We start from the raw sequence: 144,179 nt of genomic DNA on the forward strand, positions 1-144,179 counted from the left end.
ATGACTGCGAGATATTTAAGCAATCGTGCTGCACTGTTTCCACGTCGAGGCCGTAATGTAAAGGGAGATTTTTCTGATCTTGTGCTTTTCCCACCACTTCCTTTTTAGGTTGCACTTTTGTTAACACTTCTATCTGGTTTTGCATAGGCATGCAAATTTACATGAGAAATAAAAACAAAGGTTCAAAGAAACTAAGTACCTCGACGAAACTTTAGCTTTAGTTACTACTTACTTTGAAGATCACGATTATACATGCAAAGCACGCAATCGTCTCTTAAAATGATGAGATTAAACTATCCAGCATCACCTAAAGACATTCAAATCAGTTCCTTAGCAACACTGAGCGTAAAAAGTTGTGATTAGACAATATAATGTGACACTTCTTGGTGCCAATTTGTTTGTAGCTTTCTGATATTATTTACTTATATTATGTGCTTGTGATGGAGATGTCTTTTTTTATTGTGATAGAGCTACTTTTACATGATTTAAAGGTCTCAGTACTTCCTCAAACAGAGGAGAGAGGACAGAGAGACGACTCGGCTTCACTTCAAGTTAAAGGACAAAACTGTAGAAAGACTGTTTTCAGTGTGAGATGTAGGTGGCTACAAGACATCACGCTGACAGTTGAAAGTGACTTTTGATATCTTTTCTTTCTGTTGGATGAACCACCTTATCTCCCCATAACACACAGTAACATCCAAAACCACAGAAGATAAGGGCCAACAATGAAAACTACCATCTTATGTGTTAGTTATCATAGGAAGTCTGTGTAATTATGTTGTTTGATTTAATACATTTTGTTGTATAATTGTTGTAGCATGCTCAAACATGTATATTTTTCTTTTCATGGATTGTTTTGTTAATTCTTGTATAGTTTTTTGTGCAGCTTTGACCTCCTCGCCTGGTGTTTTCTGTTAAAACAGCATGTTCAGCCAAGGACCTGGTTAAAATATGTAAACAAATACATGCATGGGCTCGATTGTGAAACTTGGATCATCTGGAAACACGTTCAAATCTCAACCCTGTCTTTCTCCACGTGATGTGGACGATAGCATTTTGGAAAGTAACAGACGTGCGACTCAGGTGATTTGGTCCCAAGTCGTTTTTTTCTTGGGCAAGTCAAGTCGCAGGTTTTGTCCAGTCCAGCTGAAGAAATGCTCCTGTGGGGGAAAAAAATATCTAAATTATATTTGGTTACATGCAGGAAAAAAAAGTTTTGCTATAACAAGTTCCTAATTTTTTTTTTTCTCAGTCTTATTTAATGTTTTTTACTCTGTTTCCTGCAATCAATAAAAAACAGATTTTTCACAGATGGAAAAAAAAAAATAGGAAATTGTCGCAGCAAAACTTTAGTTCTTTCCCACCAGATAGAAAAGAAGATTCTCACTTGGCCCTCAGGGCCTCTGTAGCAAACAGACTGTGGCTGGAGGGTTTTTTATTCTAGGATCCTTTGGGCTCTGTACAGACATCTGACTTCAACGATATCACTGATGATATCATTTTGTTTAAACAGTGAAACACTGACAGCCGGACCACAAATAAAAGTAAGAAACCAAACAGAAAACGGAAAATGAAGTTGAACGTGGACAAGTCATTTGAGTTGTCATGACTCAAGTCAAGTCTTCGGCTTCCAGGTCCAAGTTGAGGCTCAAATCTTTTTTTGTGTGTGTGTGTGTTTTGTTGAGTGACTGTTTTGATTTCACATGTCTGAAAAAATAACTAAGAGACTAAATTTGAGCACACATTTTATCAGATGAGTAAACAGCCTGTCCTTGCAGAGAGTCATAAGTATTAAAACTGATGGGAAAATAGAAAAAGGAGCTGCATGGCTTTACAGGGCAACTGTGTTGTCATGGAGAAGACATTCAAACGCAAATGTGAATAATTACAACACAGTTAAAAGTACAAACCCAGGAATATTTATTTTTTCCATAACTGAATAAACAAGCTGTTCTCGGAGGAAAAAAGGATCAAGAACACTGTTTGAAGCTTGAAAGGTGGCAGGGTCCGCCACTTATAAACAAAGTTAAACAGTAGGAAACTGTGTTGTCTTTAAGTCAGTTTGTTTATTCAGTCATACAAACAAAGAGAGTGTGTTTATTTAGTTCGTGTAGGCACAAATAAACCCGTCAATAAAGGCATTTCTCTTCTGATTAATATGTCTCGCCACAGAATTACATAGTGCCCCTTTCAAAACAACCCCCTGAGGTCGGTTACATGCACCCCAGAGAGGTTTCATGATATAACTCAATTGCGAGCGTTAACACGGTTACACCTTTAAATGCCCCCTCCTCCCTCCTCCTGAGCGCTTTTACTATCTGCGATTGCGCGCCAGCCCTCATTGGCTGCTGGTGATAATCGGTCAACAATCGGTCCGGAGGGAGGCAGGAGGGAGGCAGGAGGGATCGGGACGGCAATGTTTACAGCCGCTCCATGCACGTAATTAGCTCGTCCTGAAGGATTCGCTCGCGTTGTTTGATTGTGTTTTGTTTTGTTTTCCTCTGACGGGTAGACGGTGAGCTCGCTCCGGGGCGGACCATGTTTTTGTGTCGCGCGGGCAGGCTGTCTGCAGCGACCCTGGATCAGGCTCTCAAGTCCGCGGGCTCGATTCTGGTGCAAGTTGAGGCGAACAGACTGAGGCACGTCACTTTGACATTACGCAAGCAGCACGCGCTTCAGGGACACCGGTGCTTCTGCGTGCCCGTCGGCGAAACCCGTGCGCACCTGCGGAAACAGCGACAGCCGGACCGGGACTCCTCGTCGGGTTTGGCGATCACGGGCTGGGCTCAGTTGGACCGGGTGGTCGCTGTGGCCGCGAGCCTCTCCAAGAGCGTGCGGAGCCAAGCCGGTAGCTCAGATCTTATCGGACAGACGCTGGTTCACAGGAACCTCAGAGGAGGAGGGCCGGGGGGTCATGTGTTGTTCACAGGTACCGGGGGGGTTTCCAGTCGACGCTGCTCCACCACCACCACCACCACCAGGACCATGCACACCAGAGCCGCGGCCGCGAAGAAGAGCAGCGACGCCGGCGAGGAGCAGGCGGCTGACGGCAACAAAGAGGTAAATTATACAACTCGAGTGTTTGTCTGACCCCGGAGCAGCACGCGTGTCCGAGTGTGTGTCCACGCAGCTCAACCGGTGTGTGTGTGTGTGTGTGTCTGTGTGAGTGGCGCCAGGACTGAACTAAAACCATGAAATATGCACGAAGCTGCCAGCCTGGGCCTCTTCTGTGTCATGTAAGCAGGCAGGCTCGTTATACAACACTGCGTGACGCGCGCAGCTGCCTGGGCAGGAGTACATGTGCAGGAAACTCATAGGATCCATGTTTTAAGCATGAGCACAGGGACAAGTGTCATGTACATGTAGCCGAGGGAGAACATGCTGACTCACTGTTCAACAGGCTCTCTCTCTCTCTCTCACACACACACACACACACACGTGGCTGTTCGACCTGCCAGGCCAACCAGAAACATGAGTCATTTTGTCCAAACTGATTTGAATAGGAGTGTGTTCAGTGAGTTCTTGGCACGAGCTGTGTGTTGGTGGGGAGGCAAAGCACAACAGCGTGGGTGAACCTGCAGCCACAAGGTCTTAGAGAACACGATTACACTGCCGTGTTCAGCTTGGTGTTGACTGTTATGAGGCTGACATGATTATTATGTTGGATAACTGTGAGAGTGAAGAGTCAACAGCCACGCTGGCAGATCTTTGACCCCGGAATAGACGCAGCGGTGCTTGGACACACTCGGCAACAAGCCCACAGGAAGAGACGCCATGTCACAGTGGTCAAACTGTGTAATTACATCATCACGTGATGTACTGGGGCCCAAAATATTCCCATAAGCTAACATTGTGAAGAAGCAGCTGTAAAATGGTGGAGACATTTATTGGAGCCACTCACTGCTGTTGAATGACTTGGTTTACTATCGCAACTGGAGCCATTTGGTTCAATAAAAGTGGGATTGTCTAGAAAAGCTGCAAGATTAAATCATTTTATCGCTGTTGAAGTTAGCTGGCAGTTGGACCGGAAGTTAGCCAGCTTGGTTAGCGGAAGTCTGGCACATGAAACCAAAATGGCCAGACTCTCCGGCTATAAAGTTACCCTGATCCGCCGTGTTGTAGGGCCTATAGAGCGTGGGCACCAGAGACTTCTGCTGTGGGGATGTGACACCACGTTTTGGGCCCCAGTGCATCACTTGATTAAATAAATTATCCACCATTATACAGCTGCTTCTTAACAATGTCAGCTTATGGAAAAAGGACCCAGTCCATCACTATATGTTGTAATTACACAGATTGGCCGCTATGAAAAATGCCATAAAACCGGGCGGTCTTTTGATTTTAATGTAAGGTCTTTGGCTCACAACGTCTGGACCAAAGTGGTGGAATGATTGATATGTACATCCAGCTGCTTCCAGTGCTCCAAAACATTGTCAGATCATTATTTTGTCAAAAGACTTGTCTTGCAAAAGATGGTCATTTTTATTTCAGACCACGAACAAATTCATTGATAAATATCTGCTTATTGCGGAAGTCCTACTGACGGAAATGTCGGCCCGACAAGTAACAGGAAACATCACTAGGGTTCTTTTTCAAGCTCTAAATCGTTCCAGAAAAACTAATTCATAGACACAGAATGTTTGAAGAGCAGGTCGTGAGTCTCACTGTCATCTAAAGACGAACCAGAGCTCTTCTTCTCGTTGTGCCCTTGTCATGTAAATATTGATAAAATCCTTTGCAAGCAGGCAGCTAATGGACGTAGGCTGCCATACTGTCATTTCTAGGATGTAGGCAAAGTGAATTCAGGTGGATTTTCTCTCCTGGGTCCCTTTTTAAAATAGAAGTCAATCGATCCAACAATACACTCCCCTAACATCGGGACATTGATGCAGCAGAACCAGACAGTACTTTTCCTACGTATTCTTCTTCCTTGTCATAACCTGCCGCCTACAGTTTGTTCTGATATCCAGGTGCCTTTTGGCTGAGATGTGGAGTAGCAAAGGTCTTGTGATGCTGCCTTAAGTGACATCACATGAGGCCTTGGACAGCTTTTTCCACAAATGCAGTATTAGACCGTTCTGTTGCTTTTTTCAGTTTAACTCTTAACTTTTTTTAAGACTGGACACTTTTTGTAGTCACTTCTTTTACTTTCCTGCTCTGGCCTCAGACATTTCCCTCCCCTTCTGTGTCTGTATTTGTGTGCGTCTTTGTGTCCGCATTGCCAGCGTGACTTTTGAATATCTGCATGTGTTTCCACGCCTCTGAAAAGCTGTTATCGGACACAGCAGCACCACTGTTCCCCTCCCATACACCCTCCCTGGCACAACTCCCTTTTGGCTGTTCACTCACATGACCCTCCCACGCTGCCGTCCGCCTTTTACTTTTAGCTTGCCCTGACTGGACGCTGAAAAGCAAAAAGGCCTGCTCCCTCGCCCACCCTGACACTTTTTCTATTGTCCATTGTTGGCAGGCCAATGAATACGTCACCAAGGCCGCGACTGCATCCAGGGGGCTCAGGCCAAAATTTAGCGAGACAAATTGCGGTGACGTGAAAAGATAGACTTGTTTTCTTCTTCTTTTTCTTCTTCTTAAGTGTAAAAGAAGATGAAAATAGTTGTTAAACTCAATAAATCTGTTGATTAAATGCATAAAAATCTTATAATCTAACAATAAACATGTTTATGCCACTTATTAATGTTAGTAAGCGACTTTAAAAGACCTTATTACTTATAATCTAAAACTTTAAAGATCTGAAAGATTTAATATGAACGGTTCCCCCCTCCAGTCCTAAATCTTACAGACTCACATAAACAACATTACTGTTGTTTTTATGACTTCTATAAAACAAAGTTACCCTACTAAGCATAATGTCACCATAACAGCTTCTTTTCTTTTTTCTCTCATCTGCTCATTTCTGCTGTTCTATGAGGAAAAATATGCTCCCAAACACATTTTTCCATCAGCCTTTTTTTTGTCCGCACCACTTTTAAAGTTGACCTTGGATGGATAGTCTGCTACAATAATACATTCCCTTTTGAATGAGGTCACTGCAGCCAGCATTCTTTACGCATTGTTGTCGAGTTGTCTCAGCTCTGTAGGGGCAAGGTCAATATTTTGTCTAAAAATAAAATCATTCCACGCAAGCCGGAACTACCTCCTGCTGCTCTACCAAAGAGGGACTTTTTTTTTCTCTTAACAGAAAATGAATTTGAATAACAGGATTCAAACAGAGGGGATTTCTCCAAATTTGTTATAAGTTGACTCCTTTTTGCTCATTACTCAGCAATTCAAATGTTGTGTTTATAATACTGGATTAAATGATGAAGTGATGCCAATTTATATCCTAAAAGTCGAAGGCCAGCTGCTTCAGCGTGGCATCATAATGTTCTGCAAAATGTTTGTATATGTTTATAAAGCACTGTGCTGCCCCATCATCTTAAATTCTGAAGACGCTTCGCATACTATTGTACCTGTTAAACTGGTTCTGTTGCATCAATCGTGACGACTGTTGTCAAACACAGCCCTTCAGTCAGAGTAGTATTACTGTTATATTAATGTACTGCAGGCTTTCTCTCTCGCTTTTCTAGATTCCTGCTTCTCTCGCTGCCCTGTGAGCCACGAGTGTGTTGTACTTCACTAATCTGTTTTACAGCCAACACACACACACACACTCACACTCACACTCACACTCACACACACACTCACACTCACACTCACCCACACAGTGGCGTGACCTGCCGGCTCCCTGCTGCTTCCAGCTCAGACAGCTGGATTGTGTCTGTTGCTTGTTCTTCTTGTGTCTTGAGTGGCGTGTCCGCAGGTCACAAACACAGAGTAATGTGTGTGTTTGTGAGAGAAAGTGACAGACTTTGTTCTCATGTGAATGTGTGTGAAAGGGCGAGTGATAAAGTGGTTTACCTTAAACAAACAACAGCAGTCTGTGTTTGGTCAGCTGACTCGGCAGAATGATGTATAGAGGAAGCTTGTAAAAAGTTTTGTTCGACCTCAGTTTTGAACCAGATGACGCACAGCGCACAGTGTCTTTATTTGGTTTTATATCATGATGATGCATCAATTCCTATAATTGTTGCTCAGCTTGAACTCTGACATACAACTTCTGTTTGCAAAACCAGGAGAAGGAACTTCTGCGCGTGTTTAAAAAAATAAAACATTGCTGCAACCTTGTTATTTGTTTTGATAAATTGTGTAATCGGATAACTTGCGGATAACTTGCAACCCTGACCGATTATGCATTTCCCTTATTTTCTGTCATACAAAAAATGTTACAGTGTCAGGTGTTTATATAAAACTTTGCCAAAGTTTCACATAGGAAAATACCTGTGAGCAAAACCTCAGGTCATCTGCCCCTTGGCATTGCACATCGACAGAACAGAAACGCTCCCATCCATCCTCTCACGCTGTACCGAGGTTTATCACGTTGGCTCTGACCAGGACTCTCAACTGGATCATATTTTATTAACAAAATGTTTTGTGTTTTCTTCCTTCTGATGTTCTCTGGCTGCTTTGCTTCAACTCTCTCTGATTTACAGAGTTTCCTGATGGATGGTTGGCTTTCCTTGTTGCTAGTAGTCACTGCTAACTGCTATTGGTTAGCTAGCTCATTAAGCTATGCATTGAGTGTTCGTATTAGCTGACTCTCTCCCCGCCCAGGGCCTGAAAACCTTCTCTCGATGGCCCGATGGGACGGTTATCTAAAGCTAGTATATAGCTAGCTGCATGGCTAACTAGCAGCAACAAGTAAAGCTGTCTGGAAACTCTTCAAATCACAGTTTGTTTCTCCTTAAAGTGTGATCTAGTCTCACCAGAATCATTGTATAAAGTGTGTAAGTTAGTGGACAACATGTGGTGGTTGTCATGTCACTATCCAATTTGTGGGTGCCGTAAAGATACAGGCATTACAGCTGAGTTACAGGCAGAGAATAAACAAAGGGGCTGCATACAAGGCCAGTTAAAGATGAATAAGGCAGCTTTTTGAACTGTGACTCATGCAAAGTTAATCTTGAATAGATCTTGAACTCCCAGAATAAAAGTGTAGAGCTGGAAATGAGCAAAACATGTCCCCTTCAAGGTTAAAAGATTATGATTAGAGATTTTTGTATACTTATTGCACCTATAAAAAGCTATAAAAGTCCCCTGAAATACTCATCAGCAAGTGCTTTGTTGAGAGAAGAGTAACACATTCATGTTATGCTTTGGTGTCGTCACTCATTCAGCTCTTTGTCTACTTGTAAAATTTACACCATACCAACAACTGACACACATCACATCACCATCTCATGTCATATGGGTTTTTAAAAAGATCACAATTGGTTGTTGGGGACAAAAACCGTGACATCCGCCAAACCTGAAGCGAAGCCTCCAGCTCGTAGCCAAGTGTGTGATGAATATGAATGTGAAAAAATGTCGACTTGTGAAAGATGTCACCACAATTTTCTTCCACTTCCTCCTCGCCAGCCACATCTACTCTCTGTTTTTGTCCAGATATGCAGAGTGTCTTCTTATGGACTCTCCAGGGAATGTTTTCTTATTTCCCCTATCTCACATTCTCCTGCTCACTTCCTGCTATTTTGCTGTCTTTCTTTTTCTGTCCAGGAGCCGCAGAGGCTGAAGGAGGACTCTACTGCTTCCTCATCGACTGTGAAAGCCGAGGACGAGCCGGAGCCAGAGGGAGGGAAACCCAGTAAAACCCAACAACTGAAGAAAGTCTTCAAGGAGTATGGAGCTGTGGGAGTTTCCTTTCACATCTGTATCTCCCTCATGTCCTTGGGAATGTTCTACCTCCTCATATCCAGGTAACACAACATCACATTATTGAGTTTTCTGCAGGTGAGGTGGGGGCAGGGCTGAAAAACAGGCACCTTAACCTTATTTGGTCTTGTATCCAGTATTCCCTAAATATAGATATACTCTCAGCAGAAGGAGGGGAAAAAAACTTTGAACAAGCAAAAGAAAGATTCCTGTTTTGACCCTAAAGGTCCACGGAGTATTTGTGGAAATGCAGGGATATCACATACTGGAAAGAAAAAGCAGATGGAACAAGCCGAGGAAAAATAACTCAGCAGTGCATCGAACATCACTTACTGACATTATCCAGCAGCAGTGTGAGGGCATCCAAGTGCAGCATTTCCTTCAAACCCAGAAAACGTCTACAGGAAGTCGCCGACCCGTGGGCTGCTTTTACACAGAGGAATGCATAATGTCTGCTGCAAATTGGCAGCAAATGGGAGCCGTTATATTAAGAGAAAAGCAGAGTACGCACTCAGATGTCCACTCAGTCAGTCACATTGTACCGGCTCTGCTGAAATCACACACAGACACTTAAACCAAGTTGAGCACTTGAATAAAACATAAGGATCTTTACAACAACACAAAATCTTTGACTTTAAATTCAGCTATCTTTTGCAGGTTTTTAACCTTCTGTAAGCACAACTTAAACCTTGGCAAAGGACAATTTTCCAGCCTTTGTCTTTTCTCTCTGGCCTCATGCCAGCTGCCCAAATACCAGAGAGGCTTGGCAGAGATTATCTGACAGCTCAGACATTTCCTCGTACAGCATGATAATGGCCCTTGAAGTGAAAACTGACTCTGTAGTCCACAACTATTGAGAATTATCACTGTGGGGCCTCTGTATTAGCAGGCCACATGCCCGGACTCAGAGCTGTGCGCTGGGTAAACAGTTGTCAGGGTGCAGATGGATCTCTATATTTAGCCGACTGACTAAAGTTTGCTGAGTGCAACAGAGCTGTTAAAGTGTGTGAGAGAGAGAGAGAGAGAGAGATTCTGTATTGATTGAAGCGGCTCTCAGCCTTGTGTTAGCGCACTCAATCACATAATCATCTCCCCGAGTAGCTCGCATTGGAAATGCCACGACTCCACAAAACCTCCTCACAAGGGCAGAGATACGTGTAGATGTTAAAGCTGCTTTGATTTGTGATTTCAAGCTGGCAGCGCTTCTTATGCTAATCAGTTTAAATGGGTCAAAAGGCCATAAAATAAACTATTATAAAACATCCAACACTGAACACAGCTCCCTCTGCTGGAGGTGGATGGGAGGTGCACTTCTAATCACATAAGCAGGACCATAGGGAGGAGCGGACTCTGCTTGTTTACTTTGTATCTAATCTCAGGAAATCCTGGACAATGTAACCAGCCCGGAGTAAGACAGAGGTTTGTCCCTGTGGTGCGAAGCTTTCAGGATTCATTCTCACCTGAAAGTTTGAACATTGATTTTTTTTTTCAGGAGATGTTTTTGTAAACACAGACGCCTTACTATTGATTTGTTGCAGACATGGTTTGCATGGCTGACATCGCTGAACATACAAATGTAGTTTACTATTATAAGTAGTGCCTTTTTATATTCTCAACATATTTTCAGATTAATTCTGTATTTTTTTGTAACAGTTATTCTTTATCTAATTTTATTAAATAGAAATTAGTTATTATTTTTGTTTAATTGCATCTTACTTCCAGTTTCTCTTATTAGTTTTAATTTTGTTTCATTTATTGTATTTGATATTTTCTTAGTTTATTTTTGCACATCATTTTATACTGGTGTTTGTATTAAATTAAGTTTGATTTAATCTTTTATTCATTCATTCATTTTTCTACATCAAATATATTTTATTTTATATAATTTAATATTCCATTGCGAATGTTATTTTATTTTGTTTAGTTTAATTCAATTTTATTTTCTTGAATGTAACTCTTAATTTATTTCATTTAATTTTTTTATTAGAATTTTTATAATAAAGAGTCCTATTATATCTCTCTTTTTTTTTTTTGTCCATTGTTTTGAAGAGTTGTGGTGATTGAAGGGTGATCAATATGATCAGTGACACCAGGCCCGGGACATCTTTATGTGTCGTGGACAACAATTTAAAACATTTAAAGAGATGAAAAACACCTGTGAGTGATCGTCTAATATGAATTCTGTACACTTGTGACGAGTTGTCTGTGTCATTTGTCTCCCCAGCGGGATCGATATGGCGGCCGTGCTGTGCAAACTGGGCTTCAGCGAGACGGTCGTTCGCTCTAAGATGGCAGCAGGGACGAGCACATTCGTCTTGGCCTACGCCATCCACAAGCTCTTCGCTCCGGTTCGCATCAGCATCACTCTGGTGTCGGTGCCTCTCATCGTGCGCTACTTCAGAAAGACTGGTCTCTTTAAACCGCCCACACCTGCACCCTGATGACCCCTCTCCACTCCTCCGCTGCCTCATGAAGCAACAAACATCCTGACTGTTAATGGCCATGATTAGAAACTCCTGTACATATCACTTACTCATTTGCCTTCATCTAGAAAAAAGAAAATGACTCATCTTTGTTGTTGTAAATTCAGGTAAAAAAATGTTTCTGCCATTAGTTTCAATTTGTAACAGAATCAAAGTTGTTGAATTGTGTTACTGTAGGATAAGTGTGTCTGGAGTCATGCCTTAATATATGTGCATTCCAAAAACCATAAACAAAAAGGCTGAGGAAGCTCAAATATTTATTTTACAATCAGAAGTTTGATCAGGGATTTTCAGTCCGAAGCACTTTCAGTAGGCAGGTTTGTCTCTTAATGCTGTGAAGGTTCCCCGAGGAAAGAATAAGCTGATCTCTGCTCTGCTGTTCACTGTTAGCTGACTCGGCGATGTTCTGGCGTTATGTGAATCAGCAGAATATTTCTGGCTCTGTCTGTTTCCTACCTCTCTCTGTCTCTTTCCTCTTTTCTCTCCTACACCCTCTTTTCTGCTGTTGATTTGCTTATTTTTTTCTTCTCAGTCTCTATCCTGGCATCTGTTTTCCTCTCCTGTCTTTTTCTGTCTCTTTGCAAATGCCACTGCCCAAGCGATAATTTGGAGCACATTAATCTAAGAGTAGAAGCCGATTATAGTTCATGTCAAGCTTTGGATGAAGAATGTTGGTTTGTTTTTTTTTTTCTTCTGATTGAATGGACTGTATTTAACTATTAAAAGGGATGTTCTCTTTTATATTTGTTATTTCTGTACCAAAATATCATCATCATCATCATCATTATCATTGCACAATGAGTCTATTAATTTTTATTTAATTACTTTATTTTGTGCCTTTTTTAATTTGTAGATGCTGTGACCAATATTTTTTACATTACAATAATGTAAACGAGATTAGTGACGAAACTACAGATAACACCTGAGATAACACTGCAGTTTCCCTCAGTTCTGTTCCTTCAGTCTGTGTTGTAAAAAGTATTCATGAGTCAGTCATGAAGTTTAAAGTTTAAGGTGGTGTGTATTATTTCTTTGGGGAGTAAAAGTCTTGAGTGTCATGGAGCATCCATCAAAAGCAAAAGTAAATGAGACATACAGTATCAACATGTATATATCATTAATGCTATCTGTCAGTGATTACTGGCCAATTATTGATATTCAGATATGTTTTGTTTTTTAAATCTGATTGCTGATAAAATGAATTAATCAAAAAATGCACTCCGAGGCAGCACGCAATCTGCAAAGCAACTTGTAAATAAAGCTATTAAATTGATGTAGTGAGCAAAAAGTAGTATCTAAAAACTGCAATTCAGTACAATACTTGAGTAAATGTACTAATTGCTTTGGTTTTACAGCTGGCATCTTAGCTGCTCTTGTTCGCTTTTATCACATTCAAAGGCTGTATTCAGCTAACGGCTCTATAAACTGACTGTACCTGCCGAGCATTAAACAACACTCGGGCGACGAGTTAGCAACCAGCTGAACAAAAGCAGAGCTAATCATCCAGACACACTAATGAGTACGCTGCTGCTCTGTATAGGTCATGAAAGGGAAATGAGCACCTGTTTGCCAACATCTCAGCCATATCCAAGGTGATGATATCTATCATCCCCTTGGGGGGGCAGCAGAAACAAGCTGCAAACACAAATCTGCCATCATTGTGGTCGATGAGAGCAACCTGTTTTGTTTCCCTTTCTGTTTATGTGTAAAGTAAAACTAGTTCCTCTGCATTGATAATTAATTATTGTACATCTCAGATTTCAGCTTTTTTGTTAAGCCCATTTTTTTTTCTAGGGAGGAAGCACGTTTAAAAGGTGCATTTTGTTGTTCTGGGGAAGAACATTTTACTCAGAAGAGAAAAATCTTCATTAACTGATTTTCCATTTTTGATTTTATCATGCCAAATCAAACTGAATAAAAAACAAAATCACAAACTGAACCTAAAGGACAACACAATTTGAAGCGAGAACAGTGCCAGGGTCCGCCACATGTGACCAGTGTTCTGGGGACCTTAAATTCCTATAATATTAAAATCCTGAGCTTGAATTTCTCCAAATCTACACAGTGCCCCTTTAAGATATCTAGCAAAGTATTATTGTTATTGTCGATTTATCAGACAATTATTTTCTCAATTAATCATTTTCTTGTTTGGTTAATGTCAGAAAATGTCAGGTTAGTTTAATTCATACAATATCAATTCACAACAAAGGTTTCTCATTAAAGGCTCATACTCTTCAAAAACATCGACTGGTGCTTCTTTCAGTCCAATGCAACATCCTAGAATGTCTTGTTTTTTCCACAACCCAAAGATATTCAGTTTACTGTCCTATGAGTAAAGCAACTGGAACAAATATTCCCATTTCAAAGGCTGAAATCAAAGAACTTTTCTTCAAAAAACACTAAAACCGAACCGAACAAATTTGATAGTTTACACCTAATCAAGATATTGTTGCAGCGCTAATAAAAAGGAAAGAAAATTATTTTCGTCAAGTTTCAAAGTTTTATTCTAACTGCGATTTTTATATTATCACCTTTATATTATATTTACAACTGACATAAGAAGAGGTGTATGGAAGCACCATCTTGCTGCACTTCCTCTTCGCCGCCACACTGGGGAGCTCCTGAACTACAAATACAGCGCCGCTGTCTCCTCATCACTCTGATGCAGCCGCATCACACTCTTACATCTCTCATAAGATTGAACGTCTTTGTACTCTTAATGTCCTCAAGATAGATACGAGCATCAAGAGCATCGCTCCTCGCACGCACCAAACTTCTTAAGAGTTGTTCAATGTGACAAATTGGCGTCTACAAAGCGTTGATAAAGTCTAGGTGCACAGTCTGTGAAATTACTCAAAACAGAAAAAAGCTCCTCTTCTTTTTCATTTTTTTTTCTTTTTTATCACAGATGCACGATATCCAGATAATGCTTGGACTTAAAACACAAGCCTTTGTACCGCACTATTGTTTTTTCAGGGGTTAAAGGTCATCACGCGCTGACCGCTGAGCACTTTTCATTATCTCTGGCTGCATATAATCACAGCAGGTCCAGCATGAGGCCATCTCTCTCTCTTTCCTTGAGGGTTCAGCTGAACAAGAAAGCTGGTGTGGTGTCCCTGAAGATCTGCAGTGTGGTGAATGGTAGCTGCCTTGAACAAGACCTTATCTCCTCTCCCTGTGTGTGTGTGTGTGTGTGTGTGTGTGTGTGTGTGTGTGTGTGTGTGTGTGTGTGTGTGTGTGCGTGTGTGTGTGTGTGCGTGCGCGCGTGCGTGTGCTTCCCGGCCCGGTAAATAATTCAGTCAGGAGAGTTGTATAAGGAGAACTAAGAGTGCACGGTGGTCTGTGCCAGATATCAACCTCGCTTTTTCAGGAATAAGGAGCTTTGTGCAGCGCTGTGACACCAACTGATACAAACCGATGTCTCACACACACATTCACACACAGTCACACACGGGAAGAGGAAGAAGCCTGGGCCTCATTAGCCATGATGAGGACAGGGAGCTGCCATCGCCTCTCCATCCCCTGCATGTCCCCCATGGCTAGGAACAAATTGGTGACAGCGCTCCCAGCCACTCTGTCGGGCTACCTGCGATGCACTGGGCTCTGTCAGGCTCCTCTCCTTTCATACTGCTGTGCATTTGCCTGTGTGTGTGTGTACACCCAAGAAAAAGAAGAGCGCCTCCTTGGTTACACTCCCCGTCACCTTTTGAACCAAGTCATGATTCGAGTGCAACACTTTATCTGGCCGGCCTCGGGTGTCACGAGGGGCCCCTCCCCCAGCACGAGGGGTTCAAGGGGGTTCACTGCTGCACCTCTTTTCTTATTGAGAGTCAGACACACCGTCGGCGTCACAACCGTCACAGCAGCATGCAGAGTGAATCTGTTATGGCTGCATTTCTGACAGTTGGGAGGCGTGTGTGTGTGTGTGTGTGTGTAAGGTAGTTGCAAACTGCTGATGCATGCAGCAATATATAAACATATGGCAACAGCACACACACCTTACACCATAAGCACACTCAAACTCTCTTCCCTGACAAGCTGCCTCTTGCACCTTCTTCTTACATTTTTTCGGCATTCATATTTTTTCCTGCCATTTCCTCTCCATCACTTTACTCAACCTGCTCATTATTTCCCCCTTATTACCCTCCCGCCCCCCAAACACACACATACACACACACTCGCCGTCTCCCCTTCTCCTGACCTGCTCTGTAAACTTGTTAGCCCTTCAGGAGTGTCAGTGTCTAGACGGAGAGGCACCTATTCAGTCAGGCTGGTGGGTTCAAAAGGCATCCTGTGAGTTTCTTCACAGGAAGGGGCTGGCAGAAAGTTTCAATCATGCACACTGCGCACACAAACACAGCTCCTCCACCTTCCTCTTCTCTTTTTTTTTTTTGCCTTCACCCTCTTTTCCTCATATTTTTTCTGGCCACTCCTCTCCCCCCCCCCCACTCTCTCTTCATTCCTATCTCTCCTCTCCTGTCTAGGAGTTAAGTTTAGCAGATGCACCTGATGGCAGCATCATCCTGGAGCACCTGTCAGCTGTCTGCCTTCATCACGGCTCCTCTGCTGCCACAGGGGCCACGGGGAAGTAAACCTGGAGACAGTCGCTACTATCAACAGCTGCATCTTATTATTTTAAACACCGGTGCCAGTCAATTTCCACCAGAGATGCGTGCATTTATTTATTTATTTTTTTCCCCCATTCCTTCTGCATGTCGCCTTCTCCTCCTCATTCGGCTGTTAAATGTGAGCAATTATAATCGAGTGGGGTTGGAGACGTGGAGGCAGAGAGTTTATCTAGCTGGTGACAGGGAGGAAGGGGAGGAGAGGAGGCAGCAGCAGCAGCAGCAGCCAAAAGTTGTCAAAGTGTTTCAAGCAGTTGTGGATTATGTTTTTGACTGTCTGTTACTGTAACTTAGCTGAAAGCCTGTCACCTGTCTAACAGGTAGCCGGGCCATTCAGCTTGTGCTTTTTTTCCTCTTTTTTTTTTTTTTTGAATGCAACATGTCAGAAAACTGGATGTAGCGTTCTGCAACGTGTAATGATACTGAGAGTTTGTCCACAGTAGATTCACAATTATGTTTAGTACAAAGACAAACTGGGCATAAAAGTATTGATTTGGCTGAAGGGCTACTGGCATTCCTCCCCAACCCCCCCAAAAATGTCAATTATCAGATTCACTTTATCTGAACCACTTGTTTGGATGTCAAAACAAAAGTGTGCTGCAGTAACAAATTGTCTTCACTCAATAATTGAGGCAACTCTGTTTGGTCAAGTGTAAATGAGAAAGTAGCTCTGTGGGATCTAATAGAAGTGCACCAGCTGTAGTGCACTCACTATGGATAAATCTATGTGTCTGCAAACCACAAATATGTCAGAACTTAACATTTTCTTATGTTCAATTTTATGATGTGACAACGAGGCTAGATGATCTGATTTAGGCACAAAAACACTTGGTTAGGTTCAGGAAAGTTTTGGCTTTAAATACTTTTTTTGGTTGCTGAAAACAAGGCTAGAGAAATCCTACCTCCCAATAAAATATCTGTTTTCTATCACCACAAACACGTCTGGAAATCTTCAGCTGGTGAGGTCCCTAAACAAATATTTTCCGAATGGTGTTACACTTACAAATGTTGGTACATATCCTATGACACATGAACGCATAAGTGGGTTGCAGAAACTTTAACGACCATCATCCTTATGCTGGTGACTGCCACTGTAGATCACAGAAGTTGAAATAAATTTATATATTGAGAGAGAGAAATGACATCTAAGTTGATGAAAAACTTGATTCTCTTTCATCTTTAATTTTTTTTTCTAGAAATTGTTACATTATCTTATATATTGACAGAGGTTCGGTAGTCACTGCGGTGCAAATCTTCTTCTCCAGATGTTAGAAAACGTGTTTGTTTGGTACAGACCCCACCAAATGAAACATCATCCCCTTCATTTTCAGAGAAAATGAAAATTGTGATGCAAAAACAATCATTCTTACAAACTGAAATCATTTTGCAATCATAATATCTTTCCAAATCACCCCATATTTAGAGTTTTTAATAAGATCATGCAGCGCTGTGAGGTAAACTCATAGCTTCTAGCTCAGATTTCAAGACAAAACACTATAATTATGTGAAGCACCTAAGTATAAACCTAATGACCTGCAGTCAAACCAGCTATCATCCCAAATCAACATTCACGAAAGATGCGAAACAAAATCTCAGACTCGCATGGCCGAGATGATCAGTCATAATCAGTGCACTTGCACTCTGGGAGCAAAGTGAACCAAAACTACAGCAAGTGCAGAAACAGCGCCGTAAACCACCGCTGAGCCGCCGTAACCGATCGAAGCCTGTTTGCCTGTACACACTTCATAATGAATGCATCTCATAAATCCTCCCTAAACGATTCCTCCTTAAATGATTCCCACAGCTCAGACTGTCTGCTCAGTGGAGAGCGCTCATGGATCAAACCATTAACGGGGAAAACCAGGCTCGGGCTGACGGGCGGAGGGCAACAAGCTCAGGCCCCCGGATCATCACCCCGCCCCAACCCACCACCCTCTGCAGACCTAATGGAAAGCAAACAGACAGACAATTTCTTTCAATTAGCCCGAACCAGCCGACCCAATAAATTTTAGTTTGTTCCTCAAGACGTAAGGGCCCTGTTGCATGTCCTGCTCAAAATGAAGACTAATGGGGTATTGTGGAGCTGCTGAGTGCTTGATTTTGTGCCACTACAGCTACCACTCGGCCCGCTCTTCTCTTCTCTCCCCCCCCCAATGGCCTTCCCTCCTTCCTTGAGCTAACTGGAATCAGTGCTGACCAGGCACAACACAAATGTTTAATACATTTATTCACGACTCGGATTCATTTTCTGTTTTAAGCATTATTCCTCAGTAGTTAGGCCGAGCTATTCATCACAGCTTGACAACAGCCGTGAACGTAACCATTGTTCAGCCTCGGTGTCAGCTGAAGTGATGGCCTGCAGAGCAAGAATCAGCCACTCAGCTGCCTGCTGAATTACTTTAAGTTTTTTTTTCTTTTTTCTTTTTTTAAAGGGAATTTAAAGCTGTAATTAAACTGGATTTTTTAGTTGGGGCTGTTCAAAATAACCCGTCGAGTAGTTTGATATCTTTAAGGCTGCTGTTTTTCTGTGTCACTGCCAAGTGGTGGAACAACTGTAAATGCAGTCCTGTATTCCTATATTTTACTTACAGGTCCCTGCCACGCATGTATGTAAAAATTCACTTGTGTGTGTCTGACATGGTTTTAACAGAGAAAGTTTCCACTTGCAGTAATGCATGTGAAAACAGCCTGTTTGTGTCAAACTCTGCACATTCACTTCTACACAGTGAAGCTCCAACGTATATCTGTAGGAAAAAGAAAAAAACACATTTATGACCGGAGGAAGACTTGAAATAAAACTACAGAATTATTAGTAGAAACATTTACACATTAAGTTCACGTATTTACCCTTTGCGACCAGAAGTGAAACATCCAATGAATGAGTTATAGCACACAGGAGAGGACATGTTTACATCCACCTCCACTCGTGGGAGCCAGTCGACTTCATAGATTCATAAGAACGTACCATCTCTGTTGGGTGGGGTTTCTGGGGCTTTTCAACGCAATCCTAATGATGGTTCTAGGCATGGGCAGTATATTCAAATATATAGTATTGTAATTTATTCCCATAAATGCTACGGCTCCTGTGCCAACAAAGCCCGGTCTCTCTCTAGAGATGCCACCTGTCCCATTTTTCCCAGAATTTTCTGTTTTTTCAACAGCTCCACAACAAACACAACATAATAAGATATTAGAAACATTTTCTTATATATGACTAATCAGAATATCATGTCACTGACCTCCCCATGCAATTCCCATGAGTGTGATTGATGCAGAATCAGAATCAGAATCAGAATCAGAATTCCTTTGTTGGACATTAAAAATGTACAAAATAAACAATATCTAATAAAAAGGTAAGAAATAGATTCTTACATACTGGGGCACTAGTACATACATAATATGTATCTCAGGTCCCAGAACTCCTCCTCTGCTGACAGAGATATACAACCTTGAAGGGTGACAGACCTCTCTGGTTGAAATGATGTAAACCACGTCAAATAAGTCCAGCCCACAGGCTTTCTGACGAATCCATGTGGTGCGCCAAAAGGGGCGGTCTCGCTCGTTTCCCGCGTGAAATTAGCGCATTTCCCTCCAAAAACTTAGATGTGTATATATGTAGCTGACTGATCTTCACTCTGGTCTCTTCTCTGAGGACGCAAACACCGTGAGTAAACTGTTCTGTACGAATCTGCTTTGTGTCGAGTTACCTGCTCAGTACAGGTGTATTCATGTCTGTGTGGGAGGTGTACAGATAGTTAATACTTATTGATCGCAGGTAATAAGCCCAAGTGATATTCCTTTACATATCAGCAGTTCCACATAGTAACTACGTTCATGTTGTCTCAGCCGAGTATGTGCTGGTTAAAATGGAGCCAGCCTCCCTGTCAGTGAGATTTGTTTCTACCTCAAACGTTTCTGAAATAACTGAACAGAAACTGCAGACGCCTCATTTAACTGTTCAGTGATGAGATGAATTCGGCTGGAACATAATCCTTTAATTACGGCCAGTTAAATGATGGACATTGTGTTTTGTTCAATGCACCAAACTCCATTGCGATTTTGGTCGTTTTTATCTCTGCCATGTTAATTACATGAATAATGCACAGTTAACTAAACTTTGGTCACTATCTAAAAACAAGGAGGTAGTTTCCGTAAAGTCGGCCTGAAGTATTTTTTAAATTTATTTATTATCTAGAAGAGCATGAAAGCTGTTTAGCTAATGCTATACTGGTCAGTGTAAGTGAGTGGTTATGTTAGCTAGCTGATTTTAAAGTTGTTGCAGATGCACTGCAGGTTTGGGAAACACGTTAGCAGCGCCTCAGCTGCCTTTATTAACGGGTACTGACGCTATAACGAGCTTATAAAGACATCTGAGTCATTTAATAGTCATGTTTTTGTAGACTGGTTAGCATGTTAGCTAACATGTGTGTCTCTTGGAGAGTGTTAGCTTGAAGGCATTATCCTGCTGTGTGACGTTAACTTGTTAAAACTAGCATCTTTACAGCTGAATAACTGAGTACAGCACAGTTAGCTAACAGGCTCCAAGTGTTGTGTATATAATGTCTGAGTATCTTACTATGTCAGCATCTAGAAGGTTATTTTGAGCAGCTAAAGTAGTTTATACACACAATATGCAGCCTCACTGTAGCCTGCACAGAATGTATTCAGTGTGTTTGTCTCAATTGTGGTTTAATGTGTTAATGAAATCACTACACTGACTCCCTGTCCGTCAAAAGATAAACTTTAAAATTATATTGCTTGTCTATAAAGCACTAAATGTTTTCAGGATTTAATACATTTGGTTTACTTTGGGTTTATCTTTAAAAAAACACATTTACTAAATCAGATTATAGCAGGTTTTATAGTGCAGAGTGATGTGAGACTCCTTAAGAGATGTCATGCTCATGGTTACAGACTGCTATACCATTCTTTATTATGAAATGATAATCCTGTAAGAAATCCCCTTTTTGCCGGATGTGTCTGTAATCTGATTACATCTTCTTTTTTACTGCTATAATCAGAATATATATACACAAACACACACTCACACATATGCATGTAGTCATCATGTTATACTAAAGTTCTTCCTCCTCTCTCCAGGTGGACAGTGGGACTTGTCTTCAGCTTCAGGTGGAACAGCTCTGACCTGTATGGTGATCAGCACCGGAGAGGAGAGACACCTGGTCCAGCAAGGTCAGTGCAGTGGATGTCCAAAAGTTAAAGGCAGAAAGTCTGAGATTTGTCAGTTGCTGTTCATTAATACTCTGGGATCAGTAAATGATTCTAGAGGGTAGTCGAGTCTCATTCACAGGTCGGTGAATACCAACAGTTTGGGTTGGTAGAAGCCACTGTAGTGTCTCTGTTAAGACGCTACTCTTTAAATTTAGTAGTATTTTAAATGGTTTTTGTTTACTAAGAGGAAATATAAACAGTCTGTTTAGAACGCCTGCATTTATTTGATCTCATCATATTTTATTTAACATGTATATCTACACTGTTCAGCCACAGCATTAAAACAACTGACAAGTGAAGTGAGCATTGATCATCTTGTTACAATCAAATGTTCTGCTGGGAAACTTTGACTTCTGTCATTTCTGTGGATCCTCTTTGACAAACACCACCCACCCAAACACCGTTCAGACCAACTGCACCCCCTCATGGCAAAGAACCCAAGGCCTCAAACTGGCCTCCTCATTCTCCAGATCCCAATCCAGTTGAGCATCTGCTGGATGCGCCAGAACCAACTCCCATCCATGTTGGGGCCCCCATGGATTGTTCTTGGCTCTGACTGCATCCAGTGGAAGCTCAGGTGGATTGAGATCTGGGGAATCTGGAGGCCAGGTTGACACCTTGAGCTCTTTCCCACGTTCCTCGGGTCGTTCCTGAGCAGTTTTTGCAGCGTTGCAGGCGCTTTGTCCTGCTGGGGGGCACTGCCATCAAGGAGTGCTGCTGCCATGAGGGGGTGTACTTGGTCTGCAGCTGTGTTTGGGTGACTGGTGTTTGTCAAAGAGACATCCACATGAATGCTAGGAGTCATGGTTTCACAGCCGAACATGACATTGGAACACAATGATCCATGTTATTTATTTCACCTGTTATTCGTTCTAATTTTGTCGCTCTCAGTGTCTACACATGTTAAATACTTTATGAATTAGATCAAATAAATGCATTTAGGCACTGTAACCAGACTTGTTTATATTTCCTCTCAGTAAAACAAAACCTGTTTAAATGACTTCCTCTTCCTTTGAACCCTGTGGGTTTTGTGCTACGACTTATGCATTTTAAATGGACAGCTTCATTTATGTAGATTCAACACTAACATAAGCCTCGGCCTATTTGACCAGCAGGCCACTAATAAGGATCATATTCAGTTTCTGATGTGCAACTGTGTGGTAGTGAAGTTTTTGGTTTAGAAGCGGTTCTTGTGTTCTCATTCATGATAGAGGTGCAGCAAACTGAGCTTCAAACACCAGCAGAATGACCAGAGACATGTTAATTTCTGTCAGCCTGTGTAAGGTTTTGCTCGAGCAGTTGTAAGATTGTCTAAGTCCTTCTGAGTGTATAAAGTATGATGAGCAGAGCCTGGTGTTAACATTGCTGTTCTTATTCGTGGTAGAAGTGCAATGAAGTGAGAGCTACAACACCAACAGAACTGATTGGAGACGTGTTGTTTTGGAGGCCTTGTGGTATAGAGCTGTTTAGGGACAAAAGTTCAGTGACAGTAATACAGATGTTAGTGGTCTGCCAGGCAAACTTGGTGTTATTGTAAGTTACAGGTTAACTTGACCGGACTTCAACTATCTTCAATGGCAAATGCCCGAGTGCTGTCCATCGGAGCTGTAAGCAGTGGTTTCCATGAATGGCAGTAGTCAGGCCTTTGATCAGCCGCTGGTATTGGTAATAGCGTATCTTACGAGCCCTTGTGCGATCCCGCCAACTTACAGGTCCCTCATGTTCAGACACCTATGGTATGGTAGAAGCGTGCACAAAGTGTGCGTGTTTAGTTTGGGCCTCGGCCTGGCTAGGGACATGCTCAGGGCCACGGTAGAAGCTAGCCTGACGCCACTAAAGCAGCTTGGATCTCTGCCCTCATCTGTCCATGACGATTCCACTCGCGAGTTCACTGTGCATGGACGCGATGCCTTTGCTTGAAGATAATGTTGAACTCTGTGATAAAACAAAATTTAAAAAAAAAAAATTTGCAGGAATTCAATTTCTTTGCAACTGTGTGTAACAGCATCCTGCTTGATAACACCATGCAGAGATCATTACAAAGCTGTTACAGGGCCCTCGGCCTCACTGCTCAGCAGGCCACTAATAACAATCTGATTGTGCTGTGGTAAAGTTTTTTGTTTGGAAGCAGTTGTTGAGGTCATGTTCATGGTACAAGTGCAGTGAACTGATAGCTACAAACAGCTTGAGCGGTTGTTAATTTGTCTGCATCCTTCTGATTGTATTGAAAGGTTGTTTTTAGTTCAGGTACATCTCCACTCGAGCGCACAAATTCAGAGAGTTCTTGATAAGCTTTATGAAGCCTTGGAAGTTGTTGTTTTGCTGGAGAAGCATCGTGGTATAAAGCTTTTCAGGCTAACAGTGTTAGCTAAACAATGTTGAGCGCAGTAAGCTACAATAACTAGTTCACCACCACAGAGTTCTAGGCACCAAAGTTCAATAAGAGCAATCCAGTTGTTAGTAGTCTGCTAGGCAAACCAGGCTTGTGTGAACTGACCAGCCAGAGCAGACTGAGGCCCCGCCTCAAAACCCACAGGATTCAAGGATTGTTTTTACAGCTACTGGATATAAAAAAAATATATATCTTGAAATAAAATGTCCTCCATATGCAACACACTGACTCTCAACTTTCTGCTTTTAATGCTGGATAACTTAATCTATAATAATACATCATGTTTGATCAGCAAATATTTAATATTGTTTATTTGAATCTGCAAAGTAACCTAGTGACTAAAGCTGTTAGACAAAGTGCAGTGAAATTATGAATAATACAGTTAAAAACTTAATTATGCAAAATATGAAACGTATTTAACATGTATATACACTGTTCAGCCACAACATTGAAACAACTGACAAGTGAAGTGAGCATCGATCATCTTGTTACAATCAAATGTTCTGCTGGGAAACTTTGACTTCTCTCATTTCTGTGGATCCTCTTTGACAAACACCACCCACCCAAACACTGTTCAGACCAACTGCACCCCCTCATGGCAAAGAACCCAAGGCCTCAAACTGGCCTCCTCATTCTCCAGATCCCAATCCAGTTGAGCATCTGCTGGATGCGCCAGAACCAACTCCCATCCATGTTGGGGCCCCCATGGATTGTTCTTGGCTCTGACTGCATCCAGTGGAAGCTCAGGTGGATTGAGATCTGGGGAATCTGGAGGCCAGGTTGACACCTTGAGCTCTTTCCCACGTTCCTCGGGTTGTTCCTGAGCAGTTTTTGCAGCGTTGCAGGCGCTTTGTCCTGCTGGGGGGGCACTGCCATCAAGGAGTGCTGCTGCCATGAGGAGGTGTACTTGGTCTGCAGCTGTGTTTGGGTGACTGGTGCTTGTCAAAGAGACATCCACATGAATGCGAGGAGTCATGGCTTCACAGCCGAACATGACATTGGAACACAATGATCCATGTTATTTATTTCACCTGTTATTCGTTCTAATTTTGTCACTCTCAGTGTCTACACATGTTAAATACTTTATGAATTAGATCAAATAAATGCATTTAGGCACTGTAACCAGACTTGTTTATATTTCCTCTTAGTAAAACAAAACCTGTAAATGTTCAAATTTACTTCCGAAATTAAATTAAATTAAAATTCCATGTAAATGAATTTAAAAAAGTGATTTCAGGTTAAATACAACGGAGTTAGAGACTCAAACCTCCACAAGGAGGCTCAACTCATCAAAAATAGACCCAGGTCTCTTTGTGGAGGACAAACAACTACCACAAAAACAAAACCTCGACACAAACAAAACCTCTAAAATCAATAAAAACCTGCACAGACACACAAAAGCTCTAAAAACCAACACACAAACCCCTAAAACAAACAAAAACATCTAAAATCCAACACACAAAACTCCTAAAAACAAACAAAAAACTCTAAAAACAAAAACACAAAACCCCTAAAAACAAACATCTAAAAGCAAACACACAAAATGTCTAAAACCAACACAAACCTCTAAAAACAAACACACAAAACTCTAAAAACAAACACACAAAACCTCTAAAAACAACACAAAAAAACTCTAAAAACAAACACACAAAACCTCTAAAAACAACACAAAACCTCTAAAAACAAGCATAAAACAACAAAAAACCTCCACAAAGAGACATCAAACTACCACTGCTCCTCTTTCTCTTCATGCAGGTGACGGACGAGCAGCTAAGACGAATAAGACGAGCCGCCACAGGACCTGAAGCAGGAAAACTGAGTATCTGTCTTTGTTGACTCTGGTTTCACCTGCTCAGACAGTGAGCATTGTTGTCTTTGCTTGTTATTTACACAATAAAACCTTTTTTTGAATTACACTCTATCGTGTTTTTTATAGATTTTTAAAGCACGTGTTGAGTCTTTTGATGGAGTCCACGGTCTCCTCTCACAGGCATTTTCAAAGCTTTAACTATATTTGATTTATACATTTTCTTTTTGTAATGGAGACCAGGGCTTCCATTACCTTCAGTATCTATTCCTATTCTGGGAATGACTGATTTAGAAACTATGTGTTGTTTAATAATGTCTGAGTAAGTTAGCCTCTCTCCATTTCTTATCACACAAATGGAGCTAACAGCAGCTCAGTGAGAGGTTTATAACGTTTTACCAGCAGCTGATATGAAATATACCTGAAGTGCTGCCTGTGATATCACCAAGCAGACAGATAAAGGGTCAATTTGAGCAGCTACAGTAGTTTATATGATCATTATGCAGCATCATTGTTGTCTGCACTTTAAAATCATATTACTGGTCTCTAGAGCACTAAATGTTCTCAGGACTGAACACATCTGGTTTACTTGTACAGGGTTATTTAAAATGTATGTTCTGATACAGTTACTTACTTAAAAGTAGTCAGTAACGTAATTTAAGTAAAACTGTCCGCTCATCTAATTCATAGTTGTTCACTGTGGCTTTTCAACATTAATATTTTTTTAATCTGTAGATTATTATATTAGCTTTTTTTTTCCGCTCTGCCTTTCAGATGCTGTTTTAATGTCTTAAGGTTTTAGTTTTGATTACTGTCTATGTCTCTGAATGGATCTCTGAATGAGGCTTGATTTGACTGAAAGTTTTTACATCTCAACCTTAAGATCTCTACACCTTGTTTTAAACCAAGTACTTATTAATATAAAATAGACTTGAAATAAATCCAAAAGGCCTTTTAGTCAGGATAGTTCACAGGCTCCTCAGCTGCAGTAGTAATGGTCAGATTTTTCTGTGAATGCTTTTTTTCCTCTCTCACTTCCCCTGTTTGTTTTCAGCTAATTCAGTCCGAGCCTAAATCTGCTCTCTGAATTTTAAATATTAATGTTTATGTTTTTAATATGATCACAGCAAAGGAAGAAGTGTGTGTGCGGCTTGTGGTTTTACTCATGAACAATTTGAACTTATAGAAACAATATGGTCCTCGCACAGATAGTGCTTGGGCCCTAATAATACAAAAAATATGTGAAAGTCTGTCAAGAATTTGATATTTTAATTTGGTCCTTGGATGTAGCAGCAGTACGAAGTCACTAACAAACTTACGTTACAGCTGATCAAGTGGAGAGCAGTCGGGGGAAGAGAAAATGACAATTGCAGCCAAAAGTTATCTGTGTTAGTTTGACAAACAGGAGATGAGGTCATTGGTAAGTTCTTGACTTGTGATCTGATTTCCAGGTTGTTTTTTGCTGTTTGTTTCTGATTTTCACATTTAGATGTGGATTTGTTTGACAAACAATGTCTACATCTTTTGTTTTCCTCACACAAAAACTCAGTTGGACTTTCAGAGAAAGGCAAATGTTCCCAGGCCAAAGAGCCTGGCAAAAAGGTTTTGTAGACTTGTAGACAGGTGGGGATGGACTGAACCATTTGTTGGGTGGGGGATTTTCCAACAGCCTCCTCCATGGATGGGTCTCTGACTTTATGGTCCTCCAAGGCTTTTCTGTCTCGGCAGCTGAAGGACACAAACAAGAACAGGGATGGTTGAAAATAAGCTGCTGATGTAAACGAACAGTTTTGGAAAAGTTGTTTAAATCCGTATGATTATAGCCTGACCAGAACTGGACTTTTGAGGCCAGTACCAATATTGGGAGTTGTTTGTTTATATCAGCCATAAGTACATTTTTTTAAAACATTAGTCTTCATACTTTATCCAGGCTAGTAGCAGGACTATGAATGGCAATATTAGTCTGTCTGCTAGTCGAGTGCCCTTTTTTTTTGGCAACCCTAACTCTCTCTCTTTCTCTTGCATTGTGCATACAGCAGCTTCTCTCAGTTAACATCACATTAGATACCACAGGCACTCCAGACAGTTGCAGGCAGGCTTGTTAGTTGTTAGCATGCCTGCTAGCAACTGCAAGTAGCAGCACAGTCCCATCGGCAGCAGCTGCGGAGTTTGTCTCTGTCCCGCTCCGCTGCATGGGAAGCCTCACACGGGCAGGCTAGCTACCGGTTGTGAAGCGGGTTTCAACTTTCAGTCATTGCTAGCCCCGCTGTTAGCCATGTTGGCCTGTGAACCCCCCACCCCGCCGACAGGATTAAACAACACGTGTAAGTGAGAGGGGACTCCATTACCCGTAACTTCAGGTTAGCGCCGCCGGGGCCAGAGCCTCCGACAGTGGCTAATCTGAGGGTGTTGGCATCAAGCAGGGAGAACCAGGGAACCCAGGCAGACACACACGAGTTTCCAAAGAGCGAGAAAGTGGTGCACAATAACATAGCATCAATCAGTCAGTCAAGATGTATTTATTTTTATAGCGCTGTTTACACAATTCCTTTGTCACAGACTATAAAGAAACTTTCATTTTGCCCCACCACCAAATTTCGACTTCCCTTCATACCTACCACGATCAATTTGGGAACCTTTCACATCGGCTGGCTGTGTAATTGTAAGGCTCAGTCTCTATATCACAGTCATGGTTACTCACTACAGTTACGAACTTTTACATCAGTCTTCTTTTGTAGCGAGATTTCCTATTTGGATGTTCAAAAACGTTCAAGGTTTGAAATAATACAAGTCAACCTCTATTTTTTATTTGTTTGCAAAAGGTAAAAATGAAGCATTGCCTTCTGGGAATTTCGGGACTGAATCGTAAGGCGCGTGTCTGCGTGTTTGTTGGAAGTTGGAGATTGGAAATTGGAAACTGACTGAGATTAAGCTAGCAAAAATAAAAATGAATCGAGGCATCAAGTGACACAAGCGGGGAGCGGAGAAAAAGAGAGAAATCTAAGAGAGCACTGTTGGCTGATGGTGAAAAATGCTGAAAACCGACTGATTTGTTTTTAAAATCAAGTGCAGCTTTAGCTAGAAGAGGCAGACATGGATAACGAATGATGGCAAGATGTTTTTATTATGGAACGGCTGGCTTTTTTTTGCATTGGGGTTGTTCATTGATATGTCCATGTTTTGGTGCAGTTGATTATAGCATCACTGGGGCTATCAAAAGTGTGTGTTGTTTCCATGCCTCAAAATTTCTGTTTGCCAGTTGTGCAATATTTAGGGTTAGATTCCATTTAATATTAGATAACTATCTATAATTGGGCATTGATGAAGTTGTCTTATAGGCTATTAAAGCTCATGTGTTTTGTGATTTTTGTGGTTGGTGTCTGTTCCAAACAATCACATTCCTCACACATGAAGAACATTTCTAGGACGGAAATCACCACAATGCATCATTTATCATAATATGCTGTTGCACATTTTACCTTTTTATTTAAAACTGCAGCTCCTGTGATTCTGATTTTGCCCTTGACCACATTGGAATTCATTACAATTTTGATAACCTGTGCCGCCCTAACGAGCAGTTTTAGTTAAAGCCAGATGAGGTAGCCATTAGAAAAATATACGAGTGAACACCTCTTTTCCCGTTTTCTCTTGACTTAACAGCAACGCCAATAACGACAATAAAGATGAATGATTCGATGTATACCTGCCATCGACAGCTGACGTATGGACGATCCCCGGGCCACCGCTGGTTGATAAGGGCAGAAACAACGTTGCTTTGTCATAGAGAGAAATATTAACTACAAGCAAACGGGGGGCAAGAGGACATTGATTTTACAATTCAGGACTCAATCAAAGAGAATTATGGATGGCGATACGACTGTGATTTGCCTGTGCTGCTCATTAAGCTTAACGTCCACAGTGTATGTCTCCCCCCGCGGCGATGCAGGCATAAGATTTACAGGAGCAGGTTAAATACAGTTCAGTACTTGAGAGAGGCGAATTCACACGGTGGCCATTAAAGGTGAGCCGGCTGCAAGAGGTACAAGACAGGAAAAGAGGAAGGAGAGGAAGAGGAACAGATACAAAAAAAGGAAAACAAGGATGTACACAAATAGAGCAGACGAAGCGGAAGAGGAAGAAAGAGAGCCGCCATTATTATAGCCCGAACAGATAAACTATGCATCAAAGTGTGGCGATTATTGAAAAACCATTTTTATGTGTGCTTTGAGGGCATGGATATGAGAGCCCTGTGTTCAAACACATCAATACAACGCTGCAGCAGCCAAAGTATTTTTTTTTTCTTCTTTCTTCTTCTTCTTCGTCTTCTTTTCCCTAAGATTCCCAATCAGATCTTGTGGCTCCCTGCAGGCTTTTATGCCAGCCGCAAATGGTGCGACTGCCAGACTGACAAACACGCAATCACTCAAAGTGGAGAGGGAGAAAAAAAAAAAAAAAAAAAAAAACAGAAGAGAAAGAAAAAAAAAAAAAACACCCTCTCTCACTCAGCCTCCTATCACAAAGGCCTTTTTAATAAGCCCATGAAAAAGAGCAAGTAATCCTTTGTAATGATTTCATTAAATGCCCCCATCACACCTGGAGATAATTCCATTATGATTGTGGCAATAAAATGAGGTTTTCATCAAGACCGGCAGACAGAAGGAGGAAAAGCTATTATTCCTCTCATATTCAGATATGACGTTGCCTCTAATATTATGATATTAGGCTATTTGGCAGAATTTATGACATTCAAGTCAATTCATAATGCGTGTGGAGAGTTTCCTCACCGAAAATGGCGGAGAGTTTTAACGTGCCTTCGTGCTGCATCCATCGATCATTTCTGGTGGACGTCCTGTATTTTTTTGTTTTTATCTTATACTATCGTATGATTTTCAATCTTCAGGATGCTAAGTAAGGAGAAAGTTTAAAAAAAAAAAAAATCTGATTAGTTTAGAAAAAAACTTCTTCACAAGTGTTTTTTGCCTAATAAACCCAAAGCAGGTGTTAAACAAATGCAGTACCTGTAAAACGAGAAGGTGTAAAAGTCTTTCACAGAGAGTGTGATGTCACCTTTTCTTTGCACTTCAGAATAATGGCAAATGGATGTAATCATGTGTTATCCTAATATTCTGATCAACTGGTTGGGTGAAAAGTTGCTAGTGAGCCCCATTTCAACTGATGAGGCAATTCACAGGTCTGGAAACAAACCAGTTCCATGCAGGAAGCCATACTGTGGGTTTATTAATGATTTTGTGAGTGCAGAATTTGAGCCACCTCACAGCAGGAAGGTTCCGGTTCAAACCCTCCGGCCAGACGGGGCTGTCCGTCAGGAGTTTACATGTTCTCCCCCGTGTGGGAGGTTTCTCTGGGTCCTTTGGCTTCCTCCCAGAGTACAAAAATGGTAAACAGCATCTCTAAATTGCCCGTAGGTGTGAATGTGAATGGTTATTTGTCTCTATAATGCCTTTCACACTGGACAAAACACACACACAAATCTGGATCTCTAACATCTGGATTTTGTTTTCATTCCCAACAGCGATGTCATCAAGACATTCAGGCGCACGTGAGCTAAGGATGTTGGTCCATAATTGTTTTCTGTCATCTGAACGTCCTTCCTTTTTAAGAGCAAATGCCAGACTGAAGGAAAGATATAGAAAAGTAAGCACCTTAACGCTGTCACTGGCCTCCAAGCTGCTTTCACTGGTCCCTGTTGTGTTCATGATGTAACACGTGACCACAGCTGGGTATCACCACTGACTCAGTATCAGTTTGGTTTGGGAAATTTCAGTTACATTGCCAATTTTGCTTGGAAATGAAAGACATTTTGAGAGAACCAACAATGTCACTTGTCTCACCCCGTGCATTACTAGAAACATTAATGTTTACTAATTCAAAGGTTTTGGAGATATATGGTTAAAATCAGCCTATGGAGATGAAGAGGATATGAAATAACAATATATAATGACAGAACAAGAAAATAAATCAGATGTAGACCTTTGTATTAAAACCAAGGAAAATAAGAAAAAAAAAACCCTTCATGGCTATTTGAGTTTGGAGTTCTGATTTTACAAGACAGTGAAGTCCTTCATGGCCCCAACACACTTTACTGTACAACACAAAGTAGATTTCAGAGTTATTAGGTGAACGCAGCAAGAAGTCCCTGTCTCTGTGCCATGTGTATGAAACTGAGTGCTGCTCACAACAGACTACAATACAGCTGCAAAAAAATCCCTCCGGCCCAAAAAGTTTTTTTTTGCATAGACCACCATAATAAAACACACGTCTGTTAAACTGTTGACAGGACCCCAAGAATTTAATACAAGGCCGATTATGACTCTTTCTATTGTACATTTTTGATCTGTAGAGGTTTTATATTTGCAAAACCTCAAGCTGAGAAAAGTGATTTTGAAGTCTTGGGCTTTTTTTTAAGAAACTTTAATTCAACGAGCTTCACAATCAGGAAATAAACACGGAAGGCAGAAAACTTTTTTGGCATATGCGCTGGGCAAGCAGCTCTCATTGGTTTGAATGGGCACCATCTTTGCATCTGGTATTATATAAAGACATCATTACATAAATGATGATGAAACTCCCTCACAGACAGACAGGCGAGCAAAAGACAAAATAATGCAGGAGGGTAAATGAAAGTAGCAGTATGTACAGAATTTGTTTTCCAAACAAAATAAATAATAAGTTTCAAAATCCTATAAAGCTCTGAAGTAGAAAACTCTCTTTTGGGTTTGTCTGTACAAGTGAACCATTGAATACTGATTAGTGCAGCTTTAAATGAAACCACCCAGCGACCGAGCAGTGATGGGAGATCAATTTCAAAGTGACATGAATTCACAAAAGAAAAACACGTCTATATAAATGAAAGTTGCAATGAGACAACTTCCAAGTATTCCACCTGTACGTTTGCCTCGGTCTATTGAAAAACAAACCTACAGAAAATCAGGTCGAACCTACAAAACATTACAGAGGAAGAGGAAGAGGAAGTGGAGAGGGTGGAGAGAGGGAGTTTCATTACAAAGTGTACCAAAACAGAACTTCAGCACTGCCACGATTCTGTCAGCTGGCAGTGTGGAGGTACATTATAGGGCTCTTTTTACAGAACTTATATTATTGTTACAGAAATTCCAGCGCGGCAAAGAAAATGTGACAAAGAAGAAATGGCGAGGATACTGTGTGCTTGTCTGGAGGAATTGGAAGCTATGCGTTTTTGGCATTCATGTCACAGCCCTTTTGAAAAATGCATCAAAGCAATCGCAGAACTCGTGGGACTGGGTTTGGGCACACAAAGTCGTGACCATCATCCAAACCTCAGTGGTGAGGATGGAAGGGATGCTGCTGCTGCTGCTTATAGTGGAGGGTTTGAAATGTGCTACTGTGCCACTTAATAATAAAAACTAGTGCCCTGCCAGGACCATGGTAACAGAGATTCCTGTAATTTCTGTGGGTGTGCCCATTTCAGATATGAAATGTGTGTGTGTGTGTGAGTGCGTGTGCGTGCGTGCGTGCGTGCTTGTGTACAGAAACAATTTGTCCACGGCGGTGATGGGTATTTTTCATGCCTTCTTGAAAAACTTGGAAACAGATTGTGTTGTTTTTCATGCTTACATTCACACAGGGCTATTAGCTGAAATGCCTTCTGCTTTAAGAACAACTCTGTCTGCTACCTTCTGTCAGAGGAATCGCAAAATAACGAAGGGCCACCGTCTAACTATGACTTTCTTACATGTGCACTGATGGCGAGGAATTGAAATGAGATCACTCACAGATGGATAATTCCCCACAGATGTCGTACTCTCCACTCATCTCCTGCTTTGTAATTTCCGGCCAAGACTTCTCTAAAAGAGGAAAAAAAAAAAATTAAGTTTGCATCTCTTAAAGCAGCAAAGCTCAGTCTGTTACTACTACAGTTACTATTATCACTTCTGCTCTGTGTCTGGTAAGTAGGCCTGCAGAATATGACGATTTCTGTGTAGAAGGTCATGAGTAAAGCCTGACTAAAACATGTGCTGATATTTGATTGATTTGGTTGTGAAGCATAATCATTATAGCCAATAACGCAGAGCAAGGGCGGCACAATTAATGGAAATATCATAGAAATGTCAATATGGCGATGTGCAACATCCAAATTGCAGCCGCAGTTTTATAACAAATGTATGATGTTGGAGAAAACGGCATTATAATGAAGTGCTGCAGTGTTGCAGAGATGTCCTGGCCCACAAATCCTCTTATCCAGGTGGGAGAAAACACAGTTGTTCGGTACAGACGGCAGCAATTTTAGAAGTTCTTTTGTTGAACCATTAAGTCAAACGATGGCCACATTTCTGTTCAACCAACTTTGTTTTTTTACAATAACACACGTACATCATTGTTTTTAAAGATATGAAGTGGTATCAATGTGGCATACAGAGAACAGACTGACTGGGTGGAGATATTACTGTGCTAATTTCTCAATACTCAATCTAATGAAATGTATGTATGTCATTTTTCTTTTTTAAAACATCATTTTCATGTTTGTCTTTAACTGGTAGTCTGCCTAAACTTATACAGTGTTGACTGGCTTTCGATCTGTATATTAATATATTTTTCATATTAATTTAAGCAATGTTATTCTATATAGATTCTAGTCAGCTTGAGAGGATCCCTTTTATACAATTTCTTTCAGGGGAAAATTAATTTCTGATGTAAAAGAAGGATGATTCACACTTAAGACTGGGTAAAATATCAATATGAGATTCATGATATGTCATGTATATGATATGCAACTGCATATCTTCTTTGATATCATGGTTATGGTTATTTCATCTGAGGAGCTGAAACAAGGGAAATGTTCATCATTTTGGATAAGAACAAGATGTTTATAACAGGAAACGATATTACAGTTGAAAAATATAAGAAGAAAAACCAAATTCCTATATTGTTTCAAACATTTTCTGTCTATGTTTTTTGAAAAGGCCCTCAACACGTCGGTCTGAATAAGTTGCTCTATATAATACAAGCGTTGCTGGAGCTTTTTCCACCTTTTCAGACTTTCGAACTGCTCCATGCACCTCGGAAGCAGGTGAAGTCCTGACAGAAACCCTTAATCTGCAGAGGATTTCCTCACAGCAAGTTTCTTTCTCTTCATATACTAGCTGACATATAAGCTGATAGCAAAGTATCTGTGACAAGCTAAAATCAGCTGATGTGTTGGTTGGCCCTCTAATTATAATGAACTAGTTCTGGCTGGACACGATGTCATGTCGGGCTCCTCGGCCCATCACTCCCTTGCCCCGGTCTGCTGGTCTATTTAAAGGCCCTCAGTCTGACTGCAGCTGTCCACAAGGCTCTGCTCTGTTTATACAAACCCTGCAGTCTTTGTTTCTCAGACAAGAGAACAATTATTTTCAATTCTTGCAATTATCTTTAAACATGATTCATCTTGTTGTTGTTCAGCATGTTGATTCATCCCAGTAAATGCGATGTAGCTCAGTGGAAGGTTCGTGTTCTTAGGTTTAGAGTGTAACGGCGGCCACCCCTCCCCTGGTCTAGTGTTCAATATCTGAAGCTGAAACACATGGAAAATAAACACAGTCACAGTCAATCTCTGTACAGTCAGGAGCCACAATCACACACAGAGACATCAGTAACACAGCTATCTATTATTCTGAGGCTATCCTACTGGGGTCACATCTCGGGGTCGCCACTTATTTGTACAGGGGGCCAGACTGAGTTTGGATAACAGCGTCATATCCCCCCTGTGTTTCAGAGTCGTGTCACTGAGGGGGCTCGCAGCCTCTCACCACTCTCCGAGGAATGAAAGAAAAACTTGTTGGAAATGTATAGGCCGACTGAGCCTGTGTGTCGGGTCATGTGGTGGATCTCTGGGATGCAGCAGGTTGCGGAACCTCACTAGTGAGGTGTGTATTTGTACAAGTGTGTATCTTTGTGAGTGTAGGTGTGAAGGAGAGAGCGAGAAAATGAGAAAAGAGAAGAGCTAAAAGGGTTTTTTAAGCATTTTTACACTTGCAGGAACTGACTTTTTGCTCACTCGGTGGCTTTTTGAGGAACATCTTTGATACCCTCTAAACTGATATGGTGAATGAGTTAGTAAGCAGTTGCTCAGTCGCCTTGTGACTGCAAGTCCTTTTTCATCACCAACTCCTGAGAAAAATATCTGCGTCATTTTTGTTATTTGCAAAAACAACATGATGAGAGCAGTGAAAGTGAACCAAAAACAGTGAAGATATGGAATGGAAAAAACAAAACAATGAGCTGAAATACAGGGACGTTTTATTACGTAAAGCTGAGGGAAACTGAAAAGTGGGGAGATCATTCTCTGAGTTCATCACCACAGGTAACATTACAAAGTCATCTGATCCTTTGAAAATATCAAAAACATTGTCGTTTGTATGCATGATATAAGATTTGCTAATACTTTCTGACCCATTTTGACTAAATCAGTACCAACATAACAGATTTAATGTTCAAACTGACCAAAGGTATTGCTTTTTTTTGTAAACGTACACCGATTCTGAATTTTATAACTTCATCTACAATTAAAAAATGTGAGGACAGCGGCGTGTTTACCAGTGTGTTTGAACAGCAGTCAGTCAGGGTTTGGTAACTGAGGACACTGATCATTAAAGTTGTGGAAGTGAAATTCTTTCATATTCTACATTCTTTCGTTCATGTCCTCCACAGCGTCCCAACCTGTCTGGGATCAGCGGGGGGTTGTGAACCAGTACAGCTACAAAGCGGTGATTGTGAAATGTATCTAAAAGAACAGCGAGGAAACACAAAAGCTGGAAATAAAGATATTGATCACACGTAACATGTCGTTTGTCTTCAGGTGTGTATGTTCGGTATGTAAGTGTATGAATGTGGTGGAGGTTTGATCGGGGAATCGGGAGGGTCTCGGCCTACCTGATCCATTCTTACACAGGAAATCTCATTAAGGCCACTCTTCCTCTTAACCACATCACCAGTGGGAAACAGATTTGGATATTGCACTCTGCCTCTTCTTTTAAACACCCGGCCTGCGATCTGTTAGGGGGGGAACAATGGAGGAGACTGATGAGGGACGGGGAGCATGTATTGACTTTTTCTCTCTCCTCTTTCGTCTTAATGCATCTCATTTCCCCCCCATCCTCTTTTGTTGAACACCTTTCCTTCCCCCATCAACCGTCATCAATCTCTCTATCCTTGCTGGGTGAAAAATTGCGCCCATTACCTTTGTCATGTGGTATACAGAAATAGCAGACTCTCCACTGACAAACGTGAGGTAAAACAACTCCGGGTGACTCACACGACTGCAGTGCCAAGGCAGCGTGGCATAAATCACTCATAATATCGGACAACTTTCACACAGTAAACAGAAGTTATAAGAAGAGGAGGCGGGTGCACATCCTGCAAAACAAGCCTCTACACAAGGGAGAAAGATTTGTTATCTCCCTTATACTTTATCCCACAGGCTGCTACTGCAGATAACAGTGTTTTTAGTATTTGGCCAGTTAAATGAGGTTTAGATTAAAAGTTACAACACTGTTTGTTGTATTTTTCACATCTTTAATTACTTTAAGGGCAACATTTGTTTTATAAAGTAGGACCAGTCACATCTTTAAATGACTTCGCGATGACTTTAGAAGAAGTTACAATTATAAAAACTAAGAGCTAAAGAGCTAACAGATTAGCTGACTGCCAATGTCAGCATGCTAACATGCTGATGCTGAGCATGTATAGTTGCTGCCCACAAAACTGGGTCTTGTTACCATGTTCAGATGAAGAGTCATTAACATTCCCTCCTTGTTATCTTCACGTCCTCAGGAGCAGAAATATTCGGAAAGCTGCAAGCTCATGAAATGCTGGAGGCCTTTGAAGAGGATTTTTCAGTGGATGGGAAGTCACTATAAAATAAATCTTATATAAATCTTTTGTCTGTCATTTAGCTTGCTCAGTTGTTTGCCACGGTGGCTTTTAAAAACCTTTGCCAGGCACTTTTATTAGACAGTAGACTACACAAGTGATATATAAATCTATATCATTTACCGTTTAAATAGCAGCAGTGTTCTCATGCCACGAGCAGCGAGCACATTGGCTACGCAACTCTCCATGTTCTTTCCACAGCAGTAATGTTGATTTGCAGGTGTTTCATCATAAAACAAAGTTTGAGCTGCACGATATTGGAAAAAACAAACATTACAAAATGTTGGTTTTCTGCAACAAATACTGTGATATGAAATTTTTTTAAGCGCCATTTGGAAATAATTTATCATTGTAGACATAATTGGGGTGATTTTGTTGGGGAGTGCAACAACCAATGTAGGCCATGCCTTGTTTGATAAACTGATCAAGGATGATGGTGATTGGTGGATTGCTCCCATCTATTGAAGAACACTTAAATCTGACTAAATGATCTAAATATTCTTCTCGTGTTGAGTTTTCATGGAAAATGATGATGATGAAAACAGATTTGCTTCAGGAAATTGGTTAATTTTCGAGACTTGACATTGGAAGTCCTGCAATTGCGCATGCACACTCTGCAATGTCAGTGGTGAAACTATCATGCAGCCCTAAAGGAAAGTGTTGGACGAAAAAGAAATTTGAAAAGATGACCAGATGATTGTGCTTGTCTAGATGAAAAATTCAGGGGCTCAGCAAACATTTGAGTCCATCATCTGGGAATCATAAATATCTGTTCAAAGATAGTCTTCCAGTCCATCTGGTGGATGTTGGAATACTTCCTGGAAAGTGACAAGTTTGACCTGCTGGTGGCGCTAGATGAAAAGTCAGTGGATCAAAGTTTCTATGGTTCATCCTCTGGGGACCTTGAATGTTACTGTATGAAATTTAATGACAGTCCGTCCAATAGCCGCGATGTGAGTGTGGCTTGAGAGAAAAAAAAAAATGCAACCACTTTGCCTCATCAGCTTAAGCATGATAAAACGGTGAGAACAACCTTAAGTAAGGAATAGTAATGACCTCTGCGTTTTGCACAGCTTAGCATTTTGGTGTTAATTACATTAGGTTGCAAAGTGCTGTTAAGGAACCTGAAAGGTCTGCGGGCGCTGCATCACCGACTAATCAATTGCCATTATCATGCCTGGTACAAAGGTCTCAACCCAAGGGACGTGTTAGACACTGCTATTACTTCTCTCCTCTTTGTACTGAACGAGACGCTCTATGAAAACAGCACAGTTTAATGGCCACTGGGGGGTTATTTCAAAGTTTCAGAGTGATGACTATCCATAAAAACAGTGGCTTGTCATTTTAGAAAAACAATAATATAACTTGAAACTATCCAACGTGATGGCTGCTCTCCGGGTGTGAGGTCTAAACACGGAGCCATTATTGGAGCAGGCTGCACCTCCAGGAGAAAATACCCGTCTGCATCTGTTGTGTCGGTGGAGTTTCAGTACCTGCAGTTTTGTTGTTGTATAACAAAAATTCGTTGGGACACAGAGTACCCAATGAGCCTCAGCGGAAACATACAGTGTCGTCAACAGATGTGATTATGAGGGATTAGGACTGCCTCACCCTCTCTTCCCCCCGTCCTCCTCTCCCCTCTGACCCTCTCATTCGTCCAATGGGAGGGACGGACAGAGGGAGGCAGGGAGGGAGAGGGACAGATTTGAGGGGGGAGATTGGCAACAGGTTTTGCTGCCCTGGCCAACACTGTACTTCAGCTAACAAACATTCATTCACATGGATACACTCGTCAGACTTTAACGTTAGTTTTGACGTTGCTTTCACATGGTTTAGTTTTCATCTGCCTCTTGTTTCGGGAGACCAAAAGATGATTAAGACTATGTTTCAGCATGCGAAGAAACATCCGGGGGTAGGTTGCATCATACTCATGTATCTGTTGAGCTGTGTGATTATTTCTATGGCTAACATGAAGCTCTTTTTGACATTATGTTGTGAAACACAAAGCCTAAAAATACAGACGGTAAAAGAAGGACGAAAGTGTGTTTCAAACTTCATGAATGTGTGTAGCTTTTCTGTCATGTAAGTTATTTTCAAATTGAACTTTTTTAGGTCATCAGTCTAAATTAACTGAAAACTGAGGCCTTACTGTATCTACCTTGAAAAAGGTATATACTTTTTATCCAAAAATGCAATTGCAAAATGTCGTCTGGGAACTTGTGATGAACATTTTTCAACCTTTTATGATATTTTATAGGTAAAAAGTATTGACATTGAAGGGGCACTATGCAGATTTGGACAAGAAATTCAAACTCGGAACACTGTTTATATTTGCCAGATCCTGCCACTTTCCTATTGTCAAACAAGGTAAAATAGTTTGAAATGATCCTTTAAGGTTGTTTATTCAGCTGTGACGACAAAGAAAGTTTGTTTGGGGGTAAAATTAATATTAATATAATAATTTATAATTAATATAATATAAACACTTCTGTGAGATGAAGCCTAAAGCTCTAAAAGCTCGTCAGTGGACCTTTGAGCTTAGATTCTTTAGTTACATAAGACATTAAAAGAATTATAATTACCGATGTGCTCACTTCACAATCTTTTAAAACAAGTACTGTGACTGTACATAATAAAATCTTCATTAGTATCATCGTACTATCATAATAAATGAAGAAAGAAAGATATTGAAAAGGCACAGAATCTCTGTGCTTGTGTTTTCTGTGTTGCCTCGCAGCTATGCTGAGGGTGACCCAAATTCATGGATTGACAGGGCTGGGTTGGCAGTGCACCAGAAAAGTAATAAGGGCAGCAACAGTATTGAACCCCAGCGAGTATAAAACACTTCCTATATCGGTCAGGCTGAATGGTAAAAGGTGAAACACTCTCTTGTGTGGCATGATATGAAGATCTCAGCACCGGGGAGTGGACAGCTCCCCACACACGCAGGCCTTGATTATTTGTGTGTGCGCGCGTGTGTGTGTGTGCATGCGTGTGTGCGTGCATGTCCGCATGTGAGTGATCAAAGCTGACCTGCTTCCATGTTTTTTTGTGTGCACGGCAGCGGTGCATGTCTACTTCAGTGATCGAAGCTGCGCGTCTGTAGTCAGTGCACAGCACGTGTTCAATGTGCACTTGTGTGTATGTTAGCGTGTGTGTGTGTGCAGTTTTTTTACAAGGTTATCCTGGAGAAGTTGAGAAATTTATAGTCCGAGAAGAATTCAGGCATGCTGGGTGAGCAGCACGATGTACACGAAAACAGACTGGTGCTGAAATACAGTACAGTAAAAAGTTAAAGCAACATTATGCAACATTTTTACAAGAAAATATCAGCTTCAAAACCAGTGAGAGGGTAAAACCGCACAGAATGCCAATTTCGACATAATGTTGCTTTAAACGTTTGGCTGAAGAAAGTTGAGTACAATTCCTCCAAAACACCAAACACTGACTGGTTCTGCTTGCTGTCAAACTGCACTCAAGTAAAGCCGATTCCTTCCCCTCAGTCGGAGCTGCGCCGAGTGTTTTTCAGCATGAAAACTGGGAGACGGATGTTTTCTTCATCTCTCTTGCTTTAAAGTAGTGAGTCAAAGTTTTATCACCAGACCTTCTCCTAATCAGCAACAAGAAAAGTGGCAACGCAATCAGACAGAAGACAGATGTCCAGATACAGCTGAGTAGAGACATCCTTCAGTTCAACCTGATCAAACTGTCATCTCGCTACAGCTTGACTGGATCTGTGTGTGCTGAGAACAGCTGTTCGCCAGCGGTGTGACTCTCTCCCCCCCCCCCATCTTACACACACACACACACACACACAGTATCACGTTGCAAAAGTAGACAGGAAATGTATGGTGGTGTAGTGTTGATGAATAGATGCGGCATGGTGAGAGGATTGACGCTAAGCTTTGGCTGTTTTAAGATGACATGTCACATTATCCCCCTGTCCCCCTAATGTGCTTTTATATTCTAATTCCTGTCATCATCACAGCTCAGAACATCAAATAAAAAAAATAAATAAAAAAAGTGTGTCCACGCACACACACTTTTATTTGCGCCTGTGTGTTGGAGGTGCTCAGCCTGTGAGTGTTAGCCGATCTACGTGCACGTGTGTGTGTGCGTCTGTTTACGCCCACAGTTTTTTTTGTGCGCGTTTGTGTGTGTGATGCTGTCGCTCAGTCTGACAGGTATAGTGTTGAGGAGGAGAGGCTGGCACACGCAGAGATGCGGCAGCTCTCTCTTCCACGGCGTCCTTGCCCATTCAACCCAGGCTGACAGTGAGCTGCCTCACACATGGCCCGGGCCTCATGCATATGGAGGAGGGCAGACGGAGGGAAAACAGGAATAACAACTACCTGTGTATGTGTGTGTATAACGTGTGTGTATCTCCCAAAAGGTGTACGTTCATGGTACATATCACAAGCCAACCACTTGATGGAATTGTGTTTGTTTGCCTTCACACGTCTCTGTGGACTGATGCACTCCTCCTCTCCTCAGTTAATCCCTCAGTTTGTCTTCCTGGCTGTGGGCCTCACAGGGGCCACCTTCTATCTGATTCGTCTGGCAAGAGGACCACATGTCACGTAAGCTCGCCATCTGTCTAAACATGTAGCCGTTGTCACAATATTCCAGATATTTTAAAAGGTTTCTTTTCAGTTTTTTTCGACTGAATCCAAATGTTGGGTACATCTAGAGAAACAGAGCTGGGATCTGATGGTCAACCCTCTTTTAGGATCTTCGTCCAGGTTGGCAAGAAAACTACATTTGGTTCAACAAGTTCAATTGGGTCAGATTTTAAAACCAGGAGACAGAGTTGGCCCAGACATTTTCAGCTGCCTTTTTAAAGCAAGTGTATTCTCCTGGACAAATATAGTTTCTATCGAGTCTCATCCCCAGGTTGTCATGCTTTGGGACGGCGTCTGCCAACCAAATGTGTGAGTACTTGACAATCTGGGGATGAGACTCAACAATCAAATTTCTTTTCTCCAGGAAGCAACATTTTGTTGACTTTAAAACAGTTTTCATTGTCAATTCTGTGTGTCAGGGTTGTCAGGGATATTTTCAGTCAAGCACTTGTCTACTTGTGATTGTCACAGACAGATGTTTTGAAAAAGCTACAAAGCCTTGTAACAACTGAATCACATGAGAAGACGTTGACGTCTTGCCTGATAGGTACTGTGCATGTGCAACTGTCAACAGGAGATGAGAGGGAAGTGAGATGGCTCACTCCTGAGCTACTTCCATCAACAGCCATGTAAAAAAACAAAAAAACAAACAATGTTTTTAATTCAGAATGTAATGCATGAATGCAACACTTCACATAGAAATCAGCATGTTGTGCAATTTGGCGCCCCCCACAATTTTTGAATGCAACACCGCCATCGTAAATACAAATCCTAGGTCTGTAACAATTTGTCAGGTGTAATGTAGGTGCTATCTACGAACCAGTCATCATGTCGAATCCAATATGGACATGATGTGAATAAATAAGGTTTAACAAGGAGATTCCACCCTCTTATACAACTCAGTTTAACAAACGTTTGTTTTGAGAGTTTGTAATACAGGCTTGCAGAGCACTCCTTAACTTGACGAGAGTTTTCTTTCCAGTCTTTCGGGCAGGTTACTTTCAAAAATCTATATTAATAAAGATACAGCTGATAATCTTCTGTTGGTGACATTTGTGATTTGACATTTGTTGAAAAAGACAGATAGCACTGACTCAAATTCAGAATCCTTCTACCTGAATGCTTTTTTCATTGCTCCTTGCTAATAAGAGCAAGCGAGCAGATCCTATAAGACTGGTGCACGTAGCTCAGATAAATGGCAAAACATGAGAGCATACATTTTCTCAGACATCCATCAAAGTGGGGAAGTGTCTCGGGGGACCTCCCCCCCATGTAGTTTAATACAGCCGTACAAATTTTAATCTTTACCAGGGTTTGTAACTATTTCACTCGTAATGTATCACGACTTTCTGCGCCTCAGTGAATACAGAGAATACAGAGATCAGGGATGCTAATGTGAATTAGATTCGATTTAGGATTTAATAAGCAGGTATGCATTCAGATTTGAAAAATTGCCATCAAACCATCACCCTAATGCCATCCATGTATGTGCACTGATTTTGATATCCTTATCAATAAAAAAAGCGCATTTGATAATGTGTAGTGAAGGTTTATAGCAGCTGACTGTATTCAATTTTGATATCTCCGAAGCTGCACAAGCCACACTGAACTCGGTGACTGCACACATACCGTGAATGTACCCTGTTCATGTCCTGTTTGAGGCCACACATAACCACTTGTTCTGAGGGTCAGCCATAACGCGTGACCTCATCATCAGCTGGTGGTGAGTGCTGTGGTCAGTGGCTTCCTCTCTCTCTCTGTCTCTCTCTCTCTCTCTCATCGTCTAGTGTTTGCGGTAATGGAGAGAGAGGGGGGGAGACATGCCCGCTCTGCCATCACGCTCTCGCTCTCTTTGTTTGTGCTTTGGCTGCGTGTCGTTCTGCCAGAGCGGGAGGAGGAAGGCTGGAGAGTCACAGTGGAGCGCTGTGAAATCCAGACTTTGGTTAATGAACAGAGGAGAACTGCCAAGTCACCGAGTTCACCTCATCTCATAATCCCACATAATCTTTTTCTTTTTTTTCCAACTTCATTGTCTTCATCTCCTTTTGTCCCAGTCCTTCTGTTCCCATGTTCTTTTTCCAGGTATTTGTTTACAACCTTGGTCTTCTCTTCTCCAAATCTTAATTTTCTCAATTTTAACTCCAAAATTAACATGTTTATATAGGTTGTAAAGACATGGATAATCCCACAAAAAAAAGGTGATTGACCACCTTCTCACTGCTGCTAGATGAATTTGCCTTTCTGTTTTGTTTCATTTGTGTCACGTTTGATGTCACAAATGTGCCGGAAAACAGGGAACAGTTCAAAACATCAGATCATGATCATCAGACTGCATTCAGAAGACCTTAATACTCATTTGTTAAAAGTTACTTTTTCATAGAATATCTTTTAATTCAGTCTCTTTTTGAAGCTGATGATCATGTTTCCATCATTGCCGATCAGAGCTGCTACCGATAAATATCTGTGTCTAATGCAGTTATTTGACCTGTGATTGAATGCTGACTTAAGTCCTTCCAACTAAAGACAAAAGCCACATATCACAACACATCCTCATACCAACACGATGGAAGGAGGTTGCTTGTCAGCATGACAGTGTACTGTACCATCACAGTTTGTTTGGGTTTAGCAAAGGAAACAACCTGATTAGGTTCAGGTAAGAAAACCATTTGGTTAGGTTTAACTAAGAAAAATTCTTGGTAAGGTTTAGGTAAGAAAACTACCTGGTTAGGTTCAGGTAACAATAGCTTCCTAGTTAGGTTTAGCTAAGAAAACTACTTGGTTAGGTTAAGGCAAGAAAGTGGTTAGGTTTAAGTAAGAAAACAAGTTGGTTAGGTTTAGGTAAGAAAACTACTTTGTTAGGTTCAGGTAAGAAAATTTATTGGTTAGGTTTAGGTAAGAAATGTTAAAAAGGTTTTTTTCCCTGTGTGAAAGGAGTATAAATTGCCCTCCATCATAGATAACTGTCTTCTCTCTACCTTCTTTTCCTCTCTGTTCTGCATGCCCTGTATCTTCCCCCATGTTCAGCCTCTGGGACAGGAAGAACAACCCAGAGCCCTGGAACAAGCTCGACCCGACCTACCAGTACAAGGTACCTACTCCCCTGTCACACCCTGACGGGCCACGCACCTGCCCACTCCAATCACACAGTTTTCAGTGAGTCATTGAAAATCTAACATTTGTCACCAGCTCCAAAAATCCCCTAAAATAAATCTGGACCAATCAATGCAGGCAAAATAATTCCTTGCTCTCTTCACATCTGTTCAGACCATAAGTACAATGAAGTGTCTTTCAAAAACAAATTAAGGCAGATGGAACCGGTAGCTTTTAGTAATCTGTAATGATTTGCCTTACCTCTTGGACAAGGCCAGAGTCACACAGAAACCATTGAAAATATTAACAATGCTGACCCAAAATAGAGCAGAAAAACAACCAACTGACGGGTCCCAGAAGAGGAGAGCTGGATGATGTGTTTTTGAGAGAAAAGAGCATTTTCTGAGGGTTTCAAGGCTCCGTTGCTTGCCAGTGGAATGAAAGTCGCTGCAGACAAAAGGTCAGGACACGGCATGTTTAATTCTCGATAGCGAGGCAAAGGTCTCGCATCGAAATTCCACTGAAGTCCAAACAATGATCGTAATGAGGAGGGGAAGTGGGAAAGAGGGGAGGGCGATGGTGGGAGGCGAGAGTCTTAATGGCAGACCAATCAAGACAAATACGGGGAGAAAATAATCACAGCAAGAATGTGAGTTTATCATGGTTGGAGGGCTGTGATGTATTTATATTACATGTAAAGTAGTCGCACAGCATACACATCATCCACGACAAACTCGGCGAGACAAGAATCTAGAAAATGAACGATATAGAAAGCATCACTGTGAATAAATGTGTGCGGGTGTGTGTGTTTGCACGAGAGGGATAAAATGTTCACCCCTGCCTCTTTTTTTTTCCACGCTAAAGACAGCACTGATGAATTTAATTTAAGCAAAACAGATTTAAATGTATTCCTCCTGCCTTCCACAGTTTGTGGCCGTCAACACAGACTACAAGAACCTGAAGAAAGATGGCCCTGACTTCTAAAGGTCCTCCAGGCAACTCCGGGGGCACCAAGTTTGGCGTGACCTCCTGCTGCCATGTCTTCCAGAACATTTCCTCTCAACCTGTGTGAACAAAAACTAATAAAAATCACATGCAACAGAACGCTGGTTCATTATATCATCATATACTATGGTATGCAAGATGCACTGTTTAGATGCTGCATATTCATCAAATATTCTACTTTGGGGGGGATATCGGAGATGAAAACGAATCTCTAACTTTTCCAGCTACAGAAATAAAAATCTCTCTTGTATGAATCCCTCAGTTAAAAGGTCAAAATCTGATGGATCACTACATTTATGTGAAATGTTGAGTTATTATTCAGCCAGATTTCAGTGTTCCCCACACATAGACTTCACTCGGTGACACATTTCAACATTTTATACTTTTATGTTTGTATCCATTTGTGAGAATACCGCTGTATGCGATCGATCAACTAGTGGACAGTCTGCTCTCACTTTACACCTGCTGTCTACTGACATTCTCTTATGATCTGCAGAGAAACAGAGAAGGGCGCTCCCATTTAATGGAGGCCAATATATGCCATTGTTTCGCATCTGGTTGTTTTGCAATGTCATTTGGTATCACGTTGGTCTCAATTAAGTTACGGCAGAATTAACGACAAGCTTCCTCCCCACATCACCTGCTGCTTTAAAAAACAGAATCTGGGCGGAAAAATCATGAGCTGTGTTTATTAGCCATCTTAGAAGAAAAATGCTACTGATGCAGAAAGTCAGAGCAGCAGGCACATACTGGGAGAGAGGAAGAGAAAGGAGAGGCAAGCCGGTGTGTGCGTGTATAAAGGTGGACAATTAAACATACCATCCAGACTCACTACGCCACCCTGCTGCTAAACTAAAGTCTTTGACCACATCATGGACGGCCAGTATCTGTGCTTAACTGTGCCGATGAACTCTGTGCCTGACCAAAACCTAAATCTTGCTTTCAATTTCCAAGGGGAACTAAAAAAAAAAACAAAAAAACACTATTCACTGTGCTCATCACACCACAGATCCAGCGCTGCTGGGACAAGTCACACATGCACACATGCTGAGATACGAAGTTGCAGATGAAGAGGACCAAAATAGAAATCAATCATGAGCGATGAATATTCGTGTGGGTCACGGAGCACTTTCAAACCAGTTTTCAGTCCCAGAAAGATGCAGTCCAAAGAGACAATCCAGCAAACTGTTTGATCACTGCTCGTCTGTAAAAAACAAAACATTATTTTCACTTAGGTTCGGAGCAGGGAAGTGACAAGACTGAGAATCAGTCGTTTCTGCGAATATGCCTCCTGCAGCCATAATTCTCCCATTTTGGAGAGTTTCATTGAATGATGAATGTTTGTGTCCGTGTGTACTCTCACTCAGTATCGCCGGCCACCAGACGACATAAAATCCCGCTCTAATGGCGCACAAACTGTCTCAATGTCGGACACCTGGGTTCTCCTAATACACTCCTTAATAGACAATCTATGTTCCAGACGCCGCGTGGGCCCATTTATGTGTGTGCGCTCCTTTTTAAACAGCAATATGCCTCCTGAAGCAGTGTGCTGACCTGCCCAGTGGGTATTGTCTGTTGCCAGGTGATGATTTGTGTGCGCGCGTGTGTGTTTGTGTGTGATGCACAAAAAACCTGCTGACAGGTAATCAGCCGGGCCAAAGCATCACACTGGGGCATAATCACAAGGTCACACACACAGAGGGGGGACAGTTATTATCCAACCCGAGCAGCCTCGCAGGCCGTTGTGATTGCATTGCCTCAGTTTGTTAGTATCAGTATAAAACTTTAAGGCCGGGGGGCAACGCAGAACTGCAGCTCGCCATCCAGCAATTTAACAATTAGGATAAGAGTTTGTAGAATATGGAGATTTTCTCTTTTTTTTTTCTTATGTCATTAACGCTCTCCCCATCTATTTTCCAACACTTCAAACGTGACACCTGAACACACCATCCCTTCTTCATGTTTCTTCTAAGCTTTTTTATTTTCTTTTACTCTGACACGTTTTGCCTGCCTGCTTTTAGTCACTTTTCCAACTCATGCCACAGATAAAATAGGCTTAAAGTAGAAGTAAAGCTTAATTATTATATTCGTACGGCTTCAACTGTTAGCGAATGTGTCAGCAAACCAACGCATGAAGGCAGATGCACAAACCCAATCAGGCCTCTGTAAGCAGTGAAGTATGGCGGTGTGTGATTAAGATCTCAGCTTTGCAAACACAGGTTGTGTTTGTCATTTTTCGTACCTCATCATTTAGTCGAAGTGAGAGCGCTTTCTCAACAGACACTTGAGCGCTCGTCAGCGACAGCGAGGCAGAAGGGGGGCGCGGCGATCGAGAGAGGCCATCTCCTCCTCGATTACATCCTCTCTGACGAGCCAGAGTAGATATTTTTAGATGAGGATTAATTTTAATGGGCGAGATAAGAAGTGAGTCGTGGGTGGAGGAGGGACGAATAAATAAGTAAATAGGACATGCTGCAAAACAGGAGGCAACAGTGGCAGGCAGCGCTGGGCTGGTGAGGCTGGCGAGGCCCTGGGCAGATCCACTGATCCAGTGGAGATAGCGAGGCCCTTTCATCCTCTAATGCTGTCTCCCAGGGGTGCAGCACGAGAATCAAAGAGCGGACCAGTGTTTGTCCTTAGCTTCAAATGGAGTGACCTTTCACAAAGCAGAGGTTGTTAGGTTAGACGGGGCTTTTGTTCCCACTTTTGATTGATGTAATTTCCAACAAAATATTCTGAACAAAACAAAAAGGTCAAAAGGTCCCTGTGCTGACCCGCCGATGGCAGAATCACAAAACACGACTTGGTTTTTGATACTAATGACTTTTTAATTTTTTTTTTTTTTTTTTTTCACTTTGATACTAAAAGCTGCTATCATAGTTTTAAATAGGACTGGAAAAAAAATCTTGGCCAACTTAGTTAATTGAAAGAGCATAGCAAGAATATCATGACATTTCCACGGCCGTGCACCAACAGATGGTTGAGTGTGAAGTTCTATCTTAGTGGAGTTTCATTTCCACACAAGAGGACTTCAATATTGACTTCATAAAACATTATAAACATCTAAAAGAAAAAAAAAAGGGGGGGGGGGGCATCCTGGTGTTTAGACATTGTCGATTTAATTGTAATGTCCCCTTTCCACTACTGAAAGAGCAAAAATGCCCCCAAATGAAATTTCAGGTCCATGTTTACAAGTGTCTGTCGGACAACAAGTCTAGATACTTGTTAAAGCTGAGTATTGCTTTGTTTGTTTGAGTCTTATTTTTTATAATATTTCTATTATGCCAACAACACACCATTATAAGCAGAGATAATACTGTTGATATCATGTCAATGGGACTCTGAAGTCTCAGTTCATATCTGAGACAGAAAAAGGCTTCATGTTGTTTTTTTGATCAACACCTACCAACAGATCCAATACAGGATCGGTTACCTGAAAGAAAAGCGGACGAAACGCCTTTCTGTAACTTTGAGAGATTTGTCGAACTTGGAGCAGTTGAATCGTCAAAGTAACTAGTTACTAAATTCATCAAATAGATGTAGTGGAGATGAAGTATAGAGTGGAAGAAAACGTCAGACCAAATATTGCTGCCAACAGGAGCCTTTCCCGAACGAAATGGAGGGATGAACACGTCGATAAAAAAAAAATTGTTAACCTGCTCTCTGAAGTGTGTTTTCTCATTTTCTGGGAAAAAAAAGGTTCCACATGCAGATTCTTGCAAAAGTATTCTATAAATAACTTGATATCTGATGTTCATCAGTGGGGGAGAAATTTTAATTTGAAAAGGGATTTTTGTTGCGTTGGTCTAAATAGAATTTGTTTCATCCAAATTCAACACGTCTTTAAAATGGGCTAACTCCAAGTGTAACGGGGTACAGTACAGTAAATCATTCCATTTATATAAAATCAATTTGATTTTTTTTTTTTTTTTTGTGCGTTGGTATAATGACACATTTTAGCTGCTGTAGCCACACACAGACACAGATTTGTGTTTGTGTGATGATAATGTCACCACGCCAGCAGTTTTGTTCAAACTTTACATAAGTACGCTGCGCTGACCAATACAGATCATGAAACCACAACTCGAGTGAGCCACTTGTGAACACAGCTGCAGAGAGAAAAGCAGACAGCACATCCCACTAAAAATATGACACTGTACAAAGAACCATCCTGCCTGTATGGATTCCTAAATATGCCGGCGGCATGTTTATAATACACAGCGTGAGAATAGCTCGCGCTGTGTGAGAGGCAGGACAAAGAATTCTGCTGCGTTGGCAGTCTTGTGTCTGAGAATCCCTCGTCGCTTCAGGAGCCGAGAGTTTCCATCGAGGTAGAGGAGGTGATAAAATAACAAACAAATAAAAAAAATGGTTTCAATTATTGGCTCCCTGCTGCAGGTGTGACAAAATGTTTGTTTACTAAAGGTGAGGCTAAAAAAAGGAAAATCTGTGTGTAAAATAGAACACAACCATGTAAAAAGAGTGTGGTTGCGCTTTAGGTTCAGCCCCAGATTAGTCTAGTACTGGCTGATTAAAACACCTCTTACATCATCTGTGCACAGACTGCAACTGAAGTAAATATTGATATCTTTTCTCCCTCGACAAGCTTTACCTTTCACAGTCTTATATGCACAAGGAGTCCTGTGACAACATGTAAATCCTGCCTTTATACTGCCCACCTTCAACAAAAAGCACCTGTGAGTGTGAGTGTGTGTGCAGGGCATTTAATATTGAGTGTTTTTCCTATTTTGGTTTATCAAATATTGCAAGTTGTCCCCACGCGCAGACTTGTCTTTATTTGACTGGCTGTTTTTACAGTAGGTACAGTGAAGTGTGACAGGAACAAAAGTTTAATCATTGTTATTAGCAGCAGCAGGTGTAGTAGTGAGGAGGGATTAGGAAGGGGATTAGGATTATTGACAAGACCACACACACACACACACACACACACACACACACACACACACACACACACACACACTGGAGTGATGCTTCTTACACTATGAAGAGCACTCATGTTTCATTACAGGATAATTGGGCTTACAGCGCATTAGTGTTGCTGCGGTTGTCTAAATATGATTTGGAACGTCACCACGTCCAGACAGCTCCTCCCGTCTATATTTAGATCTTTTTGCTATCATATCACCTCCTGTCAGGTTTAATCAAGGCAGGTACTGAAGTGACAGAGGTACATTCATGCGTACTGTATCTACACACACACACACACACACACACACACACACACACACACACACACACACACACACACACGACAGAACTGATTAATTGCTGACACTGTCATTTATCCCTCTCCTCATTAAACAGACATGATTTATTGTCAGATCAGCAACTGAGGGAACTGAATTTTATCATCTCTTCATTTCACATTTCATACATTTCTGTGTGTGTGTGTGTCTACAACAGCAGAGGGCAGATTAGAGGGGAGTTTTAAGGCTTTGAAATATGACCAGCATTATGAGGAAATGTACCAGATGGGTAATACTGTGTACAATTATGACAATTACAACTGAAGAGTACTTTTTCATGGGACTTTTTCCGCGCTTATGGACCTTTTCATTTTACGGAGTGATTTTTTACGATCCATCCCGCTCTTAAAAGAAATCGCTCATCTGCGTTGCTCCTCAGGAACGGAGAAATTGTGTTAACTCCTCCGCAGGGACGAGAGAGAGAGCCCCCATTATGTAAAATGGCCGACGAAAAATTACAAGGGGGCTTTAAAATTCCCCCAACAATGTACATATAATGCCGCCTGTGAGAGTTGCTCAGACGTTCATTCATATACGCAGTGTAGCTCCTCAAAGCGGTCCCTGAAATGAATTGCCAACTTTCGATAAACAAGTTATCAGTTCAAGTATCTCTTCAACAACAACAAAAAAAGTCAAAATCCTCTGACTCCGGCTTCTTAAAAGTGAATATTTTCTGGTTTCTTTACTTCTCTTTGACAGTTTATTGACTATTTTCAATAAAACCAGACATTGGAAGATGTTATCAATAACAAAAGGAGAGGTAATCCGATCCACTGTACGAAAGAAATCAACAAAGAATATGGAAGCAGCCGGCAGAAACCATGACAACAGCTACAAGAGCTATGAAAAGGTCTGTTAGCATGTTAGCACACTTACTTGGTGAAGCATCACATCTTGGTAGACTGTAAGTCCTGTAGACAACAAGAGAGGTGGCTGACTAGCTGCAGCAGCTAGCAACAGGAAGCACCTAAAACACAAATAACTCTTTCTCAAAGTCCCTACATCAACTGTACTGTCAAAATCTAGGCAGGTTAGCTTCTTTATAAAGTGCTACGTGAGCACCGATGGTGGCACGAGTGGGTTTACAGAAGAGCTTCAGTGCTCAACAGGTGAGTTGTGAGGCTGCAGGTGAGGGGCCACACATGGGCTGGATTAAATCGCCGCCCCCTCAGAGAGGGTGCGCTGGATTTGTGCCACATCAAGTCAAGGATGTCATGTCAACAATTGGCTCTGAGCTCGCCTGCTGGCCTCACCATTATCACCTTGCTTCCAAATTACTGTCACCTTCAAGGATAATGTATAATAATACCAATTATAATATAAATATCATAGCACTTATCCATACAAGGTTACAAAGTGCTTGACATAAAATACAGGTTAAAATAACATTCACAGAATACAGGAGAGTTCAACAAATAACTAAGAAGCAAGTTAAAAATGCTACACAGAATGCATGGGAGCCAGAACATGTTTGCCTTAAAAGTTGTTGGAAGAATCTTAAAATCAGCCTAAATCTTACAGCCGTGATGTGAAGGGACAAAATAAAAGGAACAACGTGTCTTTGTTGAAATACGGGGAGCAGCATTCTGAGGTGACCAGTGCAATGAAATCGCAGAGGTGTGCAAAAACACAGACATAAATAAGCCTGTGAAAGTCTTGTTTGGACGTCTGTTTCCCCCTCAGATAGTGCTTCCTGTTTGTCCAGCTGTCAGGTGTAGTGTAGCGTAGCACAGATGTCGAGCTTAGGCTAAGGCTGAGGACAGTTTAAAGCAGGGTACTCAAAATTTCTCAAGCCAAGGACCCCTTAACTGATAGAGAGATGGAGTGGGGACCCCCGACTAGACCAACTGCTTGTTTTGGGTAAACTCACTCTGTCATTTACTTTAGTCTCTGGCCGAATATGTAAATGAGGCACTCCACAATATCTGCTAAGAAGAATTTCTGTACAGTTTGGACATTCATACAGATAACTGGTTTTGGTTATGAGGAACTGTAGCTAGACTATCAATGCGGATTACTTAAAGATTTTTTTCTTCTTTTTATTAATATCTCTGTCAATATTTTGTATTCACGTTTTCGCACATTTCCAGAAACTTTAATATTTTTTGAAAACCAAATCTTGAAAATATTATTATTAGTTGGCATCCAAATTCTGAGGACCCGTTAGGAGTCGGGGACCCCCTGTTGAAGTATGGGGAAACACACCAACAGGGAGAGATGGGGGCACAACACTAGCATTGAAAGCTACAGCTGCAAACATAATTTGACCTAATTTGGCTAATTGCAGCCTAGCTAAAAATAGAAAGGACTGAGGATTGAAAAACATTTCCAATCAAAAATGTATTCTCAGTATTTTAAAAACATGTTTTGTGGGTTAAAATCTAATTTCTAAAGTGGCCTAACTTGTTACTAGACGTCAAGTTTATGTAGGAACTATTTCCATGCAATGAAGAAGATATATAAAGTTGTAGGAAATGAAAATGTGCTCAAGTACAATGAATATGGTAATGTGCTTCACTACAGTTCATGAATGCAAAATAAGTGGAAAGTAGGAGGACAATTGCAGCATTAGTTCAGTAAGAGGTGGTTAAAATGGCTCTTAACTGTACTCATTACCTCACAGTCTGATGGCACACATTTTCAAATCCAGTTCATGCCAGATAAACTACGTATGAAAGTATTACTAATCCAGTCACTCTCCTGATCGTATTCATTACAATATGTGGTTCAGGATCAGTCCACATTCTGTCAAACCCAAACCATTCAGATAAACATGATCGCATTTTGGCAAACATCAATGACACAACACAAACAGTTTGCAATACTTTATTAGGACCCAGCTAAAAACAATCAAGTGTGAATTAATAAAAAAAAGTTTTGGAAAAGACAGTTAGTTCAAGCTTATGTTGACGTACAGTGGCTGGCAACATATCAGATGAGCAGTTGACACTGTAGTAGAATACTTGTTGGTCTGTTTTGGCAGAAAGTCTAATCTACTGGCTGTGAGCGAGTTGTGAAGTAGATAAATCATGTTTTGGTTTTTAGGATATGTGTTTTGTGCAAAGCAAGACATTAACCATACTGTCTCTTAATTGTGCAGTAAGACCCTTTCACAAACAGAAATGCTTCCTCACTGATGCAGTGATAACGACAACAGTTCTGATCTGTGAACCAGTTAACAGACACGATACTCTGAAAGTGTTCAAATCAAACTGCTTCACAGTTTCCTTCAATGAGCACAGCGGTGAAACAAATGATATTTGAATCAAGCAGACTGTACTACAAATCCTCTGTCTTCTTGTACAACTAATCAGCTGGTATCAGAAACCTTAAGATGTATGTGAAGTGATGTCAGTTAGATAGGTAACTCTATTTAAATAACATATAGAAAAGTATATACTCTTTGTAAACGCACTTAAAAGGAGTAAGTATGGAAAAAATGTATGTTGGCGTATCCGTTATTTCATTTGGTTAACTGTCATAACAAAATATAAAGCAATTAAAATCTGACATTGATGAAATGCTGGAAGAAAAAAAAAAAAGACAAAGCAATCACAACATAAAAAGAAAAATTAACCTTGAGCTTTTTAAACTTTAAAACAGATTTTCATACAAGGTGGACTTTTTATGTTAAAGCAATCTAATACAAGTTCTTGTTAAATACTATGATATTTGATGTTTGTTTACACTGTGTGAGATGCGGTATTTAACGTTACTTGTGACCAAAGTTTGTAGTGTTACTGTAATTGACCATATAGTATTAATTATGTTTAAATTATTGAGTCCACCTCCTGTATAATCTTTCACCAGAGAGAAAAGTTAAAGGGCTAATTTCTGATTGAAACAAGAATTACCCAAAAAGCATTCAAAAGGCCAAAACAACATTTTTATGGCAGAGCACGCCCTCAAACTCATGAAGCTTTTCTCACGTACCTAGTTTCATAAACAGAAAATGACGGTACAAAACCACGCACCCATGTGACTAGAACAAGACATATCAGTGACATTAGTTAAGACTCTTTACAGCATTAAGACAAATTAACGTGTCTTATTATAATAACCAATTATAAACTGATCAAGTCACATAGTGTGTGACACTACGAGCTGCTGGTCGTTGGTTGAAATATTATTTTCCTCCCACACACCCACATTTAATAAAAGGAGTCAAGTCAACAGAGAGATCTTTACACTTGCGTTAGAAAATAGGTTGTTCGGCACTATAAAATCTGTCTAAGTTTATTGTTTCCTTACCTCGACATGGAGGTCACATTTTTACAAGAATAGACTGATGGATGACTTCAAAGAAGTATAAAAATGTGGTTTCCCAGATTTGATTGGAAAAAAGGGAACTCAAGAATCACCTGGTTCACAGACACCAACCACATTCCACCACCACAACATTTCTCCCCTCTCCACTCTCCTGCTGCCTGGCTGTTACAGCCCCCTGACTCTATACAGGCATGTCTAATGGTCGTGGAAGCCCGGCATAGGGAATGGCCTGGCGAAAGCTTCGACACGGTAGCGCAGATCGGCGATGCGAGCCACGGTCTCTGGATCCTGGAGAAGGAAGTTCTTGAAGTCCTGGAGCTTTCCTGGAGAACACAACAGGGACAAAAGGAGAAATGGCTCAGCTTTGTTTTATCACCACTAGGCTTTTCCCCCCCTCCTGCCTTAGCATCAAATAATTTATTATACAACATACATAGAATTTTGTAGCAATTCTAATAAAGACAGAGTTTCAAACTCTGTTTTTAAAATAAAAAAAAAAGATGACACCTGCAGGGTTAGAAACTGAACCAAAACCAGAACAGGTCCTCAATGCTACCTTTTAGTTTGGTACTTTACTGTCTCTGTCATTACAAAAATGAAAATATTCAGTTGTAAAAAAAAAGGCACCAATATGATCAGCACTGCTTCAACGGAGGAAGCTGTTTTCACTCTTAACTCGACCTGGATCCCTGGACTAAAATGAAGAACCTGGTGGAATATTAGTTCTGGATTAGATAATGGCTTGTATTTTGCATTACAAATGACTGACTCATTTTGACGTGTTGCAGGGGTGACATCATGCTCTCTTTCTTTCTATAACGTTACTCTAAAGATGCACTTTCATGTACTGAACAGTGGCACGATTGATTTAACATAAATAACTACTGAGTAGAACCACTGCAATTCGGCAGATACCCTTAGAGGGACTGAGTTTGTTGCCCAACCCCAGACACCAGGCTACAGTGTACTCCATCTCCCATCTCACAGCAGACCTACCTGTCTTTTTCTTGACATCCAAGGCGATCTTGAAGCCTTCATCCATGAACTCGACAACCTGCACAAAGTCAGCTTCTTTGAACTGTCTGGAGGTCAGGGCCGGAGCACCTAGGACACAACAGAACAGAACACAAATTCTGTAGCTTAGAATACAAAGTAATGATTCAGGAGCTGTCCACACCAGCCCGGTTAATTTTGCAACCGTTAAGTTATGTTCCCGGTTTTACTGTTCTGTCCACATGCAACCGTGCTTTTGGAACACTGAAAACGTGGTCGTTTGAAAGTCCAGGGTGAGGTTTTCGGCCGATTCGGGTTTCAGTGGTCGCGTGTGGATATGACAACTGCAAATATTGCATGCGCAGCAATGTAAACAGAGAGTAATGACAGTTAGAAGGTGGTTAGAGGTTGTTAACTAGCTTCGCTTGATAACTTGGCTAAAATGGACGTGACAAAGTTGTTGTTTATTGGCTTGCTGTCAGCTGTGTTTGGCTGTCATGTCTAGCTGCTCAACCTAATGCAACAATGGTGGCACCTGGATGAGCAACGAAGGGGACTGCTCCTCTTGCTAGCAAACAAACGATGCACCCTTGCGAGTCGCCATTGTTGTTTGTGTTTTGGAATTTGCCATGTTTCTCCTTTCTGGTTTCAAACTATTTTGATTGGTTCAAACAGCCTTTCTGTTTTACCTTACATGCCCACCTTTTGCTGTGGCATATGTATTACACATATATTGCATCACTTTGTGGCGGATTTTATGGTTGCCTGTGTACGGAGTTATTCTCTGTTATTTTTATTACACCAATCGCGTGGGCGAAATTTTATTTAACAAAACCTCGCTTACAAAATAACCTGGTCTGGTGTGGACAGGGGCTAACAATTAGTTTACCTTCTACAGGTTCAACTGTCTCAAATCATTTTTTTTTGCTTTTTCCCTCCATTTGGAAACCATATGGTCTTTGGAAAAAAAGAAACAGAACCCTGGAGCACCTTGAAATTTCAGTGACGAATCCACAGAGACTCAAGATGTGTCACACCTACACTAATCTCTCACTAGGCCAAATCTCAATATTATTAGGAATTGACAAGGTAATATGTGCAGCACATTGTACTGAAGGTGAAGTACCTTGCCTTAAGACAATGCTAAAAATGTGGCAGTGTAGATGTGGAGCCCCTGAACTTCCTGGAAGATGATTAAAAAGCCAAACACTCTTAATTAATCATGATCTGCTTCTGGCTTAATTGGTGGTGGACTAATTTCCATATGCAGACGTGCATTTTTAAAAAGTAAGTAAAACTGAAGAAGGTGTTAGTGCAACGTGTACATTTGGCAAAAACCTCACCAACATGGAGAGACTGATTATCTTGACAATAATTACGTACAGGTGTTTCAAGAATTGTCTTAAATGTACAAATCATCACTTAGTTCTTTTTTTAAATGGTTTCTGATCAAACCCATAGTAAGTATGACAGGACCTTGTCTGACTCTAGTTAAATATAGTCTAATGTGAGGTTGTTCCTTACCTAGCCTGAGGCCACCAGGAGTCAGGGCGCTCTTGTCCCCGGGGCAGGTGTTCTTATTGGCAGTAATTGACACAAGCTCCAGCACCCTCTCGGCCCGAGCACCATCGATGCCCTTAGGCCTCAGGTCCACCAGGACCAGGTGGTTTTCGGTCCCGCCTGAAAAATTCAGCAATCCCAGTGAGAACTTTTGAAAAGGAGGAAAGTCCGAGGCTTCATACATGTGGACTTCACTCTTTAATCCTTTGATCAGACCACCTCAACTTTAGTTTAATATGGATGAGGTAATGTTACAGCATGTGGATATTAATATTATTAATTATAGGACAACAAGAACAAAACACAACTTTACTTCCAGTCATACACGATATTGATTTTCTTGAAAATTATAACCTTTGTGACAAGAGGATTTATTACAGACTTGTAGCACTGCATTAGTTTTGGCTTGGTGTATCTAATAAGCAGGCAAAATAAGTGTATACAACTCTTAAGACTTAAATAATTGAAAATGTCAAAAATCCTTCTGTCACCAATGTTATAAACTAGCTTGAATATTATGCACTTCCTTTTCCAAGTCTTTTACTGACTGGAAAAGAAAGCGCTTTTCACTTTTTTTGAACACTAAGATCTACAAATGGATTTAAATGCACACAATGTAATGAAAGCAAAGGACAAGTGTGTGATTCTTCACAGTATCTTTTGAAGGCTATACATCAAAAAAGCGCTGAGGCCAGTGAATTAAATGCAGTACAAGATTTAAGCAGGAAGTGACCACTTTCATCTGGTTTTTTTTGTTGACTGGCAGGACAGCTACACGGACATTAGCCTATTTGCACATCATGAATTTAAATGCTTTTTGTTCGTCGCCTCATTTGCATTTTGTGACAGGACGTTTCTCTTGATTGACTGTGTTAGGGATTTTTCAGTGTTTCTCACTGCTGTTTGCTGAGCAAATGTTTTTTTACTGGGAATTAAAAAACAGATGCTTAAATAGAAGTTAAATTACCTGATACAAGTGTGTAGCCTTTGCTGAGGAGAGCTGCAGCCATGGTCTTCGAGTTCTTTAGTACCTGGGAGATGTAGTCCTTGAACATGGGAGACTGTGCCTGCACAACCGGACAAAACAACGGTAAAAAGGGGTCAAGAAATGATTCAAGAAAGCAATTTTCAACAATATAAACAAATGATGTTCAGTTTCATATTGTGCCGATCAAAAAATATCACGTAGTCATCTTTCTACGATAAAAACTTGAAATGTCTGTTCTATGGTGTGAAAGAAAGATATAGATACAGTAAATTAAGTGTACATAATGGTATACAGTATGTATATGTATGAACGGATCCTTTGTGGTTGTGAGTTTGTTTGTTTGGTTGTGTGGGTTTTTTGTATGATTTTGCTGTCTAAGGAAAGGCTGGCTTGGCCTCCGACCCATCTTTTAATATTTAAAACTTAGATAACTGAATCTAACGAATTATCTTCCAAGAAGTAAGTGTACATTTTTGTTACAACACATCCCCTTTATCAAAATATAAATATTTATTTGGAAGTTTGATAAGTACATACTGATTTAAAAAACAAAACAAAAACAAAAAAATCTATGTATCAATATCAGTCTACCACAGCATTAATATTCAAACCCCTGAGAGTTAAGGAGCAGATGCCCACAGCAGCCCAGAAAGCAACTGCCTGTGTCTTGTTGCACCAAAGTCTCTCTGCGGTAAGATTTAGTTTCACAGTACAGTTTGATTCACCCATCATCAACCTCTTATTAGGATGAATAGCAGACCAGGGGAATAAAGCGTTCCATCAATACAAACAAAGTCCGGCACTTTTTCATTGAAGTTTGTGAGCTGCGCTGACCTGTCTGAGTGCCACAGCCACACCAGCAATGGCGTGGTTATGAGGTCCACCCTGCAGCGAAGGGAAGACAGAGAAGTTGACCTTGTCCTCGAGATCGTACATGATCTCCTTCCCCTTCTTGTCCACTGAGCGAACACCCTTGCGGAAGAAGATGAGGCCAGCCCTGGACACAACAGAGATTAATTAACTGAAGAAGAATTCATTTTTCATTATATTCTTCTTGAAAACCCAACAAGATTTCTTCTTGAGTAACTTTATTTGTCCCTTCCCATAGGTCTTTTGATTAGGAGGAAGACACAACATCACAAAATACCATAACTACCATTAATAAGAAATAACTGATCATTTCCTTGATGCTCTAAAGGTCAGTGAGAGACAGAAACAAAAATGCACCTCCACCGAGCCTGTTAGCCTGCTCCCTAGCTTCAGTCACAACACTGCAGCAGTTCTAATGAGATTTTACTGGAATTTCTCTTGTTCTCACCTGGCTCCTCTGAGGGATTTGTGTGTGGTAGAGGTGACCAGGTCAGCATGATCAAAGGGAGAGGGGATGGCTTTGGCTGCCACCAGGCCACTGATATGGGCCATGTCAGCAAGCATGTAGGCCTTAATGTCAGTACAGAGCTGAGGTTGAAACAGGTGGATAAGAGGGAAAGAGAAACACAAAATTAGAATTGTAATTTATACCTCAGGACAGGACATTTTTAACTAAGTCATGACATTGACGACAAATCAAATGAGGTTATCAAACACTACATACAAATCAGGATTTGTATGCAATGGCGGCTGGAAATTTTAATATTTATTTAAATTTCTCCAAGAATCTTTTTTTATGCATCATGTTCAATAATAATAAATAAATATGTATACAACAATCTTGTCAGATTGATTGATCGGTCAGGCACTACAGGCCCATATACAAAGATCAGCCACAACATTAAAAGAACTAAAGGGTGAATCGAAGTCGATTGATCAGACTTGTTCCAGTAGATCCCACAGATGCTCAACTAAATTGGGATTTGAGAGTTTTTGGAGGCCAGGTTGATGTCTTGAGCTCTCTGTTAGGTTCAACTCGTAATTCAGGAACAATTTTGTGGTGTGGTAGGGCTGCTGTAAACAGGGGTTGTACCTCGTCTGCAAGGATACTTGTGTGGGTGGAGCGTGTCAAGTGGCATCCACATGAATACCAGCACCCAAGATGATGGTACAGCATGATAGGGATTTTTTTTCAGCCAATACAGATAATATAGTCAACAAATTCCCATCTTTTTATTAAAAAAGAAAAGCTGAGGTTAAGAAAGGCTAAGATGTCGAGAGCAAAGATGGATGATTTAATATCCTATAGCTTTAAAACATTTAAAACTCAACCTTTTTCCTCATCTAAACCCTTGTGGAAGATGTGTTGCATATTGCCGGGTTTCTTCTTCTTCTTTTTCTCCGTGTTTATTGGCAGATCACAAACTGACTTTAAAAAAGCATACCTATACCTACACCTACTGTATCCAAGTTTGTACTTGGACTTCTTAAGTCAATGAAAACAATTTGGTTGACTAGATATCGGGCTGATAATTAATTGTGCATTCATAATATTCACCTCACATAAACTCTTTTAATGTTCTGGCTGATTAGTGTAGATGTGGATACACTCCCATAAAGCTGAAAATCAGTCCTTCAGCCCCAGTCACTGTTTAATTTCAGTTGCAGTTTGCTGGAGACAGAGCAAAAATCTGCATTGTCCAAATATTTATGACATGCACTGCATTTGCATACATTATTCTTGATTTATAGAGTTCCACCAGAAATTGTAATAGTTCCCATAAAACTGAACTGCATGTTTAAACATCAGTGACCTGTGTTTTATTTGACTGTGCTATATATAAGTTGAAATGTGAGATAAAAAATGTGAGATAGACTCTCTCGGTGCAAAAACATTTACATCTTTTACCCCACGGTTAAGATTTGATGACCAACTCTACATCTGTTAGCAGCGCCTATCGTAAAGGGCAGATATTTCAAATCAGAGCTGCTGTTATAACACTCCTCTGCACTCTTCAGAGGCCTGAAATTCCACAGCGTAATTCAATAAATCTTTGCCGTCTCTTGCCAAAAAAGCAAAAACAATAAATAGCTTGCTAACATGCAAATGAGTTGCTGGCGAGTGATCAGAGCAGTAAGCAATCTTTTTAGTGCTCCAATTAATATGCATTATCATGACAATCTCCCTTCCTCTCATATCTAAACTGGATCAGCACATGTTTATTAGATTAAAAGGCAGGATAGATGGCAGGGTTACTTGAGGGGGTAAAGAACACAAGAGGGTGATGTGCGCTGGCTGATGAATGCTGATAGTGAAATAAATTACAGATTAAAAAATAAAAAAGGAGCCGGCTCCATTCTAGGTAACACAACACTGAAAAACTGGAAAGGAGCCCAGCCCGGCAGATTCTGCCATAAAACAGTGAACAGTTCCACAGAGACATGCCAGGGGGAAAATATGGCCCCCACTTCAGGCCTAGTGGCAAAGTAGTTATGGTGCTTAATAAAAACACAGCTCTGTAATGGCGGGACACTCCATCTGATGGTACAAGCTAAAGTGGAGCTCTGCAACAAAGGGAAGCAGTCATGGAGTGAATGAAGTGAATCAGCGGGTGGGTATAACAAAACAGATAAAGGGGCCTCTTGTGCACTGTCAAAGAGAGCAGTGAAGTGTGCGGTGAAAAGTTGCTGCTGTGTACGTTTGAGTCAGTGCGAGCATCCACGTTTAGTTCGGATGAGTAGGCAAGAGAGGAGGAAAGCACCGGTGTTTGAAATTCGGTTTGTGTTTAGAAATGTTGATGCTTGAAAGTGAATGCTCAGTATTTAGTCCCTTGTGTGGGACAGAAATTAGTGACGATGTGGTTGGAAGACGTGGTGGGGAAGCAGTTGTGTGTGTGTGTGTGACAGTTTAGAGGAAAGGTTGACCGAGTTTTAAATAAGAGAGCAAAGGCTGGTCTGACCTTCCTAATGCACGATAAGAGGTGGAGGAAACAGGTGAAGTGAAATACACGCATAGAGAGAAAGATGGGGTGAAAGCTGGGTGAGTTTTGAATAAAGAGAGTTCTCTGTGCACCTTCTTGATGCGGCCGTAGTCAATGAGGCGGGCATAAGCACTGGTGCCAGCAATGATGAGCTTGGGCCGGAACAGCTTGGCCGTCATCTCCATCTGGTCGTAGTCTATGAGTCCTGTTGCAGGCTGCAGAGAGATGGAGAGGGAGACAGATTAGAGCCGTGAATAAAAGAGAGACGCAAGACATGGAGGATGAATTTGACGATATTAGAAAGGAGAGTAAGGGTCAGGGGGAAAATAAAAAGCAACATGAGAGGATGAAGATAAATTGTCAGATATCTTGAAGATCAAGAGCAAACATATCAACACGGTAGAGATTTTTTCCATTTGAAGATCATTTGATGCAGCTGCATTTGAAGTACTTTGGCTACCTTAAAAGAGGGAGGAATTTATCTAAGGGAGACATTTCAACCTCACATATAAAGGAAGAAGATGGGGCAATTGCAGTAATGCACCCCTACTTATCCTAATTCAACCTTTTAGGGATCTACTCAACTGGTGTGATGAGGCTGAACAGATCAGAGCTTGGTTTGGAGGCTTTTTCCTGCTCTTTACATTGAGCAATTTGAGAAATGTGTTGGACAATCCATTGTGCAGGGGATGTACCTCAGAGTCACATGAAATGGAGTCAGACTGGACCAGTCAAATGACCAGTGTGTCCTGCGCCTGAATCTCCGGTTTTACCCGCTCTACTCCTCCTCCAGGCGTTTGAAAAGAGAGATGGTGCAGACGGGAGAAGGAGAGCAGCATGGAGCAGTGAGAGACAGAACGGATGGCAAATGAGGGAGACGCAGACAAGGAAAAGCAGAGAGAAGAGGAGGAGGGAGAGCTTTATTTAGACAACCTGATAATCTCCCATCTCCAGAGCACATCTATGGATGCCCTCTCACTCCATCAAGCTGCTCATTGTGAAGACAGAGCCAGTGGTGCTGGCCAGCCTGTCGATTTCCCATTATCTCTCTCGCAGAGGGGTCCTGCCTGCTCATACATCAGCATGTCTGGACATGCACACTCTCATGGCCATCCATCAGCTGCTACCCAACACTACCACACAACTATGACCCCTGGGATAAAATACTATACACTAATACACGACGTACTGATCATATCTACGCGCTAACTCAAGAAAATTACTTGTCACATGTGAGGGACCCTGGTAGGACAGATCTCAATGCTGTGGTGGACAGTGAATCCCTCAACACACAGCCTTGAGTCTTCCCTCGGGGGGCAAGAAATCAAATAGGATTTCCCCAAAAAAAGATGACTGTAATACCACAGTGTAATCACTATTTTGATGATTAGTAAATATGTGAGCAATCTTTTAAAGGAAAAAAAAGTCTGAATAATTTGATTGCAACTTTTTAAAGCAACATTATGTTACAGCTTCAGTATCATTTTGATGGTATAGTGTCTTGTCGTAGGGTGAAGGGTATCTCTCTCTCTCAGCCACTCCCGCCTGAAACAGGTACCCTGTTGTGGTACAGATAGACTGCATTCTACATAACATATTATTAGTATGAGGTGTCAATAAACACTGGTGCACTATCTTACTTCAACCAACTACAAGAACAAAACAAGACTGACAGAGTAAGTAGAAATGACCAGTGGCAGGACTTATACTGTACTGCAGCAGAACAAGTAATGCTTTGAACAGCTACGTTTCTGACACTTGAGAAGACTATAAACGTTGACAGACAGGTGGTGTGGGGGTCAGTTCATAAGTCAGTCATAGAGAACACCCGACTGTGAGAAATTGTCTTCACTTTATAAAGGACTAATTTATTGGAAATCATTTCATCTGACATTCAAAAATGATCATATATGAACCTGCACAAAATATATCTACTATTATTTCAAAAACCATTTAGCCTGCACCTGCCTCACAGCATTTATAACACTTCTAACTTCTTTAATGCTGTTCCTGTACTGTTAATACTGTGTCTCACCATTGCAAAAAGGCTGATAATTTAACATTATTATTAAACAGTCCACAACTTGTTAAATGATATCAGTAGTCAGGGTTTCTACTTACATTCAGCTTGTAGGGCATGGACTCAAAATAGATTGAGGTTGCCGAGATCCTCTTCACATCGGACATGTAGCCATGGGTCAGACTGTGGTGAGCAAAAGAAACAGGCAAGCACAAACTCTCAGTTACATTACCCTGGGTGAAAAAAGGACTTATAACAGAAATAAACTTTATATTGTAAACACATGTGCAGGAGAAAATTGCATGCTATTGATTCAGGTCCTGAAAATGACTATGGTAAGAAAAATGTGAGAAAAAGAGCAAATAGGTGACAGGCTGAAGATTAAGAACAAAGAGAAAGCAGAAGTGACTACTGACTGTCCTCCATCGGGCAGGTCCAGGCCCATGATGCGGTCATGGGGGTTGAGTACTGCAGTGTAGACGGCAAAGTTAGCGGGGGAGCCAGAGTATGGCTGGACGTTAACACCCCACAGAGCCGGGTCCAGGTCAAAGGCCTCCAGGGCTCGTTTCTGACACAGCAGCTCAATTTGGTCGACCATTTCTGCTCCACCATAGTACCTGAGAGTGAAGATGGACAAAAGATCACCATTAGGCAGTTTACTAACAGATTCATCACTCCTGACAATAACTTGTAGGAGAAAACCCTTTATATTAATGAATTTTAAAACTGCAACAACCGATGTTATTGCCAAATAAGTTACAGCTGTCACATCTACACCAAAAGAGCTGATATAGCGAACTAAGAATACAGCAGTTGTGTAACTACATTATCATACATAAATCGTTTTTTAGAAACAGCTTTCTGCTGAGGCTTAAAACAATAGTTGCAGTGAGAGTGAACCAAAACAAGTCACAAAAAAAAAAGGCAGTAAAGTCTGACTGTACAGTTTTGGGGGATAATCGCTGTAGGTTCATCATCAAGAACAACTCCTTTCACACGGTCATTTGATACTAGAGCTTTATTGATTGGTTTGATGCTTCAAAGCTTCAGCGCTACATTTATAACATTAAAAGTCTCAATTGATATTTCAATGATTTGCTGGTATTTTGTTTTTTTCCCACGATAGTTGATTGTTGAATCTAATTTCTGACAAATATGGTTGTCCTAATTTTAAGTATCTTCATTCACCTGGTAGTCCATTTTATCCTATGAATCACTTTATTCAAACTGAAGATTTTGTTAGAGGATCGTTTTTCAAAGGCGATCTGATGACAGACATTAAAAGCTTCATTACAAAACTCAGTACAGTCCTATCTAATGCATGGTTTTAATTCTATAAATAAACGTTACAGTCATTATAGGTCTGTAACAGCCACAAGTGGCGCCGTTTGTCACAAAAATCTAGAACAATGTTAACTCGGGACATCTCAGGTGAAAATGCTCATAAAATCCTTTCGGAGAAATTACAGATAAAAGGTGCAACAGATGGCTCCTGTACAAACCACTCATTCAATGAAATCATCTGCTAGTTTCATTAAAGTGTAAAACAGCAGATGAGTAGGATGTGGGGGGGATAAAAAAACTAAATAAAAATCTAAAACACATTCAGTGGGAGGGAGATTTATGGTAGGTTCGCAATCCAAAAATCAAAAGGCATTAAATAAGAAACATTTTAAAATATGTCAGCTCTCTGTTGCTGCTGATAAATGTGAATTATTGGAGGAAAAATAACAGAAAATAGGAAACTGAAAATAGAAAATATGCAACCATGAGCCTGGGCATTACATTCTTTCAGTGTATCCCCCCAGGAATCTTGTTTGGCAAGGCAGAGGCTGTGGATTATTTGCTGTGTGCTTGGCATGTACTATTTTAGGGCAAGCTCAAGAACACAGTATACATGAGTGTGTGTTTATGTGTGTCATGTCTGTAACAAATATCCTAAAGCAGTGAATATCACCAGTGTTAATAAGCTGGGTGTGACTGAACTCACCTTTTCCCTGGGTAGCCTTCAGAGTATTTGTTGTTGAGACAGGAGCCCTGAGCTTCCAGAGCTGCTCGACTGCAGAAATTCTGAGGTGGAGACACACACAAGCGCAAACACACACACACACACACACACACACACACACACACACACACACACACACACACACACACACACACACACACACACACACACACACACACACACACACACACACACACAGAGTCAGATCAATGGTGCGAGTGGACAGAAGGGACAAGGACGGCAAATTAAAGTCTGTTAAGTGATAGTGAGAAATCCCCCTCCAGCTAAAGGCAATCATTACAGTATTGAACCTCTGGACTTCCATAGACTAACTCTCTGCACTTCACAATGCTTATCGCCTTGCTGCTTCGGGATACAAGATAATGTAATAAACTTTTCTGCACATGCAGAGATACATTGGTGTGGCCTTTTTTAATCACTCTGCAATGCGTTTTCCAAGAAAAACAAATCTTACTCTGTAGGGTTTGCTGTGAAAGGGGTATAATTATCCACCAAAAGTTTCCTTCATATTTTTGCCTTGTGTGCTTGAGGATAAAAAATATAAAAATATTTCTGTTTAATCCAATACCAGCAACTGATATCAGACTCGTTCACTGACATATTCTAGTAGCCTGATTTCAGTAGACCTTCAATATTTTGAAATGATCATATTTTTGTTTTTTCACTATAGCTGTAATAATAAGTTGGTTAAAAACAATTTTGCTAAAATATTTTGTTGAGACTGACTTCTTTTTTTCAAAAATAAATAAATAAATATCACAAATTCCTTGTTCAAGCTTCCCATAAGTGAGGTTTTTCTGTTTGTCTTGTGATAGTAAACATGTATATATCTTTGGGTTTTAGACTGTTAGTCGAAAAGACCAGCAATTTCAAGGAGTCCTCTTACAGGCTAAAGGGAATTTTAAGAGTACTTGTCACATTATCCAACAATTTAAGAACTTAACAATTAACCAAGACAACAATTGGTAGATTAATAAATAATGAAAATAATCGTTAGTTATAGCGGTAATTCTTACAAATCGTTACAACTTTCTGATCATATTGTAGTCACTATTCCCAACCTACAGTTTCTATCACAGCTGTCTTTGAATTTCTTATTCTCCTTTTTTTTCTTCTATAAAGGGCACCAAACAAAACTTCTTTCTGTATGTTATCACACTGCCCAGTAATACGGTCTGACACACACAAAGTTAACTCTAGTCTCATTGGGGTGGTGCATGTCTGTGATGTGTGTGTTATGCTAATGCTTCACCTAGAAGCCAAGAGGAGATCAAGGAAGATAACTCCAGTAACAGCTATCTTCCACATCTGTCTGTCATGCAGACGACTGTGCATTTATTAGAAACGGAAATGCATTTGCTTCTCACTGTCTTAGTGTGTGTGAGTGCATGTGTGTTGACACGCGTGGGAGCATGTATGTTTTTTCAATCAAGAAATGCCCGCCTGAGCTGGAGTGTTGTGTTCCTTGCAGAGTGAAGTGGGGAGGAGGCAGAATGAAGATATCAGCTTTATCTCACACTAGAGCGGTCAGGCTTTGTGTACAGAGGGGGCCGATATACTCCACTGAACAACTACTGTGGTGAAGAAGAAACAGGAGGAGAGAGAAAGAACAATACAAGATAAAACCTTGTCCGCTCTTTTGAATAGTTAAATTTTCCATTTCACACCATAGAGCCTTGGAAAGAGAACAGACAAAGAGATACCCAAAGTTCTCCGTAACAACTGAGCTACTCTGGCTTACAGACAACAATACATCCTGTCTGTGTTTTCACTGTTAAAGATGTCAAGTTTGAATCAAATGATATGAATTTGTTCTTTTTAATAAACATGCTTGTCAAAGTTCATGATATCTGTTTTATTATTTGTACGTCTGAGCCAGGAGGTCACTAGCAAGACACTGACAACATTAAAAAAACAGCACATTCACTGCAATAAAATATTCAAACATACAACAGCAAGATGATTTAGGAGGAAATATGAGCAAAAAATAACTGGATATTTGCAGTGTATGATTTTAAAATGCTCATATCTTGTCTTACTTGATGTGCTGTATGTAATATATCTGTCTACAGTATGAGCCCTTATTAGCAAACCACTGATAAGAGCTTTTCTGTCAATGCAGTGTCTGTCAGCAATAACATGGGGAAAAAAAAAGATGCAACCAGAATAGATATACATGAGGCAAGCGAGTCTATTCATTCATCCATCCATTTAGCCAAAACATTAATCAGAGGTGATGAGGCTTTCTCAGCTGCCATCACTGCCAACATTTAGGAGAGGCGCTGCCAGCTCTTACAGGCATTGAGTAACTGTTTACACTGAATGTCTTTCTTTAAAAATGAGTCAATCAATACAAATTGGTATAAGATGGGTCGTTATAGTCTATTAAAGGCTGACTGAATGAAAAATCTTTTCCTTATTTAAAGTGTCTGCCAGTATGTCAATTCCATGCCAACATGCTTAAGGCAGTGGCCAAATGTTCCCTAATCAAGGGGTTCAAGGAAATGTATCACTGTGTCCAGGCTATCTGCTCATCATTTTCCATAAAACTCATTAAATTTTACAACATTTTGAAGGAAGCCAGTTCATCATTTCTACATTATCCTATGTGGATTTTAAAATCAGGCTTGAAAACTTTTCTTTTTTTTTTTTTTTTACATAATATACCTTTTAATTTCATCCCATTCTTCCAATCTCTCTCCACTGTAAAAATGTAAATTAGATTTAGAAATTACCACCACGTTTGTGTTCCACGTGTCACATGCATATAGGCACAATTGCAGCTAATTTAGATCAAATAAAAGATGCTCTGTGGCTGCACTTGAATATGACAACCTTTTGTTACTCCTAACCATCTCTGTCATCACTTTTAAATGTCAATATAGTCAGTCTCACAGAACAGCTTTTAACTGCTGCTCAACATATTAAGAGGTGCAATCAAATTCCTTAGAGGTTTAAAAAGAAATACAACCCCAAATCACCATCATGACGATTTGCAGGGGACTAACATTATCACATGACCTCTGTGTTTGGCAGTATTACGCAGAGGAATTTTAACTTTACGAATTATAGACATGGCAGATTTGCATGGGATTAAGATCATGGACGTCCTCTGCAATCATGACAAATCACCAGACATCCCCAGGTAATACTAGACCTGCGCAAATACGCCTTTAAACTGTCAAAAACAGAGGAGGTTCAAAAGTGGTCATATCTGTGAGTTTTTTATTTTATTTTTTTTGTACCTCAGATGCGATGAGCTCCAAGCCGCGGCACTGCCTGTCCTTCTCCTTTGTCAGCAGATCCCACATCTCAGGGTCGTCCTGAGCCAGGCTCTCCTGGCCTGTCCATGGACGATCTTCATCTACTACACGGGTGGCAGCGTGGGACTGCTGGCCACGTACGCTGAGACGAATTGGTGCTCGATGGCACAGTGGCTGTGGGAAGAAAGAAGTCGCAGGTTTAGGGTTTACAATAAAAGAGAGGGGGATTAAATGTGTCTTGTGACGGCTGAAATAAGCTATCGAAGCTATAAAATTAAACCTATTTTTCTGCAGAATGTAGGCCTATTTGATCATTTTACACATTTGATGTAACACTGTAATTTTTTTCCATATAAATAAAAGACATTTCAAGTCCTCCTCTGTTCATCATACTCTCAAATAAGTAGCCTGGTATAATTAGAAACTGGCGTGTTTGCATGTTATCAATAATCAGCATGGTTGTTCAATTATGCCTCTATCAGCACTTCTACAAACTGAGGGACTGACTTTTACAGCCTCAGTGTACCGAAGGAGGCATATAGAGAACAGATTCAGCACTTCCTGCTTATCTAATCTGAACTGGGGCTGGCGAGTCCTCCTGCTGCTGCTACTGCTGCAATGCCTGATCATATTAGTGTGCAGAGTCCATACAATTTTCACTCTCTCCGTGTATTTTTTCCTACTTTAACATTGTTCTTCTGTGAAACACTATGCCTACGATAGAATATTTAAACACTTGGTTTGGTGTTACATACAGCACCTCTATAAAATGATGATGTATTAAAGCTGTACATGTGCTATTCAGTGCTCAAGTTCTCTTTATAAACCCTAATCAACAGGGAGACTACACAGAAAAAAAATTCCTTGACATGTTGATTGCACTGAGAACAAATTTGCTCTCTCCCAACATTTAATCAACAATATGATGATGACTCTGTGTTGAGATCAATCCCACCACTGCCAACCTGTAGTTATCATCTGTACAGGTGTGCTGGAGTGTGAGGGACAACCTCCCTTTAATAGCACCATTAAAAAGCAATTAACATAATGCTCAGAACTGGTTGAGGACACCCATATGAAAAAACAACCTAAAAACGCAATTTACGCTTATTCCATGTGGTGCAAAATATTTGGGGGCACTTAATCTCCTGTAGTGGCTTCATTACATAGTAAATTTATAAAAGTATACAGTAATTTATTTCCTTTTTTTAAAAAAACACATTCGAATGTTAGTGTTGTGAATGCATGTTAAACTCTTGTCTGCAATGCTAAAACAGGGTTTAAGACACTTAAATGTAATGCTTTTTAAGCCCTTTTTGGACAAATCACCTCTATCTTTGTTAAGCATTACAGGTAAGTATGTAGGTAAGAATATGTTGCCCAGTACAGAGGTAGGTTTTATGAAGGAATATGGTATTTAAGTGAGTTAGGTAATGTCAGAAATGTGCATGCAGAAGAGCATGACTCATTTTGCCAAAGCAAATTAAAAGATGAATAAATAAATTAGATAAAATGTTTGTTGCACTACTGTATGAAACAATGTGAGTGGATTGTAAATGTGATGTGAAAAAAAGACTTCCCCCTTTTCTCTTGGTTGTCTATACAGGCATGTGGATGATTTGTTTTAATTTGTTTAATGCTGCTGGACTGCGGGACTCTTTGCGAAAGACTCGGATTTTATGCAGAAGTCCAAAGGATGTGCCTTTATGCATATGCTCGAGGGCCTCATCTCAGTCCCTCTCTCCACTCCACTAACAGAGAGCAACAGCTCTAGCAAACCTTAGTTTAGAAATTGATGACCAGCTTTCAGCACAGCACAGAAGTTCCATAGAGCCCCCATAGGACCTCACAAATTTAAATTCAAGACTATTTAATGAGGCCTATAATTTACAAAATTTAAGGACCAGCAGACAGCCTGAAAAATGACCAACCACAGACCCATAATGCAACTTTCTTTGTAAAAAAAAAAAAAAAACGTTAATAAGAAGCTTTATCCTTAAGAACAGCTTGCAGATAGTTTATCAACTCCATCGCTGTTCGGCCCACCCTCTCTTCTCCGCCTCTTCATCTGCTCCCCAGGGTGTCAGAGGGGACAGTGGTGACACACCAGGGGAGGCATCTGGCACATTAATGGCCGATTTCTAACTGGCTCTACTCTGGCCTTCTGTCACCGGTGGCAGCGGTGATGGTGGAAAAGGGGAGAGGGCCCCCCCTCTGGGTTCTGGTGGAGATGAGGGCCTGGGGAGACAGGTTGAGCTGCCTCAGAGGACACGTTTCTCACAGAGAAATCACACGGGTCATTAAATGTTGACGGGAACTGTCCTTCGCTGTCTGCGTTTCTGCTGGAACACACCAAGGCTAGGGAAAGCAGTGGCAGACAAACCCAGCGGAAGCCAGCAATGCAGCGGTTACATCGCTTCTGATGACGGCAGAATAGACAAGGGTGCCTCTCTTCCCTCCAACTCACCTCCACCTTCATCCCTGCTTTCCTTTTCATACCATCTTCCTGTCCAAATCATGTCCGTCCACACTGCTAAGTATGCTCACCATAGTCATGGCATTTTTATTAGTTTGTCTTGTCATGGATATCACTGCCACGGTGTCCACTGGGCTTACACAAACCATACACAGGTCAGTCCCTGTGGTGTGCCTCTCTGCTTTCCTGACTTGTTTGCCAGCCCTGATCATTACGGGAGATTAATTAATAAAAACAAGATGAGTTGTTCCAAGCAAAGTGAGAGCCAAGATACAAGCACCAAATATGTCACACAGTGGGACTATTTTTAGGCGACAGATGACGCTGTCCTTTGAAGGTGAACTTGATGAAAACTCTGCTGTGAGAAAAGAGGCGGCATAGGCCACATCAACCTGGGCGCCAAGCAAGAAATAATGGCAGACTCACAGATGCGCTGAATCTGTGTGACAATGATGCAGTAATTGTTGGCAGTTTAACTTCCCTGTCACACATCTGTGCCCAAAGACTAATGGCAGAGAAGAAGAAAGGGGATGGAAGGAAAATTATTTCATTAATCCTAGTTCTGTATTGTTTTTGCCCATTTCCTGAAGCTGCTCCTGAGGAGAGTCAATTTTACAGATGACCGCTGTCCATCAGTGGCTATACCAAACAACAATCAGGCTGGTAACAGAAGGAAAACAGAAGGGACTAGAGAGGAGAAAAGAAGAAAAAAAGATCTGTAAGGTTAGAGAGAAGAAGTGTCAACAGGGCAGCTGCATCCGTCAGTCTGACACGCAGTTGCCTCTTCCCCTGTCACTGACTAATAACAGGGCTGCCCGTTACAAATTGCCCTGTGATTCAGTCTGGATAACACTAGACTGAAAAATCTGGACGGGGTGAAGAGGCGTGAAGGGACGGAGGGTGACTCCACTCTATTCGGGTCAAAGGGTTGTCAGGGTGGCAATCTGAGTCTTAAGCGATGTCGGCAACAGAGGCAATCTTCAGGAAGTGCAGGCAGTGGAACAACAGGTTTGTGCTCTAATATTTCTGCAACTTGTGGTGAAGATGGTGGTGAAAATGCTCTACAGTAGGCATCATGGGGCCTGCTTAAATAGACTGAGCCAAGTCAGTCTCATGGCCTTCTCACTGTCCCTGTCAAGTTTTAAGTCTGTTTAACCAAAAAAAGACAAATTTGACTGTAAAAAAAACAATGTTGAGCCAGGGTGGCCCAGTAGTTCACCTGATAAACCACATGCATCATGAATTTAAAGATGAGTCCTAACTGCAGTGGCTTTGGTTCGATTCAATCCTGGGCCCTAAACTGCAAGTGATTCGCTCTCTGCCCCTCTTTCCGGTCTGTCTTCGGCTGTCACAGTCCAATAAAGAAGCAAAAAGCCCATCTCAAATTAAAAAAGCATTAAAAGGAGATAAATCAAATGTTGGTATGGAAAAGGATTGTGAACTTGACTAAACTACAGCTGCAACAAATGATTATTTTCATTCTTGATCAATAAGCGACTCATTTCGTCTATAACATGTCAGAAACTAATGAAAAAATGCCTTGGACAATCTCCCATAGCCAAATGTAATGTTTTAAATAGTTATATATTCAATTTACAATTATGTAAGACATAGAAATGGATGGAAGGCCTAAACCAGCATGTGTTTGGAGTTTATGATTTGGTAAAAGAAGTCATCCTTGATTGCAAAAATAGGAATGTAATGATAAAAAGTTATATTGCAGATGGGGATAAAAAACACATGGGCTACGTTAATTTTTCTGAATTTTCATGACTGATGACTGTGACTATCCTTGCAGTTATTTAAAAAAAAAAATGTCCAGCTTACTGGCGTATATTGGTCTTGATTAATGCCGAAGCCACACATGATGGCTGATGTCTTGCACAAAAACAAGTTAAATCAGATGTGTGTATATTTTATGTATTCCAAACTAAAAAAACAACAGGGACATAAGGTTTGCCAACATTTAGTTATGCTTTATTTTTGCTGTGGAATCTATTGATTTATGATTACTTGTTTAAGATTCTAGAAATATTCTTCTCCTTACAGTGCATCTATTCAAGTACAGAAGCATAGAGGCAATAGAAGAAGTAACAAGGCAACAGTGTTACATTAGTCTTTGTCAAAAAACTGATGTGTATAAACACGTTACATTTAAATTTTTGTGATTTCTGTGTGGGAAGTGATGAAGCCAGACAGGCTGCGTCCAGGGTGACAGAAAAAACTGTTTCTGAAACAACATAAAAAGTAGGTTAAAAACAAAACTGAAAACTTATGGGTGGGTGATACTGAATACACCAATAAGACTTTGTTGATTGATGTTGGCATCACATAGATTAAAACAAAAATGTTGCTGCCTCCTTTCAACGGAGTCGACCTCTGTTCAGACATCTGAGAAAAGTAGGACTACTGTAAATATTTCCCTCAGAACTTCAAACAAAAGTCTGTGGAGTGGAGTAAAAGTTATGCACTAAACACGACAGGGAAGCACATCTTCTCACCAAACAAAGCCAAAGCCCTGTAAAGGTTCTCTGTATTGTGACAAGAAAATAAAGATATACTGCAATTAAATTGTCTATGAGGGAACACTCAGTGTGAGCACTAATCACACCCATTTTCCACACACCCAATCAAAACCAACCATTAGTTAAACTGATAATTAAAGACTGATAAGACAAAACACATGTTTACTCTCATGGTTACCTGGCTACATCCCTGGCATGTTGATGTTGCTGTTTGTGTAGTTGTGGCGTGTCTAGACTTACGTCACATCCAGTTAACTAATATCAAGAAACAGCAGAGGGTTTCTTACTAGCTTTAGATACAAAAACATTAAATGTTTCTGCATGTTCACAGTAAAAAGGAAGGGATGATGATAAATATTTTTATATCATATTTTTAAGAAAGAAGAACAGGCCCTACAATTTAAAGATATTAAAATTTCTCAATTTTTACATGACCTCTGGTTGGAGGGTCTTACAAACATCATTCTGATGGATGTACAGAGAAGCAGCAGTCTGTGGACCTAGCAGCACCCAGTAAGTGCTACTGTGCCAAAGATATCTAAGACCAGAACCTGAACTGCCAAAAATAAAATCTTCGCACTCTGTTTGCTCTACTCGTGTACTCAATGACATAAAATGGATGTCCTTTTTAAATTAAAGGTTCTTTAAAAAGGTTCACAGTGTTAATATCTGGGTGCATCTCCCATCATTAAACATCATTACTGAAACTCCACATGAACAGCCCTTAGAGTGGTCTCTTTATATATTGAATTCAAAGATTTAAATTGATTAAGGCCAATATAAAAATCCATGCTATATAAACATCATATGCACAAGAACCAGTGACGGTATTTAACTTACATTCACTCAATTACTGTGCAAGTTTGCGGTACATTGTTTGATAGATTTAGTTACAAGCAGCTTTGCAGATTGCATCTGAGCCAGAGATTTATATTCTCAGATTACACTGATGACTCAGATGATAACATAATATCATAATTAATTAATATTGGATAAGATAACCTACATTCATGTAAATATATCTACAATTTACTTTTACTTGTACCTTTATTGCCAATAATACTTTTTATATAGCGTTAATAGCAGACATTAAGACTTTTACAATAACTTTTTGCATTGGTAATTCTCATTTTAATTAATAACTATTTTATCCAAATATCCTAACTTTCACTTTAGAATGACTTGTGTATATTTTTCATAATGCTGAAAGGAACCACATTCTCATTATGCACAGCCTTAAATGGTCAAACCAATGGAACATGAAGAAAAAAATCAGTTTAGATGATCAATAATAGAAAACATAATGTAATCAGAAGTAAAAGCTGACAGGAACTTTGCTTTTTTGGCTTCTTGTACTAAAGATTTTTCTTGATTCTCACACTGACAAACTAGAATCTCAAGAGTTTCCCTCATCGTCAATCATATTTAGACCAATCCTATAATTTAGGTCAAAAGCAAGAAGAAATGCTGCACAAGGACTGGAATCTTTCACACACACACATACACACAGAGATCCTGTGAGGACACTGCGTGCCTTCACCAATAAGTCTTGTGAGTTCTTTGGAAATTAAATGAAGGTGCATGCATATCCACTTAGCACCAATAGGAAAAGCATGCAAACATGTGAATCAGTAAGTGTGATAGGAAACTTGAAACATACTGACAGTCACTAATAAAACTAGGTCTGAATACATGCCACAAGATGTTGGCACAAACTTGGCATAGCCTAGTTGTTTGAGAGAAACTGCATGAAATTCGCACCATCTGCAAAATGGGTCACTGCCTAAAGTTCAAAATTAGGCTATTTATAGTCCTCAACTTTATTTTCCCCCAACATCACCTTCGACCAAATCTCTCATCTAATCAAAACAATTTATTAAATGAAAAAACTTTTACCAAATTGACTTTAATGTTGATCTAAATTGCTGAACAGACCTTTGTGAAGTGTATAAAGCGCTAAGGTCAATTATCAACACTACATTCAGAGGTGTACTCTGAATCATAAGGTTATTTATAGTGTTTCTGTATTGGTATTAGTTAAATATAGATTATTTTGGTTTGATTGTTATATATTGCATCTCCTGTATAATTGCACTGTATATGCTGTAGGGATGAGAATCAGTCTCTCAAGAAACAATACTGTTCACTCCAAGTCGCCCACAGTAATGATAAAATCACAATACAGCAGTTCTGTAATAATCAATACACTGCAAGACAATAATTTAACGATATACCACAATATCTTAGTTAAATGGATATGAAAGAATATGAAATACCCCAAATAAGGCAAAACACAGGAATTTTGAATTTCACTACATCATGGTGCCAATTTCACCCAATTTGACATGAACCAACGAAACAAATTATAAAACAGTGTATAGAGTCTTAGCTTGGTACCTCTTTACCACTGACACTGACTGCAACTTGTCCACATCCATGCGTGCTGTCATTACAACCTAAAATAGCCATAAATTGGCAAGAGGCCGAGCTAACAGAGAGCAGAACGTTTTTGGCATTAAAAACAAGCAGATACAACTATGGCTCATTGCATATTTTTTTATGATCTCTGTTAATTAAGTTACAGAAGTTACAACACAAGGAGCCATGGAGGGTGACTCTGGTAAATATTAGGATTTACACTCAGTTGCCAGTCTATCATGTTAGCTAAAACTAAAACAACAACACTTCAATGAACACAAGGTTATCATGTTCATTTTGAGGTTCATTGAACCATTTTCTGTTACACTAAAATATGTTTAAGGTATATTCCCCAATCCATTTGACCAAATCACAGCTAACTAAATATAAGCTTTAATATCAGTGTTTCGTGACAGTCCAATACATTATTGGAGCTGATGCCAACAAAGGTTTTAGGGGGTAATATATCAGCGGATCCACATTTTCTGCAAATACTGACAAATATATGATACAAAGATATTTCACAATTGAATAAAAACTTATTTAAAACTTATTTTACTGTACTGAAACAGTAAATACACCGGGAATTTAAAGATACTGATATGTTTGTGATAGCTGATAATGTCTACCAACCAATACACTGGTCGGTGGACCTTTGAGCTTACAGTAGATTCACCAGATATATTAGGAACCATATCTATTTCAGGTCAACTAAGCTTTACATTATCATTATAGCTATCCTAAAGTAATAAATATGTCTGCAGTCAAGAGTCTGCTGACGTTGCTGAAACACCGACTTTTACTTTCCCATGTTTAACAAAAATTACAGTCTTATCTGTTACAAAGTATGAGTATGAGGTTAATATGTGCTTGTTGTTCCCTCAGACTCACTCGCACTTTGGACTTTATTGGGGCCGGGACCCCTTATTTCTAGTTAACATATCATTATCAGACTACAGCCTTCTCTTGCTTTATCTGCAGCACTCTCCTAACTCCATACTCATTCAGGCTTTTTTTTTTTTTAAACTTTGGACCTCACTGAATCCCTTTAAGTTTAAACACGTAGTATGCTGTGCTGGGTAACTGCAAAATAACTGCATAAAGTTGTGCAAATCTATTGCATCAAGCTACTGTTAGTGAATAATGTGTGATATGTGAATAATGTAAGATGTTATTTTAATTTTTCTGATATGGTGACACACGGAGTCGTGTTGTTTCTTGCAGTTTCCTCCACACATGATGAAACTGAGCAGTAGCTGTTGCATCATTACGTGGACACACAGCCAGCTATGTAACAAACATGCACTAACACCTAGGTTAGCATGCTAGCTAATAGCCTAACTCAGTAGCGGTTAATGCAAACAAGACAGATAATACAGCTAGCAGTTAACGGCTATAAGAAAGTGTCCTCCATTTGGTAATAAAACTGCACACCTTGCTAAAGCGGAGGAGGGTCAACTTAAACCCCCACGACAGCGGCACCAACACACACTGTCGTTAAGCTAGCAAACAGGATAAAAACCACCTGGCTAACATGCCGGATTCACACACGCAGTGAATTAGAAAATGGCACAAAAACAGTGCTTCATCATCCTCTTACCCGTGCGAGTTGTCTCAGAGTGAAGGAGAGCATGTTTCCAGTTCTCAGGCCAGAGGAGGAAGAAGCAGCACAGCCGGCCGACACACACCGCTGACGGGCTCCGAAAGGGCTGTTTGAAGTTGTTAGCAACGGCTGGTCGCGTGTAACCTGCCGCAAGGGCTCATGGGAATCGTAGGCCTGTGTGAGGAACTTACGAAACGTCCATGTGCCTGTAGTCCACGTTAGTGTTAAAGCTGTCAGTCATTTACCATGCATCTTATTCAAGCTCACAGTTTAATGCTCAAAGGGTGACAGGCCCCCTTACCAGTCCTTTGTTATTTATTTTATGTATTATATATATTTTTTATTATTTTTTTTTTTATATATTAAAATACACAGGCCTGCCTTAAACCTCCTAACATCTCTGTCCACACTGTGAAAATGATATGCCACTGTACTTAAAGGTACGCTATGTAGTTTCATTTAAAAAAATAAAAAAATAAATAATCAAAATCAGTATTTAATTAATTGAAAAACAAGACGCTGCACCTAAGGTTTATAGCTTGAAAAACTGTTGCTTGCTGTGTGTGCAGGTTCTCTGGCTTCCAGCTCCGTCTGCCTCCCGTGTGACTTCTTATCTGACATGGTCATTTTCAAACCAATCACAAATGTGGGATCCTGAGAAAGGCACCACGTCCTCTTCACCCACAACAAAACCAAGTGGAGTACACTAACAGCCATGAACTGCATGCTTTGTTCCCCATCTCTCTCTGCCTCATTTCTTGTACCAAAAATGGCGATAAAGGCCCCCCCAAAAATACCTTCAAAAAAAAAAAATTAATCGTCCATACCACAAGGCAATCTTTATACTGTACCACGTGTTGGTGATCTTATCAACTATAATGTGCCGTACTGTTTCTTCGACTGAGAGCTACCTTAAGGAGAGAGAGTAATTTCGTAAATGGACTGTACTCATATTTACAGCACAAGTCAGCATTCATCCATTCACACACCGATGTAGGATGTAGGAGCCACAGGCGGCAATTTGGGTTCAGTTTTTTTTTTGCCTAAGGATGCTTTGACAGCTAGACGGTGAGGCTCAGGAGCCAAACCACTGACCTTCAACAGGTGGACTACCGCTCTACCACCTGACTTTTGACTAATGAAGATTATATACTCAGGAGACTACATTTTATATATTTTAGGAGACAGTCTAGGTTTAACTAAATGAGCTCACTGCGGGCACAGCCTCCTGTAGAAAATGGCTCGCTCGGTTAAATCTGTAACCCCAGCGACTGACATTACATACAGCACATATGTGAGTGGCATACTACATACTGTACTATTGTCTGCAGATTTACACATATTCACTAATTTCCAGCCAAAGTTTTTTTTAAAAGGCATCTGAAATCCAACATTTGTCCAAAACTATGTTTGACCTATTGTCACTTATTAGGGCCAGTATCTTCAAAGGGCTGCTTATGTGTAAGTTAAGTAAGTCCAAACATGGCAAATGTGTCAAATGAAACTTAATTGTAACTGTAACAAAAAATCTCTTTATTCATAGTTTAAAAGTTTAGCTGAGTTTAAAAAAATTATTTATTAAATCCTGAAAATGATGTTTTTATATATTCCTTTTCCTGTTGATGCAAATAAACATCCACCAAGCACCAAATGCAGGCGGAGTTTCCATTCACTGTGTAACTACAGCGCTTCTCCACATCTTTCATTATCTTCTTGTTCTTTCCTTCACAACTTTGAATTATTAGATGCTAAATTCATAACAATATCCAGTTAATTTCTAGTAAGCACATTCAAACCACAACTCTCCAAAACCATTTGATTAAATTCTTAATGTTAACAATACTATAGTTCATTGTACAATTGGCTGCATAAGTTCCTCTCAGAAACTTCATCATAACCAAGAAAAATTGGTTTTGTGACTGAAATATCCCTTACTGAATCATTATCAAATCGAAATTGAATCGAATTGGGAGCTTGTGAATCAGAGCTGAACCGGTTCAGGTTATCAGTGGTGAGAGCCGGCTCTATTTATTATATGTTTTTGTTGGAGTTCTTGTAAACAATCACAAACAAATAAAGGCATAAATAAAGATAATCGGAATCACACACCTACTTACACACACAAACGTGTACCGTCACACACAACCAATCCTGTGATCGTTCGTCAAACCACTGTAAAGAAAACTGTGTGAAAACGAGGGAAACTCCAGAGAATCTGGGTCGCTGCGACTCCATCAATCTGTGTCCCGACTGTCCACTGCAACTTGTGTAAGATACATGGACCTCCCTGGACCTCCATCTCAATGTAATTGATCAAGAGCATAATAGGGTATCGAGCCAGAGTGGGATGAAGATTCAATTAGCATCGGCTGCGTGTTTTCTAATGAAATTCTGAGCTCCATTATCGTCAGATCAAAAATGTGGCAAGAAAAGAGCCAACGACTCAGCTGAGAGAGAAAAAGGAAGGAAGGCAGAAGGTGTTTGAGGTGTGTTTGCTGAATAATGTCATCAAGGAAGAGGCGGGTGAGTTGATCTTTAATCTGGATGCATATTTTTTAAGCAATAGCGACGCTGGGATGCTTCATCTTTCCATAAGCTCGTATTTTTAGCACAAAGAGAGAAGTGAAAAAGTAAATATTATTAGGTAGCTGAGATTACAACCGTAATACAGCAGTCAATAAAATGTGATGAAGCCACCTGGAGGTTTAGGTGCAACTGAAAAATGTTTGCTCAGATGTGCAATACTTACTTTGCTCGCGCGATCAAACAAACAGAAATCTGTCAGTCATATTGCCTCCAAGACAATACTTATTTTTCTTGTTCAGTTTCAAGGTAAATGTGATCAGAAATCATATCAGACACCTGCTTTGGATTCTACCGCTGCAACGCACCAGCTCCCTTTAAACGGAGTCAAACACTATCATCATCTTAAGAATGTTTCACTGCTGGTTTTCATGTTATAATTGAATCCATAACTGTCTTTCCTTCAATATATTTTAGAAAATTAAAATTACATATCTTCACAGAGAGCTTGGGCATGAATTCCCAATCAGAGAGAAATGTAACTTAGTTCATTATAGCGAGCTAGATAGCATGAATGTGCTGCACAGCTTGTGCCCTGACACTGTGCTTCTAGCTGTGGACAAAGAAAAAAAATCATCGACACAGAGAAAGACAGATAGTTTAGGAGATTTTAATGTGCTTTTTCATACAGTATATTGTATGCATATCCAGCATAGCATTTCTCATACATATAACTCTCTTATATCCAGGGTTTGAAATGTAGAGCCGAGAGGATGATTAACAGTCAGTCTACCAGAACATCACGCCTGCCGCACGGTGACGGCACAGCACAGCCGCCTCGGAGGCTCCCGTTGTACTCGGAGGGCGTGATACTGATTCTAGCTGTTTTCAACCGAACTGTCCAAAGGCAAAAAAAGTAATAACACTGGGAAACAAATATCTAAAAACAGTAAGTGTGCTGCGGTTGAGTACATTATTTACAGAAAGGAAAGATCAAATAAAAACAGAAGTTAGCAAATACAAAGTTGGAAAATAAGTCAGAGAGATCAGCCATATCCTAACCATCCTTAACTCTGATTATACTTGATTTAAATCCACAAAATTCACAGCAGCATAGAGGCAAAAAACTGTCCCCTGCTTTCTCATAGTAATCAATATGACTATCATTTCCACCATTATAATCATCATCGTCGTAATTAATATTGTCTCTTTTTTTTTCTTCTTCTTTTCTTTTCAGTTTAGTCTCACTTACTTATCCAAAGTAAGGGTGCTCACTTTGGAAGTTGTAGTCCGGACACACTTTCTGAACCAGCTTGTAATCGATGCTAAAGAAAGAGATGAAGATGCAGATCACCTTGAAGGGTTTGGCACACAACCAGGCAGCGTGGGACTGGGTATGCTCTGTGAAGCAGGTCTGAGATGGATCGTACAGGCAGGGTTTGGGCTTCTTGGATCTGTTGGTTTTCTCGTACTCCACCCGACAGTTAAAGGTCTTTGCCTCTTTGGGGTCGATGGTGGTCTGGTGGGTCTCCTGAAGCTGGACTTCCTGCCGGGTGTGAGGGTGCAGCTGCTGCTGCTGCTGGAGAACCTCAAACTCCACCACCTTGGTCGGTGGCACGATACTGACCGACACGTTGCCAAGGCTGGACGAGTTGTGGCGGAAGTAGACAGTGAACGTCCCGTTGATGTGGTCCACAATCTTCCCCGTCACCAACAAGCTGAACTTCATGGTCTTGACGTTGAAGTAGAAGTCGCCCCAGCCGAATATCTTCTTGGTCTTCATGGCCGTCTTTAGTGACGGCTTGCGCTTCGAGCGGTAGCCTGTCTGGTCCAAGAGCAGGGACTGGTTCCGGGCCGTGTCGTATGGGTTAAAGAAACTGTAGTTGGGTGGCTTGGATTTCATGGGTGTCTGGTCAATCGAAGTGGAGAAGATACGTGTTTGGTAAGGAGGCTTCACCATGCCACCTGTCGTTCCTCCCACTGGGCCTCCACCCATGCCATATGGGAGAGTCTTCATCACAGACCCCACTGGGCCCAGGTCGGAGAAGTCCACTTGCTTCTCCAACCCTTGGACCTGGAGTGAAAAGAAACAAGATAGAAAGAAGAAGAAAAACTTTACTGATGGGTCAGAGGTTATTAAATTTGTATTTTCACATTTTCTCAAGGAAACTGTCGATGCCCATGAAAAACCAACACTCTTTTCAGGAAATTCCCCCAAACTATGTGACAGTTTCAAATAGATGTTTTGACAGCCACCCTGTGGAAAACAGTTAAAGAACTGCTCAAACTTTATGACAGCTGACCAAATTGTTTGACGTGCCATCAATCCATCTGAGGAGCCAAAGCTCAGATTGTTTGGAAAATTGATCAGGTGTCAGGATTTTGCTGAGAATTCAGTCCAATATGGTGCAACAAATTCGGGATTAAAATCCGGTTTAAAAATGTCAACCTGGCACATTGCCACAACTATGAAGCAGTTTTAGGGTTATGGACACTGACATATCTGAAGATGGCTGATGCATTTCAACATACCCTGCGCTCCAACACTCACACTACCATACTATTTAGTATGCCAGAAAAAGATTTAGTAAGTCCCAATATGAAGTATGTGCAACGCAGTATGCCAAAAATTGCAGCATGCTTCTCTGTTTTTTCTGATGCAATCCTCCGCACAGTGGCAGATACGTCACGGTGTGTCACAGAACTATAAACAAGGACGAGAGAGCACAAATTACCCAGCTCACTGACAGATGACAGCTCATGTGACAGAATGACAGACTCCGCAATGACGCACTCAAGTGTAAATACCTTTTCTTTGTACTCCAAAACTACACACTAGGCTATGATAGATAAGGGAGCAAGAGGGTCAAATTTCAAGGCACATTGTCAACAGAAGTAGTTAGTCCCAATTGTATGCCTACTGCATACAGAAGTATCTACTATGTAAGGGCAGCTGCAGTATACACTAAAAGTACAATTAATTGGCTGTTAATACCACTGTACAAATATGAAGCCAAAATATTCTGGATAAAAGCGGTGCCATATTGTGCTGATGCTGTCATTTGGAGCCAAAGTCTACGCAGGCTGATCGAGCTGATCGAGGCGCGGTATTGATTTAATGCACACATACCCGCCTGACTCAGTCTCAAGCAGGACTAGGCTGTCATCTACGGTTGTGCTTTTACCCTCAAATAACAAATTAAAACACACTTGTCAGAAAATTGAACACTGTCATGAGCGTGGTACAAATGATCTAAAATGACCGAGAGCATCTTTGCGAAACATTTTTGGACATTTTTTTATGCTTTTGCTTTTTAGTTCAGCCAGTGTTCTGCCACTGAGGTGCAGTGATCCTCCAGCTTCTACATCTACTATCTTCTACTTCTACATTTGCCAGATTGAAGCATTTTCAAGCATTTTCTTGTTGCATTTTTTCCGGCCACTTACATTTGTTTTAAATCACATATATACACCCCAAATTATTTCACTTCATAATTTTAAATCAGATGTTGTTGTGCTACAATCAACCAAAATTATGTTTTATGATATCTCTCCACAGAGAGCTGAAAAAGTGGAGAAAACCAAGAAAGTTTCAAAATGTGTCATCCGTCTGAAAGAAGACTTGTCATCCTATACATCGAACATGAAGGAGTTTCTAAACTCCAAGCATCTTTCAAACCTTGAAAATACTGCATTGAAATTTAAGTCTCTAAAAGGATTTCCAGCACCTGTACGACCCCTAAAGATGGCAGGATTTATGACGTGTGCTGCAGCCGGCCTCCAGGGGACCATCAAGATGTTTCAGCTTCACTCTTGAGGATTTGTCGTGTCGTCCATCTGTATAAATCTCAGTGTTTCTGGATCTTAATCAAGAGCACTAAACATAAAGTAGTGGGCAAAACATAACATATATAATACCAGTCCCCTGTCTGTTGTGCTGTTCACACTACTGAGGGTTGAACCATCAACCTCCTTCAACTAGCTCTTGATTGACCTCTTTACCTCTTTAGAAACCCGAGCAGCTAGGTTATCCAAAATTTGACAATAATTCCACTCCAATCTTGCAACAGTCTGGACACAACCTAATAAACAGAAAAGCCATTATGCGTCAGCTCATTTGATACACATTACCATAATTCTAAATGTTGTATAGGTCACTCTACTGCAGAGATCTTTTTCACGAGCATCCAGAGTGTTAGATCCTACTACGCTTCATCTCTTAAAATCCAAGAAAACAACACCATCTATTTTTGTTAACACACTTTAATTTTGTTGTCAGTGTTGCTCCAGAGAGAAAAACAACTCAGTGTGTAAGGTAATGGATGTGACTCTTTGTTAGTTCAGACAGCTTTTCTGCCTTTAATCCACATCCTGGGTGGTTATTCACAGGGCTGATTGACTGGAAATCTTCCTCTGCTCTCTTTCATGTCTCATCAATCACATCACTGCCATGCTCCCATCCATATGCATATATGTACGCACACACACACTTTAAAAACACACGCACCCACACATTCGCACACATGCACACTTCAAGCTCGGAGCTGTCATGAAGTGACAGCGAGAACTATTACAACTATTCGGAGAGGTTACATGTGCTTCCCCCGAGGATGTATTTGGATGGAGTTTAAAACTGTTCTCCTGGTGGATAAACAAACCAAAAAAATAAATGAAAAAATACACCATTTCAAAAAAGAGTACAGGATCAGATCTTTGTGTCTACTCGCACTCGTGCGAGGACAGTTTCTGTCTCCCTTCATTCGTATCCAGGGCAGTGGAACCGACAGGTTTGTGCTCGAGCTCTCCTTATCTTTCATCAATCACTGAACCTAATAATAACTCCATTTTGCTATTCGCAGAGGCAACAGTGCGGCACTCAGTGCAGCCCTTAATGTATTCAGTCATTCAATTAATGTATCTGTGTCTTTTGGCCACTCATTAACATGCCCGCAGAGCTGATTCCAAGCAGATTGATTGAGGGAAAAATAACTGAAAGTTTATTGACCACTCGAGGAATGAATGAAAGGTGTGATGAATGACCAGCGACCTGGATAATGATCCAGGGGAGACCTTTAACAGACCTCAACTCCCTTCGGTGCTACGACAGGAGGCCTCTGCAGTCCGCTTGCAATTCTGAAATGGTGAATTGGTGATGCGAGCTGACTTTGGCGTTGACGGGTAGGAGTAAGCTGCAGCTGATGGCAGAAAAACATCAGAATACGGACAGCAACAAACAGCGAGTACAGTGTATGCAAGATGGGGACTTCCTGTGAATGCGCTGTCAGCAGTGCTGTCAGCTAGCTCCATGTGTTGCCATCTGTCAGGGCCAACACTCTGCTGGTGCAGTCCTAATCATTTCTCTTGCTGATGGCACACAGCTCAAACTAGCACCATCATCATAATCCTTAACCGTCTTCAGCGGCAACATCACGCTATGAACCTCAACCTAACCTTCAGGGTCAACTGTATGAAGCCCAGAAATGATTTTATGATGAGGGCTGAGGATGGCGCGAGTCTTTCTGGGGGGCAACTGTACACAGTCAGCAACTTTAACAGAACATCGATTGAGTGGAGAACGATGGGCATGGAGAGAGGGCTTCTTCTTCTTTGGCACAAAAGTAATAAATGCCAACAGACACCGATAAATAGATGGACTTTCAATTAGCATAAATATGAATTTTCTTTGCGCCGGACAGTAAATCCATTTAAAAGGCGAGGATTTGTTAGAAGAAATATCAGATATTTTCTCTTGACACGAAATCCATAAGCTATGGACTTTTTGCAAAGCAGCGGATGTTTGCTATAAGGTCACATCAGACCGCTGCAAGTGGTGAAAGATAGACGGCTTGAAAAATACCGCTACGTGCTTTTTCACCCTCCTCAGCCTCTACTTGGTTAGATTACAATGAGTGAGGAGTAACTTTCAGAGCAGAAGCCAGAGGGATGTTGCTGCAGACACGAGCACATCCCTACACCTACACACTCGTGTGAACGCACGCACAAACACACAGTGGACACATTTTATTTACACACGGAGCCACTTAATTTGGGAGGCTTATATGTTACAGTTGAAAAGGGCTTGATCACTAACATGCATCAACTGTAATTCATCACATTTTGGTTATTTAGTGATTTTATTTTCACCCTACATCTATGGAAATCCTATATTGACAAGTAAATCTGTTCAAGTGGTGATCTTAACATCACATAGCTTTACATATTAGACATCAATTATGACAGCAGACAGACTAGATAGTAGCACTGGTAATGTTAACATGCTGATGTTGAGCAGGTGTGATATTGACTGTGTGCAGCATCCTTCTTTAGCACATTAGCAGGCTTAATTCGCGAATTCAAGATACAATTGTAAAACAGCTGATTCTTTATCTAATTCCCAACTCCTGGATCCTCTAAGGCTGATGGCAATGTAATTAATTAATGTGTCAGATAAGTAAAAATGAAAAGTTCTTTACGGCTATCAAGAACTTTATATTTGTCTGACACATTAGTTTATGATATGTTCATATTGCAAAATTAATTACATTTCCAATAACCTTAGAGTTTCAGGAGTTGGGAATGAGATAAAGAGTGAGGGAATCATGAAAGTTATTACAATTCAGCCCGAGAGGGGCTCAAGTGTTTGTACCGATTTTCATCCAATAGTTATCATTAATAGATAGCTTACTCAAAACAGCAAAAACGAGCCGTGTAGTGGCCCTGCAGGAAGTCAGGGGATCACAAAAGTCATTAGGATTTGTCCCCTGGGCACCATGAATGTGGCAATGAATTTCACAACTATCCATTGAATAGTTGTTATGATATTTCAGTCTGGACCAAAGTGCTGGACAGGAGGCACGTACGTTCTAATGCTGTAATACCTCAACAGCTTCTCACCCCCATTGAAGTGACCTCAAAATAAAAGTCTGAGAAGCCTTGACCTGTTTAATGCTATAGGTTCCCATAGCGTGGCTATTTCAGGCTCCCAACATGTGAAATCCCCCCACGTAGTGATGCTCCTCTCGTGTCAACACACAGCATTAGTGTTTCCTCCATTTAGGAAAGAGGTTCCTGTTTGGCTATGATGCTGTGGGAAATCGTAGCAGAAGGTGGAATAAGTATTGTGGTGGACTTATACATATGTATGACAGAGGCAACTCAATAACAGCACAATCATAGAAGGAACAATCAGATTACAGAGCTTGGGAGATAGAGGAGGATAGTGAAGAAAATGCTATTAGTGGAGAAGTGAGATGAGGAGGGGAGAGAGTAAGGAGATCTTGTACATTTTCTAGGAATGGCAAACATTAATCATCTTTAACTTCATTTGGAAGGTTTATATGAGCAAAGAGCATCTTTAGTCGTTGCTCAGATGGGACGCCTGTAACCTACCTGGAAGTGCAGGCGAGAATGAAATGTAGGGATTGTTCAATGAGGAGATTATGAGGGTCGCTCAGACTGTGAGAAACTGCGGGCGACAGAAAGAGAAGACGAGACACCGGCAGACAGAAAAAGGGTTCGTGGACGAGAGAGAAGGCTTCACATGAACTTATTAAATAAGAGAAGGTCAGATCAGCTCCAGAAACCTGATATATCACATGCCACCACAATTAAGATCTCTTTTCGTCATTAAAGAAGCCTCGGATCAATGTCTCTGCTCTCCCTTTGCTTTCACCCTCTCTCTCGTCTATCGGCTATCTGATCCTGTCGGCACTTCACGCACTCTCCCTTTCATCCATAACTTCCCCACCTCCTTGATAGCGAGAGCTTTCAGAGGAAATGGACCTCGCTCACCGGCTCCCCGGCACACATCCGACTCCCCTCTCCTGCCCTCCCCCCCACCGAGAAGTGATGAGAAGATGAGAGCTGCTTGTCTCCGAGCTCTCTCCCAGGCTTGTTCTTTTGTTTAATTGGAGTTTTATTGGTGACAATCAATTCATTTCTATCTCAGCTCCAGGCTGCATTGATCTGCTGTCACAGAGTCAAATGTACAGTTCCACTCCCACCGCACTATAAACCACAGGCTCTGATGCCTCATAGTTTCTTTCTTTCTTTTTTTTTTTCTTTTTTTACTTTCTGTTTCTGCTCCTTTATTGCTTGTTGTGATTAGAAGCAGAAATGGCTTTTGAGGTCTTTTCAGGTTTAACTCAGATTTTCTCTTGAAGGGAAGAGAACTTTGTGAGCAGTTTGAGGACACAAATTCAAGATAAGATGTTGTAAAAGCCTAACACGCATCAGCTTTTACTCTGAAGTCACTGTTTACCTTAAAATGCTCCATCTCCATTTCTGAAAATCATGTTTTAAGCAACTATCGATAGCGAGGTATGAGTTGCATTGTAGGACCCTGAATTTGAGTGACTATTCTATTGAGGTCCAGAATGCCTTTCCCTCCATGATGTTCTCTTTTGGCTTCACTGGGCTGTCGTCCGGTGCACGCTGGGTCAGTTTATTGCAGCTGAGTGTGAAGCGGATACAACGAGGGTCAGCACCTCCGAGTAAATGTACAGCGTTTGAAAACAGTGAATCGTCCTCTCTCTCCTGAGGGGAAAGGAGCTGCCCCGAGTGAAGGAAGTCAAGAATGTTGGCGTCTCAGTGACAACTGAAGGTAAGACAGACCATTCACAGTGATTTGGACTGTGGGACAAAGGACACAGAATAGATTAGAATAGAATAGAATAGAATAGAATAGAATAGAATAGAATAGAATAGAATAGAATAGAATAGAATCACTTTATTGATCCCAGACTGGTAAATTATTTATTATTTATTTAATTATTGAATCAGGGGGCTGAAGCTGAAGCTGAAGTTTGCCACTTAATCTTTGTTCCAGCTGCATGGGGCAATATGAAAATTACACATCATGATCATTCTGGCCAATATAATCTAAACTATCGGCATAATCATCAAGATTTAATGTACCATATGTACAGAGCTGACTAGAGTGTCTGGAGCTGACCCAGTGTCAGTCCAGTCGGACTCTTCTCTGATCTGGAGCTGCTTACCAACAGGAGGAGAGCTCAAAAGGTGTCTTTATTTTTTCTCTTATCTATCAGCCTGACTGCAACCAGAGAACTTAATTCATGTTCGTGTTTATTCACCTTAAATTTTGTCTTGTTTGCAGACTTCTGTATCCTGAAAGTAGAGTAGTTACCGTTACCTTGAGTAAACTTGTGGATATCTTTAGGTTTGAACATTGTCGGAAACATTTGGGATAACACACAACACAACAACTCAACAAAATAGGCTATATAACAAAGATCTAGTCTTTGATACAGAATTCCTTCGTGCTATATCTTTTCTAAACATTTTTTTTTGGGGCGGCTGTAGCTCAGCGGGTAGAGCAGGTCGACTAGTGATCGAAAGGTCGCTAGTTCAAATCCCGGCTCTTTGAGCAAGATACTGAACCCCACATTGCTCATCAGTGAGGGCCCTGCGATGAGCTGGCGACTTGTCCAGGGAGTACCCTGCCCTCGCCCTGAGACAAGGCTGGGATTGGCTCCAGCAGCAACACCCCGTGACCCCATGGAAAGGGATAAGCGGTTACGGATAATGACATGACATTTTTTTTGTTTAGTGAAAACTGTTTCTTTGGGAAACAAATCAAACTGTTTCATGAACAGAACTAAATGTTTGTCATAGAGACAGATGGAAGAGCAAATTGAAGGTGCTGGTTCTTGGGACAGAAATGTATCCCAGTAATGGAAAATCACAACAAACAACTAATCCTGAGTATTCGCATCGTGATCAGCATTAAAATCTTAAATTATCCCACCCCTAACTTCGACCCCTCCCTGTTCACAAGTTCTAAGACCTCATTTACACTCTTTAGTCTTTAGTCACTTTAGTAGTGTAACTTAATCCAGAAAGCATTTGCGGCGGATTAAAATCAGATTGCTGGAACCAGTTTGTGAAGTGGTTGATCATCTGTGTGGGTGACTGAAAGTCTGCGAAGAAGAAAAACTGAAGTCTCAGGCTCTTAATCCATAAATGTGATTCATCTCCTGTGTTTGAGTTAGCTGATGGATAGTTGTTGCAGTGACTCATTTGCTAAAATTTACAAGTTGCTCTCCTTCTGGAGTTTTTGGCAGTTACCAAACAGCTTATCTGGGCGCTGGAGTCAGGCCAACCTGCACTTGCACGTAGTCCAGGAATATCAAACAGGATTACAATCAGATTTGTGATCTTGCCAAAGGAAATGCATATATGTTGCTAAGTGTGAACAAAAAATGGTAGTGAGCAGCAGATGCATTTTGTGGTAGACAAAGTAGGGAACCAAAAGCAGACTCTGAGATCTGTAATTGGCAACAGACAAGCAGGTTTGGAACAGGTAAACACAGAAAATCAAGCAGCAGGAAAATCTGCAGTAATAAGTCAGATTAAGAAAAAATGTTGTGGGTCGATAGCACGTAATGGGTACAAGCAGCAAGTAGGCAGAAATTACTTGAAAAGATATAATATATACACTTCTGCATTAAAATGTATAAAATGAGGAGACCTTTGATATATATTTTATCAAGCTGTGTTCTTAGATTTTATCAAACGTTTGCAACAATGTTCAAACCAAAAGAAATCATTAATTTTATTCAAGGCAACAGTGCGATTCATTTGGTCACCTGTCGAGATAACTTCCAAAGAAACACCAGGTGACATGTCAGAGAGTGAGGAAGGAAGTTTGTGAATGTGACAAAACAGAAATGGAATAAAACATGTCAGATGGATGGTGCACTGGTGGTTGTGTAACAATAAAGACAACAACTCCCACAATCCCAAACTACTTTCAAACATCATCAATCCATCGCAATCATTTTCTTGCTTTTGGTGGAGAGACCTCTCGCAGCAAAAATCACGTATTTTGCGGTAGGGCTTCTTGTTCTCATTTCAGCATTGACATTGTGCTCAGAATGTCTGATGACAAGTAATGAAAATCAACTCAACCACGTCCTGCTTCAACCTTTTTTGCTGCTTGATGAAAAAAAGGAAAACTACCACAGTTCTTATTTTCCATGACTAATGACAAAAGATGCATGATATAATTCATTATTCAGGAGCATTTGGATACACAGCTCTGCATGCAAATTGATTACGTCTCAGGGCCGTCAGTGGAGAAAAGATACGGCAGGTTTACCCTCAGTATCAGATCATCTTGTAAAGTCCATGTATTCGTAGGCAGCTTGTGGTAAAACATAAGCTTTGTCTCTGGAGGCTGGCTCAGAAGGTGGAATAATCAGATGGATGTGTGGTTTTGTGTGTCGGAGCTTCTTCAGGAGCTACCGGGAGCAGAGTTGACTTGTCTTTTTTTGTGTGTTCATGAACTGGATTGTAACTCAACTGTTTTGGGTTAAGGATCATTTATGCTCAACATGAGATGAACATATGCATAGTTAAGGTAGTTGTGGGGAGCAGTGTAGCGTGTGGCCAAAAGAGGAAGAAATACTATAAATGGGAGGAGACTGTACAGTGGCGATGGACAAAGTGGTTGTGTTGCTTAACGTCTATGCCAATGTGAAGCATTCACGGACATATGTGGGCAGAGACGCTTATATTGTATGAAACTGTCACGCCTATTTTCATATGTGAATGGAGCATAAATTGGCGTTTAGTGGGGCAAACAAAACTGACTACTGACCAGGTGGACTGACCTGTGGGACGAAACCTTCACACTATCACACCCACACCAATATTGAATTTGGTTGTTGTATATTTGCCGTTTCAGTTCTGGTTTTTAGAGATGTTTATTAGATTGCTAATTGCTACTTACGTGACTGTTTTGTGTGGTTTGTGGGCACTTTTTTTTTAAATTTCAAAACGCAAAACATCACGCAAAACATCACGCAGAAAAGAAAAATACTGCAGTCTTTTTATTTTTCAATATTGTGTGGACACAAAGACAAAAACGAAAGACAGAAAATATGGCCTTAAGCGAAATGAAGAGCATGCTGCACTTGAGATAAACTGAGAATGCTGCTTGGCAGGTGATCTAAAGGGGGGGGGCATTCACTGAGGCTGACTTGTGGGCAGGTGAGAAAAACACACAAAGCAAGTGGGACTTTAAGACTTGAGTATCTGAGAGTTGAGTGTGAAACAATGCTGGAGTTGTCAGAACTTCACAGGGTGTCTGGGCCTTGCCTTTGGGTTGAGGGGTAAGATATCCGGAAGGAGCTTGGAGCACAGACACAGCTACATGTATTGAAGGGGGGTCAGTTGAGGTGCTCTGGGCATTTCCAGTCTCCCTGTTGCACCTCAGGCAGATACACGGGTCTCCTCCCAGGGATTACAAAATCCCACCTTTATGAATGCGGCAGGACCCCCTGGAAATGTTTTAGGGCGGGACTGAAAAGAAGAATGTCTTGGTTTCTTTGCCTGAAGCCGAATAAGGGTTGAAAATGGACAGATAGATTCCTTTAGACAGACAGACGGACACGGATATGATAGAAGTTGAAACTATACCCATTTTGGTTGAAGGAAATTTCATAATTTTTAAAGTACTCACTGCTGCTGGAGCTGAACAGAATATGCACTGGTGGTTCTGGCTAAGACATGTTCAATTTTACCAGCAGTGACTCCTCTCTATTTTGACAACGATCACATATTAAAAAAAAAGGGAAACTTTTCTCCCTTATTCACCCTCAAAATGGGAGAACTGAAAATGACATTTAATTACAAAAAGCAAAATAAAGCCAGGAGGAAGAAAGATAAAGGGAGAGAGAGGGGAGATGGAGAGAGAGAGAGAGAGAGAGAGAGAGAGAGAGAGAGAGAGAGAGAGAGAGAGAGAGAGAGAGAGAGAGAAAGAAGGAGAAAAGGAAAAGGCAGTAAAAGCGATTTCGCAGTCCAGTGGTGTCGCTGGATTATCATGAAAATGAAAGCTACTGAGTCAGGGAGTATCAGGGAGCAAGGAAATGGAGCCGAGACAGATAACACAGTAAGGGAGAAGGAGAAAACGAATAAGAGAACTAGTGTAGAGAAGGCAGAGAGAGGTCTGTAAGACAATATGAAAAGAAAGTGCAAAGAACGAGAGACAAGGTAAAAAGACAATATATATACGACAAGCAGTGAGATTATGAGTGCAATAAGCCAAAAATGAGAATCACTTCACCCCATAGAGAATAATCAGAGGTTTCTTGAGAAGTAATATCTGTAATATTGTTTCCAAGAAGACCGGCTCAGCTCCGAGATAATTTTAGTTAAAGAAGGGATGAAGTATTTTTCCCCATGTATCAGGCAAAATATAAAAAGTGTTCTGGTTGATCATGAACAAAAGTTTCATATGTACCGCATATGCAGTTCTACCATAGTGTTGTTCGGATGAGGTATCAAAAGAAAGATAGAAAGAAAGAAAGAAAAAAAAAGATGTGAGACAGTGTTCTCTGCCATTTGATGTCTACATAAGAGGATTTATGAAGGTATTGTGTGCTAGATTAAGTGTTATACACTGACAATATTGCAAAATGTTGCAGATGGCGCTACGATTGGACTGAGGGGGAAATGTGGAAATCCCACACTGTGGCACACGAGGTAACTAAAGATGTGCAGCAGAAAAAACCTTCGTGGCAGTTTTCAGTTTCTGCTGCCCTGCTTTGGCACTTGGAAAACATTTTAAGGTCCTTCAGGGTTATATGTCTTGCTGTATTTTACTGAACAGTTAATGTTTCATTAATTAGCATCTTAAATTAACCTTAAGCACTAGATAGATGACTATCTCTATAATAGCGATTGTGTTTTGGCAGAAGGTTTGCAACTGGGATCCAGTGGAGGCAGAGGGGTCAGTAGAAGTTAGACAGTGCTGTGCAGAGTTGTTCTGCCTTCTTTTACTGTTTAAAAAACCACCTTGATAATAGTCAAATAGATCACTATAACATTGTGCAGTGGTCCAATCAAGCACCAAGACATTTTGTCATGAATTTTAAGCAACAGTTTTCTCTTTTGAGAAATATGCACATTTACTCTCTGGCAGAGAGCAAGATGAGAAGATGGATACCACTCTCAAACGGTGCCAGTAAATATAAAACAGCAGCCATCAGCTGGTTAGCTTATCACAACAACTAGCGTGGCTCTGTCCGAAGGTCACAAAAACAACCTATTGTTAGATTGTATTGTTAGGGGGGTTGTGTGCTGGACTATTTCTTGATTTGGCACTTTAAATTCCTGAAGTCTCCAGCCCTAGTCTTTATGCTCATCTGTTGACCGTATCTGTACAAAGAAGTATGACATTTGGCAGTTAGTTTCACATTAGTATGTGTCAAACGTTTCTATGTTTTAGCATTTGTTAGTGTGACACCACTGGATTTATTCAAGGAGACCTCGTGGCAATTCCAGCTGGAATATCCACCTGGATATTTTTTACAAGTTGGGACCTCCAAAACAGTGTAGTGGCAACGAAACAGGTATTTTAAGCTGAAACATGATCTTCTCCTAACCCTAACTAAGTGATTTTTGACTACATTTTAAGCACACGACATATCCGTCATCTGCAGAAAAGTACATTGCCAACATTTACTCTTGCTTACAGTTGAAGTACAATGCTTGGAAACACATTGCAATAAATTGATAACCGCTTTTACTATAACTCTCAGCCACTCTCAACTCTCTGCTGTAAAATACTCGGGTGAACCTAAGGTCACAATGAATTACAAATTTGAAAAGAACAACACAAGCGAAAACTCGAGGTATGATGAAATCAATTGGTTTTCCACAGTTACTGACAGCCTCCATAGCGCAAAGAAATAAGGTTATGTACTCACATAACAGCCCTAAATAGACCAGAACGTCCCTGCTAACGTCATCTTTTGTAAAAACAAGGAGGATTATGGGACTATGTAAGATATTATCCCAGAGGACTGTACAATCACCCAATGAGTGTTGCCAGATCATACAATAAACATTGGGTATCAATGCAAGCAATGTGTGTGGGAGTTTTCTTTCATGTATGTTTAAACAATGCCTCACAGCCTAATCAGTGAAAACAGTTGACTCTCAAATGTACCAGCCTGGACAAAACAATAGGATGGCTATATTCACCCCAAGAAAGGAAATGTAGCAACAGCCTTTAAATGGATCAGGCAGGTTGTGTTGTATTTATACCTTCACATGGTTAATATTAGTCGATATGTGGAATAATGATGGCAGCAGAGCAAAAGCCGACACCTTGTGACTGGATTGGCGTCCTCCAGGCACACAGTAAAGCCTGTAGCAAGGTAGGCTATGTTCGTGTCACAAAATATAAAACCTCATTACTGTTAAAACCAGGTTCTGTGATACAACAAGAATACAAATATGTAGCACATACCACTGCATAAAACAGTCGGTGCTCGAAGCAGCTGTGACACCAGGACATGTTGCTGGTGCCACCACTTTTCTCTCTGCTCATTGAAAATCTTAGAGAGGCGGGCCTATGTGTCCAGCAGTGACACGTGCAAATATATATTAGTGTTTCCCACACATAGACTTTACTTTCTTTTATTAAAAAGAAAATATATAAATAATCTAGAAAAGCACTCATTAGATCCCATACCTCCCCCAAGGCCCCTGGATCCGTCCCTTTATGCGGATCTTCACCAAGGTTCGTGTGGTCTGTTTTGGGCCGAGAGCCATCCCCCACCCAAGTTTTGTGGAAAACCCTTCATTAGATTTTGAGTAATCCTGCTGGCAAACCAAATAAATTTTGCCCAGGTGAACTAAATTCTTGTCAACTGCAGTCTCACAGCTTGAATGGAAAGTACTTGACACCTGCCCTAACCCAAAAACTACAAAATTCTTCAAACAGGACCATGAAAATACAGCTAAACTCTCATATCCTGCATCCCTAACATCTCCCTACGCCATCTGCTGAAAGGCAGACAAAGAAAGGGGTGAATATAAACCTCACCATGCTTTATCTTTAAAGTCATTAGAAGATTTTGCACTCAGGAGCCCGACTTCAGTGGCCATAGATCAACTGCGTGCAGTAGTCCTCCCTTGTTTCTCCTATCTTACTGATCACATCAGATCAGCATGCCGGAGTGTTTGCGCCTGGCTGGCTGGGTGGGCAGACTTCCCACATGTCTCCAGTGATGCCCTGGCACCTGATCAATCACCCGAGGCAACTCTTTGGGGACCCATCGGAGAAGAAGGGAGGGACGACGGAGCCGGGAGGAAACCGGTGGAGTGAGGGTGTCTCGTTTGCATGCCGGATGGCGGGCAATGCATCAAAAGATGACAGCTATCCCATTCTTCTTTAAATAAGAGTGGTGAGACTCAGGCTGGCTGTGCCTTAACTTTAATCATTCATCTAAATAACTGTTTCAGAAGTCTGCTACCAGAGGGGGCCGCAGCTCCAGGCAGGCTGCCATGGGCGTGGGTGAATATGAAAACTGACGTTGCGCTTCTGGATTTCTCATTTGTAAACGTGTAAACATATATTTGACTCAGATTGCAAAAGCACAAAGGCGCTTGTCCTCATCACCCACATCTACTCCCCTCTTCTCCCTCTCTGTCTCTCATAGATTTATGTATTGAAAGACTTTGAAATTCACTGAGGTTAGACTAAGCAAGAGAGGTTCGGCGGAGGTGCAGGGTACTCAGGCTCTGGCAGCATGAGCGACGTGTTGAGCAGCTAAGTGACAGTGATTGATGCCCTCTGTGTTTCACGACTTATCAAGCGCATATACACAGCGACTCGTCAAACAGATAAACAGCAGAAAGATAAATAAAGAATCAAATAAACACGAGGGACTGGCAAGGAAGGGGGGTGGGGGTGGGGGGGCAACAAACTATCTGCATAATGAATAGACGAGATGGAAAGGAGGAGGGAGAAGAGAGGCAGAGATTCCCAGCGGGTGAAACTGAGCCTGGGAGACGTCAGTCTGGGAGGGATGCAGGGACACATGGGTCTGTGACGACTCCGACAAGTCAACCAGGCGGCAAAATAAAGCCCCGCTTCCTCAGATTTGTTTCCAGTGCTCATCAGTAGGAGAGCTGGATGACGGATGGACTGGCGCTGGGCGCAACACGAGCGTGTCAAAGTTAGTCACCATAATAAAGACCTGTTCTTTTTCTTTCCACTCGCTTCCCTTCTTTCCAACCACCTGCAGTCCCAATGACTACCACCCATTTCATTTCTGTTTAATCCGCCTTTGTTTGTGCCTTCCTTCACCCCTCAATTCCTCCATGCATCCCTAATTCCATATCCCTTTTCATCCCTTTATTTTTCTCATTTCTTCCCCCATTAGCTGTTTCTTTTACTCTTCTGTGTCTTAATCGATCTACCCATAACGTGACAAGAATTACGACCAGATCTGGATTTTTCCTTCCTTACCTCCTCATTCCTTCTTCATCCATCTCTCAAGCCTATCTTTATTTCCTACGTCTGTCTTTGTCCATCCTTTCATCCATCCATCTGACATGACATTGATGGAATAACTGGACCTCATCCTGGTGCTTAATTCCCTCTTCCCTTCCCAAATTTTCATATGTCTCATATGAAGAACATCCCCATGTTCTGGCTTCATCCCTTCCTTTTTTCCTCCCCAAATCTGTCCATCCGCCCATCCAACGTGACCACGTCCTAAATCATGACATGTTTCTTTATTCCTTCCGGAGTTTTTCATCCTTAATCCAGTACCTCCAGTATTTTTTTCATTTCCTCATTTTTCTTCCCTTCATGCCATTTCTCCATCCTTCAATCCATCAACATCCATCACCTTTTTTTCCTACTTCCTTTTCTCTCCTGTTTCTTTCTTCCCTCCTTAAGTCCTTCCATGTCTTCATATCTCTATCCATCCACCAATCCATGATTCCAGGACTTAAATAGTGACTGGGTCCTGATGCCTCTTTCTCTACTTCATTAAATTTTTTTCGGTCTGTCCATGCATTCTTCCTTTATTTCCTTCTTTTTTATCATTTCATTTATCCATGACAAGAAAACATTTCTCCGATATTTTCTTTCTTAATACCCTCCATTTATCATTTCTGCCTAATTTTTCAAACTAACTTTAATTCCCTCCTGTCTTGTATCCTTTCACATTCCCATCCTTGAATGGATTCTAGCTCCCTTTATTCATCCCCCAGACTTCTTAAATCTCTCCTCCCTTCCTCCTTTTTTCCTTCATCCCTACATTCATTTGCCAACCCATCCACGAAACCAAGACCAAAGTGTAACTACCTCCTGATCCTTCCTTCTTTCCATAATTTCTTAAATCCATCTTCTTTAATTCATCCCTCATTTATTTCTCTCTTCATTCAAGTTCATCCCTGACTAAGAATTACAACTTGTCTCTGATCGTTTCTTCCTTAACTTCCCTCATCCTTTGACCTTTCTTACATCTTTCATTTCTTCCTTTATTTTCTCACCTCTCCATCCTTCTTGCTTCATTTCCTCTCTCCAAGTGTCCTTTTATTTCTTCACAGTTCCATGATTATGACATGACCACTGTTAAGGCTACCTCCGGATACCTTCCGCTGTTTTTCTGTCTGACACTTTTTCATCCTTTTTCCTTTCCCATCACTTTCTCTCTTCATTCCCTCATCTTCCCCTTTTCCCCCCACTCCCTTAGTTTCCAACATGCATCCATCCATTTGTCCCTCCAACCATCCATGTCCTCATGACCAGAACTGCAACCAGCTCCAGATACTTTTCTCCTTTATTTCCTCAATCCTTCGTCCTTAATTCCATCCCCCCATTCATCCGTCCTCTCCACTTTCTTTTCATCCTGCTGCCAGAGCCCAAGCCTCCCACTCTCTCTCACTGGTTTGGGAGTCGGTCCACTTTTGGGATGTAATAACGTGATTAGACAAAGATGAAAAGCCTAAGCGATTCCATGTCTGCTCCCCCCCCTGCTGTTAAGGATGCTCTCGTGCATTTGGGGTGTAAGCCATGTGGGGCTGAGCAGGGCTTGGCGGGGGCAAAGCCCAAACCTGCGAGGGGATACGTGGCCCTCTGGCTTGGGGCAGACCTGTCTTCACCGGGGCTGATGGCAGAGTTAATTGGAGAGAAAACAGTGGGAGGTTCTGATGAATAAAACCCCTCAGAGATGCTGGCAGCAGGGCACGGCGACATTCCCCTGTTCATTTCAAGGTTATGCACACACACACACACACACACACACACACACACAGAAACACACACCTGCTGCTGAGGCTGAAGGCTCCTCTGGTATTATTTGCATAGAACGCACAAGATTAGCTCCAGCACAGCTTTTTTCTGGATGAGTAATTTGATTAAAAGGAACTGAAAATGAAACGTTAGATACAATAGATAGGACAACATGCACACATTCCAGCACACAATGTATAGCACATTTTCTCCTCTACTGCCTTTTGGATGCCTTTGCCAGTGTATAAATCACCCGGCTTCAAGGACACAGCGTTGGGACCCCTAACTGGGATCTTTCACATCCACCATCTGGACGCAGAAAACCAGAGTGCTGACCAGCGGCCCTGCTCTCATTCTGCTCCTCAGGACGAGCCGCAAGATGGGGGTCGTGTGTATACGGTAGATAGAAACCTAATCAATCCAACGACTGCTTAGTGCGTACTGTACTTCATAGAAAATCCTCTCTGGAGACTGAAGGAGTGGAATAAAGCAGTAATGATAGTTTGAGAGGGAAAATGAGCGAGAGAGGCGAAGGCCGGTGTGGACAAAAACGAAGAAAGAGAAGCTGTCAGTGTCTCTGCTCATCCAGAACTGTCCGAAGTATTCATTCACACGCTCCCTCCCTCTGTCTTTCCTCTCTGCTCGCCCTCCTCCAGAGATGGTGTCCTTCCTTCATTCGACTTGGTTTCACACTCCGAGACCCAATATCGAGTAGATATGAAGAGAAATGAGAAACACGGGATTGTCTTTCCACAGACAGTCGTGTCCGCTGAAGTTATTTGTGTCATGCTCTCCACCGCTCTAAGTAGGCCTGTATCACTCTGTGCCTGCCTGCCTGCCTGCCTGCCTGCCGTCTTTCCATCAGCCTGCACACATTACTGAGGACGGCCGTATTCCTCTTTTTCCTCTTCCCGCTCTACCAAATCGTTTTGCTTTAGCTCAGGTCATCTCATCTGCAGGGTGCTGCCTGGTGGCTGAACACTTGGTCACTGTCAACACCCAGATGTGCGCACACACACACACACACACGCACACACACACACGGAGGCACGCACACATCATCTCTGACCACAGCTGCCCACATGCATGCATAAAAACGGACACACCTGTGTGTGCACCCTATTGAGAGATGCTTACAAGACTCACATCTGGTGTTTATGCTGATGTCAAGTTTATGCAAATAAAGCAGCAACTAATTATTGTTTTCATAAGTAAAAGACATCATGAAGTAATTAAAAATAGCGTTTTACAATCTCCTCAAGCACAAGATGGTGTCATCAATGTCATGTTTTGTCTGACCAAAACTTAAAAATATATTTGCTTTATTATCACCTAAGACAAACAGAATGCTGCAGCTCTTCAAAACTGGAGGCTGGAATGAGTAAAAAAAAAATCACAAAAATGACAAATCGATTGTCAACCGATTGCTGATTATTGATCTAGCAATCAACTATTTTTTTCAGCGTGAGATTCAAATCCAATAGTGCTTGCTAATTGAATGCAGAGAGATGTTAAATTACATTTGGTTATGAAAAAAATGTTATCGTGTGTACCAGGTAGTATATTTTTACACTTACAAATAAATGTGTCATTGTTCCTGTTTGACAAAGAGAGAGACACTCCCACGGGAGAACCCACACATGTGCACAATGAATGGGCTGTGCATTGTCCATTTCAGACCATTGCTGTACGAACAGTCTGAAACGCTCTTGAGGAAGGTCCAGAGGGACCGAAACAGCAGTAAAATTAATAAATTATAATGCTGAGCAACAGCAGTGTGATGGATTTTCTTTTTTCAAGACTGACGTGACACTTTCCAACACACCTCCATTTACAGACAAGCAGTTTCTAAGTTACGTCATATTTATAAACAGCATCCCCTTCATACTCATCAGCCATATAGATATGCACATATCTAAGCTAATATTCACTAGAATACTGGCCAGCACTGTGAAAATATGTGAAAACAGCTAACTTGTTTAGTTCTTTTATTTTCAGCCATAACTGGAACTGACATTAGTGAAAGTGTTTTTCATCAGTGAAGCATCAAACACGCATTGAAGATGAATTAGATGTATATACTTTGAAATAACATTGCGAGAATAGACAATTAAATTATATGTAGGCTGATGCAGAGGTTTTCTACCTGGAGGCAAACAAACATTGTGTTTTCAGTAAATTTGAGTTTAAAAGTCCAATCATCTGAGTGTTTGCTTCTTGCCTCATCTTACTTATTTATCTTTTTATTTATTTTTTGCAAAGAAAGCAATCAGCTAGGAAAGTACAATGTTCTCAAAAACACGGACAAACCTTAAAAAAAAACAGCATGTAGGAATACACTGGATTTATCCTTTAAACAGACTGCCTGGTAAGATGACGCTTGATCAATCCTCATCTCTCATTTACAATAAAGTCTGATTGTCACATTAGCCGACTTAAGCTTCTGCAAAAAAGAAAACCTCTTGCAGTGTTTCTCGGGCACAAGCAACCTGTAGCAGAAGATTTGTTTAAAGGAAAATTGTGGCACTGCTGCGATAGCTACATTTGTATTACTGACCCGCTCTCGTTCACACAGCTTGTGTTGATTCAACGGCGATAAAAAGCTCTGGACAGACCGAGACTTGTGACTAATAGTCCAGCAGGATCTGTGGTTCAATTACGGCGTGGGGCAGCTCTCCTCTGTCCCTGGGCTAGATGCTTTACTGGAATAGCTTCAGTTAACACACACACACAGACACACACACACACACAAACATAGCCTTTATAAATGTGATGTCACTGACCAGAGGATATCAACACTGATACATTTCTCTGCCTCGTTTTTTTTCCTTAAAGATATGTCCAGAAGAAATGTATCGGAAGATTGGATATTGGCACTATCTAAATGAATGTTTGCAGGCCCGGGGGGAGGCGAGGCTCACTGCACCGTCTGGGTCTTTAAAAAAATCAGAGGACAGCTGATGAAAAGCTTGGCTGAAGCAGTTTAGCCACAATGAGCACGAAAACACAGGAAATGAATAGTGACCTATGAAGTCAGTCCCAGCACTTTCACAGAACTCTTCTGACAGTCAGTGGGTGGAAAGCTTAACCATTTTCAGCTGAACACACAGTTTTGCTCGGACGGCACACTGGTCTTTTTGTAAGTTTTGAATCCACAAACTCGTAATGTGCATCTTAAGCAAACAAACTTGGTTTACAGAGAGATGTCAAAGATACTCTGGTCTGTGCAGCACAGCTTCAGTTTGGACAATATGCACTTAAAAGGCGAAACAGCTTATATCAACAGAACCAGCTCGGCCTTGGCATTCAAAGTAGCAAAAAAAAAAAAAAAAAAAAAAATAGATAGATGCAACAAAAGCGGGACTAGAAATCTCTTCAGCTCCCCCACTGGTCCTACCAGACCTACGGTGACAAAACTGAACTGACTGGCGCGCGCACGCACACACAAACGCCCACACGGCGTAAACACAAGACGGGTCTAAGGATCTGGCGTGTTTCCAGAGCAGATGGGTGGGTTGGGTAGAGGAATGGGGTGGGCCTGGTGGGTGGGGGGTGCAGGAGAGCGCCAATCTGTCATTTCTAACAAGCCAGGAGACTTGGAGCCAGGGCAGGTCACAGACACGACACACACACACACACACACACAGACACACACACACTCCTCGTCCTTACGCAGGCTTCACATTCCAACTGTGGCATTCCTGCTAATTAGAACACAAATTAATGATCCAAGCAAGTGAGACAGGCTGACTCTCCCTCCCTCCAGGACAACATTTAGCCTTCCTACCGGTCGCATCTTCCTCTGCGTTGGCTTCTCATTCTTATTCCTCTTCTCCTTCGTTTTGTCTTTATTTTCAATACTTTTTCCATGTGTCTCTTTCGCCCTTCACCTCCTCCAAACAATACCAGACTTCCACCGAGGAAACCGGCGTTTGTGTCATCTGTGTAACCAAAAGTCAACATTGACTTGTTTTGACGTATGTAATCTATTAGTGTTGTTACCTAAACCTAACCAAACCTTGTTATGGGATTCTATGATGACGGAGGTCACCTGTGAAAATGTACTCTTCACAGAAGTTAATGTAGAGGACTGGCATGTACTCTCTGTATTTAGCTGATCCGACAACAGACTGAGACTTCGGGAAAAAAAAGGTGAAGTAAAAGTCAAAAGCCTCTCTTTTATCATATCAGTTTTTTTTAAAAATCTTTTTATTAAACCGTTGCCATGCTGATAAAGGACCAACCAGGGACACACTCATCTGTGTAATGACTTAACCGTCTGCTTACATGAAGTTGGCAGTGAACAGTCACTCTGCATCTCTTATCTCTTTCAACGAGCTACTCGACTTAGTCTCATCGTTTAGTGACGTTATTTGCACACAGACTGAGGCAACTAGGCTCAGCTGCTCTAAATAGCACTTAGACAGGGATTGTCAGACAGATGCGATAACGTCAGGGTTGTTATTTTGTTATCCCCCCACAAAAACTGCAAAATAATCAACCGCAGATACGTGTTCGGATGGGGCGACTGTCGACTGTGACCCAAACGTCTCTGCTTTCACTTTCAATGCAAATGTGTTCAATTTAATGTGCCTGCTGCTGCGTGAACACCACGAGTAAAGCTCGCTCCGCATCCTTTGTCTGTCTTACATTATTTTCCTCTCAGCATTAGTGCGAAATTATCAGTGCATAGCTCGAAGAAACAGTGAAAAATGGGGAGTGTAACTTGCAGAACAAGTTCCGGTAGTTCCCTTCAGAGCAGCACTGCTGAATAAATTGCTTGTTCTGTGATTGTATCTGTTATTCTTTCAGTGAGAACAGTGATAAATTCTGGGGCAGAGTCACAGAACAACCACAACAACAACAACAATAACAACAAACTCAATCTGGCAGTGCTCTTCAGCGGTCCAGGACACCTTGCCCACAATGCATCAGTGGTAGGGACTGACCTTGAGTGCTAGGCATTAAGGTCAGGAGGCATCATTAGTCCTGCTTCCCCACTGCAAGGCTAAGAATAGGAACACCAGCACAATCACTCACTCATCATCTCCATATATCTTTCCCTCCCTGCTGTTTTTTTTTTTGTCCTTGAGTTCATTATTTTTGGTCGGGGTTTTCAAACAGTATCCAACTGGAGCACATGTGGGATTAAGTGTGCAGAAGAGCAGCTCTGAATTAAACTCTGAACGCCATCGCCACTTCCAAATATAAGTGAGACGTGTATCTAATGTCTCTCTTTGCTTTAAGAATTAAACTAACCAAAAATTACAATACAAATGATTTTCCATTTACTGTCTCTCTGGCACATGATATTACATGTAAAGGTGTATCTTTCTAGCATTGCTGCATGCACCGTACACCAGCTGTTACAATTAGTCTCCACATGCCACAAAAAAAGGTGCCCGAGGTAGTTTTGTCAGGGACTGAAGTATGACTGCTTTGATTTAATGAAATAAATAAATAAATAAATAAATAAATAAATAAATAAATAAATAAATAAATAAATAAATAAATAAATAAATAAATAAATGCACCCCGCTCGTTTGAGTAAAGTGTGTTGGAAAATAACACCTTCCATGACGGGGTAAGAACATGTTTTTTTTAAACACGCACAAATCACCTGCTGCTAACAGTCCACACCCTCCATCACTGCTTCCTTCACTTCAGTCTCAGTTGGGGCTCTGGCTCACAATCAATACCTTTCACCGCTAAGCCAATCTGCAATAATAAAGGCATTACAGACAGGGGAAAATAACACCAAATCTTATTAAATATAGAAGATGGTTTCTTCCCATCAATGTCTTCCTGTCTGTTGTTGCCTAGGCGAGCAAGGAGGCTCACCATTGGACAGATCGCAGCGGTTGGCTTGATCCCTAAATGTTCTGGGATGATGAGCAGGCTCAGTATCAGGCCCGCTATTGTGGGTTACAGGTAGAGTTTGGAGCTTAGCATTCTGCTCAACTCTCCCACCAGCCATGTATATTTCACAGGATTGTCTTTTATATTCAGTCTGTGGCTCAGTGGAGCACTCATCTTTATTTCATTTTGTGGCATTTTTTAATTTTAGCTGAGATTTTTTCTTTTTTTCTTTTTTGCACCCTCCTCCTCCTCCTCCTCCTTCCTCACTCCCTCCATCCTTCCTGACAACACCCTCTGCTGACTGAATCAGTAATGACATTATGCATCTTGCGCTCTGAAGCTCTTGGCAAAGCAAACACTAACTTCTAGCAATCTGATTTGTGCCCTAACCACACCAGGGCTGAAAATAGCGATATGACACCTTTGTCCTTCTCTGTAAATGACCAATCCAGCCACATTCACAGTCACAAATGCAAGTTAGAAATGACACTCAATTTGGTAAACTGTAGAAAAAGGTGATGTGGGGTTGGTTTCCAATGCAATTTAATCTGGTAAATAGTTTGGGGTGTATTTGCTGAGTTCTACATCTCTCCTCTCACCAACATAGTGGAGCTAAATGGAGGTTAGTTTATATTCTCAATACAGCTGAAAACATTTCTTTGGCTTACAGAAAAATACAGCAACAACTTTGCATTACTTATACCAACATGGGCAACTGGGAAAATATCTTGTGGAAGAAAGATAATTTGAAATAAGTGTTAACGGTTCTCTTAAAAGCTGAAAATCTGGAGTGTTGAGACCAGCGATGGAATAAATGTAAATCGTTGAAAGAAGACATCTAAAACAATAAGAGAACGATCAACAAAACTGACAATAAAGGCACCAAATGGCCTTCTTCACACTGCAAACACTACATATTAGAACATTTTGTGATTATTTTTGGTGCATTAATAAAGCATTTTGATCCTGAAGAACAGATTGCTGTCTCTGAACCTCAAACATATGAAGCGAAAAAACCTTTCCAGCTGTGTCAGAGTGACGAGGAAGAGACAAAGTTGATCACGACAGTTGACTACTTTGGCAACAGGGTTTGTTTGTTTGCTGATAATTGAAAACTAAACTGAAATGGAGCCTTCTCGGTCGTGCCAGAATGAATAGATATCAACACAAAGTCACTACTGTGCGTGTAAGCTGCTGTATTTATTTATCGTGCCAAAACGGAGTTTGTGGAATTCTGCTAAATTAAATGCAGAAATCTGGACCTTTTCCTTTGATGCTGAGAAGAAACTAACTAACTAACTAACTTCTGTCTGCTGGCTCCTTCTAAACCTTTAAGTTAAGTATGAATCAACATCCATTAGGGTTCAACTGATATGTTTTTTAGGTTTTTTTTGGAATGGCTGACTCCAAAACCGATACGTGTAACAGATACCAATTTGTTACTCAAGTACTGCACTTAAATACAATTTCAAAGTTCTTTACTTGAGTATTTACATTTTCTGTTACTTTATACTTCCCCTCCACTACATTTATTCAACAACTTCAGTCACTAGTCACTTTGTAGATGCGGGTAATTCAGTGTTGATAGGCTCATTGAAACCACTTATTGACAAGCTTATTCACAGACCTCAAAGAATACTTTCTCTCATGTCTTCTTTTACTACATTAATTGGTGAGCTGGTTCTTAAATAAAAAAACAAACAAAACAAAAACAAATGAAAAAGTGATGAGTCAAATTCAAAAGTATCACTTTTACAGAAGGCAATGAGGAATTTGAACATCAGGTATTTGAAAATCCTGAATATAAAGTGGGTTGCCAACATTAAAAAAAACAAAAACGCATGTAGCTCAAAATCAATCAAAACAAAACCGAGGGTCAGGATCGTTCACGGACAAGTAGAACTTATCTCTTAGCAGCCTTAATCACTCAATATCACTGTCTTTTTAACAGTTACTCATGAAACATTTTTTAATGGTTTCCAAACTGATCCCAACCATCACACCTACCCCTTCACTGACTTCATGATGAGCTTGTATTGCAGATTTATCATACTGCGTTATATCACTCAGTGAGCTGCCTGCCAAATAACTCTCCGGCTCTTTCTGACGGCTAAAAATATATAAAAATTCAAGCTGTAGATCAAATCCACCACTGCCATGTACGTGTAGAAAAACATCTGAGCCTTAAAGGATTGACAACTATTTATCGCGCATGACATTCAGTCTCATCTACAAAAACAAGTGTGAAATTATTTGGCAACAGACCCGTAATCTCCTTTTCTACAACGAAAAAGAAGACACTGGGGTTTGACATCTCAATGAAGAACAGGAATGAAATCATTAACTGAACCATTTGGCAACAGAATCCAATCTTTGCTAACATCAGATGTGGTAAATGAAAATGGGAGGGTGTGTTGATATCGCAACAAAGAACATTTGTTATCGCAGATGAAAATCAGTTCTTACCAAAATAGAAATCATTGTCGATGCAATGTGCATAAAGACACCAAGAGGTGTTTGGTGCAGCAGTTTTTTCGCTGGTGGGAGGGGTTCAGAAAAAAAACCACATTAAATCTAAAGCTTTTTTTTGTGTGATCTATGTGCTGTAAAAGATAATAACTGGAGCAGGTAGAGCATCTGATATAAAAATGCAGAAAATGGCGGGGGTGGAATGTGAATTACAGAATTGATATGGGTGACACGGGGAGGGCTCGTGGGAAGCACTGACCTCGTGGATTAAACATCGGAGAAAATTACAACAAACATTTATCAGCAACACTCATTTGTAAATCTCATTTTAATCTCTGTGTGGCAATCTCCAAATAATGCACATCCAGTTAAATACAAATTGCTTTGGCCTGATGAGATTTTGTAAGACGTGATAAACCTTGAGGCACACAATAATGTGCGGGCAAAATTTGTGGACACATCATTTTTGATATTACTCTAAGGTTAAGTCGTCAAGTCGATCTCAAGAATGATGTTCTGCTGGTGAACTATGCCATAAATTCTGCCTCTCCAAGTGAGGATTTACTCATTCAAGGTCCACACGGGGTATTTGATACCGGACTACTGCACAGGTACTTATATAATGTTGTATGTTTTTTTTTTTTTTTTTTTTAACCTTTGGGCAGTTCTATTTTACAAGGCAACAGGGTAGTCAATCTCTCACAGATATCTTTTTAATCTTTTTCTTTCTGTCCTTGTGTCCGCATGTGTTTGATTTATGCAGCTCGGTGGGCCATCAGGACGCGTCGCTGGCCTCTCAATACTCTGCTGTCTGATGCTGCACGACATGAGAGCACGCCGGCCACCTTATCTCAACTACAAGAAAACACCCGACTGCAGAGCGATAGAGAAAGAAATCTAAAGGAAATTAATACCTGGAGAGCAGGAAGAGTTGGGTTAACACTTAAGAGTAGAACTGGCAGAAGTAGCAGTGGTGAGGGACGGTAGGGAGAACTAAACCAGACCATAGTGGCCCAATGAGGCTGTGGTGCCAATAATGTTTACCACTGTCACCATCTTTAAGATATTAGCATGCAATCATTCGCTAAACAGTAACAACAAACAGTAACAACAACCAGATTGATCTTGAGTGAGGATCGTGTGTACTAAATCTTATAGTAACCCATTCAGTCATTGTTGATATATTCAGTGTAAACAGATGGTTCTCAATTTTCCTCACCATGCGCCACCTCAAAAACTACTGTGCTCCAAGTACTACCATTATGACTGATGTGGACTCATACATCCCTACTGTTTTGTGACGTTTGCTGGTGCTTTGAATGCTTCAGCCCTGAGTACTCAAGCTCATTTCACTGTTGTCAACGTCCGTTTTCAATGGCGCTGCATGAAATGTTCTCCTGCTATGCAATTCTCACTCTAATAGTTCCTGTTTGGAGCCACAGTTGTTGTGATTTTGAAACTTGCATTTTACCTCACCCCTAAATCTTTTGCCATCACTGTTTGTTGTCAGTTTCAAAAGATACTTGGCAGGTAATTGGATGACCCATCTGTCAATCACCGTCTATCCCTGGCTAACTTCAACCAATCAGATCAACAGTGGGAGAGCACTATCACCAGCAGGACCGTTGGCAAATCAAACTCCTACCAGCCTGCCAGTCGTGAGCTGAGTTTCCAGAGTTTTCCACTGAGAAAGGCTCTCAGTTGCCATTTTTCGTTAGTTCGTTCTTTCTATTCAAACTCTTCAGTTCTGACTTAACAGCCACTAAAGCAGCTATGTTGTTTCTCTCGTTGGTTGTCACACCTAAGCCAAACATGTAGCTGCCTGTAGTTCCATAAAGGACACTGATTGGTTGAACACCTGCACGTTCGGCCCACATCATCACATATTCATGTGAATCGAGCTGTCTCTGATGGTAACACAACCCACATACTACATACACTTTCCACACAGCTGTCACCGCAAACTCGGCACAACCCACAGCCAGATTCAAGGGGCATGTGCACAGCTGCTCTCTGCACAGGCAGATGTTTGTGGGTACGTTTTTATTTTAGCGGCACATTTTCTCGTCTTGTCTGGTTGCTCATTTGGCTACCTGAAATGTAACACAAGACTTGTCTCCATGAAACATAATCCTCAAGGGAACAAGGAGACATAAGCTCGAAGGTTATTGTAGCTTGTGGTTCAAAGCTTTTCTGGTAAGTTGACATCATCCATCAATCATATTTAAACTGTTCTAGTCAAATACCGAATACATAAATTCTTCAGAGCAGATCTGTATCCTGTTGCAGGGAGACCCCACACAATTTAATTTCAGTTGGACTTAAAATTCAGTAGACATAAATATAGGACTTTAAAGTTTGATACAAAAAAAGAAAATGAAAGAAATACAGACGTCTGAAGTCCTGGGGTGTGTACAGGATGAGTCACATGGATCACAGAGTTCGGAAATTAACTTGATTCATTCAAGCGATTACTGTCTTTTCATCCCTAAACTGTAGTTAGCTGAACTTCATGCAGCCACTCATGCAGCGTATTTCACTACAGCAGACATGCACCGAGAGTTTAAGGTTGTACCGTTGCCAAGCTCTCTGGCCAAAGTCATGAGGAGAGGAAGAAGAGTTTGATCAGCACTCCTCGGCGGGTCCTTCAGGGGTTACACTGTTCTGCTGTTGTCCTGCTTGTTTATGCTGCATTACATTGTTCACACTCTCCTCAGCTGAACATACAGAAGCGCAGCGCTCTGCAGCGAGGTGTCCGGCCTCTCGCTGGTGGAACATATGTGTCTGTTCCCCCGTCTGTCCCTCTGTCTGTCACTTCCTAGCACTCATTCTCTGCCCGTTTCTGGTTAACACATTATGTCACTATCATGTCGCAACATGCAAGGTTGGGGTCTGGTCCAAGTGTCTGCCGAGGGGAGGGTGACATCTGGTGAGCGAAGTGAACTGAGGCTTCCGCAAACTGGTTCCATCTGAAGTCTTCGGACCGGGAAACATAGAGAGAAAGCACATTTTTGGGAGGATATGGATGTGTTTAATTTAGCTGTGATTCAGGGTGAGCGAGTGGATGGCAGTGCTAGCTATCTTTATTAAGGCCAGAGTCTGAGTCTGAGTCATAACCTGTTCCATCCAGTGGATTTAATTCAAAAGTGTGGAGTTTTTGTTGGATTGCCAGGGATTTAAAAACACTTTTTAAACATCTATATACTGATACTGAATATTTAAATGGTTTGAATACTGATTTTCTGCAGAGTCCACACACTCGAGCGAGTTGAATTGCACACATTACTTTTTAAAGGCCTAATCAAAAGAGAAAAAGTGTGACATTTAATGTTTACTACAGAGCAGCTGTTCTCAGATATTTGCCAAGAAAATTTTGATTACGTTCTCATGTTATCTTTTACTAAACATCCAAAGATATGACACCCTCAATGTCAAAATGTCAAAGTAAGAAATATCACCATCCTCGAGGTCAATAAGGTCTTCAAGGAGAAAAAGAAGAGATATTTCAATCTGCCTTAAAACTGTGATTCAGGCTTTTGCCGATTAGAAAAAAATATGGTGTTAAATCTTATTCTAGCCTAAACCTCACAATCTCCATTTGAAGTCTGGACCCCAGATATCTTTGCTGGCACCACATATCAATAGTTTTACTTAAAACATGTGGCACATTGGAATGATGGCACATATAAACATGAGCAGTGAGTGTGTGTGTGTGTGTGTGTGTGTGTGTGTGTGTGTGTGTGTGTGTGTGTGTGTGTTAGACTTTGTGCACTTTTTGTCCAATTTTTTTTTCATCTCAGCTGGTTTCAAATTCTGTGAAACTGACACCACAATGCAGTAAATAATTACATTGTTCCCGCTCTTGCCATGTATCGGTAATCTTAAAAACGCTGTATCATAAAATTATCATCACTGTGAATTGTATTGTATCACATTGTATCGCATCATATTGTGAGTTACTCTGTGATTTGCACCTTATTCTCAGTGCTGGCTTAAAGGTTGAGACAGAAAGTTTATTTATACTGAAAACAAACAAAGAAAAAGTTGTCATTTGTCTGATGAGGAAAGTCTCACACGACAAGACCACTAATCATTTTAAAGTAAATTAAAGGTTGTCACAATGCATTTAAGAGCAGCAGAAAAATCTTTTTTTGGAGAATATAATTATATGCATTGCATAACTACATTTTTTTCTTTCAGAAAATGTATTCCATGTATCTCCATTTAAACCAGAAACTAGCTGAAAAACAAATTCAAGATGTCTTCAATTAAGTTCTGACTAGTTGAACACCAACAGCCAATTAATTGTTGTTGCTGATTGATAGGCTTGTAAATGATCCCTCCACCGATCATTAGCTGAAGGTTTTAGGGCCACACCGGCTCCTCTAACAAACACAAACACACAGCGAGCCGTGTCAGACTGCAGTGAGTGAACAAAACGTACTCCTGCGAGGCTGCTCACATATTAGTAACTTCCTCACAGACAGCTACAGCCCCTCAATATGTAATTCCCTTGTCCAGACTCTGTAATAACATCAAAGGCATAAAGTGGTAACATACATGTCAAGGTCCACTAACACACGCCGACAGTTGAGCTCTGCATGAGAAACTATAATGAAATTTGCCAATGTGAGGGCAGTCGAGATGTGAGATGATTTTCTGATGTTGCCCACACAGCCTCGAGTTCAGTCTGCTCCACTCTCCTCTTCTTCCTTAGCCCTGACCTAGACTCCCTCCCCAGCAACCTCCTTTGGGCCAATTTGGACCAAGTTAAAGGAGGGAAAGTCTACCCTCGCCGCCTCCGCACGCACCAGTCCTTCCCTCTTGCCATCAATCTCCCCATCCCCCTTGCTTCTCTGTTGCTCAGGCTAATTAACTAAAAACCAAGCAGAGATTTTATATAATTCAGCAGTGAGAACTGCCATGTCTTGATCCAGAAACACCCGGAGAGAAACATGGTGACTGGAGCCAGAAAAGCACCAGCAAAAGAAAAAGGGAAAATAAAACGCAAATCTTGTCTCCACACAAGCGCGAGCTATCAGAGCACAAGGAAGCTGAGACTATGAAATTCTCCTCACATATTTTATTTCTTCCAGGGCTACATTTTAATCAGACACACTGGCAAAGTAGTTGCAGCCCGGGCATGACCGGTATCTAGCAGGGAGGGAGCAGGGGAGAGGAGAAAGGGTGGAAAGAGCATGCAATAGGAGAAATGGGGTGATGGAGCAAAAAGATAGAGGCTCGATTGTGAAGGTTTTGACAGACAGGTGGCAGGTGAGAGGGGTGTAAGATGAAAGACAGCGAGGGGGAGAAAGACAAAGAAATGGGCCAAGAGCAGTGTGAGGGATCTGTGACCAAATGGTTCTGCCGAGTGCTCGCTTCGCCACTGAAAATCTCCAGAACACTCTCCATTAAGCTCCAGTCCAGGAAACAATATATAAAGAAAAAGTTTCGACATGGGAAAACAGTCTGCGTGGAACAAATCCAAAAAAATAACAGCTTGTGCAAGCACACTGTCCTGCTTTCATCTCAATAATGCATCCCATGTAGCTGCTGGAATCCTGAAAGGACGGACACGGAAGCAAACAAGACGCCTTTATTACATGTCTTCTTTAAAAACAACAACATCACATCCCTGGGATTCTTCTATGTCGAGTGGATTTCTGCAGGATCTTTTATTTATTAAGATTGCCGAGGGTTCAGTGCACACCGAGGCTTAGCAAAGGGGTCACCATTCTCGCTGGGTTACCTACGTCTTTTTCCTCCCCTCTCACCCTGCCTCAGTTCTCCAATAAATTCAATGCATGTCTGAATTAATGCATTACAAGCCATGGTGGAGATATTAAAAAATGATAAAAACCAATCCCTCCTCCGCAATCCTGTCCGTGGCAGGGTCCTCACACCGAGCTGACCCTGAGCATTCCCTGCCGTCTGTGCCATGAGTTATGATATTTGGTGTCGCTTGGATTACACTTTAATATTTCATTACATGCACAAATCCTATTCTATATATCTCCCCCAGGTGTGTCACTATTAATCATAAGACGTTGTGAAAAACCCAAGGCTATCTAATACCTTCTTAACCAATGTGCGCTACTCTCATACACAAACACTGTGTACAGAGCAAATCATACAAGTGCGAGTGGAGAATATATAGACGTACACAAACCAACACAACCTGGCGTTTTTTCTTAGGATTCTGCAACAATTCAGTGCTCTGTGTGAGCCCGTGCTCAGTTCACATGCCTGTCTCTCGCATCGGTAAACACACGTGAACGCATCAGAATACACACTGCTAGATCAGATAGCAAAAGTATGAAGCCCAGCGTGCGGCTTCTCCCGGGGGGTGCTGAGACGAGGCAACACATTGACCACGGACAGCGGCGTTATGCCATAACTGGTGGCCCCCGCCGAGAGCTGAGCTCCTCATCATGCATGTATGAAACAAACACAGTGCCCATCATCAGGAGCCAAGCGTCCATTCTGATGTGATATATTTCCAAAGCTCGACTCTGCTCCTCGCAGCCAGGAAAAAGAGAGCGAGTGAGAGACGGCGAGAGAGAGATTAACACACTGCTCACATCACGAAGATGACTGGGGACCCCTCAAAGTGGAGCAACACCAGTAGAGCAATCCAAAGTAGGGCTGACCACTTCACACCCAGAGTCTCCCTCGCTGCTTTATTTATTAAGTCATGCAAAAGAGGACAACAACAACAAAACCCCAGTAGAGGTTCAGGCAAACCAACAGTCGAAATAATTACTGAAGGAAGAAAAAACAAAAAAACCACAGCTCAGAAAAAGCAGGGATTTCATTAAGAATAACTTGCAACTTTGATTTTTTCAGTGTGATTTTTTTCCCTGTGCCAATATGAGACCAAAGTTTCATTACTAAAGCAAAAAAACAATACTTTTTTAAGACAGCTTGATTTTCTGCAAAATATTTTTTTTTCTTTCAATGTACAAGACTTAAGTTCTCAAACATTAAATGCAATCTAACAAGACTGTAGATCTGCCGCCATGCTGGTGGCTCTGTGAGGCTGTTCCATGGATCAAAGAAGGGAAATCTGGATACAGCATTGGAGGTGGAGCCCAGTTCATGCCTATGAAAGCTCGTCAGTGATGCATGAAGCCAAAAGAGACTTGGTGCATCATAATATTTGCTTAAAGCACTTAACACTAAGTACAGATCAGGCTGACGGTAATGTGATTAGTTTCGTATTTGTTCATAAAGCAAAATGCTGTAAACTATTTCGAACTGATGAAGGCGCTAGATGAAAAGTGAAGGGATCACCAAAATTATCAAAATTCCTCCTGAGCAGGGGCATGAATGTCTGAGCCAACAACAATGCTGCTGCCATGCTACAAGTGTGCCCTGACATTTAAGAACTTTGACTGAATAAAATACAGTAGATCCCAGAAGCTGATTAAATTATTAATCTACAAATCTAAAAAGACTCTCAATCCTAATTTGAGTAAATTCAGATCAACAACACAGAACTGCTGAGGTTCTTTACCCTCCTGACTACAGTATCTCCTGCAAGGCACGTCAAATATTTTAAACAAAGAACACAAACATTTTGGTCTCGCACAGTTAGAGTCAACATTTAAATAGCGAGATGATGGATGAAGTTGTAGAGCTCCCCCCTTGCCCTTCTCTGTTCAGAGCATGGCGCAGTGATGGATGCCTGCACACTTAGCAGTCAGCATTACAGGGCCGTGATACACCCAGCTGTAATGTCCCTTTATCGGCTTCAACTAAGTGTTCATTTTCTCCGCTTTGCCATCACGGCTGCAGTACCTCCGCAGTAATTGCAGCGTACCAGATAAGCTCTTTGTCTATCCCTGAAACTAACTGATTAAATTATTAATCTACAAATCTAAAAAGACACTCAATGCTAATTTGAGTAAATTCAAGTCAGCAACACAGAACTGCTGAGGTTCAATACGCAGCCCTACTGACTACGGTATCTCCTGCAAGGCACGTCAAACATTTTAAACCAAGAACACAAACATTTTGATCTCACACAGTTAGAGTCAACATTTGAACAGTGAGATGATGAAGTTGTGGAGCTCCCCCCTTGCCCTTCTGTGTTCAGAACATGGCACAGTGATGGATGTCTGCACACTTAGCAGTCGGCATTACAGGGCCGTGACACACCCAGCTGTAATGTCCCTTTATCGGCTTCAGCTAAGTGTTCATTTTCTCCGCTGTGCCATCACGGCTGTAATACCTCCATGGTAATTGCAGCGTAATAGATAAGCTCTTTGTCTATCACACCTTGTTCGCGACAACATGAGCAATCAGGCACTTGTGTACGCCGCATTCCTTAATTTTACCTCCCGGCTGTATGTGAGTGTTGATGCCTGTGCTCAGGGACATTTCATTTTATCACTGCTCCATTCTTTGCGTGCACGTCTGTGTCACATATCTATGCAGCAAACAGATTACGAGTAATATTTTTGAATTGATTCCTTTTCAGGCGTTATCGTCTCCTCAGACATTCCCCCCCCCCTTTTTTTTTGCCCCGCACAACTCCTCTCAGGGAGCAATTTTCCATAAGGCTCGGTGAGTCACACACAGTATTGTTGTAATAATGGTAGCGCATCTATTGAGGTAGCTGAGGATGCATTAAAATGCTGTGTGAGTGTGTGTTCTGCAGTGTGGGCAGAGCTCAGTTCAAGACAGATCAGGTGTGGTTATCTTGACCTGGACCTCCATATGTGCTTTGCCCTTATCCTCCTTCCCTTCCCTTAACTCAGGTGGAGAGGAGAGAGAGAAAGGTAGAGGATACAGAGAAGCGCAGTGCAGGTAAGCAACGGATAATGATGCAAAAACTACAACAATGACATCCATGGAGTTTCACACACTTGCTTTCTACAGCCCAACAATCTCCACCATCACCACTTCCTCCGTCACCGTGTGAGCTGGCAAAGTCATAGAAAGCTGTGTCGGAGCCTGGACAGTGGATCAGGCCGTGAGATGTAAGACCCTCTTGGGGCTGAGGCAACAGCTGTGCACAGGCCCTCTTCCCCAGATTATCCTGGCAGTGAAACCCAGGCAGCATGGTCTGATGTGGAGCCCAGTGTTCTGCCTCTTTCTCTGTCAGGCGGTGTGTTCGCTGGAGCTCAAGAGCTAATTTTTCCAACAACAGGTCAGAGATATTTTCCACCTATGTTAAAGCTTGCATAGCGACTGGTGAAAGTCTATTCCCCCCCCTTACTCGGAGGCATCAGGGCGCGTTTTCTCACCATGAACTCACATTCAATTTCAGCGTTTGTCTGCAGAAAAGACGGCTGTCTTGTGCGGCCTCGCTTCGCGATGGTGCGCATTGCCGTAATGCAGAGAACAGCGTGGTTATGTGAGTCAGGCGTCACGTCGGTTAAATTCAGATGGACTGACCTCATACTGTACTCTACATGCCTTTTCACACATCATCTCAGCTGCTGCCTGAGGCGCGTTCATTCATTCTGTGGCAGAGATAACTGCTTTATATTTGTAGCTCTTTACTCAAATATAAAGTGCAGAGGGACTATTCACTATATTTTGACATAAATTTGGAGCCTAACAATCAATGATGAGTGCTTATTATGCCTCAATTAAAAGGTTTAATGTGAAGTACACCATCATAAACTCGTCAGCGGTGGAAAGTAACTATGTTCATTTAATCAAGCTCTACACTTGATGCACAGATGCACCTCACATTACTGTGTATGCTATATTTGTGCTCATTGCTTCATTACTCCTACATTCTACGGCATGTGTTGTACTTTTTACTTCACTATGTTTAATTGACAGCCATAGTTACTGGCTATGTTTCTGATTAAGTAATCATATACAGTAAACCAAATATGATGAACTGGGAATTCCAGCTATTCATACACCCTTTATAGGAAGTTTGTGAGCTTCCAATAAACAAAGAAGAAGGAGAAGAGTAAGAAGAAGAAGAAAGAGAAGAAGGAGGAGAAGAAGAAGAAGAAAAGAAGAAAAAGGAGATCCAAAAACCTTTTCCTCTGCTGTCTTTTAGTAAATTATTTTTTGTTAGATGAGTTATACAACATAATGTTATAATATAATGACATGCTGGGGAGGTTGTGGCAGATCGTTTTCTGAGTCAAGGGAACAGTCAGGGTTGGAGTCATAATCTGTGTTTCGTTGGGGACCCAGAAATAACCAACATTAGGGGCCGTCGCCAGCAGCGCCATTTTTTTTGCCGGTATGGTAGCTTGTCCATTTGTGATGCATGTTTGCGTATTATTCTACTGCACCAGTGTGGCTCGGATTCGACGTGTAGCCATTGTGACAGTCATTCACAAGAGAATATTTCTCGTAGTTCTTTTGGAATTTTTCTTTTCATTCATTATTAATGTAAATAACACTCATTGCATTGTGAAATTCATTATTTGTGATTTTACTGCTCTCATAGGAGCTCAGACTCATCCTAAAGTGCTACATATCAGCTTTATATTCATCAGCTCTGAGAGTTACACAGTCCCCACATCATGATATGACAGCCTTGACATTAGGCAGCACAGTTGGTGGCTTTAAAGCAAGTTTGGATACTAATTTGTCTTTCTAATAAAATGTGAGAAAAAAAAATAATTTGACGTTAAATTATTTTGATTATGCTTTGTATGTCTGGATTTTTAAAGTAACTACACAACTGTCAACTGTGCAAGCACAATCTGTGCTGCCACTTAAGTGCTCCAGTTTCCAGCATGTGTTCTGTTTCTTTCTTTCTTTTTTTTTTTTTCTTGCATATTTTTTTCACATTTTCCTCCCGTCACAGTTGAATGGGACTTGTTTTGATATGCAGGCACCGTGATTAGCTACAACCCTTATTTGGTTCCTCTGATTTCCAAATGACACACAGAACAAATCCACAGAGTTTTAATTCAGCCACGAAAGGTAGTAAATCACTTAACATGGAAACACATTTTGTTGTATCTGCCATCATGCTTTGAACTGTTACTATATGAAAGACATTCTGTTTACCATTTTATATTAACTTGTGCTTTCTGGAGCAGCAACGCAGCCCAGACGAGACAGGAGGGGACGCTTTTATTCAAGTTGTTTGCTTCTGCTTCTCTGATTTCCATATTTTTCTTTCCAACATTAAAGCTTTCTACCAATCGCCAACGTTATTTGCAGTTATGTGAAAAGCCCACCATCTGGCATTCACAACCTAGGCGATCCAAACCGAAGCAACACTCTTCTGACAGCTGGAGGCTAGTTTGTAAAATTAAACAGAAAAATTGACTTTATTTTTCACGCAATCCTCTGTTTTTACTGGGAATACCTTGTCCTGTTTAAAAAGCATTTATTTCAAAATAACTACGAAAAACAGCTAAGACCTCAGATAAATGGAGAGCAAATACCTCCGAAGACTGACAGACTGAAGAAAATTAGCAATGACATCAGTCATTCTACTGCACAGCTATGCAGAACAGGAGGTGATGCTACCAGAGTGAAGCCAATAGATCATTTAGTTACTTGTGAGTTTACCAGAAGCCCCATGTTTGTGTACACTGGGCCTCAATTACAGACCCGTGCCACTGTGGACATCATGATTTTGGTAATTATCTGCCTTTCCCTTAGCACCACCAGCTAGTTAAAATCTTATTTTTTTCTGATACTGTTATCAAAAGCTGTAAAACTAATTAACTCCTTAAATAATTTGTTCAATTTCCACCAAATCTACTGTGCCAGACATGTTTGATGACTGAAAAGTCTTCTGTCACTTTTCCTTGCATATCTCCGACAACGTTTGTCTAATAATGGACATTTTATTTAAAGGTCCAGTTCGTAGGATTGAGGAGGATCTATTGGCAGCAAGGGAATAAAATATTCATGATCAGATTTTTATTAGCGTGGAATCATCTGAAACTTCATATTTTTTTTCTACCTTAGAATCACACTTTAAATCTACAGAGGGACCAGATCCTCTTCCAGTCCACCATGTTGCACCACGGTGTTTCTACAGAAGTCCAGAACAGACAAATCAAACACTGCAGAGAGGGCCTTTCTCGTTTTTAGAGGCTAAGGTGACCAAAATTTTAAATTTTATCCTGATTCCATACTCGACATGATTCATGGTTGAGAACTGCTTTCAATATATCTTACTTCACATGAAGTAGTCTTTTTATAATATCTGTTTTTTGACCAGCCCATTCTCACTACCAACACATCAATACAGCTGCCTGGTCAGTGGCCCTGCTGTAGGTCGCTGTAGGTCCTTTCTTGAAGCACTCCTCTCATTCGGGAGAGAGAAGAAAACAAAGAAAAAACAAAAGAAAGAGAAAAGCCATTAGGCAGTTCGGGTGGTACGATGGTGCAAGTGATTTGTTTAAAACATTTTTTGAGGATGAATGTAAGCAAACCATGACTGTTTGACAATGTCAATAATGGTAAAAAGGTCACAATGTCATAATATGTGAACTATAAACAGCAAGCTTTATTTAGGAAATCTAAGCGCATTGGCATATTATACATTTTTAGGAACTTGACCACAGAGTTCTCTGTGTGCAAAACTGACGCATTTCATGAGTTTGGAGTGAGAACCTGTTTCTTTTGACACAAAAAAGTTAGGTTAGCTGATTCAGTGTGCTTCATAATGATACAAACTACATTGTGAAAATAATTTCCAGATGGCAGCACAACAAAAACTAACAAAATTAATCATACTTGTTCACTTCACGACTAAATTGTGCCACAGGAGCACTCATTGTTTCTGTCATTCGTATAAACAAAAGATACCAAACAGCCAGAATAATCTCAGATTAACAGGAAAAGCTCATTTTGCATATCACTTCCTGTGTAATTCAATAATCTGAGTTGATCTAAATGGCAATGACCTGATATCAATATGTGAAGGACCACTTTTCATTATCTAAAAACGATTACAGAAAAGGGTGATTCATTACATCTGTGATGCTTGTGAAAATCAGGAGTGAAGCTCTAGATCGAATCTCTCACACTGACATGATTAACATCCAGAATGCAGCACAGGCAGCCTTGTTTTTGACGGGTCAGTGGGCCCAGATTGGGAATAACTTCTCATTTGTGTCCTGTTTTTAAGAAGTTTAAGGACCCAACCCTCAAATTAGTTCTGAGGTCGGCTGCATGTGTGACAGTGAAAGCAGCGCAGCCTCTCTTCCCAGCTGTTTCCTGTCTGCCTGAAGAAGTGTGATGTGCCTCAGCATTTAAACCTGAGACACATCTGTTCTGCTCCAGAATGTCTTCAAAGGAGCTAACTGTAGAAGCTGAACTGTGAAGAAGCTGTGGATTTTAGTAAATGTGGCAATAAATCTAACATTCACTTTTAAGTAGCTGGGTATAAAAAAGTCCAATAATCCTTGTATGTTTTCTGTGCTTTTTGAACATTTCTGACACCACGATGAGTTATACTTGAATGTAACATACTTTATTGTAAACTCCTGATTCACTCTCCACTTGTCTTTCTCCCAACAACGACCTATTACCCAATTACCAACGAAGCTCCGTATGCTGCCATCTTGTGAAGAAGTGTTGAGCTCTGTTGTTTCCTCTGCACCGAAAGTGTCGAAAAATACATATTCCTGGAAACTAATTAAGCCTGAGAAGTGTTGCGTTACACACAATGCAAATTCCCATGCTGCGAGGATGCTACAAGGCCATCAACTGAAACACAAGCACAGAAATATAACTTATGCAATAAAATGTGTAAGTACTGGGTAAAACCCTGCTGTTGCTCATTTTCTGATGAAATAGTGATATAATGTAATTCAGTACATTTACTTTAATATTAAGCTTTAGTCCAATTTCTAAAATACCTAGGTCAGCAAAAATGAGTTGACAAATCGAGTAGTTGATTTAAAGAAAAGTAACTGGCAAAGATTCTGATAATTGATCTATCATTAAGTCATTTTTGTGAAAAATGTCAGAAAATGCTGTTTTCGGATGTCAAATATGGAGATTTCCTGCTTTACTCCACCGCATCAGGGATAGACTTTCAGCACTTTCAGCACTTTTCTGCTCATTTGTATAAGTGTTCTCTTTGCCCGTTTGCAGAGAAAATAAATTAATTTGAAACTTGCAATACTTTTGCTCTGGTGCAGCATTCTCTCTCTGTCTATAGTCCCAACTGTGTGGTTGCACTTAAAAACTCGGATTGGTTACATGTTACGAGTAACAGCCTATCAGCACTGTATAATCTGAATCTGTTTAAAGGTCAAATATATATTAATAGGGGCATTACATAGTTTGGAGAGGAAATTAAACAACAGAATTAATATTTATTTTTTACATCACTGAATAAACAAGCTGTTCTCAGAGGAAAATAAGGTCCTCGGAGCACTGTTTGAAGCTAGAAAGGTGGGAGGGTCCGCCACACATAAACAAAGTAAAACAGTATCAAAATGTTTTGTCCTTTAAGGTCAGTTTGTTTATTCAGTTTAATCAGTGATGAAAAAAAAGATAGTTTGTCTTTTTTAGTTTATTTTTTATTTAGTCTCTTCTGATTCAATTTCTGCCCTCAAACTACACAGTGCACATTTAAAGTTATCATATAAGCAAGATGAAGTGGAAGTCTAATGTAAGTGAAAATAGATACTTAAGTGACATTTTGTGCGATTCAGCGCCACCTACAGTTTCTAAGTGCAGCACCACTGACGGAAACACAAATCCCAGCTCTGTAAAAATTACACCATAACAATGTTGTGTGTTCAAAACTTGTATCTTACATGTATGTAACGCTGTGATCTGACCCTCTCGCTGAGACACCATTCATCCCCTTACAAGACTCTGTACCATCAACATTTGAAGCTGTTACTTTAAGGTGAAGAAGTTACATTATGTTCCTCAACGTGCACTACTTGAGTGAATTGTACTTCATAGCTGTCCATCACGGGCTATTCTAAATTTTGACAAGATGATTGACATTTTTAATGTAAATGTGTATCGTTTCCAGATGTCATTTATGGGTCAGCTCGACTCGTAATCGTTGTTGGTATGAAAGGAAAAAAAAAACACGAAACACTGGTCGATCCCTGAACTGTTTCATGTTAAACCGAATACCTTTAGGTTTTAGACGGACCAAACAAGACATTTACAGGCATCACCTTGGACTTGACATTTGTTGCATTGACATTTTATAGACCACACAATCAATGAAGAAAATAATCATCAAACTATTCAAATAACAAAGATCATTGTAAGTTGCAGACCCACTTGTACTTTCTTTTTTATATGCTGCTTTATACATCATTGATGTTCCCCTCAGGTATGTATGTTGCTGTAGCATCAACATACATACCTGAGGGAAACACTGGCCTTTTTAAACATCAAGTTCAGATTTAACGTACAAAATATATGATCAGTTTACTGAATATGATAGATTGTTCTGCCACCGGTTATGATTCATTCTAATACCACGACTGAGATTAACAAACATTATAACAATGATGAAATGCATTCCCTATGCATCCATAGTATCTGCATCTCTGACCCAGGAGCCACCTTTACCATCAACATATCAAAACATGAACAGTTGGCTCCAGCAGGAAAGAAACGAAACCCTCACCACAGGCCTGTTCAGCAGTGAGAGCAGCAGCAGTGCTCACGCTCCTGAATTCGTTCTGGGTTTCTCTTCCTTTGTGCTTTAAAAATAATACAATCGCCTTATCAATAATTTGAGACATAATGCTCCCTTTCTCAGAACTTCAGGTGTGGTTGAGCTGTCAGTCAAACGGAGGGTGCGCACATTGTTTGTAATTGAGTTTGGGGCGCCACAGTTTTCATTTTTGTGCCTGTTTTTCACCTCCGTTATTAGAACTGCATCAGGATGGAAGTGGATCGAGGAATTGCGGGATTATGAGAAAGGTTATGATTGCCCAAATTCTGTCTTTGTTTTTTAAGAAAAAGAATGTTTTAATTAAATCACACACAAAAAATGCAATTTTGTTCAAGTTTGCAGTTTTTACACAAGCTCCATAGCCTGAAGAGAGGTGACAGATTCATGTGCAAAGCAGAACCCACACGTCTCTAATGATGTTTTATTTTACATTAGTCTAAAATATATGACATCCTCACACTGTTAAATTAAATTCCCCTCTCCTTAAGGCTCATGCAAAGCCCGAGGTGGAACCATTCACTGCACCAAGCCAGTGATAACTCATTTTAAAAGTAATGGCTTGTCAAAAAATGGGGCACAGGGCTGTTGAAAGGGGAGAAAACAAATTAAATAAAAATGGATCGTTGCTTAACCTTAAGCTAACCATGTTAGAATCCATTAAAACACTGCATGAATCTGAGCCTCTTTCATGTGGCTTAAAGAATGCTGTGATCTCTGGGAACAATTTCAGAGGCGATAGATACAGCAGTAATGTGATTGCTTCTGTCATCGTGATTCAACAGATTACATATCTAATCGGTTTGTGAGCAGAGAATACCGTTTGCAGAGATTACAGACCAGTGGTGCCTCTTGCCTTTTTTGAAACTGGGCCGTTTGACGGTTTAGATGATCCACAGGAGGACAGATGGACGGACGAAAAAGACAGCGAGTGGGAGGGAGACCACCAACCACCTGGTTTAATCCGTGGTGTGGGAAAAAAAAAAGAAAAAGAAACATCCAATACTGTTGTTCTGATGTTTTTTTTGTTTTGTTTTGTTTTTTTCCCCCAGAGAGTGGCGCAAATAAGTGAATAACATGTGGGCATGGAGACACACTCTGTTGTATTTCATACATGGACGCTTTACCAGGAGAGGGACTGCACTGAAATGCAAAGCCATGCAGAATGTATGAGACAGGATTGCAAAGGAAGTAGGACTATATATAATGAAATTAAAGTGACTGAGTTGCTGTAATATCCCTGGGGTATATAGCTAGTTGTTTTATGGGGGGAGATAAGAGGATTTTGTCAGGTTGAGATGCCGGCTAATGCTATTGTTCCTACTGGGAGCATAAAACAGCAAAGGAGCTTTTCACACATCTCTTCTCCTTTTGTAGTGCTGTTACTGTAGATATCATTTCAAAAGCACGGGGTGGAGGAAGTGCAATATTGCAGCGTTGGACATCATATGCAATTTGTTTATTTATTTATATTTTCTTACATAAATGTGAGAAGCCACCCACAAAATGTTCCAATTCCGAGTGCGTAAAAAAAAAAAAAAAAAAATTTCAGAATGCATTTTTGAAAATGATCTATACAATTTTACACTTTTGATTCAGTTAGAGGATTCAAACGATTGTGATTGTGCGATACACGTCCCTGTCTCCTCTCCCGTCGCACCGTCAACAGGCCCCTAAGTTACTGTAAATGGCTGGGTTTTTCGTTCAAAGAGAGCGCGAAATTAAGTTACAGAGATCGTTAATGTTACCTTTCCTTCCCTCCCCTCCCCTCCGCTGACATCCTCCTCTCTCTTTACCGAATATTTCACCTGCCTGCGCTCCTTCACTGCCTCTTTTCACCTCCTCACTTATTAATCCCTCAAGCTAATATTGCTCCCGAGGATGTAACATGTCATGCCTATGTCAGGCAAATCACCGTGTCATCTACAACGCGTTGTTGTTGAAGGCAAACAAGACTCGTATCCTCCTGTCACTCCTCAGGAAACACACACACACGCAAAGAAAAAAACATGTAACACAATTTCAAATGGCACATTACTGAAAAGCGTGGCTGATATAATCTAATATCAAGTCGATCCCGGTACTTGAACCCGAGCTTCACTCTGGTGCGGAGCAGTTCCACTCTGGAGGAGGAATGATTTGCATTCAATCTTCAAAAAAGAAGCGTAGGTGTTATTACCTGTCACAATGCAACCTCACCCCAATCCGCCAGCAGCCAACAGGCCGTTTAAAAAACAGACTAACAAACCAAACTGACCCAAAGTCGCCATTGTTCTGTGTCTGGTGAGAGCCGCCATGTAACTCTGTGAGGAGCGAGGGATCATCAGCTCTTCACAGTCTTCGCACAACAGTTTGTCACTTGAATCAAGTGATGTTCCTCCACTAATAAGATTCATTATAGACTTTCACAGCTGCCTTTTTAAGATTAAAAGATAGCATTTTTTTTTTCTAAGGATTTTCATACCTCCACATGATTTATCAGTGTCAGGAATATTTTTACAACTGTACGTGAAGAGACAGTAACTGTTTTGTTTTTTGTTTTTTTAAATGAAAACCAGTGGGGGGGGTGAAATGATCCATAATGGAAGAAGGAGGAGAACAAGAGGAAGAGATGGAGGAGGAAGAGGAGGAGGAAGAGGGAGGAGAGGAAGATCACGGTGAAAGGTCATGTTTTTATTCTCTTTCATTTCTTGCAGAGGCCAAAGACACACTGAGTACAGTGTGTGTGTGTGTGTGTGTGTGTGTGTGTGTGTGTGTGCCTGTGTGTATCTGCTGGGACAGACAGTCCTCCATTGTGTTCTGCCGTGCTGTGTTGCATTGTGAACACTTGTGTGCTGATGTCTGTATATAATAACTACATTATTACTGTCAGTGTGAAAAAAGCAATCGGGGAAACACTCCAAGATAATGCGCAAACAGCCACAAGACGAGTGCGCGCACACGCACGCGTTTAACGCCACATAATCAGTAGCTGCAGCAGCATCAGAGCAAAAATGGAAAAAAAAAAAAAAAAAGACAGAATGAAAGAAAAAAAGAAAAAAAACCTAGGCGTACAAACTCTTTGCCACAGCGATGCCGAGATAATAACACAAGCCACGGGCGTGTTTAACTTCTGAAGAAAAATTAGAGGAAGTTGCTGGGAGCGCAAATAGATAAATAGATAAAGAGGACTGCTTAACTGGGAGTAAAGGGGAGGAAACGCACAGACAGCAGAGATCTGCACGTTTTGGAGATCGAGTAAAAGTCACACGTTGTTCAAACTGATGAAGGAAAAAAAAAGACAATACATCGATAAAATACGTTCTGTGCGGGTTTTTTGGGAGTCTAAACAACTTTGATGCAAGTTCACGAGAGGCTGCACATGCAGGAAAAAGTGTGAAATCTTTGCAACCAGCACCAGAAAAAATAAGATCTCTACGTGACCCTGATTTCCCTGAGAAGACAGGCGCTTCTCTCCAAATACACACATCTCACATCATGTGGCTGAATTAAAACAAACAAACAAAAAATAAGTAAAATAAGGTTTTTTGTTTTTTTCTTTCTTCTGAGGACGATAATAAACTCACCTTCCGGAGGATCCACTGGCACAGGAGAACTATGGTCCAGCCGAGAACCTGCATGTCACCTCCTTTGAGCGGACCACCCCGAATACCAAAAAAAAAAAAAAAAAAAAAAGAAAGAAAAAAAAGAAAAAAAAACTACACGTCTCCGTGGCTCAGCATAGAAAGACACGCCGCGGAATCCAAGCAATCCCAACAGGCGAGGCGACGAGAAGAGAGACGCAAAAACAAAGTATTAGGTGAGCAGAAAAAACACGCGTAAAGTTGTGCGTTTGTTCAGTCAGTGTCACAGCGGGCTCTGCGGGGGAGGCAAACTTTGAGCGGTGGCTTCAGTTCCTGCGGTCCGCCTCATGTGGCGCATCCATGCTGTCTGCCGCCGCTCATGCCGGACGCTCGCTGGAAGTTTGGAGGACGGAGGCAAAGCGGGGATTTCAGCGCAGATCATCAGCGCTTCTTGTGTTTTGGGATATTGGCTGGCTGATCTCTCTCTCTCTCTCTCTCTCTCTCTCTCTCGCTCTCTCTCTCTCTCTCTCTCTCTCTCTCTCTCTCGCTCTCTCTCTCCGTCCATGCGCGCGTCACGGCGCACAGCAGCTCTCGTTTTTACTGGGAACCCACACTGACCACAGCCCCACGTTTTCATATTTAGACCTGTCAGTGTCAAAATAGCTTGACTTTACTCACCTCAGCACTTAATCAGAGAAGATGCCAAGAATTGTGCTTTAGATTCATTAAAGTTGCATGCAACGTTGGCTTAAAATATGACTTCCAGATGCCAACTTTCATCCATTCATTCATCGTTCCAGACTGGACTGTTAACTATTAGTGGATCGGTAGAAAATGTATTAGAGATTTGTTTCACTCTGATTACGTTTAAGCCCTTTTTCCGAGCTAAAATGCCAAACATTTCCTCGTTCCAGCATGACAAATGTGAGGATTTACTGCGTTTCTTGTTTTGTTGTTTTGTCTTTTCTTTCTTTGCTTGGAGGAAACAAGCAGTTTGACTGAGTAGATTTATATATATATATATATATATATATATATATATATATATATATATATATATATAGATATATAAAACCAACAGCAATAGTTGACAATTGCAGCCCTATTTTATACCATCTCTCATCTGACATGTAAATCTTTCCTTTTCATGCAACATTGGCTTTATTATTCCAATTATGAATAGAAAACAAATTAAGTTGACCCGAAATGTGGCTCTATCTGCATCCAGACTGAGTTTGGATAGATAGATAGATAGATAGATAGATAGATAGATAGATAGATAGATAGATAGATAGATAGATAGATAGATAGATAGATAGATAGATAGATAGATAGTCTTTACAGTAATATGTGACTCTGCCTCACTGTCTTTGTGACATCCTCAGCACTAACACACATGGTCAAATGGAAAACAATCATCATCTTACACAAACATTTAAGTGACTGTGTGTGATGGAGGCCAACAGCACAAGCTGGCTCGACTATAAATTCCCAGAAAAACAATTTTGAAATATTAATGTTGCATGGATATATTGGGGCAGCATGGCCCCACATCTCTCCCTGATGGCCAGTCCCAGCTGCTGCCTGCCTGATTGTGGACCTTTAAAATGAACTGATCTGGGAGGCGCGCTGTTCGCTCGCCTGCTTGTGTTTGTGTGTAGATCGGGGCGTCTGTCTGCCCGATTGTCCGCGTGTCTGTCGGTGTAGCCTTATATAATGCTATCAATCAGTCACAGATATCTGGGCTGAGCGACTGGCAGACGTCTCTTCTGTGCACACATAATGTCCATCTCGACTTTCTGTCTGTGTATGATGAAGTGTGCTCCTTCTGAATAACTGTCCGTGTGAATGACTGACCGACCTGCTAACTGTCTATTAGCTCTCTTCTATGACTCTTCATCTACTAGTCTGTCTTACTGTTTTTTTTCACGTGTCTCTCTGTCTGTGGCTTTTTTAAATGTTTACAGCATGTCCATAGTATGCTGTAACAAACGTAAATATGTTTCCCCGTCTCTCTCAAGAGATTATGTCCCTGAACCTGAAGATATAAATCACTACAGCGCTTCCTTCTTCACAAGCGCACCTGTGGCATCTCCTCCTACTCCTGGTCTAGCACTGACAGAGCCAGCTCTGTGCACTGCTGGCCAAAGTGCTCATCATGCTGATGGGCTAAGGGGTGGGTAAAATAGGGCTGGCCTATTCTGTGAGACCCTGTCACAGATGGAGAGGAGTGTCTGTGTTAAATGAACTGCCGTGTGTGACTCTATATATTATATGTTAAGGATCTGCAATCACTCTTTGATTCAGGCTTTTTGCAGTCTGTCTGTGGAACTCATCAGTGTGAGAGTGACACAGCACTGCCTCCCTGCGAGGCAACGAGTCATTGCATGCAGACTTGAACACTGGGAGCTTTCACCAGGAAAGGTAATGAAGTGGCATACTGGGAAATACACTGCGACGTACACTAAGTCTGCAAATTATTGGATGATCAAAATTCCGGAGCAAAAAGAGGAAGTTACTCCTAATAACATGCCTGCCGAGGCAAAAATCTCAAGTTTGCAGTGACATAGCTGAATGTACTGTCTGGCAGGTTTAGAGAGACTTTACTCCAGGTTCAGCTGATGTCATGATGATGAAATCCACAGGTAGTGACACTAAAAAATTAAAATCTTGTGCTACAGAGAAGTATCACATATCTGTTCGTTAACGGTGCACTATGTAGTTTTTGGAAAGACAACTTAATCAGAAGAGAAAAGAGCTCGATCAACTAATTTTTTATGCTTTAACAAATAAACAAACTGTCTTAGTTTTCATGATTGAATGAACTGAATAAACAAACTGACCTTAAAGGACAACAAAGACACGAACAAAAATAAACATTTCTGACAATATTATTACCTCATTAATATTAATGAAAGTTAATATTTGAGTTTGAATTTCTTTCTCCAAACCTACACAGTGCCCCTTTCGGTAGTTAAGTGTTCAGAGAGGTGTTTAAAGGAGAAAAAAAAAGATCTTATCACCTAGAAATTACATTTGTATTGTGCAGATTATACCACTAATTCACAACAACAAACATGTTTTGAAAAACCCATGATGCTTCTCAAATCATCGAAATAATGAGGAAATAAATGTCGCAAAATGATTATTCTGTTAATCCTCAAGCACCATATTTGATTTGTTTTCCCTGCAATATCTGCTCCTTCTGTGGTAACTAAACCAAGCTAAGACATTTCTATAGCTGTGGTTAGGAAATCACACCAACATGCAGCAGTAATCAGATCACAACCAACTAAATCCCCCTCCACTAACACTCACCTTCCAGGCAGGTAGAAGAGCAAAGGGTGGCTGTGAAACTGATGAAAAATGTCCCTCTCTAAAGCCAGTGCTTGCTTTGTCTGTTAGGGGGTTCTGTAGAAACATGGTGGTGAAGTATGGTTAACTCCATGGCAGAGGACCCGCTCCCCGTGCCCATTCTAAGGTGACAAAAGCACAATGATTCTTAGGCTTAATAAATAATATCCCATTTCTAATTTTAACCTCCACCCCTCATTTTTCCCATGCCCCCAGAACAGGAAGGGGGGGCTATTCTTTAAGACCTTCATACTTCATCAACTGTCACTGATGATGTTTAGGTTGAAGAACGTGACCCAAAATTTCTGATGTGCTGTCTTAAGCTGTGGTGATATATCTTGCAATACTGTGGGAATCTCGGTATTATCACAGTGTTATTTGCTATTTTATCTGATGGAGATAAAGATGCATAGACGCTCAGAATTCATTCACAACTCCGCCTCATCAATGAAGTCATCATATCAGAAAGAAAGTGATTTATGGGCTAAAATCAGCAAACTGTGGTCCTACCCGGCACGTCAGCTGGAGCTGTACCAAGTGGAGCAACTTTGCTGGGGACTTTGAACATTGAAATACGTCAAAATGTCAGACTGTCCTGCACATATCAGCAATAACAATGAAACCCTTAGTTGGCTAGCTAGTCGGCATCAGGACCTCTGCAAACTAGCAACTGTTTAGTGCCTGTTATAAAGAAAAGGACCATAATATATTAAATATGACAGAGAGTTCACATAACCCCCGGTTTGAAATGTGCCGCTGAAACACCTTTATTTGTTTTTTTGTAGGATTTAAACTTAATCCGACCCGTCTTCCCCAGCTCTACCCCAAAACGGAGAGGGCAGGGAGGTGAAAGGTGGAAAAAAAAATCTCTTCTAACCAAACAAAGAACTAAGGCTACAAATATTATAGATCTTGTGTCAGAGTCCTTCACTTCCATGCCCATCCCACCCTGACCACCTATAAACAACTTGTTGTTGGGATGTCTTAGCAATCTATATACGCTAATGTAACTCAGGCAGTCATGACATTTTTCAGTTCAAACAAACACACAAACATAGTTCATATGCTCAACAAAGTAAACCACACAAACATAGTACACAGACCATCAGAGTAAGTTACTCTTTTAGTATCCGTCAATCTTTCCACTGCTGTAAATCAGTGCGTTACACCCACTGCTTCATCTTCAGCAGACCATGAAACCTTGTCTATCAAACACAGCAGGTCTCAAAGAATGTGACCATTTCCCATTTCCATCACTGCCCTCCATTCAATCTACTGTGTGTGATTTGTATGGCCACAGCATACTCTGTCCTCCTGTTTCCCCTAATTTTTTTCCCCTACTGTCGGAGAGGGGTTGCCGGTGTGAGTGCAATTTCTGATCCACATTGGAAGTGGCAGGTGAATTTCGCCCAGCTGCTCCCCTTCTCTGTTCCACTTAGCAGCTACGCTTCTGTTCCGAGTCACTCGGTCGCCGCGTGGTTATAGTAAATGAATGAACATGCTCTGAGCAAGAGCGCAGTGCATCTACTTTCACAAATATCATCCTCACATCGTTATTCCTCTTTTACTTCCCCAAATGTCAGCAGAAAGTTTCATCATCTCCAAAACTGCACACTTAAGGGATGCTCATGTTTATCATCTTCATGTCTGCAAACAAATTAGGCTCGGTATGTATCATTATGGACAATAAATTACAGTGGGGACCAAGTAGAGGTACACACATATTTAACCATTAAACAGCCTGAAAGCAGTTCAACATTAATGTCTTTTGATGGATTAGGAGAAACATAGGTGGAGGTGGAGGAGAAGGGTGGTAAAGGAGGTTGATTAAGGAGGACAACAATGTGAGTATGACAGAGGAGTATGAAGCTGGAGGGGAACCAGGAGAATCAGCAAATTAGGTAGAGAGGGGCATGGGTAGGACAAATGGGAGGCAGAGGCACAGGAAGAGAGGGTGATAAAGTCTGGAAAATGAGGAGACGAAGCAGGTGGAGGGACAGAAAAAAAGATTGGTCCCAGAGACTCAAAGTAAAGGTGGGTTTCTCACAAGAACCCAGGACGAGCCCTGGGCTTTGAAGCCAATTGGAGAAATTGTGTAAGTACGACATAACACGATGAACTGGGATGGTGATACACCTACAGAGAGAAAGAAAGCAATTTTCATTCTCAGCATTTTCATTGAAGTTAGCAGTTGGCTAATCCAGAAGTTAGGTGCTTTGTAGACTGTAGACAAGTAAACAGAATCACTGTGATGTCGCGCCAACAACAACTGTCACTTCTGATTAGAAAACTGGTGGTCGATATGCAGCATACCTATTTCTCTGAGGTGGCCTGCCAGAGTGAAGTATATGTGTGGGAAACACTGTATATGATCCATCTAAAACTGTTAAATAATTGCCAAAATGCACTTTATGCACTTTAGCAGTTTTTCATTGATGGTTCTAACAGTAAAACTGGCTATTACCAATCCATAAAGACATATAATTATGAGTAATTGCAAGAATGCCTCAATGTACAGAGCATGAACATAATTAGCCCACCCTCTGACATTTTTCGAAAGCTAGAATTCTTTTTGCTAAAAACAGGCGTCTGTGCAGTCATTGCTAACGTGTCCCTGAAAAGAGTGTGAGAAAGAAAAAAAAAAAAAGTCAGTATGAATGACAGATTCCTTTCCATCGCATGAGGAGCTCTGGTACACACACAATTATGGCGCTCAGCCACACACATACCCACACAGACACACACCTGCTAACACATACATTGAAGCGCCGATCCTGGGGTGTCTAACTCGGAGGTTAAGGAACACAATGAAGAGAGGTCACCTGGCAGTAATGGAGCCTTTTGTGTGTGGAAATAGTCATTTCCCTGTGTAGTCTCGTGGTATCACAGCAGTGATATGAAACCCTGTCATTTTGTTTTCCTTTCTATCGATTTTAGAAAGGAGAACGTGTGGAAAGGAGAGAAGGGCGAGAGAAGCACAGCAGAAGAGCACGGGCTGTGTGGCTGTTGCGGGTGTTAGGACTATGCCATTGTCATTCAAATGTTTTGTTGCAGGAAGGGAATCTGAGAGGAGAATGGGAGATGAGCACTAATGGGGAGCAAAGGGAGAAGTGGTATAATTGGATTTGATTACGTCTGTCTGTCAGAACAGGACAGGATATAATATGCGGCTGGAATTATTTTGACAGTGTGGCAATGTGGATGACTCTTTGTGAAGTTGGTCCGGTGTGAGGAATGAGAATTGTCTCGTGTGAGATTTGCATCAGCATGGCTTTAGGGATGGCAATGTCTGTCGCTGGGTCCAGAGTGAAATATCTCACCAACTGCTGGTTGTACATTGATGTACATATTCAAGACTCTTGTGGCACTTTTCGTCTAGTGCCACCATCAAATTGACATTTGTGCTCTTGTCAACTATGGCAAAGATTGTCATTGATTTTGATACAGATATTTATGTTTTCCAATGGGAAAAATTGCAATAATTTAGGTGCCTCCCTAACTCTCCATTTTGAGCCATTATTAGCTCAATTCTAAATTAATTTGTCTACACTTTTCAAAGGTCAAATATCTGCTTAATGGTGAGAGGAAAGGAGGAAGTGAGGAGAAGAAGTATAAACAATGAAAAGTTTGTAGGGGGAGGACTTTCATTCAGGAGACCACTGTTTGTGTCCAGCATGAAACCAGAAGTCAACAGTGATTTATTTTAGCTTACTAATGTAGTGAAATTAGGACACACACATAACATACATTGGGTAACATGGGTTACCCACCGTATAGGGGGGTTTGTAAGGGAGGTTAGAGAAGTAATAGGATTTTAACTCCAAACCACAATGTTTCCTGAACCTGAGTCGTTTTCTAGACTAAACCTAACCAAACTATAACTATACCACAAAGGTCCAGTACGTGTGTTTCTCTAACGCTGCTACAGTCGTGTTGTTTTGGGAATAGTGATATATGTAATTTTGGGAGCTGCTGACAATCGACCTATTCAGCAGTTCAGTCATGAGGATGTGTTGGCCTATAGACAACATCTCGCTGTGACGACAACTTTTGAAAACCTGCACATCGTTCTTTTGAGTTTACCTTATTTACTACTGGTAGTTAAAGGTTATATATAAGGCCTCAGGATGGCCATGAGGAATGAGTACTGATTCCTGGACTACAGATAAGACTTGGATTGAAGCCGGGAACTGGTCGATTCTAGCCTGGAGGCATTGACACTCTCAAATGCTGAAAGACCCTAAACACTCCTTGACCAGAGGTTACATCCCTGATGTGTCCGAATGCATCAGATGATGCACAACATCAAGCTTACATGAAAACACTTGCATAATCCATCTCTGGTTTCACAAAGAACACAAAGAGTGGTCACATGTGTAATGAGTACATTGTCGTCAACTGGCTGAATGACACTTAATGACAACATTCATTATAAACATTCATAAAGACTCCATATTTTGAATGAAAGGTGCCATGTCAGTCTGTATACAACCCTTCAAAAATCCTACATTTGTTTGACCTGTCCACCACCCTAACAATCTCCAGATTTTCTCTTTATATTATGATCAGTGTTTTGAGCATTGAATATGGCAGTGAAAGGGTTAACACCGTAGGAAGTCGAGACTCCTACAGACGCTATGGGTGCGTTTGCATCAGATACTGAGGGACAGTCACAAAGCTGCCATATTTGCCGCCCAGAGTAGGAAACAGGGTTACTAGTCAGCTCGTACTGAAGCATCTGGAGAATGAGCCTGTGATACTGATGTATGAATGAAGCCATTCTTTCTAGATGCTAAGCTCTGAACAAACAAACAAGCAGATTTTTATGAGCTCAAACTGTTACACTATTCACATACAGTATAGCGAATTTCCAGTTCCTTTGTTTATCTGTGCACCTTCTCACAAAGACTCATTTCTATGACTGAGCGCACCTCTATCCTCCACTGCTCCACCACATACAAATATAGACAACCCGACCACACAAATCTACAAAACACACAAATAAGATGCAGCCTGCTGGAGCCGGCTCCACTGCTGTTGTTGGGGTGTTGTTGTATCAGCAACCGTTGAAGATAAAAGCCCCTTTAAGCAACAATGGTTATAAATTACCAAAAATAATCTGGCAGCCAGGAAGCATACAGGGCCTGTCAGCACTCCACAACTCCCCATCTGTCACATGCACACACACACACACACACACGCACACACACACACACACACATGCACACACATACACGCACTGTAACAGCAGCAGCATGCATCTGCTCCCACCTCCTCTAGCCCCCCACCCCCATCCCCATCCCACCTTATTAAGATTCATATCCCCGAAAGGTGACTTCTCAGTCGGGCACGGTGACAACCCCTTCGCCCCCCCAACCACCATCCTGCCCCACAAGCTGCCTGGAGGTATAAGCACAGTGACAGGTAGCTCTTCGTTCCCCTGGGCCCTGGGCAGGGGTGCAGAGGTGGAGGTGTGTGTGTTTGTGTGTGTATGTGGGGGGAGTTCAGGGTAGTGTAAGTGACGAGGAGCAGGATTATCAAGTCAAAGATGCCCCCTGTAGATAAGAAGTCTCTCGGGGAGAGAGCGCCTGTCTGAGAGCTCTGGGAACTGAAGCCTCTCTTTCCGTCTCTCTCGTCCTCTTACTACCTGTGTTGCTCTTGCTCTCCTTCCGTCTGTCTGTCTGTTTTTTCTATATGTCTATTTCTCTCCAGGTTTATGTACCTCTCACCTCCTACAGCTTGCCGACCTTTTTATCCTCTAACACTCGCTCTGGCTCCTCCTCTCCCTGTGGCACTCCTAACTCCAAGCACTCCCTCCGCACTCCAACAAATGAATCTAGCCACTTGACTCCTGATCCGCCATGCTGTTAAAGCAAATACTCAGCACCCCACAGCAGACATATGGGGGGGCAAAGATGCACTTATTCATTTTCCCCTTAGATTTTAAAACTACCCTCTTAGATTATCTTCCACTGGAGCATGGCTACAACTGTGTTTGCTCTATTTTATCCCACCATACTTACTGTAAAGCCTGTAATCAAACAATGTTACACATGTTTTGACTCACATGTAGTTTCCAAAGACTACCACAGAAGAAGCATGGACAATGTTGTTGTTGTGGAGGGCTTTGCCACTGGCTAAGTAACCCAACATTTTCTAGTTTTGCTGCTTCATAAAAAAAGCTATAACTATATAATGAGGGACATTTATTGTGAACAATTTTATTGGAAATTAAACGTATTTAGCATCAAAATAGCGATGACTGTTAGATAATAATACATCCAGGAGTCAGAGCCTATGACCAGAGTGTCCTGTCTCTACTGCTGACATCTTAGATATCATGATTGAGGCAAAATATTCTCGTTGATGGCACTGAATAGACGGTCGCCACATTAAAGTCTGCACAATAGTATTGGTGTTAGGAGGTAATAGTTACAAATGGAGAGGAGAGGTGCACATTTGCCTGCAGACACTTGGACTTGGACTTACTGAGTTTGAAAGAGACGATCATGCACTCACAAATCTCTTCTAGTGTAATTAAATTCTTGCCCAGACAAGCTGGCTTCAGGATAGTGCACACGGAATTTATGTTGTTTTCTGGCAAACGTTCAAATTAATTCAAACGCAAATCATATGCTTTACATTAGCGGACTGACATAAATTTAAACCGGTCATTACAGTTCCAATATTCATTTTTTCCCCACTTTAGAACAGAAGCGACAAGCTTTGTCAGGGCATCATAGATACCTGATTAATTTATTTGGGCTTTAATATTTCCTAACAGCTAAGCTAAACATATTTTAATTTAGCGATGTGTGGATCTTAGCTCTCATTAGGACATTTGAATGAAAACTGGGATACATTCAAACGTGCAGAGATGTTACACAATAGAGCAAAAGTGAGCTATAAATCACTGTACAAGAGGTCTTCGGGCAACTGTATCCCTCCCTTGTGTGCAGCAGTTCCTCGGGACTATAGATCCTGTGAGTGGTGGCCAGGGAGCTGATGTTGTCAGGGACATTGAGAGGAGAAGGCCAAATTGAGGGACTTAAGAAAGGTTCTGGTCGGTGGCACCCATCAGGTGAGGTGTTTAATGAGGCGGTCCACGCAGACAGGCGAGGCTAATACCTTCACACCAGGCTGATTAGTGTGAACCTCCCCTAGGCTGCCAGCCAGAAGCAGGACTAGGTGCCAACCTCGCCCTCATTATTACTCTTCAAGCAGCCAAGGAAGAGACTGGATTTTATTTTTTATTTCATTTTTCGCTCCCAGTGTAGTCCCACTGTACTTCTTACACATTTCAAGGCTTTGGTTACTTTAGTTCACTGTATTGGTGTTGAACTGATGTCTACATGTTTGCTGAGATTTAAAAATACATAGTGTAATTCATTGCTAAGCATAAAATACGTATTTTCCACTATAACAACACTGAAATTACAAACATGACAATGGAAGCCAAGCCATAATAGATGTCTTCAAAGTGTTTTTTTTAATTTTATTTATCTTTTTTTTAATCACCCTTTTCCATGTTATGATATTACTGAATCTAGTCACACTGGTTTAGCTTCCAGATTTCTGTGCAAACACATGCAAAGGGACATTGGTTCCTTACTATGCCATTAAGCAGGTTGGGGCTGTATGTACTCAAGAGTAAGAATTTGTGAAGCTAGAAAATAAAGCCTATAAAACACGGTATGAATGATCTGGATTTTTTGTGTTCATTTTTTTTTTTTTAAGTCTGCATACTGAGATATCAAACACCTTAAATCTTTGATACCTCTGTTGTGATACTGCTTCTCACTTGCATGGAGTACACACAGCTGTATCTACAATACAATACAGAGATACATCTGCTTGGCCAAATCATCACACAGTCATTATCCACTCAACCTCATGCAGAGGGAGAGTCAGGTGAAGAATTATAGTCCACAAAACTTCTCTGGAACAAGGGACACAGTAGTCACTGAATGTACAATTAAATGTGATGACTACATTGCATCAATACTGGTAAAACAATAGGAAAATGAAAAGTTAGGAGTTGATAGAACAATAGTTTGTCACACTGCCTCCTGGTAGAACTAATCAACAGCTGCAGAACGGCAGCTTTGACCTGCACATGACAGCGTTCTGGTGGAAAGGTCCATGTGATAACAACTGCTGTGTAAGGGGCTCTTGGCTGCCTGATATAGTGTGGTTGTAGGAGAAAAAAAAACCCACCCACTGCACATTTACAACACAAATGCAGCTAACGGCAGCCCGGCTCTTTACTCTTCACTGTGTACAACAAAGGCTTTGAGCCCTCAACATCATATGGCATAAGCAATTAAATGTGTTTGCAAGCTACAAGTGGAAAAGAAGCCTTTGACTGGAGGAGACATTTTTTACACCATGGACTCTACAGCAAGGAAACAAAAAATCGAAGAAACAAACTTCTGCTATTCTTTGTTTTAGCTGTTTTAGCTGGGAGAAAAATGCCATACTTTTGTTCCTCTGGTAAAGCTGATGGCTCCAGTCAGCTGTCAGATTCCAGATGGACCGATGAAGTCAAAGCCCTGACCGTGTCCCTGGCAGAGCTTTACACTGCAGGTACCATGAATTTATCATGACTGACCCGAGATGGAACGCACTCAAAATGTCACAGCGTTTGTGCAAACAATCAACAGAACAGCCCGTCTACAGTGTGAGCAATTACACATGCAGACTTCACCGACCTACCGACAACAGCATGCACACGCACGTCATTAGCATGCATTGTTCAAACTGGGATGCAATGCTTAGGTCCTGTCCTTCATTCTGAGATGCAGATGGAGCAGGGAAGGGCAGGAGATGCGGGTTAGCAGCGATGGGCTGTGGCTCCTAATGAGCTCCTTGGTGCCATCCCATCAGCACAGGGCTGGGCTCCCCTTATGTTGCATCCTGGGAGCTTGTTAAGAGACATTCCCATTAAAACAATCATATGCCAGCAATCATCCTCTCCATATTTTCTGTTTATATTTAAAGTTACTGGTGTTTGTTATTTTGGTTACTCTCTGCACCAGCCTCACTGTGGTTTACCTCACATAAGCCCCTTTTCCCACTCATCTTACTGCCTCCTCCCTACATCCACATCACCCGTTATTCAGGCTCAGTATTCAGATTGGTAGCGGTGGATTCCCTGGGGAGCACATCCACAGTTTGACATGTTTAAGAGGGATCAGAATGACAGGAAGTGGCGAAGGGAAACGAGCAACCTGGAATGCAGCAAGAGGTATATAAGGTATGCATGTCTAATGTTGAGAGCTGGTAAAAGATGGAGAAAAGATGGAGACAGTGGAGAAGAAATAAAGTACGCTAGCTGTAATGTATTTGCAAATGGAAGCAAGGAAGAGAATTTGGAAAGGGAAAGGACTTCATCCAGCGACATTGTCTTCAAACAATGACATTCATGTTGCACTACTCGGCATGAAGGATATATAGGAATTATGTTTAGTGAGAAGGCCACTTAAAACTTTCTACACAAGGGATCTTTTTTGTTTTTTGTGCATTTGTACAGCCATATCTGTAAACTCTGTGTCAAAGGTTCCAATAATAAGGTCGGGGAATGCCCATTGTTCTGGCAGCCAATTATCACAAAACCCCATTCCAGACACATTCCACTGAGTCAAAAAACACTGCTCCCAGATAGATTTTAAAAAAAAAGAAAGAAAGAAAAGAAAAAACCTGAAAATTAACTTTCTCCCAGGATTTTCTCACCAAAGCAGGTGGTTAACACTGATGTACAGAGAGCTGTTGCAAATGAGATGATACACCATCTTGTCTGATTGGTCAGGTTTGCAGAATGTTGCAGACTGGAACATTGCAAGTTTCAACTTATCTCGTCACAAATCTTTGGTCTGAATTGGGCGTAATGCAATTTAATCGCTTTCAGACAAGATTTCACTTTCACACAATTTATCTTGACTGTCCGTTAGTACTGAATACTCCGACGTAAGTTGGTGATACCAGGGTGTGTATGTTAGAAACCATAGGTATTCGGAGTAATGTGTATTTGTTTCACATATCTACACTAGTTTAATACAGAAGACAACACTATGTTTGAGGTAGGGTGGATTTTAAGTTGGTGAGTTGTTAAAAAGGACATTTGACAGAGCAGTGCTGACACACAGCAACCATATACTTTTGCTGTTTCTGTTGTATACCTGGTAGCAGTCTTCTAAAAATCAAAACCTTTGTCAAAGGTCCCAGTTGCTTAGCCTTGGTTATGCCTCAGCCATTGTCACATACAAATAATAAAGGAATATTGAACTGATAAATATAAGCACAGAAACATTTGCAGATTAAGTCAATGTTAATATTCTTTTTTGATTCAGTGAGGAAAACTGTAAAACCCAGATGGCATCACAACCTTGAAATGAGACTTGCTAATGTGAAACAGCTGCATATGAGTGTAGGTGATAAGTTAGGAGAAATCAAAGAAAACAGTTGGAAGAGGATGTGAGAGAAGAGAAATATGCTGTTAAATGTAATTAAAAATCTATGAGAACGGCGGCCCACACTCTCATCACACCTTCTCAAACACTATGCAGGAACAGCACATTCACCATCGAGAGAGGAACACTTTCAGACATTACAAGGTTTAACATTTGCCAACAGCTCGTACCTGATCTGTGCCTTGTCCAACAATATTTGACACTCACCCAAGGTTGATGCCAACAGAAAACAGTAAAGTACAATAGCGATTATTTTGTCTTCTCTCTTATCTGCCACACAGTCAAGTTGTCCCTGTTTTACACAGGGCTGGGCTGGCTGTTAAACCTCTGGCTCCATGATATGTTGTTTGCAATTCTTTAAACCAATCACAATCATCTTAGGACAGGCTAAACCCAGGATGCAGCAAAGGTGCCCCGGCAAAATAGTGTCAGGGTGAATTTGTTTTGCACATGGGGAGGCATTCAGCTGTTTAACTTCTGAATGTTCTAACTATGAAGTGAAGTGTTAATGCAGGTCAGCTTTTCTGTTTGACATTGAAGAGCATGTCAAAAACATTACTGTGAAACTTTAGGGACTAAACATGATGAACTTAAAGGAGCTTGACAGCAAAAATTAAACTTCCTCTATGAGAAAGCTAACATTCTGCTCACTTGAAATTGTTGCTCAAGAGTCTGGGTGGCTTTTTTCCACCCAATCCAGAAATTACGTTAAGTAGATACTGTTTGCTTATTCCTCATTTGGACACAGATAAAAGTAAAACAGCTACTCCAACAGGAAAATCCACAAATCAACTGATGGTAGGAACACCTTCTCTGTGTTTTATGTTTTATGAATTCCAGGTGTAAAGTAAAAGCAAATACACCACATCACAACACAGGCAGTGATTAATTGTGTTACATTTACACCTGGGAGTAACATTTCACACAAGCCATATGGCAACATGTTTATCTGTAATATTGTGCTTTAAAAACATTGATTTGGGTAAATGTCATGTGAAATCTGATTTATAGATCAGATTTATATATATATTTATAGTAGAGCTTTTCATTGGACCCATCAGTGTTTCTTGTATTGGATGTTCTACATCATATATTAATATTGTTGCGTGTGCAACTGGCCATCATATGAAATTCATGGAAAAAGCAGTGCGACTCCTTGCACTGATAAGTTTAATAGCTTTCATCTTCTAAAAAACCTAAAAACAATGCATCGCAAAGCACAAGAGATGAGAACACGCCATAAGAAAACAATGGTTTCGCTAGGGACGCGTTTCAGCGTGATCAGCGACAAATGCAACAAATGTCTTGATATTTTGAAATCTCCTTGAATGTAATGAATAAATCCTAGGAGTGGAAGACAAAATCAAAAGATGCAATAATTTTACAACCAATTGCCTCGATATTGCTTTTCTGGTAAGTTCAGAATATTGCTTTGCTTTACTTTTATGCAGAATTCAAAATCAGTAAAAGTCAACACCGATGCTGTGTCATGATATAACCATATCCAAAATGTACAACTGTAAACAATCACATATCACCATAATGATATTATATCAATATACTGCCCAGGCCCACTTTAGATTTAAGACTATGACACTCAATATCATAAGGCATTGGTACAACAGTTGCGGTTAAAGCTTGTTCATTTGTTTAGTTGAATAAAACTGTAGCTCTTTATTTGATTCAGATTTGGCAGAAAGTTGCCTGTGAGTGATTTTCATTTTTTCTCTTTATCTATATTAGAGAAAAAGAGAGACAGAAGCAGAAAAACAGAGGGAACAGGAGACTCCGCCATGCACAGAGCTGATCTGTGTGTATATATTGTGACATTTCCAAGTGGTCTCTGATGTAGGGACGGCACACCTGTTTAATGAGCCACTAATGGTGGCACTAATTGAGGTGGGCTAATTTCATGTCATCATGAACTCGTCATATGCAGCACCAAAGGAATTGGATGCGTGGTGCTCGAAGTATTCTGTGATAGCCTGCGGCTTAAACTGAAGCTAGCCTGATCCCCCATCAACCTCCCTGAATCACACAAGCCTCTCTGAGCTTGTCTTTTTATTACCATCAAG

At 41.0% G+C, this 144,179-nt stretch overlaps 4 protein-coding genes and 2 long non-coding RNA genes across 15 annotated transcripts in view; 3 read left to right on the forward strand and 3 right to left on the reverse strand.

Annotated features, from left to right (window-relative positions):
• Positions 1 to 2,344: 2,344 nt before the first annotated feature.
• Positions 2,345 to 12,036, forward strand: fam210b (family with sequence similarity 210 member B). Its single transcript, XM_037100235.1, has 3 exons — positions 2,345 to 3,060; positions 8,614 to 8,813; positions 10,994 to 12,036. Exons 1-3 carry the CDS (start codon positions 2,539 to 2,541, stop codon positions 11,208 to 11,210), a joined length of 939 nt encoding a protein of 312 aa, XP_036956130.1. The 5' UTR covers positions 2,345 to 2,538; the 3' UTR covers positions 11,211 to 12,036.
• Positions 12,037 to 21,009: 8,973 nt separating this feature from the next.
• LOC119021381 lies at positions 21,010 to 25,417 on the forward strand. Its single transcript, XR_005075545.1, has 2 exons — positions 21,010 to 21,070; positions 25,257 to 25,417. It is a non-coding gene; the product is annotated as an uncharacterized LOC119021381 (long non-coding RNA).
• Positions 25,418 to 26,556: 1,139 nt separating this feature from the next.
• Positions 26,557 to 52,570, reverse strand: LOC119020447. Of its 2 annotated transcripts, XR_005075319.1 has the most exons (5): positions 52,079 to 52,570; positions 45,888 to 45,994; positions 36,220 to 36,339; positions 33,081 to 33,152; positions 26,557 to 27,036 (listed from the first exon to the last, which is right to left on the reverse strand). It is a non-coding gene; the product is annotated as an uncharacterized LOC119020447 (long non-coding RNA). The 2 variants fall into 2 exon arrangements; XR_005075320.1 differs by lacking the exon at positions 45,888 to 45,994 and having other exon boundaries at positions 52,079 to 52,562.
• On the forward strand, positions 38,932 to 45,978 carry LOC119020446 (cytochrome c oxidase subunit NDUFA4). 2 transcript variants are annotated; one of them, XM_037099740.1, is made up of 4 exons: positions 38,932 to 39,130; positions 41,713 to 41,798; positions 44,865 to 44,928; positions 45,858 to 45,978. In XM_037099740.1, exons 1-4 carry the CDS (start codon positions 39,089 to 39,091, stop codon positions 45,912 to 45,914), a joined length of 249 nt encoding a protein of 82 aa, XP_036955635.1. In that variant the 5' UTR covers positions 38,932 to 39,088; the 3' UTR covers positions 45,915 to 45,978. The 2 variants fall into 2 exon arrangements, with proteins under 2 accessions (XP_036955635.1, XP_036955634.1); XM_037099739.1 differs by lacking the exon at positions 38,932 to 39,130 and adding an exon at positions 41,324 to 41,574.
• Positions 52,571 to 54,012: 1,442 nt separating the features above from the next.
• Positions 54,013 to 79,352, reverse strand: shmt2 (serine hydroxymethyltransferase 2 (mitochondrial)). The gene is made up of 12 exons (XM_037101688.1): positions 79,195 to 79,352; positions 70,158 to 70,349; positions 66,874 to 66,953; positions 65,300 to 65,500; positions 64,985 to 65,066; positions 62,956 to 63,078; positions 60,331 to 60,470; positions 59,847 to 60,009; positions 58,992 to 59,091; positions 57,989 to 58,144; positions 56,468 to 56,575; positions 54,013 to 55,794 (listed from the first exon to the last, which is right to left on the reverse strand). The coding sequence occupies exons 1-12, from the start codon at positions 79,225 to 79,227 to the stop codon at positions 55,667 to 55,669; spliced, it is 1,506 nt and encodes a 501-aa protein (XP_036957583.1). The 5' UTR covers positions 79,228 to 79,352; the 3' UTR covers positions 54,013 to 55,666.
• A 3,022-nt stretch (positions 79,353 to 82,374) lies between these two features.
• The window catches only part of LOC119021868 (neurexophilin-4), a 114,658-nt gene continuing 52,853 nt past the window's right edge, over positions 82,375 to 144,179 (reverse strand). For 2 of the 8 annotated variants that reach the window (XM_037102419.1, XM_037102425.1), the window contains exons 4-5: positions 131,600 to 131,692; positions 82,375 to 83,794 (exon numbers count right to left, since the gene is read on the reverse strand). In XM_037102419.1, the coding sequence (XP_036958314.1) occupies positions 82,973 to 83,794; positions 131,600 to 131,692 (915 nt within the window). In that variant the 3' untranslated portion in view covers positions 82,375 to 82,972. Of the gene's footprint in view, positions 83,795 to 103,340; positions 103,463 to 106,403; positions 106,422 to 128,284; positions 128,761 to 131,599; positions 131,758 to 144,179 lie in introns of those variants that run through there. The other 6 variants (XM_037102423.1, XM_037102424.1, XM_037102420.1 and 3 more) reach the window with 5 other exon arrangements.

The sequence above is a fragment of the Acanthopagrus latus genome, chromosome 6 (assembly GCF_904848185.1).
Source record: "Acanthopagrus latus isolate v.2019 chromosome 6, fAcaLat1.1, whole genome shotgun sequence".
NCBI classification, from domain to species: domain Eukaryota; kingdom Metazoa; phylum Chordata; class Actinopteri; order Spariformes; family Sparidae; genus Acanthopagrus; species Acanthopagrus latus.

Excerpts from the sequence above, each read along its gene's own strand:
- fam210b (XM_037100235.1), top strand. The coding sequence starts at position 2,539 with ATGTTTTTGTGTCGCGCGGGCAGGCTGTCTGCAGCGACCCTGGATCAG. Across the intron at positions 3,061-8,613 it reads CGGCTGACGGCAACAAAGAG|GAGCCGCAGAGGCTGAAGGA; the intron begins GTAAATTATACA and ends TTTTCTGTCCAG. Across the intron at positions 8,814-10,993 it reads TTCTACCTCCTCATATCCAG|CGGGATCGATATGGCGGCCG; the intron begins GTAACACAACAT and ends TTGTCTCCCCAG.
- LOC119020446 (XM_037099739.1), top strand. The coding sequence starts at position 41,509 with ATGGCCCGGGCCTCATGCATATGGAGGAGGGCAGACGGAGGGAAAACA. Across the intron at positions 41,575-41,712 it reads CAGGAATAACAACTACCTGT|TTAATCCCTCAGTTTGTCTT; the intron begins GTATGTGTGTGT and ends TCCTCTCCTCAG. Across the intron at positions 41,799-44,864 it reads GCAAGAGGACCACATGTCAC|CCTCTGGGACAGGAAGAACA; the intron begins GTAAGCTCGCCA and ends CCCCATGTTCAG.
- shmt2 (XM_037101688.1), bottom strand. The coding sequence starts at position 79,227 with ATGCTCTCCTTCACTCTGAGACAACTCGCACGG. Across the intron at positions 60,471-62,955 it reads ACTACGGCCGCATCAAGAAG|CTCTGTACTGACATTAAGGC; the intron begins GTGCACAGAGAA and ends TTTCAACCTCAG. Across the intron at positions 58,145-58,991 it reads AGGCTACACACTTGTATCAG|GCGGGACCGAAAACCACCTG; the intron begins GTAATTTAACTT and ends TGAATTTTTCAG.